General features: G+C 42.6%; 1 protein-coding gene across 1 annotated transcript; it reads right to left on the bottom strand.

Annotated features, from left to right (window-relative positions):
* Positions 1-6,059: 6,059 nt before the first annotated feature.
* LOC310958311 (neuropilin-1a-like) lies at positions 6,060-96,886 on the bottom strand. Its single transcript, XM_083929205.1, has 18 exons — positions 96,308-96,886; positions 95,237-95,411; positions 69,219-69,400; positions 59,376-59,603; positions 52,934-53,104; positions 46,433-46,599; positions 31,826-31,981; positions 29,396-29,540; positions 25,962-26,137; positions 25,678-25,833; positions 21,826-21,970; positions 17,290-17,472; positions 16,615-16,659; positions 11,411-11,548; positions 9,166-9,467; positions 7,646-7,742; positions 7,499-7,543; positions 6,060-6,377 (listed from the first exon to the last, which is right to left on the bottom strand). Exons 1-18 carry the CDS (start codon positions 96,396-96,398, stop codon positions 6,103-6,105), a joined length of 2,877 nt encoding a protein of 958 aa, XP_083785331.1. The 5' UTR covers positions 96,399-96,886; the 3' UTR covers positions 6,060-6,102.
* Positions 96,887-119,542: the final 22,656 nt, after the last annotated feature.

The following is a 119,542-nucleotide window of genomic DNA, read 5'->3' as shown; positions in this document are numbered from 1 at the left end:
GTGCTTTAATGGTGGAAATTCAACAAAACTGCAAATGATACAATCACCACAAACCAAGTGACAGAGAGAGTGAGAGTGAACAGTACCCGGTTGATAATGCAGCCTTGATGAAGCAAACAAACATATTTATGGTATAGTTCCTTTAATGTGTCGGTATGTCACTGGGCTACATTGTGTAACATTTTCAAAGTGTGAGGTGCCAGGGGGGGCTTTAGACTGTGTCAGGGAGGCACAGTGAGAGGAAGTGTCACAAACCAATGAATGCATATAGTGAGTGAATGAACATAGTCTGCAGTCATGTCTAACAGCAATAGTAAGCTCTCTTGGCTCAGTTGTTGGGTGTCTATAGGATCAAATAATCATGATCCCATAGCATCCGGGAAGTGAGCGAAACTAAGCAAGGGAACTACGGGAGGCGGCACGTTTTTCCTAGTTTTAAACACTTAGAAAACCCCTGTTGTAAAGGATCAGTAGGACAAGTAATAATAGCTTTACCTCAAGTATTACGTCATAACAGACAGACTCTATTACAGTATAATAGTCGTTGACGCTCGAAGGGTAACTGCACTGAAACTCTTCAGCACAGAAATGAGAAAGCAAACTAAGCACATCCTCAGACACTGAAACCATCAGCGTATGGGAAAGTGGTAGAGTGGCACCAAAATGGGCAGGAAACCTCACCTCAACCAAAGCCACACAACTGAAGTTCACATGGGATCAGACCGAGCCCGGGCTGGAGCCGGCAGAGCGCTGCAGATAAATGATATTCACCGATCTGAGGCGGACACTCTCATGAGAAGTGTCAAGCTTTTAGTTGGAGTCTCTGAAACCCACTGCCGTTCCACACGCATGGTTCAAGAGGCAATGCTGCCACTCTGTGGTGAAAGCAGGATGCAGCATGCAGACTGGGCCAGCGACCGACAGGAACATGCAGTAACTACTACACAGATTATATGAATGCGTCTTCACCATTCAAGAGCGTGTCTGAGGTTTTCTTTTCTCACAAGTTCGTGGATTTCAACCCTCTCTCTTTCTTCTTAGCGTAGTGAAGTATAAGTAAGTTGATCATGTAGTGAGTCAAACTTTGATGTACCCTCTAGACCAGGGATGTCAAAGTCAAACACATCAGAGGGCCAAAACACCAAATTAGCTACAAGTCGAGGGCAGGACTGGTTCAATGTTTATTAAAACCTTAAAATGATGCATTTAACCTGTTGAACCAAGACCTAACACAGTGTACCGTATTTTATTTAATAATTAAATGAGTAAAGCAAGATTTTTGTACGGCTGTATGGAGGGGTAGGGGGTGGGGCAAGGGTGTTGAACGTTGACATCTGCCCTGAATGCTGATGAATAATGAACTTGCGGTGCTGCAGTGAGTTTGCGGCTACCGTTGCATTGTGGGTAATGTAGTTTTGGTGCGTGAAAAACACCAGCAGGCGGCTGTGGCGTGCGGGCCGGTTCTAATCCTAATCAAATATCATCCCGGGGGCCGAGATCGTTCATTGGCGGCCCGGATCTGGCCCCCGGGCCTTGACTTTGACACCCATGCTCTAGACCATGGGTGTCAAAGTGATCCAGTAAAGGGCTGTAGTGGCTGCAGGTTTTCATTCCAACCAATCAAAAACACACCTGGTCCACCAGATCCAACTGTGTGAAGACAATTCAGGTGATTGAGTAAGTCGAGTCAGGTGTAGGACAGACACAGAAGAGCAGCCGTTACTTAAAACATTTATTTGATCCAATTCTTTGGAATGTAATAGTCAATGATCAGAGTCTGAGACAACAGAGACGAATGAGTCCGGGCGCTGACCAGAGAGTCAAAGTACAAACAATACTTTTAGTCACTTAAGGCCTCACTGCTTTTCCATGTTTTTTTTTTTTTACTTCCTTATTTCCTCTCTTGTTTTTTTTTCATCTGGATCTGAGACGGCAAAAGAATTACAGAAGCAGTATTTTAAAACAATCAAACATTTCTTCTCGTCATACAAAGAAAAAAACAAATCATAAAACGATGGCACGCAGTACATCAGTGACGGTACAAAAACAAGGTGATATTATACCAAGTAAATAAAAGTGTTACGCTTCAAAGAGACGCATATAAGCTTTTTCCAGAACGAAAAACATCCCAGTAAATTGTACTTTACTTCAGAATTAGAACATTGTCATCTGTTAAAAAGGAGCAACGATAACACTGTCCTCTCCCTCTCTCGCTCTCTCTCTCTCTTCATAAATCAACATCATAAACACAGATTCTTTTTTTCTTTTTAAATATATCAGTGCAACATTTGTTTTCACATCTAGTGCTGCAGCATCCTTTCTTGTTTGAAGGGGAAGGAGCTTTACCGGAACATTCTGACACACTGACAAAATGATTATCACTTTGATACCCATGATCTTGTCTTTTGCTGTAAACATATGTGGTTGATATTTTGAACCAGCAGTTCTCAAGAGCTAACGCACATCTCAACAGTCAGAGCACTTCATAGTTGGGTTGGAAATGTTGCGTACTGCAGCCGGACGGTGCTTTCATTAAACTGATCTATCATTTACAACGAAAGACTCATCTTTAAAGTGTAATTCAGGCACAAAATCATCCCGGGGTCTTTTTCGGCACTTACATACGTCAAATAAGCCATCAAGACTTTTTTTTTAATGTAACAACTATTAACGGAGAAATCCAGGAGAGTCGCTAACAGCCGGATGTGGCTAACACTGATTAGCTCGGGGCAGTACGGCGAAGGCATTTTAAGGTCTTTTTTACCTACTTATACTGGTCAAATTAACACTAAACCTCTGCAGTAGCATGAGAAGAGTCCCTACACAGAAAACAAAGCACCAATTACTATGAGAGGAGCTGGTACAGGGGCCAGTAGGTAAGTCTATAAAACTCTGGGTTCACTAGCTACATGGTTGGTGCTTTAGTTAATGTGTAGGGACTCTTCTCATGCCACTGCAGAGGTTTGCTGTTATTTTCAGCAGTATTAGTGGTCAAAAAAGACGTTTAAATGCCTTCACCTCACTGCCCCGAGCTAATCAGTGTTAGCGACGCCTGGCTGTTAGCGACTCTACCGTATTTTTCCGTAAATAGTTGTTACACGAAAAGAAACTGCTTCGATGGATTATTTGATGTTTGTAAGTGCCGAAAAAGACCATGGGGTGATTTTGCAGCGGAATTTCACTTTAAAGGACAGAATTGAGAATGAACGAACTGTGTCAGTTCACACGTTGAGCTCACACGATGCCACACAATGCTACATTAAAAATGGGCAGATTGAACTTCCACAGTGCAGCTCAACAGGAACCACACTGGGCCAAACGTGGTCGACCCAGCTGCCAGTGGCCACATGTCCAACTATCATACCTGCTTAACGGCTTTCTCAAATCTTTGTAAGTAAAGTCATCTGTCAGCACAAAACATTTCCGTCAGAATGATCCAGTTAGAGGTGGACATTCCTGGCTCGATCCTAACACCGGTAAAGTGCCATGAACAAGTATCACAACACATTTAGCTACGAAAGATAAAACACAACAAAGCAGTTTTATTATAAGGCTCGTCATTTTCACGGAAAAACACCTAGATTTAAAAAAAAAAAACACAAGGATCCGATCACTTTAAACTTAATCTCATCATGTGCCCTCACGGGTTCAAACGTCCGAACCGTAAGAGGACACTGACGGCTCACAGTTAAATGAGACTTTAGCGACAATGACGGTTAAAAAGAAATAAATGGGGATTAAATGTGAATGAAACTGCAGCAGAATCCCATAAAAGAAATCCAGAAAATGAAAATAACGAGCCTTATTCATTTTTTTACGAGGCATTTCCCGTCGGGTCTCCGCTCTGATTGGCTAGTAAACTCATCTTTGTTATGAAAGTGGGACTTAGTCGTGTGTGTGTGTGTTTGTGTTATTTCCAGGCCACTTCAGCTCCGGAGAAATGGACGTGTGAGGCAAGAGTTGGACGGTCTGATCAGCAGTTCATCACCAGCCTGTTGGGAGTCCTTAAACAACATTTAGGTCCTTCAAAAGGTTTCTCTCCTGACACTGACGGAGAGTACGTCGTCATGGCAACCGTGAAGTCTTAGCTTTTCATTCGGGGCGGCAAAAGATGCTGATGGAGCTCTTTCCGGTGGCTGGACACACTTGCGGTTAAATGTTCCACAGTCATTTTGTGTGCCAGTGAGAAACGTCGGCGGTGAAAATATGTCTGTTTCGATGATCCGTCCTTGGCGTTCTGTCATTGTCTTAGCGGTGCTGAGGTTGTCCGTTTTACCCTGTACAAAAACATTACTTCCCATGAGGCATTTCTGTGGCATCTATCTGTAATCTCCACTCTGTTACAAACCCTTCCCTTTCCCAGAGCACAAACAGAAACAGAACGACAAAAATCACAAACTGGCAACCAGATCACTTTTGTAAAAGACGCACAAACAACGGCGTTTGTGTCTCGGTCTGTTAAAACGGATATTTTCTGTACAGTTGAGAGATCAGGGTGCGTTTGATTCCAACATAGAAAGGATACTGCGGCACTGGTGTCTTTTTCTATAGAAAAAGGCGCTCAAATATATTAAAACCTATGTACAATATGTTGGATGTGTCATGTGCCATGAACATGAGGCATTCAGGGCTCCTACACGTTTTCCACTCTGAAACTCCATCGTTTTCCCGCTTAACTTTGATTTTTAACATTTCAGCGTGTCAGTACGACAAAGACTGTCTTCAGAACTACACCGACATGTGATATTTGACAGTACGCTTACATTTTACTTCCACCACGCGGTCCAAATCAGTTTGTCGTTGGAACACTTTTGTGTTTCCATCGTCCAAAGTCGTGGATGTACCAATAGAACCGCTCCATTCCTCCCGTTCTTTCATTCCCCTTCTTTTGAGGTACCGAGCACACTGATCCAAACTAAAAGATGGAGCTAAATCAGCAGCCTGTTGATTGGTGCAGACGTTCCTCTGCATTGGCGGAGAAGAGGAATACAGAGCAAGCAAGTCCGCCCACATTTAAGTAGTACTGATCTTGTGTCCATGTACATCTCCGTACGGGTTCTGAAGGTACTATACCCAAAAGGTTTGATGGAAATGTGGCTTTATACAACACATTTGTAGTCGTATAATCCCAATTTGCTAAAGTTTCCAGACTTTTCCACATGCTTGCGTGTAGGAACCCTGGACAGACGCAACGCCAGCCGATGAGAAAAACAACAGGCAAAAAAACAAGGCAACAGAAAAATTGGAGGAAAATAAAGGCACTGTTGGAACTAGACACAGGTCAACGGGTCACCATGGCACCCGCCTTTACACGCAAACGTACATGAATGCACACACGCACACACACACTTCATGTATAAAGATACATGAGTGTAATGCACACATACACACCTACATCTAGACTGAATGACACATAGAATTCTGAAATGCAGATGTATATGAATGTGACAAACACGCACGCACACACACACACACACACACACACACACACACACACACACACACACACACACACACACACACACACACACACACACACACACACACACACACACACACACACACACACACACACACACACACACACACACACACACACACACACACACACACACACACACACACACACACAGCGAGCAAAAGAGGCAGATATAAGAATAGCAAATTTCAAATACTCCGCTCTTTCTGTGAAACTCTGAAAAACAAATGAGAAAATGAGAAAATTCACAGGCTCCGAAAAACAAACAAACAAACAAACAAACAAAAAAAATCATATCTTTCCATAAAAATACACAAATGAAACTCTCTTCTGAATTGGTCTCAACACCAGCATGTGATTATACGAAATCAACAAAGCACGTCGAAAAAACAAATAGACTCCCTAGTTTTCTTCTTCTTTTTTTTTGCTGTACAGATTCTTTATACACAGTGCCCCCTACAGGTCAGTCCCTTCCACTGCCGCTCCTGAGAAAAAAACATTACGTTGGCTCACTTTCAGCCCACCCTGCTGTCCCATTGGTGCCCCCCCCCCCCCTCCTCCCACTTGATTGGCTGCGTCATGTGTCCACGCGGAGCGATCACGGCTCCGTCTCTCTTTCCCCCTCACGCCTCTGAATAGTTAGTCTGTCCGTTCATCTTGTCCTTCTTTAGCTTCACGCCGTCCACCAACTCAAAGTTATAGTTTTCCAGGGCCGATAAGTTCCTGTCCGTCATGCTGCCCTGCGAGCAGGCGCAGTACAGGACGACCCCGCAGATGGCGCCCAGGAAGACGCCCAGCGCGGACATGGCGATGATGGTGATGAGAATGGGGTCCAGGGTCTTCAGCATGTTGCCCGGGCCGCCGAGCTCGCTGGTCTCCTGTGAAAGGGAGTCCAGAGCTGCAGAAGAAAAAGACGGACGGAAATTATGTTGCATTCAAATGACTCGGGATTACAGGTTTAAAAGACCATACTGGCGTTTCACAAGGCAGGCAAGAACACTTCCTTATTGTTGCTTTCATTAAACTGATATATAATTTACAACGAAAGCCTCATCTTTAAAGTGTAATTCAGGCACAAAATCATCCCAGGGTCTTTTTCCGGCACTTACATACCGCAAATAAGCCATCGAGACGTTTTTTTTTTTTAATGTAACAACTATTAACGGAGAAATCTGGGAGAGTCGCTAACAGCCGGACGTGGCTAACAGTGATTAGCTCGGGGCAGTACGGTGAAGGCATTTAAACGTCTTTTTTAACCACTAATGCTGCTCAAAATAACAGCAAACCTCTGCAGCAGCATGAGTAGAGTCCCTACACAGAAAACGAAGCACCAATGGGCTCCTTCCTTTTGGATTGACTTCGGTAATCCACTTGAATGGACTTTACTATGAGAGGAGCTGGTACAGGGGCCAGTAGGAAAGTCTTTAAAACACTTTTTCAATAAACTCAGAACACACTTTTTTCTTTCACAACATCCATCGTTCTTTGTTGTTTGTCTTCTGGGTTTCCTCACGTTCTAACTTGTGAATGTTGTAAGCCTGTGAATGCACTCGTTTGTCCAGGTCGTCGTTATCCCCGAAGCAATTTCAGTCAAAAGCAACCAAGTCCAGTTGCTTTTGACTGAAATTGCTTCGGGGATTGTAAATGTCGTGTCTTCTTTTAGCAGCACGCTCTTAAGTCTTGGATGTCGGATATTCTCTGAACGCACCAGCGAAGAACGGGCTTCCGCACACTCTCCTCACAGTCACAACTGCTTTGATATAAGTTTTATAGAGGAACACACAGATCTACGGTCAACTGTTTGCTATGGCGGTCTGGCTATCGCAAAAAGTTTTTACGCTCTTTCATAGAGAGAGGAAACGCTCACACCACAGCTCAGCGCTTCATATCAATTCTACCCTTCTGTGCAGAGGCAGCTACGGTCTGTGGAGATGTGTCCAGTAAATACAAGAGTATGTGCAACCAAATTGAACATATTGACAGTGGAATGACAAAACCGGAGTCATGAATGGTACTTACGTAGGATGAAGATTTCAGTTGGCGGAGATGTGGGAGCTTCTGGATCTGGAGGAGAGAAAACAGCCTCAGTTAGATCAAATCAAATCTAACAAAACACTGGACGCTATAATGGAATACTGGTGTACTACGTGAGTTAGAATAACACACCCTTGCAGTCCTCAGCACCGAGTCCATCCATGATCTGGATGTTGTCCACAGCTATGTGACCAGCACTGCGTCTGTCCGCAACACCTTCCACCACCACCTGCACGTAACAGCACACATGCAGGAGTCAGTCGGATAGCTTAGATGCTAAATGCTCAGCAAAAAAACTATCAACGAACCACAAAACCTTCTTATCTTTAAAGGTGTAATACGCAACTTGTTAAGATCCCTGGTGAATCTGGGTGAAATGAGGATAAGCGTGTTTTACACTGTCCCCCATCCTTTGGGATGTGGGGTTGCAAGTTAAATCTGAGGGGTCATGAGATAAATAAAATATGAATATGAAAAAATACATTTGTGCTACACTCTTCTGACCTCTAAAATGTATCCAAATGAACAATATAAGAAGAGAAAATCCCTGTTTGATTAAACAGTTTTAGGCTCGGCTGCTGACCATGATTTGCAACGCGACTCGATTGCCTCCAAAAATAATAGTAATAATAAGAATAATCTTTATTTTTGGTTACAAAGTGCTTCACACACTGAAGCAAATTCAAATCTTCTTCGCAGCAGTGTGCTGGGTTGTATGAATAAAGGCGAAGGACTCTAATAAACTCAATAAACCCGGATCAGTCGTGGGGACCGAGCTGGCTCCTCTGGAAGGGGTGGTGAGACACAGAATGCTGGGGAAGGTCCGATCCATCATGGAGAATGCCCCCCACCCCCTCCACAGCACCCTGGACGGCCTAGATGTGCACGGGAGCGCTACAGCACGTCCTTCCTGCCTGAGGCCATCAGGCTTAAGAACACACATGTAGCCTCCAGACCTGTGCGTTCCAGCTGAACACATGAAATGAATGGTGTGTGTTTACCTAGGGCAGCGGTGTCAAACTCCAATTCACAGTGGGCCAAATTTAAAAACTGGGACAAAGTTGCAGCCAAACTCAATAGCTACAAAAAAAATAAAGACTACAAATGTGCATGTGTTCCCTTCTCTCCAGATGTGTAACGTTGAACCTTCTCAGTGCAGGTCCTTGTGCTTGTCGTGGTGTTTCTTACAAATGCAAATCTCAGTTACCTCTGTGGCAACTCAGTACTTGTTTTTCTTTTATTACAATTCACCTGGTTGTGCTGCCTCTTTCTCTAATAGACATTAAAGATTTACAGTTGTTCTGCCACTTTGAGGCTCAATAACAGCACATCAACAAGATTTGAGATCAGAAATGGTCCAAATGGAAAAGGAAGACTCTAAAAATAACTCTAACCTTTAATGTCTCAAATAGAAAGCTGCAGGGCACAAAGAGGAAACGTCTCGAGAAGACAAAAAGAGAAATAAAGCATTTATTTGTAACCACAACAGTGTGCAGACTTCCTTTGTGCCCTGCAGCGAAGCATTTTTTGAGTATTTTTACCTGGGTGTGCACACTCTTGGTCTTTCTTCAAATAGAAAGCTATCCTTTAGTCATTTTAAATCCTTAAGGACAAACAAATATAAATAAATGACACATCCACATCTGTCTTACCTGATATGAGACGCTGGAGTGCGGCAGCAAGACTCGCCCCTCCCTCCAGCGGCTGCCCTGGTGGCCGCTGACGGTCCACAGGACGTGCCCCTTCTCCCCCTCCTTCCTCTGCGTGATGTGGAGCGCCCCTGCGTGTTCGCCGAACATGTGATACCAAAAGGACATGCACAGGTCGGCGTCCGGCGCGGTGATGGGCAGGCTGGCCAGCTTCGCCACATTCAACTCTTCAGCCTCACCTTCGCCCGTTTTACCTGGCGTGTCTGTGTCATCCTGCTGCATGTAGATGAAGTTCCCCGGTCCACCTGCAGGGGGCAGCAACAGACAAGGTAAAGAGATGGAAGAGGACACATCACTGCTGATATACTGACTCCATTTCACCATAGATTCAAAATAAGACCTTAATAAATAAGACGGTCTTCTGTGCATTTAAATGAAAACAGGCATCGATATGATTGAACTCTCACTTTCAACATACACTAATTTCACTGCACTGAGTCAGCTGCTAAAATGTGAAAGCCTGTCCGTGCTGTCGCAAGTGTTTCTCTGTCTGCTCCTAAACTTGATAACATCTGTGATATTGTTCAGTATTAAGCTTCACACACTCCCAGAGACGTCACATTCAGGGACTTTACATGCTGGAAACAAAGCACTGTCAGTATCAGCGTGCTTCAGGAGAGGATCAGACTTGACACCAGAGGAGCCCATTTTTTACTCCAGATCTGGTTATGTCAAGAAATCAAGGTGAAATCGTTCATTTTGGAGCCGCGGCTGCCTCCGCAAAAGCATCCATCACGGGAGCTTTGCATGGAGAGAAGGTCAGAGAGCTGAGGCGTGCTGATAAGTCTGAGGGCTCGGAGTGTTCTTTCAAAAGTCTTTCAAGAGCCATCCGTTCATTTTCAAAAGGTTTTGAGGATCAAAAGCATCGGCTAAGTTTGACTCAGGGCTGACGGTACTGCATGTTCATAGACATTAGTGGATTTATTCCTGTTTTCATGATTATATTAGACATTTTATTCCTGATTTCACGAGTGTATTTCTATTTAATTCAGATTTCAGGGGCATGTTTGTGTTATCTGTCCTGTTGTTTGCCTATAACTCCGTTATTGACTCGACCCGGAGTCTGTTTTTAGAAAGCAAGGTAGTCTGACTCAGTACCATGAAGCAAATTTAACATAGCTTAGGCTCAGCTACTAGCAACGTATTCTGGAAAACCACATCGAATGAAAATGAGTCAGATTAACCAAAATAATAATAAGAAGAAGAATTCCTTTATTCATCCCGCATTGGGGAAATTCAATTTCACTCTATATTTTTTCATTTTACACACACACATGCTCAGACAGGACCTATATACATGCAATTAACGGAGAGATGTTAGAGCGAGGGGGCTGCCAGTGACCGGCGCCCCGAGCAGTTGGGGGTTCGGTGCCTTGCTCAACAGCACCTCGGCAGTGCCCAGGAGATGAACTGGCACCTCTCCAGCCACCAGTCCACTCTCCATTCATGGTCCACACAGGGACTCGAACCAAGCCGGGCTTAATTAGTCACTCTATGCAACAGGCCCCAGTTAACTCTTATAAAACAGCTTAATCTTAATGAGGTTTCCCCGTTCAAATGAAGAAAAAGCTATTGTTGTGCTTAACAGTGCTGACACAGTGTCATGTACAAAGTTCAGTTAAGGGTTAAACGTATTCATCCATAAAAATAAACTGGAAATGACAGCGATCCTTTTCTGTTGTTGAACAACACACAGACAATAAATACTCACCAAAAAACCCTGTGACACTATAATGTTAAAAGTCCCATATTGTAAGTTAAATTTATTTATTTTATTATAACACACGTCCTATCTCAATACTGTGAAAGTATCAAAGAGCTCGATCCACAGACAGGTGTCGAAATGCGTAACGGAGCGGCTCCAGGCTGAGCAGAACACCATAACTTCATGATAGTTTGTTCACAAACTCCTTGTCCTTCAGAGGAATGAGGTTATGTGTCTAATGGGAATTCCCTAGTACACTGAACGCATCTTTTCCTCTCCTTCTTAAAAAAAAACCCTAAGCCCTGTTGTGAATTCCCATCAGCGCAGACTAAAGCGGGTTATTTAAAGCTGAAGGTAGTTACAAATCTTCCAGGAAAAAGGGTTCAGACAGGTTTATAACAGCTGCATGAGAACACGGAGAGCTGCAGAGTGCATCTATCGAGTGGTGCTGCTCGAACACAGAGGTGACCAGATATGTCCTACCTGTGTGGTCCAGGGTGGGCCCTCTGTGGACGGTGGAAGCCCCGTTGGTCTGGATGAGCCACTCGGCCCCCGTTCCCGTCTCTCTGGTCCAGCCGCAGAATGATGAGAAGTCAAAGTTGCAGGCGAACCACACGTATGCTACAACAAAAGGAGAAAGAGCCGTTGGAGTTTGCCGATACACTCATCACTGTCGGGTGGACACCCCAATAAGGACATGAGCAAGTGGAGGATCACACTACCCAAGATCCTCCTTTCCTGAGCACAGTGCAGCCACACGAGCACAATCCTTCACTGGCTTTCCTGTCTTTTATAGATGTAGGGGCGAGACCCCCCCCCCCCCCAAAATTGACCCCATATGTCGTTTGTACAAGCAGCTTATTAAGACCCATATTTACATTTTCTTATGTCTGAGTTGTGGCAGTGATTTGTATTGGCCTTAGTTATGAAGGGTGTAAAGGGGAAGTCAGTGATTATAGCGAGCGAAAGAGAGACTAGAGCGCTAAAGTCAGCATAAGGAGGAGGTGGTGGTGGTGGTGGTGGTGGTGGTGGATGGGTGACCCAGGAGACCAAAGTCATCGTTGACCTATTTTGTAACTATGTCATAACAAACAGTGCCTTTTCTGTCCCAGGACGTGCATAAATATGCATCAACATGAATCAACATTACTGCATCTGTACAGTACATCTATCAAGCAAAGCGTCCTGCACTTCGGCCCAGTTGTCCCAAATTGAAACCATAATAAAATTTACATAGAACAAAAAATAGGAGTTTAGCCCATCCCCAACGTCTGGCATCACAATTAAGAAATACAATATATTTCTCTTGTTCAAAATTCATAATGTGTTGGTGAAAATACAGATTCACGTCCCGGTTACCCTGAAACATTCCGTTCCCCTGTTTTTTTTAAAACTCATTCTGATTTTTTTCTAGATTTGAAAAGCCACTTTATGTATTTGAGGCAACATTTACTCATTTGCTAATTCTATGCTTAATTTCAGTACTGCCGCTCATATGTGGTGGAGAGGAGGACACTGAAGAAACTGTTATCCATCATGGATTATCCTCTCCACCCTCTCCAACTCACACTGGTCAGACAGCGGAGCACCTTCTCCAGAAGGCTGCTTCAGCTTCGCTGTCGTAGCAACAGATACAGGAAATCTTTCCATCACTGTATATATTAACTCTCTCACCTCTGCCTGACAGAGAACTCTGGTCTCGCTACTGTTTTTTTTTTGTTTTGTATATATTATTATTGTTATAGTATATTTTGCATATTTTGTTGTATATATTATTATTGTTTATTGTTTATAGCACACTGTGCACTGTATATATACACTATGTATATATTGGATTATATTTATGTTATGTACAAAGTTTTTACTTGCTGACCCACTGCTGCTGTTATATAATAATTTCCCAGTCTGGGATCATTAAAGTAATTCTAATCTATTCTATTCTATGAAGTATTTGTCATTAAAAACGAATGCAAAAAATAAACGTAATGGTCTGACATTGATCATGACGAGTTACAACATCCAAAGGGCACCGATTGGGCAGAAAGATTAAACTACAGTTACAATCATGCTTATTTGAACCCAAACCATGATCTTTTACTGCACCTAACTTAAGTAGTTTTTATGCCATCTTATTTTGCGGAGTCACAGTCGAGGCCTCACTGTGTGAAAGGGAAATCCCGGTGTAAAATCATCCCAGGGGCTTTTTCGGCAAATGCGCTCATCTATTATATCTACTATTAACAGAGAGATCTGGTAGAGACGCTAACAGCCGGATGTGGCTAACACTGATTAGCTCAGGGCAGTACGGTGAAGGCCTTCAAACGTCTTTTTTAACCACTAATGCTGCTGAAAATGACACCGAACCTCTGCAGTAGCATGAGAAGAGTCCCTACACAGAAAACAAAGCACCAACAACATAGTTAGTGAACCCAGAGTTCATTAAAAGAGTGTTATGAAAGTCCATTTAAGGCGATGACCAAATATAATCCAAAAGGAAGGAGCCCATTGGTGCTTCATTTCATTTGTAAGGACTCTTCTCATGCCACTGCAGAGGTTTGACGTTACCTTGAGCAGTATTAGTAGTTAAAGAAGACGTTTTAATGCATTCACCGTGCTGCCCTGAGCTAATCAGAGTTAGCCACATTCGGCTGCTAGCGAGTCTACCCGATTTCTCTGTTAATAGTTGTTACATGAGAAAATTGTCTCGATGGCTTAGTTGATGAGTGTATTTGCTGAAAACGACCCCGGGATGATTTTACAACGGAATTTCACTTCAAATAGAAATGCTCGACTGATTGTCTGCGTCCCAAACAATTTCTCTGCAGCCAGGAGTTTGCTGTGATCCCCATTTGGAACAGCAAGACTTTTGCCTTTGGACATGGCCCGACAACACGTACAAAGTACTATTATGAGCTGCTGGGGTCCGTTTTATAATGACTTCACATAATACTCAGGCACCTCTCAGACATTGTACACCCAGGCTAAAAACTATGATCGTGTGCGGTGTTCAGCCGCTAAATTGGCTCCAGTTTAGACGGGGGAGAGGAGACAGCCTGAGGAGGAAAGTCTTGTAACATCAATATTAGAAAGCTGTTCCTGTTGTATTGTACACGCGGTATAAATTGTATAGCTTGTGGAAAACATATCGTGCCAAACAAAAGGCTTGTGTGGATGGAACAGGTTGAGAAAGGCAGAGAGAGACAGTTGTACATGCTGCACAGCGCTGCGGGGCACTTCCCTCCACAGCCTGGTCGGAGCACAGGAACTGAGACGTCACCGCTGATAGAAAACAGCGCCAACGCGTACAGATGTTTGGGATCAGGACATCAAGAGAGGAACGGCAGGACCTTCCACGCAGAAAGGCGTGGTGCCACCAACATGCAGATGTGGCCCCTCGGAAAAAAAAAAACCCAAACAGAAAAAAAACAAACATTTCCCTTCCTCCTCTCTGTCTGTGCCAGCAGTCGACTGGCGGCAGCGGTTCACCACAGCATCCAAATGAATGCAGGAATCTCTGAAGGTCTGGACGTGTTGTTTTCTGAGAGGCTAATAGGATGCAGAGATGACCGTGAAGCCGGTAACCCTCCCCTGTAACCCCAAGCTGTCTTCACGCAATGCTTCGACTCAGCTAATTGAGACCCATGAGGCCTCTATTCTCTCTCACCAGCTCTCACTCCATTCTTCTCTTCTACTCTCCCTGTCTGTCTCATCTATTTATTCCTCTCGCAGGCTCTCCCCGTCTTTGTCTCTCTGTCGCTGCTACTATCCTTCCTCCCCTCCTCCTGCGCTTGGCAGGTTCCTCCGAAATAAATTGAATTCGGTGTATTCACGAGGCACGATAAGCTGTGAAATGGTGCTAGGCAGGTGACAAAAACAAAGCACTCCATTAGGCTTTAAATGTGCACCGTATGCAGCCCCACCAACCTCAATGTCTAAGCCTGGAAGCCAGAACCACATCTATAAAGACGTAGGGTCTGGCAACGAGCGATAGAACTTCCCAACCCGAGGCGTGGCACCAACGCATGCATTTTAAAATACCACTGCACGCAATTGGATAACATCACGACTGACTACGACCAATCAGAGCAAAGAACAAGGCGAGGACTTCAACGGCGCATCTCTGTCGTCAACAGTTACGCCCGCCCATAACAGATAGTACCATTTGATTGGTGAGTTGGGATTTTCTGACATAGTTAATGAGTTCCAACGGTGCGTGCTCAGAGGCAGAGGCAGTGCAAATTGAAATGGGCTGGTGGTGCGTCTGTGTGTATTTCTGGAGTACCAGCTCCTTTAATTGGGCCAAATATCCGGCGATCTTTTTGAATGGGTGGCTTTCGGGAACACCGGGTTTCTCCTTCAGCTATTGCACCCACTTCCAAAACCTTTTTTCGTACCTTAGCCAAGTTGTTTTGATGCCTCACCCTAACCGTCACCTTTTCTTACCTAAACGTAACCCTTGCGGTTCACTTCACGTCGACGTTCCACGGTGTTAAATCGAATGATGCCGTGCTGCCCGACCCCAAACTGGAGGCTGAAGATAAATCTGAAGTCACGATGATCAAAGCAAAACATAATTCATGCTACATGAATTGCTTTTCTCTTTATTCTTTATTGTCCTTGCTGTCTCCTTGTTTTCATCATGTCATAATGTTATTCTATTCTTATTTTTACTTTATATACTTGTAATTATGTATTGATTTCTATTTAACTGTGCCCTTTTCTCTATTCATCTATGCTTGTGTCTCTCTTTGTGCTGCTGCCACCTCTGGGGATCAATAAAGGCTTAGCTTGTGAAACATTGGTTATTGTCACCTCTTTAGGCCATTAGAAATCCTTAAAATGAAACGGTCTCAGGAAGAAAACACTCAAAAACACAAGACCTGTGAAAGGGAGCTGCAGGCGGACATTGCTTCATGTTTTTAGTGTGATCTAGTATTTTTTCTTTTACCTCTTTGTTCCCCTTTCCATACTTTCCCTATTTAAATCTGCGTAATGTATTTCATGATGATCCTGATGAAGGCCACCAGCCGAAACGCGAATTGTTCTATACACTACAAGTGTTGGTGTTTCCAACTCTTTATTTCCCTCCTCGTACCAGAAATGTACCTGTTACTACGTGTCAAGCTATTGTATTATTGCAGTAACCATCTGTTTTTTGACAAACCTTAGACAAACCAAGTTTCATTGATTTAAGAACGAGAGATCTGTGTTGTGCTGTTACTTCATTCGTTCTTCATCTCTGTTCTGTGATTCTCTCTGTTCCAAAAACACACGATCCAAAACAACGCAGGTGGCTTCCTCGACCGAATGTATCAGCATTTCTCTCTGCAGCTCAGTCATGTCAGGGCTGAGCAGCACCGGGCTAAAGTCTCATTTGTGAACTGGGGCGATGAAAAAGCCATTTACTCCCATGAAAGCTGCTTTCATTGTTGTCTGTGACGGCGGTGAGTAGTCCCCGTGACACTGAATGATGGGACCATCGGCTGAACTAATGCACTGATCTGGAAACCCCGAAGTGGCACATTTGTGTGTACAGGTGCCTGTGAAATGGTTCACCTCGACTGTTAAAGTTACCGTACAGAGAAGGGAAGACGGGATGAAAGGTAGAGAAAGAAAAAAGAAGATGAGTGGGAATAAATGAAGGATGAGTAGAGAACATGGAAGCAGATTGCGGCGGACATCCTCACCTGGTATGAAGTCCATGATGGGGTCGACCGCCGTGGTGCCTCCTGCTATAAACAGATGGGACAGTCAGAGAGAGGTCAAAGGTCAGGTTGTTGGTTCCCGCCCACACAGATGCCAACACATACCCAATACACCTCAGTTTACATGAAAGCAATAGCGATAGGGTTGCACAGCAGCTCAGAAAAGAACAAAACTAGAAATCCAAATTATGCAGTGGATGTTTTTCAGAGGAGATCTTTACATTCCCAGTCCAAGTTTGGGGAATCGGACGTCTTTGATTAAATATGACAGTAAAAAAACAAGATAAAGGAGAATTTTGGACATGGATGGAGCAAGGCGAACAGGAAAAAATCCCATTTCAGTCAAAACTTCTACAGCGAGAGGGAAGATAAGGGAGACTTTTCATAATCAAGAAGAGACACTTTCATAGACATGAAAGAGATGAGCGCTGCATGGTTAAGTCAAAGAACGAAGGCACGTGTGAGTGTTGTATAACTTTTTAAAACAGACCCGCACAAATTATTCTAATGCAAAATTCCTTGTTTCAGCATTTTTGACTTATATAGCTTTGCCTCCGAAGCACATTGTAACTTTTTAGGGAGTGCTGCATGAATAAAATCATAAATACAGAAAGAAAAACTACAGAAGAGGAACATAGCAAAGAAAAAGAAGCTTACCCGTCACTGTGTCGTAGTCATCAGGAGCCTCCGTCTCGCTGCCGCAGTCCTGTTGTCCTTCCTCACACTCCGTTACCGGGGTCGTGCCGGGGATGGTGATCGGCGCCGTGGTGGTCGCTCCAAACGTGGTCAAGGGGAGTGTAGAGGCGATGGCCGTGGTGGGAGGTGCCGTAGTTGTGATGTCTGGAAAGGGAGACGGATAAAACGTCATTTGTTTTTGGCCTTTGCACGTACAAGCCGACCTTCAGTCAATTAAGTGGACAGAAAGATCAGTGAAGTGAAAAAAGTTGAGACATGGGGACGAAGTATAACCAAGTCACACTTTATCTATTACACATAACATATACCCAGTGATGTTGAGTGTATGTATGTCCATAGGCGTTGGTGTAATGGCTCATTTTAGACCAGAGCAATGTTCTACAGTCTTTATGCAAGTACATCCTCTTGTGCTTGTTGCATGAGTTTTTTCATTTTCAAGGAACCCAAGAACATTTTTAGAAGCTCAGGAAGTGAACTTCTCTTTCTACAAAAGGAGTTGGTCCCCGTCAAATAGTCCCCGCTGAGGGACTAGTATTCAAAAAATGAGACTTGAGAGACTATTTGCCAACGGTGAACAGTAACCTACTAAAATAGAAAAATGCGGATAATTACCAGACAAATAACAAGAAAAAGGAACTAAACTAAAATGGCACCGTCCAAATCACCGATGCGTTTTAGTCTGGAAACTCAGTTCATTTTGAATTTCCAAGGGGCGTTATCAGTAGTGCAGAGCAAAATGCCTCGGGGTGCAATTGGATAGACCTACAACCAATCGCAGCGACTAAGTTGAGGCAGTGCTTGATTCATTTTGAAGCAGGGGAAGAGAAGCAGTCAGGTCACAAACTTTCAAAGTACAACTAAACAGTACACTAAAATGTGTTTCTGAAAACATTTGAAGCGAGAAAAAGACAATAGAGTAACAGAATCTTGATTCATATTTGATCAGAGCTGCCTAGTTTCACAGTTTGATCTGAGTTTTGTGAGCCTGATAAGCTGCTGCTGGTTACGTTCAGTAACCGCGATGCTCCTCTGTCAGTCATCGTCTTGGTCGGCTGTAAATCTGTTTGGATGGGAGAGGGGCCAGACGTACCAGCCAGAGCGAATGACACATGTCTGCAGATTTGTCTGGTTTCCAGGCTGGAGCTTTGCTGCTCACTGCTACGCTGTAATTCAGACCCTCTGTGTCTCATCACATGCTTTTCAAGGGAAAACTCTTTCAAACCTGTCGCTTTTTAATCAATTATCGGTCTAATGAACCTGACCTTCGCCGTTTCTAAGGTGCGGTGGAAATAGAAAACTGAGGAACGAGCAAAAGAAACTTCTTATACCCTAATTTATTTGATGGGGCTCCTTAAAAAGGTACTGAGAAATAATGAGAAGCCAAGCAGGTTACAGCTTTTATCGCCCCAGCGTGACATATATGAAAAACTAAAAATGAAATATACGTAAGAGGCATCAATAATTTGTAATAACACCTGAAGCCTAATCACACCTTTGGCTTTATTTGTGCAGGATAATTGCGACTCATTTGGAGAAAGAGAAATTAGGGGGTGAATACCAGACTCTCATTGTCAATCCTGCAAAACTCAAGTGTCTTGATTTTGTCTGGAAGACTGAAGAGCCGGCTCTCTTGTTTCCCATCAAGGACCAAAGTAATAATGACAGAAACTCTTGTATCTTGTTAATTTCCACCGTGCAGCTGATGTCTGGTGATGTGCTTTTATGGAAATTAAGCAAATTGAACTTGAATTAGCATATGCAGGCTATGTGAAAAATCCCAGATGGTCTGCATGTAATTAAACTATGTAAGGAAACGTGTTTGCGGCGTTCTGAGTGGGACGCAGGTTTGCTCTCACAACAGCGTGGATGTAAGTCGGTGAATTAACTCAGAGCTTGAAGCGGCATCAGCGACAAACAAAAAGGAACCTGATTACACCGCTGAAACTGATCTGCAGCTTGTTATTTCCCTCTTGTAAGCTTGAGATGGCATCTTGATGTTTTCGTAGAAACAGGAAGACACTTTCCCACGCAGCGTGATGAATCAACAAACACACTTTTTGAATAGTGAGTTGTTCAATAACTCTAAATGAACTTCTGGTTAAGAGGTCTTAGATGTAGCACTTTACATCCAAAAAGGCCCTTAATATATATATAATAGGATTTAATAGCAGCTTGTTTATGTGATAAGAGCACTTGAGGTCAAAGCTTTATCATTATGTACATTAATGAAGGGATCAACTGCTGCAGTGAGCACAAAGGTGCGAGAAGCCTGTGATTTGGATAATTGGACATGATCGCTAAGGTGTATGTTTGTGCGTGTGGAAAGATAAGGGTGGGCTTGTCTCTATCTCATTTATGCATCTTTGTGGAGTGTGTACGTGTGTGTGTGTATGAGCTCTCAACAGTCGGATTGAAGCGTCTCCTGTGACTCTCTGTTCATCTGGGACAGACACAGGCAAGCTGCTTCAAATACCACACTTTTCCCACACTTTTCCCTCTCTTTTCTCTTCTCCTCTCCCTTCTTTCACCCCTAATATGCACAAAGTCTATCTATCTAGTGTCTTTTTCGACACTTAAATATATCAAATAAGCCATCGAGACAGTTTTTTCAGTGTATGATCTAATAACGGAGAAATCTGGTAGAGTCGCTAACAGCTGGAAGTGGCTAACACCGATTAGCTCAGGGTAACACGGGGAACGCATTAAAACAGCTTTTTTTAACCACTAATACTGCTCAAAATATCACCAAACCTCTGCAGCAGCATGAGAAGAGACCCTACACATAAAAAAAGCACCAATGGGCTCCTTCCTTTTCGATTGACTTTGGTAACCCATATGAATGGACTTTACTATGAGAGAAGCTGGTACAGGGGCCGGTAGGTAAGTCTTTAAAACACTTTTAATAAACTCTGGGTTCACTAACCACGTTGTTGCTGCTTTGTTTTATGTGTAAGGACTCTTCTCATGTTTCTGCAGAGGTTTGCTGTTATTTTAAGCAGTATCGGTGCTTACATTTTTTTTTTTTTAATGCCATCGCTGTAATGCCCCAAGCTAATCAATGTTAGCCATGTCCCGCTGTTAGCAACTCTACCGGATTTCTCTTTTAGAAGTTTATACTAGTTTATAAACTGTCTCGATGGCTTATTTGATGTGTGCAAGTGTCGAAAAAGACCATGGGACGATTTTACGTTGGAATTTCAATTTTACTCAGCGCAGGGAAAACACTATTATAATAAGGTGGTGCTATCCGTGGTACCTCCAAAATTCAGTTGTGTCAGCCACTTGATCCATGCATCTATGCAATCATAGTCATAATAGGATCCAAGGATGCTTTACATATAGACCTATTCAAAATGGGTCCCATTTTATTTCGTGTTACAGTGTATGTGAATGACACCAGTGAGAGGAAGTTAACAAGGAACCAGGCTGTTGCCGAACAATGTTATTCCATAGAAAGAGTCCATAGGCCCAATCACAATGTTTGTTAAGAATAACATCTGAGTAGATAACCCCTACAACCCTTACAGAAGCTACAATTCAGTGGTGCTGAGCAAACAGGGCCAAGGAACAACTTCTTATATTTATATATTGCATTTCCTTGGAAATGACAGTTAAGTAGTTTCATTTGATCCGGTTTATACTTGTTCTCTTCGCTTTAAGGCTCAAACAAACTGAAAGCATCTGATGTTTGCCTTTTTTGAAGTACACCTAACCCAGACCAGAAGCATAAAGGGGCGCGTGAAACTGCTTTGGCGCGTCTGTTTCGACCTTGTTTTCCGATTTAAATGCGACTTTTGTCGTCCCATCATCTCTCCGTCTTTGTACTTTCTCTGCTCTATTACTCTTTCATATTGGCTTTCAGCAGCTGTAGTCCTATTACTGCTCATGACATTTCTACATTTTTTAGTTTCGTTAAAAAGAAAATGTAAATGACAAAACAACGGGGGGACTTTTATTGTGAAGAACTGACAGAACATTAAGTGTGTTTATCACAGAATCAGCAAAGCTTTGTTAGCAGGGCTGGAGCACAGCTTAGACCCGCTGTCTCTGCTCCTCTCTCCCAGACTAAGTGTGTCTTGTACGTGTCCTGCCACCATTATAAAATAAACGGAATATAAAGACAAGAGGGAGGCTCTCTCTTGAACCAAGTGTCATTTTAGATGCACCTATTTTGCGGGAATAACATTATATTCACGTGGAAATATATCATACAACCAGGCAGGTCGCATTACAGGGCCGAATGTGGACAAGCAAATATTTAACATCCTACATTTCAGGCATTACGTTGAGTCTTCTTAAATTGATATATTTCGCTATTCAGGAGCTCTAAAATGACCAAAGCATGTTATGATTTTCACGAAATCACCTTCTGAGTTTTAAAGATGATCATTTAGAGACACAGGATAGACAAGAGTTGCCTGAGAGTTCATTCTTTGAGACACATTTTCTATTGAGTAAACGCGGACACCGTTGTTGTTGTTGGTAAATGGAGCTCACCGTCCAGCTCGCAGCCCAGCAGCTCCAGTCGGAGGCCCAGGCCCTCGTTGGTGGCTCTCTCCGGGTAGATCCTGACGAAGCGGGTCAGTAGTGGACCCGTCGACCTCAGCTCTGGGGTGTCGTGGTTCTGATTCCCGATGAATATCTGAGGCAGAGGACAGACGGAGACACGTCAGGGCCTGATTGTACTTTACTTGAGTTTAACAAGTTTTTGCCAGATGCAAAAAATATGCCAATTAAAACACTTATAAAGATTCTTATAAATAGTTTCACACTGACATAATTGTTTGAGTAATGAGGCTCTAAACTAAAGTTGGCAACCTCTGTGTCATTTAAAGCTGCAAATCCTTGGTGTTGATGTCACATAGCTCATAGAAGAAGTGCTTTTCAGAGGTAAGGACTCATTTATTCCACTGAACCTAAGGAAATCTGAGGCCTTAAAGCAGTTTTTCCATCAAAGGCAAATGATAGAGTGGTAAATCACAGTCAAATCTGACTGCTCGTTCCTGCCGTTGTTGAAATGTCGCAGCACTCGTTGCGCTATAAAACCCATCCACAGAGCCAAACACAAATAAAACAAACAATTACACATAAGTCTGCTTCTAATCAAGCATCGGCCGGTTCGATAAAAAAGCTCAAACAAAATAAAAGGAGGAAACAAAGACAAAAGCCAGGAAATCAGAACCAGAGTCACGTCCTTTCATATGTCCAACATGGAAGCAGCACAGATGAAAATAGTTTCCGTCACACTGGGAGCCAAGTGGTGGGACACCAAACACCAAAAGCCCTCGTGCCTGTCTGAAGTGCTGAGGTTTCCTTTGGCCTGATGTATCACAGGCTGCAGTGTGGCATTATGGGTGTAGCCGGGATGGGACCGCGTGTTCAAAAGGCAGAGTTATGACAAACACACCGAGATTTGAGTCTGCACGGGAACAATCGCTAATTCTTTAGCATTTCCCGTTGACAAATACAGTTGTGTTGTTGTTGCATAGCAGAATTTATGGACGTGTAAAATAAAATGTTTTTAATGCATACCACCACATGGGATGACAATGTGGCAAAACCACACTCATACTCTAATTCATTTTAAGCAATAATGACTTAAAGTACACAGTATTTTGGTATTTTTCCAATGTTAATGCACTTCATACCCCAAGCCTTTCCAATTAGCCTATAGCAGAGTTGACGGACCTACTGTCGAGGGATAAATAATAACATTTAATAAAGTCCAGCTCAATTAACAACAGTTACAGTTTGAGATTTATGAAAGTACTTTATACAATCAAAGCGCTCATTTTCAAGGACTGGTGTTTATGCTCAGGGTAAGACAACCAACAGTCCAGTCTCCCACAGTACATACGCTCTCATATTTATGTATGAGCATATGCGGTGAGTCCATGTGCGAACCAGTGCATGTATGAACGCATGTACCGGGCAGGGCCTCACTGAGCCTTCCGGCCTCGTCTTTTGAAAAATAAAAAAAACAGCCTTTGAAACAGAGCACAGAGAAGCAGCGAGGAGGGGACTGAGGAGCATTCAGATCTCCGTCTGCAGTAAATCAGCAGGAGTCTGACGGCCGGCCTCGTCCTCCGCTCTGCCATCTGGAACACATAGAGGAGGATGTCGCACCAACGGGGGAGGAAGTGGGGTCTCCACACCAGCGACATGAGTTTCCTCTTGAGGATCAGAATAAAAGTTACGTAAACCACGAGAGGTTCGAGACCGAGACCGAGACCGAGACTGCTGGGATCTAAGATTTTCAGAGCTGAATAAATAAATGAAAAGATCACCTGCTTTGTCTTTACATCTTCTTTTCCTTATTTGTTCCATTACTTCTCGTGTTAACCGCACAATACTTCTTCTTCCGTTTTGTTCACATTTGAATATGAAGGCAGATCCAGGTGAACAGCTACAAAGCTTACGAGAAGTTTTCCGTGATACTTGATGATAAATAAGGTTGTATATTTCTGTCTTGCTGCTACAGAGCCTGAATGTCCCCTCGATGAAGGATTACTAAAAGCTTATCTTATCTTATACCTTTGATTGATTGTCTGATTGATTTTTTTCCCCAGCTAAAAACACACGGAGGAGGTGATTAGGCTTTTTAGCCCTGAGTGCTGCCTGCAGTGTTCCTCTCGGGCTGCATAGGGCTAGGGCTAACAACCTCCAACAACATGAGAGGACAGCAGCTTTGATTCCTGACAGGTGAAACCCAGGGCTTTAAAGCATAATAGTTGTAATGCGACCATAACTTGATCCGATCGTACTCGCTTATGGGAGTCGTCATCTTGTCATACTTTGACTCCTCCTCCTTTCCGCTTTCCAAAAAGGGCAGGCCCGGGAGCTAGGCTAACAGCACACGCTAGGCTACTAGATAAACAGGAGTAGGAGTCACTGCTGAGTTTTTTTTCCGGGAAGGAATGGGAGTCAGCCTCTAGCCGAGAACACGGGAGTGAAGTGCAGGCAACCAGCATTTATGATCTATGGTTTAAACTGATATTCAACAAGGTACCATGCTAATAGACTGAATCCTTCTGGTGCTCCAGTTTAGCATCTGCAAGTCTTGGCGCAAGTGGGACTCTTTGATTAGCATAACAGAGCTAACACCTTGTGTTCCTAAAGCATCTACTTCTACAGTAGATCGAAGAGCAAACCATCTTGTCACTTATAGTAACACCACCACACGAATGACAGCGGTCCAGGTCAAGTTGACGGAGTTAGCATGCTAATCCTGACGACTAGCCTCCGAGGAGAAGTGAGGGCCAGCGGCTAACTGTCACTAAAGAAGCCAAGCACCTAATTATTCATAAACTTTAAACTCCAATAAATGAAAAACTAGCCTCCCTCAGTGTTGCCATGGAGATATGACCTAAACACACAGACTAGAATGGTTTTTTTTTTTACCAGGCCTTAAATAGGTTTAATTATGCTGTGAAAACGGCCTATTTACCATGGGGGTCAATGAGAAATTTCTCCATTATGACACCTGGACAAATTGGAGCAACCAGGAAGTTGCTGTGGCTTGGATGCAACTAATGTTTCCTTCAGCTCCTCTCTTGTGTCATCTGGATCGTGGCAGTTGAACAGATGTTAATGAGTAACTCCAATTCATTCAGGTACGGGCCGGTGATTTTACATATCATGTTTTTTTTTTGTGGGGGTCTTACAAAGGTATAAATAGTGTTTACAGGTAGATAATGGATAAAGAAATAATGAATGCTATAAACTACACCTATCAACAAGTTTAACTGCAGAAGATAAAACAGCACGTGGGACCTCTGACATGCTTCGGTGGGACAATACAAAGCCTCAGTGAATGAACGAAAGAAGAATCAATCCATCAGAAAGCGAAGTGATAGATAAATAAATAAATGTTATACCCCCCCCCCCCCCCCCCCACACACACACACACACATACACACGGTTTATTCACATATTAAGCCTTTATTTCTTTGTTGAGCTCTATTCATGGCCCTATGTAATATTATTTGCTCTTAGTCAATTTCCCTTTTAAAGCGTTCCTCATGTCAAGGTTTTATTGAGTGCATCAGACAAAAGCATCGAACACACAGCAGAGTTCATATGGAGCAGTCTATAATTTGGGTGCATTTCAACATTTCATCGCGGCCGGTCGAGCGTCTGTCTGATGGCTTTCCAGCAATTACAGATGACTGCAGAGATTTGTTTTCATGTCAACAGTCTTTTATCTGTCTCCTGTGTAATTTCCTTTTTGTTAATCTGTCAGTCGTCAAACATTAGGGCTGGGCTTTACGACCAAAAGCTTCTATCCCCATATAGGTCATTTCATATCTCAATAACATTATATATATATATATATTATAGTAGTAATACCTTGGGCTTAGTGGTGTTGTCCTCCTTGACGATGGTCCACTCCTCTCCGTCCAGGCTGTGTCCCACCCTAAACCTCTTCATAAAGACGTTCCTGTCGCGGTGTTTCCCTCCCTGGATCACCACGCCGCTCACCATCTTGTCCTGACCCAGATCCACCTGCCAGAGGAAAAATAAGATTTGGTTTGACTCAACAGACAAACTAAATGACAAGCAGCTGAACGGGCAGACAATGTGACCCACTGATTCCCCATCATTAAACTTTCAAAGGTCAATATTAAACTGACCTGTAGCCACTCGTTTCTGAAGGGCTGCTTGGTTTGCTGCCCGGTCCAGCCCGATCTCCCCGTCAATAAGCGGGCGTTTTCAGCCACCCAGCCCCGGTCGGCGTACGAAGAAGCGCTGATCTGAGCATCTGAGATCTGGCCAGACACCATCCCCAGCATCCCTGAACAGGGGTAGTCTGTACAGAGGGAGAGAGGGGGGGGGGGGGTTAACAGTGGTGGATTAGAGACTTCTGAGAGGCGTACTGCTGCCATCTTTATCTTGTCACAGCTTTAGTCAGCAGTTTTAGTCGATGCCCTCTGGGTGCTGCTGCAAACTCAAGACTGAAAACACCAGAGACTCATTTATCACGTCTGGAAGGAGTTCGCTTGGACATGGAAAGATGTAGCTTTTGTATAAGCACACATGAGGAACAACGTAAGATTGAAGCAATTCAAAAAGGGCAGAGTTGCTTCAGATACCAATGACACAATGGAATATGATCCAGGAAGTCCAGTGCCAGATCAATCAGTTAGAAGGCAATGCTGGTTTATAATGTCGTGAGGAGGAACTTTACAGCTCTGGAGAGTGGTTATCACACGTTTTTTTAATCTTTCATATCGATGATCGTGAGGTAAATTATAGAAAGACAGAGTTCTTGTTTCAAAGTCATCTTCAAAGTAGAGCCAGGCTGAGGACGTGTCCCCCCGCTGAGTCAAATCCATATGTAGAGGCCTGCACACCATTTCACAATTGTAAGCATGACCGTTCTAAATGTGTCCCAGTTTATTTCCTGTGGCAGTGTCTTTGAATGACATCAGCTGACAGGAAGTTAACAAGGACCAAGGCTGTTACCCCAAATCGTCACAAATCAAAAAAAAATTTCACGAGACTCCAATGGAAACACCATCCGTGTCAATATTACAGAGCACGCACTCTGGAAGTCAGGTGCAGTAGTACAACAAGCCTCAAACTCCGCTTATGGAGGAGTTCAGGATGGATGGTTGGGACAGACGCACTTAAATCGGGGCGGCCGGTGGCTGAGTGGTTAGGCGCTCCATGCAAAGAGGCTGAAGGTCCAGCAAAGGGCCGCAGGTTCGACTCTGACCAGCGGCCCTTTGCTGCAGGTCTCCCCCTCTATCTCTCATCCCATTTCCTGTCTGTCCTATATAGCTTGAAAAACTGCCAAAAAACTAATCTTTAAAACACACACACTGGACTTTTACCAAGCAGACCGAGGTTCACGTCTCTTCCCGTGTGAAAGTGAAACATAATTACACAACAGACATGCTTATTCTAACCCTAGCCACGATCTTTTCCTAAACCCTGCCAAGTAGTTTGGATGCCAAAACCGTAGCAGAGACTGTTTAGAAGAAATAGTTTTTGTCTGAGTTTTGTCACGTGTTTGTCACCACATGTTTGTAACCACGTGTTGGTAACCGCTCGTCTTTATATGACGATTAGGGGATGAGAACAGGTTGCAGTGTTTCAGAAATGTTGAGTTTCAACGCATCTGTGATTTGCAGAAGTGTACAAATACAACATTTAATCCTGGAACCTGGGTTGTTTATTCTCATACCCTTGATTTGAAAAACCTCATGTTTATCTTCTGTAGCTACCTGTAGCAACAAGCCCCCGCGTAAACACAGTCATCCAGGTTATTTTTAACACTGAAACTGAATATATTAGTCAATATTATTTGAGTTCACATTATTAGAAGTCAGGAAGCTGCTGGTTGCAGTTATTTTTTGGGAGAATACTGGAGGTTGAAGGTCTGAAGAGAATGCAGCATGTGACCTTGAGGCTATAAGACAGTCTGTTGTTCAACAAGGCCAGTGTGTTGTTCCAGTATAAGGGGATATACTGGGATAATTACTGGATAACTGAGAGACAATAGCTGTGCTTTTCATTTTCTCGGAAGAAAAAAAACTTAATTAAACTGTAAAATATGTGGACACGTCACTGCGAGACGATTTAAATCCATTATCCACAACAAGCTAGATCTAATATCCGGTCGAGGTCTCAGTGTGATATATATTTGTAGTTGACACATGCTTCCAGAGTTATAACTGGGGCTTAACAACAGCTCCTGAGGACATACATTCCTCCATAATGTGAATTTACAGCCACTCAGTGTTTTTTTTATGGAAACCCCCGACAGTGCTGTCTGTGTGTGTCCATATCCCTGAGTACCAAATGTCCTCCTCCAACTTATTTAAACTGCCTGATTTGGATCAGGAGTTTTCTTTAGGATTAAATACAGAAGTTAGATTAAATGTAGGTCAAAATGAGGATGACGGTGATGGCTACAGGTGCTGGAGTGAATGATAGTCCCGCTGCACGTTCAGTACACTCTCCCAGTTGTGTCATTACATCTCCTGAATCACCTGTCTAGCGCTCTACAGCCTGTGCTCCTATGAGTAAGAGCCTAATATCTACGTTACGGAGGTCTCCCACGAAGAATTGCTTGTAGCACATCAAGGACTGAGGTTTATATTTTAGGATGAGTAATGAGGCCGCAGGATTTTCCTCTGCTCCTCAGTAAAGAATAATGGAAGCCTTCTGTGGGACTTTACGCTCACCTTAGAAGCCAGGATTATTCTAAATCAACAGTGAGCACCAGAAGGTCCTCACCCTACAGCCTATAAGATCCAAGTTTGATTCACAATGTGCAAAAGTAATTTCCTTGTCCCATGAGGTGTTAACGCTATTTTATCTATTCCATCGATTAAGACACATTTTGGGCGCACTCACACTGTCCCTCCGCACCGGGCCAAAACAGGTTTTTCAGCTAAAGCCTAGTGCGTTTAAGGAGTGTGAGTGCACCGGCTCCGTGCATAACTGCGGACCTGAGAGAGGTGGGCTTTTGTAGAGCCCGTTTGCACTTGTACGAGCACGAGCATGCGCACGTGTACGAGCACGAGGCCTAAGGCGGTAGCGGTATGTGCGCCTGTTCGGACATAGAAAATAGAAGGAGGGACCATGCGCGGACATTTAACAACAACAACAATGGCGGTGAAAGGTTCACGTTGGTGTGATGCGGAGGTGGAGTGTTTACTGCAGATTTGGTCGATGAGAATATTCAAGAACAGTCGACAAGACGCACAAAAACTCTGTGGTCTATGGTAAGATTTGTAAACAAAGCGACGCATCATGATGACGTCAATCAATGCGTGTGACGTGTTATGGCGTGATGACGTATAGGCAGCAAGAAGCATTTGCGCGAGGCCCAGGCAGTGTGAGTACAAACGGGCTGGGGCGGGGTGCGGAAGGACAGTGTGAGTGCGCCCTTAATGTGTGTATAAATACATCCCTGGTCAGGAAAGTGCATGTAATGTCTACATAACAACATGTCTCTTTGTAAAAACTTAGAAAATGTTTCAGAAAAGGGAGCGTAGCCTCATAGTATTCACTGTATAACGCAAGTTTGTGTGCTGGAAGTGTTTGCTAACGTTACCTGACGTCCTGCAGCCGTAGACCTCAAAGCGCATGCAGATGCCTTGCTCCCAGGACATGGGGCGGACGCGGATGTAGCGGGCCAGAGTCTGTTTGGGGAGGAAGGAGCGAGCCTCGTCTGTTGGGTTGTGATTACCCTGGAAGATCTGAAGACGAGAAAAAAATAATTGGCGAAATTAGTGCTTCTGTTACTTTGTTACTTTCTCTACTGATAAAACAGAAATGTTTGTATTACTACCACTGTCACTACTATCACTACTACTTTTACTAACACTGGCTGCCACCCCTGGAAGATCTGAAGACAAGACAATACTTCTACTATGAGTATTACGACTTTCACTGACACTGACACTGCCACAACTACTACTACTATTATTCAGGGCTGTAGTCAAGACAGACTTAATCGAGTCCAAGTCAAGTGCAAAACCAGGTCCAGTCCAGTCCAGGTCAAGGCCGAGTCCAAAGGCACTTGACGCCAAGTTACCACCGGGTCCAGAGCACATTGAGTCCTGTGCTGATGCCAATGCTAATACAGTCATTAATGAGTTAGGGATCGATTTATACAACTGATTTATCTTAACATCAAACTGATCAATGTGTAGACTTTAGGCAAAATTCTGTACAACTGATCCCAAATCAGCAGACAGGAACAAGTTGACCAGTTCTCAAGAGCTGATTCCAAGTACAAGATTCATGATCGAGTCCAGTAATAAAGTACTACAGCTCCGCTATTACGATCATAATTACCACAATTAACACTATTATTGCTTGGCTACAACTACTACTATTACTAAAGCTACTCATTGCCACTTATACTTCTGTTGATACTGAAGCAAATCCTACAACTGCTGCTAAACAAGTATTACTACTGTATTAATACATCTCCTTCTACTACTACTGTTGCCACTTTTAGCACCTACTGCTTTTGAAACTATTACTGTTGCTATTAAGCCACCAGCGTCACTACTACTACTTCAGTTTCTAATGTTGCCACAACTACGATTTCTATTGGTAGCGAAAAGAGCGCTGGTACTCTTGATATTACCACTACACTGTGATCACTACTACCACTGACACCACTACTACTACTGCTATTACTGTGATTACTCCTGCTGCTGTTACATCCACTATTAGTAGAACTAGTGCTACTTCTATTGCTACTGGTACTACTGCTAATACTGTGTTTGAAATGTTTAGGTTGCACATGACTACAGTGTATCTTACTATTGTACTGATGCACATGAAAGCATCAGCTGCAGTGTTGTTAGTACCTCACAAATTAACTTTGTTTGGTGTAGCCTGTGAAAGTTCTCATTTGTCCAGGTCATCGTTATCCTGAAAGCAATTTCAGTCAAAAGGAACCGGACTTGGTTATTTGTCTAGGTCAGGGGTGGGCTATTCCAGTCCTAGAGAGCCACTGCTCTGCATGTTTTAGGTTTCTCCCTACCCTAACACACCTGAGTCTAACGATAATCAAACTGTGACGAGCTTCAGCTGCTTGATAACGAGCAAATCATTAGACTCAGGTGTGTTAGAGCAGAGAGAAACCTAAAACATGCAGGACAGTGGCTCGTTTCACCTCTCATCCAAGAGGCTTCATCAGTTCATGTACGCATCTGACCAGGCTGGGACTGGACCAGGACCAGGCTGGGACTGGTCCAACTAACTGGTGTGGAGATTTGTTTGGTGTATTTTCTGTATGACAGTATCAGTAGTATATTCCTCTGGTGAAAATCTATGCTACTATTTAAATAAAAAAATAAAATAATGAAGGCTTTATTTGATAGGGACGGATACAGTAGGTACACAGACAAACTGAAAGCAGCTAACCAATGCAACTAGCATAGTTTCTAGTTTGCAAATAGCCACATGACGTCTAATAATCAGCTGACTGTAAATAAACAGCAGAAGCTGGTTTGACCCCTGACCAAAGACACTAGACTTGAACTGTCATTTTACATAACTTCCAAGCTGTTGTGCTCTAGCAGAGCAAAAACAGTAGATACATTGAGACTGGCTGTTCAACATGAAGCACTTAAGCCAAATTTAGCTCCGTGGAAAAATCTTCAGGCTCAATTTAACTGTAGCTCAGACTTTGACATGATAAGTTTGATGCTAGTTTGTTTGTATCACCTCTATCAATATGTCACTTAATGAGAAACTCTGGAAGCTATCAATTTAAACCCGCACCAATGTCAGGAAAACAACTTCCAGACCTGTGTTCAGATTTTGATGAGACTTTAAGTGCACTTGTTTCAGTCAAGGGCAGGCTCAGATTAGGGATGCTGCCAAAAAAAAGCCTTTTCAGCCTTGGAAAACATTGATTCAGCCATCCACACTTCTCTCCCCATTGATTAGAATGCAGAGTCCTTCATTACTCATCAATATTAGAGAGGTAAGGGTTGTTACAGCACAAATGACTCATCATTACCTTCTGCTTTGAGCCCTCCTTCACGGTGATCCAGTCCTCTCCGTTGGAGCTCAGGTCCACTTTGTATGAGCGAACATAGTAGTGCTTCTTGGTCTCTTTTGAGATCGCTCCCTGTGTCCCGACGGCTGTGACGAATCGGAGAAATCCCAAGTCCACCTGGAAACACAGGAGATACAAAAACAGGTCACTGGACAAATTCAGACAGGATTAAAATTGAGGTCCCTCAGGGAGTGCTCTGAGTAACTCAACACATTTAAGAAAATAGAAATTAGGATTTGATAAACCCTGAACAAAAAATGTTGCAAATGAGAGTGCATTAAAAGTAGTAAGCGAGGAAGTAGAGAAGGATTAATAGTTGGCTAAATATTATGTATAAATGGTAGAAATATATAGCAAAAAGTTATGTATAAACGTTTGAAATATATAGCGTAAAGTTATGTAGAAACGTTTGAAATATATAGCGTAAAGTTATGTATAAACGTTTGAAATATATAGCGTAAAGTTATGTAGAAATGTTTGAAATATATAGCGTAAAGTTATGCATAAATGTTTGAAATATATAGTGTAAAGTTATGTATAAATGTTTGAAATATATAGTGTAAAGTTATGTAGAAACGTTTGAAATATATAGCGTAAAGTTGTGCATAAACGTTTGAAATATACAGCGTAAAGTTATGTATAAACGTTTGAAATATATAGCGTAAAGTTATGTATAAACATTTGAAATATATAGCGTAAAGTTATGTAGAAACGTTTGAAATATATAGCGTAAAGTTGTGCATAAATGTTTGAAATATATAGTGTAAAGTTATGTAGAAACGTATGAAATATATAGCGTAAAGTTGTGCATAAATGTTTGAAATATATAGTGTAAAGTTATGTAGAAACGTTTGAAATATATAGCGTAAAGTTATGTATAAACATTTGAAATATATAGCGTAAAGTTGTGCATAAATGTTTGAAATATATAGTGTAAAGTTATGTAGAAACGTATGAAATATATAGCGTAAAGTTGTGCATAAATGTTTGAAATATATAGTGTAAAGTTATGTAGAAACGTTTGAAATATATAGCGTAAAGTTATGTATAAATGTTTGAAATAGAGTTTTGTATAATATACAGTATAGACCAAAAGTTTGGACACATCTTCTCATTCAAAGAGTTTTCTTTATTTTCAGGACTATGAAAATTGTAGATGCACTTTCAAAGTTTTCCCAATTTTTGGGACTGACTCACCTTCATTTCTTAAAGTAATGACGGCCGCTCGTTTTTCTTAACTTAGCTGCTTTTTTTTGCCATAATCCAAATTCTAACAGTCTGTTCAGTGGGACTATCAGCTGTGTATCCACCTGACTTCCTATTTATAAGGCAAGAAATCCCACTTATTGAACCTGACAGGGCGCACCTGTGAAGGGAAGACCGTTTCAGGTGACGACCTCTTCAGTGTGTGCAAAGCAGTAATCAGAGCAAAAGGTTGTTGGCAGTTGTTGTTTTACACTTTTTTGTTAAGTTCATATTTCCACGTGTGTTAATTCATAGTTTTGATGCCTTCAGTGTGAATCTACAATGTCAATGGTCATGAAAAGTAATGAAACTCATTGAATGAGAAGGTGTGTCCAAACTTTTGGTCTGTACTGTATAGCTAGAGAAATGGATAAAGAATCAACTTTTAGATGACTCACAAGTAGTATAAGCAAACTTGTACATTTGCGGAAAAGTGTCTTAAACATTGACATCCACATTTCCACTTGTGTAGTATTGAATAACATCAATCCAGGAATAAATCTGAATAAACACATTATTATTGTGTCTACGATAAAGATGGGAACTACTGAGGTTAGAGAAGTAGATTTATGCTGGAAAATCCAGTTGGAGACAGCAAATGAGAAAGACTTCCCCCCTTCCCCCTACAACAAGCACTGTCAAAGAGCACTCAAGAAAGGAAATAAAGGCCTGAAGATGCAAAAGTGTTACATTTTAAAGCCTGATTTAACCCCACTCTGCTCAAGCATAGGGCTATTTGTTCTAGATCTTAAAGTGTCAAAGTGTGTAGCTGCTTCAAAACTATGCACATTTCTTTCTTTGGCGTTGGAAACAAAATATAATATGAAAGTTTAATGTATTACTTAGTACCGACTCACACATGAAGAGCCAAAGCATCAGCCTACGAACACAACACTGTCCTGCAGCATGTTTCACGGGCGCATTTGGGGAAAAGAGGCTCAGATCTCATGAATTATACTGTGATCTGTCCATAAGCAGAAAAATCAGAGCAGGACACTGGAGAGATAGGCAGCACCGTTTGTTAAGACAACCGCTTCTCTATTACAAAACGAAGACCTTTACAGGAACATAATCTGACACTATTTCTAACCTGTACTAACACACTTACATCCTGACACCTATTCTTCTTTTACACTTTATTCTTGTTGATAGATTAAATGTTTTTGTATAGCTGCACTGACGTTATTTGCTGCTCTGTGTGCCCTGAATTGCCCCCGGGGACAAATAAAGTTTTTTGGATTTTAATTTTTATTTGAATAATGCAGTCAGTATAATGTACTATACTAGTATGAGTACCCTCCTTAATCATTTTCTCTTCAAAACTCTGCCCGAACCTGGTGAAACGAGGTGCTGAAAGCTGAAACAGCTGTTAAAAATCCCCTCTTAGTGTAGTGGCTGAAGTGTTTTCTGATTTAAAACATGTAGAAAAAGAAAAGGAAATTATATAAGTCGTGAACGCCTCTCATAAATAGTTGTTAGGTGCTACTTATTGACATTTTATTAGCACTAACAGTCTTTTTCCGGTAATAGATGGAGCGTGATGAGATAAAGGTTATGTGTTTAATTCAGACCTGTTGGGTCAGGTTGGAGTCTCGGGCTGCTGATTCACAGGGACGTCCAGAAGAGCCTTGTTTGTGAGAGCGGGTGAGTGTGTGGGAACCGGCTCAGGATCAATTTCACGGTTGTCCACCAGCATCACTAATAACTAGTGTGTGACCTGTGGTGTGGGTGCGCGTGTGTTTGCAACCCTCTAGGTTAGGAGCAGATTTTGTGAGAGTAAAAAGGACTCAAAACGTAACAAAATAGACTTTTAGTGTTGTCAGTTTAGGTCAACTGCATAGCAAACAAATTTGTCTTTAGCCCTAATTTGAACTCCTACATTTTTAGGAAATATAGAGGTTTTACTGATGATTAAAAGTTGTATGCTGTGTATATTTATATCAGTCTCTATATTCAGCTCAATTCAATCTTATTTACAGCGCCAAATCACAAAAAAAGTTATCTCAGGATACTTTACATAAAGAGTAGATGAAGACCACACTCAATGATTTATTCGTGAGTTACGGAGACCCAGCAATTCCCCCATGAGCAGTAACAACTCGCAGTATCTTTAATTAAAGAAGGAGGACTATAATCTATACACCGATTCATATCATACCTCCAGCTGTTCATTAGGTTTACTATAAGCACTTCAATCTCTGCACTTTTGTTTCATAATTACCCGTGCTGTTACGTGTGTCTAATGTTTGACTTTTAGAACAAGGGTTTGTTTTCCTGCTTCCACTCGTCGGGCTAAGCTAATTTTAAAACGTCCGAGGTCCCTGAAACTGTTATCACTCACTCATCTGACTTTGAGTAGAAATGTCCGAGGTTCAGGTAAGAACGTCAGGGCTCAACACAAACAACACAATAAACACAAACAGTTAGCTAGCTACAGTAGCACGCGAGCGAGCTATGGGCACAGAACCTTCAAACAATGTATGGTATCTACATCTTTTGCTGATGATTTAGCTTTTAATGTGGTCAAAATACAACATTTAGATATAAAATAATAACTGATGAATACTCAGCCCAAAAAAACAACCAGACAAATGATCCAGAACAAAGTAACTATGCTTGGGTTTCCATGTGACACATCTGGAGTCTCAGCTGTTAGCCGCATGGCTCCTTTAAGGACATGCCGGTCATAAACTGGTACAAAGTCAGAAAAATCTGACGTCATCATCTTGTAAGTACAGGTTTTAAGATAATCATCTTAAAGACTCCATTATTGGTCATCTGTATTCAAACAGTGAACATGTCATTTTAAAACGAGGGCGGCAGTAGCTCGGTCCATAGGTGACTTGGCTGGGAACCGGAGGGTTGCTGGTTCGAGTCCCTGTGTGGACAATGAATGGAGTGTGGACTGGTGGCTGGAGAGGTGCCAGTTCATCATGCTGTTGAGCTAGGCACCGAACCCCCAACTGCTCAGGGCGCCGGTCACTGGCAGCCCCCTCGCTCTAACATCTCTCCATTGGTTGCATGTATATAGGTCCTGTCTGTGCGTGTGTGTATTTCGGGCCTGTGTGTGTGTGTAAAATGAAAAATAATAGAGTGAAAATTGAATTTCCCCATTCGCGGGACGAATAAAGGAATTCTTCTTCTTCTTCACTCGACCGCCAGCTGACATTTTGTTTTGTTTTTCTCACAAATAGGTAGTTTTCAATCCTTTGAATCTAATAGTGGACGTTGTCTGCTAAAACAAAGCAAGTCACTGTCACAGCTTCAAATATCCAACATCTTCTCGGTGGTGGAATTACAGTGTGAGTGATACGGCTGGACTATTATTGTCTTGTGTCTGATTGAGTTAGAATAACCAGACATCCTAAAATAGCGGGATTTCTACCTTTTAAATTAGATAAAGGGGGTCACACAGTTTAACTTGTTTTATTTCACTTATTTCACAGCAGTTCAAAGCGATTCTCAAAGTAAGTAAGTAAGTGAAATTACAGGGACATGATCACATCTCGTGGCTACACTTTTCCCCAGTTTCCTCGTGAAATTATGATCTAAGGGCCAAATAACAGATAAAGACTTGTTCGGATGGCGGAGGGATTTTTTATCTCACCACCGCAAAGAAGCGTCCAGAAACAAGGCTGTTAGAGATGATAAGATTAATAAAGAGATAGTTATCATCAAAGAGAGCGCTGGTGATAACAGAAAACCTTACAGTGGTCTTTTTAAATCAGCGAGTCACATTTATATCGGCCACGGATACAGACAGGACGTAGCTCCGCGTATAGTTATCACATTAAGTTCCTCCGAACTGCATTAAGGCATAAAGTGGAATCCATTTATTTTCACAACTGTGTATTAAATGGGGTGACACTCCATTTGACTTCCATTTCATTCCACTTCAACCAAACAAAGCTGCTTGTTTGTTGAGTTTGGAAATGATCCGTTGCATACCAAAATACGCAGCGCTCTAGTACATGGGCTGCCTGTAATATAGGGTGTGTAATTATATTACCATAGAGACGTTACCGCTGCGATACTGTACATGGGAAGGGCCCAGAGACCATTATTTAACTTCTCCCACTGTTGCTTTTTCAGGAAAAGAAGCAGGAAATAGCTCTCCGTGGGTTTGTGTGTGCTCCGAGACTGACAGGGAGACCCCTGGGAAAGCGTGTTCGGTGGGAGTGCTCGCCGGCGTTCCCAGCTGCCTCCTCATCTAAATTCCCATGAGATGTATTCTCCGAACACACGTTGTATGTTGCAGAGACACGTTTTATTGTGTAATGACAAAAACAAGCTACTAGATAATTCCTGTTGTTCAAGATAACGTCAAGAGTTGGGTTAAGAAATGTAGTAAAGTGGCTTCCAGTCATTTGAGCCTGTCAATCCTCAAAATGACGCAAAGTATCACGACTTACAGTGTGTCCTTGGTGTGTGCATGAGCTTTGAGCAGTTTTCTTCTTTTCACTTCCTTATTGGGAAAAATATAACACTGATGTTAGTATTTTCCATTATGTGATGATGAACGTGCTGATTTAAATCCGGGTTTAGCTATTTTTAATTGCGGAAATATTAAATGGTCTTGTACTTATAAAGCGCCTTTCACACTACTTTCCACATTCACCCATTCACACAGACATTCACACTGATGGCAGTGGACATCTACAGACCATCTAATCTAATCATTCACACCACATTCACACACCCATGTGCAGCACGGGGAACAATTCGGGGTTCAGTGTCTTGCCCAAGGACACTTCGACATGTGGACCGGGGGAGCTAGGGATCAAACTGCCGATCTCTTGAATGGAGGACGACCCACTCTACCACTAAGCCACAGCCGCCCCTGTGCTTGTTGCTAACATTTCCTCACAGACGTGCGAATGTCCACGTGTTTTGCACACACACTGTTTAACACAGCTTTAAAATTGAAACACACAAAGAGACAATCTTCCAGATTTTGAATGAAGAGATGATGAGTTTTTCCAGTTTAAACAGGGAAAAGCCTCAGCTCTTACAGTAATCCGACGGCCAATTGTTGGACCTGTTACGTGTTTTCTGTTGCGGACGGTCTAAGCTCCATTCTCCTGACTTCCTCCATCAAAACAAACTAAGGCTAATTGCTCTTCCATCTTCTAATTGCTAAACACTTGGCAGTGCCTACATCAGTGCCACAGAAAATAGTCACACTTGGAGCTTTTTAATGAAGGGAACAAAATGCAGGAAGGGGACATAATTCAGTCAAGTGTGGCTAAATAAGATTGAACGGGTAAAAAACGCCGCTACTTCCTGCCAAAACAGGATACTGCTTTAGTGATGATAGTAAAAGAAAGAGCCCCAATTACTCAATTCTCATCTGAAGGTTCAGTGTTAACTTAAGAAAGTGCTGCACCCTGGGGAGGCAGTTGTATGGGGAGAGAAAAAAGTTTTCACTACATGCAAGTTTTCACTACATGCACACTACAGGCTGCATAATCGACAGTGTTTACTTTGGCCTAATATCAGACTTGATTGTCATTTTTCCACATTTCACTCATCCAACATGACATTGGATGATTCTCATTTCGCTTATGCGTCCTGGCATCCGTACTCCTCCCGTGACCCAGAAATCGTTCCACCTCCACCATCACGGAGGATCTTCAAATCCCTTGAAAGCACCGCGAGGAGACGAGGAGGAGCTCGGAGCGAGGAAGCACAAGGGGTATCCCGCATAAACAAGGCTTTTATCAAGTGCGCGATGTAAAAATACTGCACCTCCATGTAACAGATCGAGCGAGTCATAACAAATAACTGACATCGCTTGAGTCTGACGCTGTGGAGCCAAAGGATTTCTAATTTGGAAGCTTTGGCTCCTCCGTCCTCGCGTGTCTTCCTCACATCTCTCTCTCACGTCTTCACTGGGAGGAGCTAAGACGTGAGGAAGTGAGGGGAGCGAGGGAAGCGAGGGAGGCAAAGGAAGCTAGGAGACACGTTAGCATCATGAAAAACACCCATTGTGTTCATACTGATTTCTTGCTGGGTGGAGGTTATTTTGTTTCGTCCAGACCAATCAGTAAAGAGTGACGTGTCCACCTTGCCAACATTGTTTTCAGTTGACACAGGTCCTAGATTCATTTACAGTGAAATATGTCATCTGTGTCAGTCTTTGGTCGCCATTTTTCTCTTGCTATATTTTCTATGGATGGATGAAAGTAGCTATTTAGGAAGATGAAATCCTCGTTTGTAATCTGACACTCTACGGGCACTTCTCCAGCCAAAAACAGACTCACATTTGAACCACAGATCATGCATCTGTTAAGGACATTTCTACCTTACAAGCTGCTAAAGCTAATTGCGGAATGCAACACACGTTGTATGTTGCAGAGACACGTTTTATTGTGTAATGACAAAAACAAGCTACTAGATAATTCCTGTTGTTCAAGATAACATCAAGAGTTGGGTTAAGAAATGTAGTAAAGTGGCTTCCAGTCATTTGAGCCTGTCAATCCTCAAAATGACGCAAAGTATCACGACTTACAGTGTGTGCTTGGTGTGTGCATGAGCTTTGAGCAGTTTTTTTCTTGATTGGGAAAAATATAACACTGATGCGTATTGGATGTTAGTATTTTCCATTATGTGCTGATGAACGTGCTGATTTAAATCCGGGTTTAGCAATTTTTAATTGCGGATATTTGAAATATTAAGTTGTTGTTAACATTTCCTCACAGATGTGCGGATGTCCAGGTGTTTTGCGCACACACTGTTTAACACAGCTTTGAAATTGAAAGCTGTGTTAAAATTGAAAGTAGGAAAGTAAGGCTTATTTTTCTTTAATTTCCAAAATACTTTCTTTTCGCGGCCTAGAGGCTTTTATAAAAAGATGAAAATAAATGCAACACACTAATTAGCAACCCTGTCTCCTAAACAATACCTGGATACACAGCTAATTAAAGAGCTGAAACTTGCCGGACAATCACAGAATTGTTTTTATTTGGGACTTTTACATAGTTATGTATCTGCTGAGTGACTCTCAGAAATACTGCTCCGTAAAAAAACCCTCATTAAAAAATGTCTAAATGATTGATGAAAAAGGAGAAATTGGGATTTAATTTTGAAATACTTTCTTTGAGTCGCCTCAAGGTTTTTTTTCCCAAATGAACATCAGACTAATTAGATTTTCTTGGTTTAAGGGCTTAATTGTGCTTTGATGGATGACATAACTCTAATTTCATCACATTTGTGTCTCTCCCTGCTCATTGCATTAGAAGTTAGACTTATGATTAACACAGCGCAGAGACACTTGACTTCTTTCACCACTGACAGCAACGTCCGTAAACAGAACCCAAGGCCTCACACGTAGCACGTCTCCATGTTAATCTGATTTGTGTTATTGACATTTCCTGGGTATGGAAGTCCTCTCTGGCATTCCTCCAGAGGTCCACGGGACCCTTTAAAACTCTCTGGAGGATCTTTTGTCTTTCAGCCCCCCCGTCGGCCCCCTGCCCTGGCTTTAACAACAAGCGGCGCTCACACAAAGCCCAAATGTGTTCTCCAGATGCACGTCGCTGAGCTCTTCCTGGTGGCGTCAAAGAGAAGACAAACAGCAGAGAGTCTATAAATACCTGAAGGAGGGGAAGGAAGCCTTTCCTGGGCTTACATCATGGTATTCAATTACAAGGCAATGTACTACAACTTGTAAAGATGCACCTACGGGCCATTTTGAACCACTTTCGTTCAAATGAGGCTTGAATGCGGCTTTATCAAATCACTCTTGTTCATGTGGCCGATCGGATCGTTTGAGCGTTTTGAAGACTATTACATTTACATGTTTCAGATGGAGTCGTGTCGCCTGCAACTTCAATCGTTTTCATGTTAAAAGTTACATTTAGCGCTCATTTTACTTTGTTCTCCTTTGGTGATCCTACTGCTACACAAGATCATTTTATTTATTTTTGGATTTCTTCTTGAACTTCACAGTGTGAATTAAAGAAACGGGGGCTTTCCATGCCATTGCATACATCCAGCATGTTGAAGAAATGAGTCACTACAGTGCAAAAACATGATTACGGATATATGAAGGAGCCAGATAATGAGCTCACTGTGTGCCACCATCCAAAAGTGCTGCCGGGTAACATCGCCCCCAAAGCCTTATGAATAGTAACCTGAATATAGTAGCAATAAAATATAAATGCCTTTAAATGAATAATAGAGGTGATTGCAGTGGAGACACAGGACACAGACACACGGGCAAGAATTAACAAAGACACTATCTTCTTCTCAAGTAAGATGAATGGAGAGCTGTAAGGCGAAGCAGGCGGTGAGCAGTTGGCCACGCAATATACTTAATCAAATCAAATGGAAGATTGTCTTCACAAAAACCGCCAGTCATAACTTAAATGCCTCACAGCGTGCTGTTGCCCGGGGGGGCGGACAGCAGCACTAGTTCTGAGGATATAAATCACTGTGGCAGAGGGATGGTCTGGTGTTTCTTTAGGAGGGACTGCCGACAAAGCTTTACTGGAACAGAAGAACGCACATATAGAAATCTGTCCGCACACAACAAACTGGACATGGTATAGCTTCCAGCCTCGGGCGAGAGGGAAAGAGAGTGCGTGACTGAGAAGTCGCTGGTGCAAATCTCATGACTGGATATCCGGGCCAGGCGCCCAGATAAAGTGACTGAGGGGCCTTTTAAAAATTGAGAGGGGGCAATTTCTTTCATAAAATACATTTCTGCCCAACTCTGGAGCATTATTTATGCTCCGAGCATGTCATGGTCTAACATATCATGGTATTAATGGATTCCTTGGACCGATATCTTCAACTGAGCACGCGGGCAAAAACTACAACCTTAAGAGCCCGCGTGGTGCCGGGCCCGTGGTGATCTGAATCACTTCTTACATTGTCTACAGTCAGTGTGTGTCCTGGTCAGAGACACTTGATACAGTACAGTACAGAACATTCTTGATTTTGTCGAAGGCCATGAACGCATAATGTTGGTACAATCAGGACACAAAGTTGGACTGCAAAGTGTCACGACGAGAGGTAAATGACTGCTTATGGTATGGGTCATTTAGTAAACAATGTTTTCTTGGTGATTAATACACTTATGTATATGTTTTCTTATTCTATTGTATCCATTATTTCTGTTCAGTGTTATTGTTCATTGGCATAATTTCTCTTTTTATATTTCTTATATTTTTTTTTAACAACAGAGCAATTGTAAAATTGCAAAGTTTCCCTGGGAATCAATAAAATATTTCTATTCCATCCTATTCCATTCTATTATATGTTATTTTATTCTATTATATTCTATTCTATTATATTATATTATAATAAATTCTACTCCATTCAATTATATTATATTCTGTTCCATTCGATACCATTGTATTGTATTGCATTCATTCCATTCCATTCTATTCTATTCTATTCTATTCCATCCATTGCAATCCAGTCTATGCTCTTCTATTCTATCCCATTCTATTCTATTCCATTCTATTGTATTATATTGTATTCCATTCCATTCTGTTATATCCGATTATATTCTATTCAATTCATTCCAATCCAATCTATGCTCTTCTATTCTATTCTATTCTATTCCATTCCATTCTGTTCTATTCCATTCTATTCTATTCTAAACTGCCAGTAAAGGTGAAAAAAGCGTGTCTATAGCATTAAACAGTGGATGGGATCAAACCAAAATGAAAACATGTTCATTTCCAGCCAAACTGTTGGTAGGGATATTGAAAAAGCATCATCCCATCTTTTCCTGTATCTACATATAATAGTGAAGATAGGTTTGATATGTTCATATGTTAGAGAGGCCTCACATGGTACATATAATTAAAAACTTTCAAATATGACATCCCTTATTTATAAAAAAAACAACTCCTTTTGAAAAATAACTCCAAACGAATAATGAAAGGTTCAGAAGCTATTGTTAGTTGATTATTTTTTGTAGCGCGTGCGGACCAACCTCTCTAAATAAACCCATTAACCGGTATGAAAACCCAGTGCTTCATATCATGATGTCCCAGAGGGCTCAGCTGTGGCCCAGTAGCTAAAAGAAGTCCCCAGACAGACAATAGAGAGCCACTACTACTAATCCAGCACAGAGGCTGTCTTCCTGTCTACTTCCTGTCTTAACCCCCACAGGAAGGAAGTGAAGGCCCGTTGCTACTGCGAGGAGCATTGTGAGTCTTCCTCTATGAGTTCCTGTCCTGGACAATGGGACAGTGCTGGACCTCGTAGGTTTATCGGAGGGGGGGATTGACTGATCCAAACCAAACCATTAGAAAAAACATGCTTGTAAGTTACAAAGCCCAATTATAAGTTAGCCAGGACTCTAAGGTTTTGGTGACCTACCATCCTTTTGTGTCACTGTGTGTAGCTAGTGCCGCTATGATGCTATTGCTGGCCTGAGCCTGGGAATATTCTCATTATTCAATAAACAATAAATAAAAGATACATTTAAATTTAAATACATTTTTTCTAATGTATGGGTTGCTCTTGTTTTTTAAATCAACTGCCGTTATGGTGATTTTCATCCTGGATATGAGCTTAACTGTCAAAAGAACTTATCCTCAAAGCAACTTCAGTCAAAAGGAACTGGACTTGGTTATTTGTCTAGGAAGACGTTTCACCTCTCATCCAAGAGGCTTCATCAGTTCATGTAGGCATCTGACCAGACTGGGACTGGACCAGGACCAGTATCAGGCTGGGACTGGTCCAACTAACTGGTGTGGGGATCCAGGTATTTAACCTCTCACAAGGCCGATGATGTCACTGGAACCCTTTGTGCTCCAAGTGCCAACGATCGTTAAGTCGACATTTGCATCGACACTTGAATCTATACATGTAGTTTCTTCAAAGAGCACGAAGAGTGGACGCATACAAGATACAAACATATGACTTGTGCTTGTCCATCTTGGGCGCCTAAGTAATATTCGAAATGCATCCTTGTAAGCTACTAACAGTTTCCTCATTTTTTCAGCACTGTTTTTACCCCACAAGTGTGCTGTGTACAGTGTAGTACAATATGATCTGAACAAGGCTATCTTTACATCCTCAGTACACTTATTAAATTTCCTTGCAAACATATTGGCCTGTGCATAGAGTTTACAACACTGATGTTGAACGCCATCATCGTCATCACATAGGTCCTCTCTAATTATACGGCCCAGATATGAGTAATTCTGAGATAACACCAGTCACCCAGGTCCAAGTCCTGTGTTTTAGGACCTATCCAACACCCCGACCCTCTGCCAGCCGTGGATTTTGGTGCTCTTATACTACGTCACCCACTTTCCTTCTTGGCCTCGGTCAAGATTTCTACAGGAATAGATACGTGGATAACATGCCAATTACAGAGTGTTACTTTTTGTAGTTATATATACGAACAATGGATGAGAACAGCCTGTTTGGCGCAGCGTGATGGACTGCACTATTCTTCAGGGGTAGAGCCAAGAAAAAAAGATAAATAATAAAAAACAACTGTTCGACTTTGTTCATCTGTGCCAAAGATTTTCAATTAATCTTAAAGACCATATTTGCCCTCAGTTTGTTTTCCTTTACTCAGTTGAAAAATGGAGTCATTGCTGCCTGTGGTCATAATATAAGTCAGTAAAAGTAAGTCAAATGTATTTGTATAGCACCCTTTTAAATGCTTTACAAGGGCATAAAGCAACCTACAACGCAAACACAGAGAGTTTTAAAGCATTCTGCCTCACAAAAGCCAAAATATGGTCCAACTTGAAAGGACCTGAAACTGTCTTTTTGTCCTCAGGTAGGCTAAAAGTACCGTGTCATTGATGTTTAATTTCCATGTGTCTACAAAACAGAGCAAAAACAACCCCACAACGAATCACAGCACTCTGCCACACAGACAGCCAACTAGACCGCTAATGCTAAGAGCGCTGAAAGAAGCTTAAGAGAAAGCCACGGGGTAGAGCTAAATTTAATTTTTTTTTACCCCTGGGTAATTTTCTCTGAACAAGTCATTTTAATGAACTGACAACTTGATAACTCAGTTTCTCAACAACTTTCATAACTAAATGAGGCAATAGCTAAATCTAACACAAAGCTACATAAGTTTGGCCAAAAGGTTATTAGCCTCAACATCTCAGCTTCTGACTCAATGGAATATATGCTCTTTGTTGTATTTGTTGTAATATAACACCATATCTACATTATACTAAATCACCATATGTGGAAAACAGTAGTAGGCTTCTATACCTAAGGGCGCACTCACACTGTCCTTCTGTCCCGGGCCAAAACCGTTTTTTCAGCTAAAGCCTAGTACCTTTAAGCAATGTGAGTGCACCCGTTCCGCGCATAACTGCGGACAGCGGGCCGCCCACGGCCCGCTTGAAAGAGGTGGGCTTTTGTAGAGCCGTTTGCACATGTACAAAAACGAGCGTGCGCACGTGTACGAGTACGAGCACGAGCCCTACGGCGGTAGCAGTATGTGCGCCTGTTCAGACATAGAAAATAGAAGGACGGACCATGCGCAGACATTTAACAACAACAACAATGGCGGTGAAAGGTTCACGTTGGTGTGATGCGGAGGTGGAGTGTTTACTGCAGATTTGGTCGGATGAAAATATTCAAAAACAGTCGACAAGACGCACAAAAACTCTGAGGTCTGTGGAAAGATTTGTAAACAAAGCCACACACGCGCGATCAATGCTTGTGACGTGTTACGGCGTGATGACATATGGCCGAGGCCCAGGCAGTGTGAGTACAAACGGGGCTGGGGCGCGGGGGGAGAGGGAGGGGGGACAAGTACCCTAAAGCACGGGTCGCGGTGCGGAAGGACAGTGTGAGTGCGCCCTTACTAAGTATTCAGAAAGCAAACTACAAATTACATCTAAATGGCTATAACAAGATAAAAGACAAAACACTGTGTGCTTATTGAAAGCAAATTATTGTATATTTCACAATTTATACAGCCATAAAGGTTACGCTTGATGATAGAAACACTTTCTGGGGCTTCTCAGTGCAGTTATACATTAAAGACAAAATCCAGTCAACACATGTCAATTTCCTGGAGGTACAGATTTCAATGAATAATGCATGTTGGCTTATCTTTTCTCATTCTGTGGCCCTATAACGTGCAGAGGAAGCGGTACAAATGAGTGAACAATATTCAGACCAGATGTCAGGGAGATCTCAGCGGTACAGTCAAGTTCAAACTGAGGAACACAGTTTCTCCATGAATGAGTAAACATGCAGTTTGAGATCAGACTCTACAATGAGGACCAATGTGACGTCATTTCACTCACAACATTTCAAGAATCCACCACCAAAAAAAAGATCCCTCGACTTCTCACGTCACCAAACACAACTGACCTGTATCCACTCTCTGACGGTGTCATCTGAGGGCGTCCAGCCGTTCTCTTCGTAGTTGAGGCGCGAACGCTCGGGCGACCAGTTGGAGTTATACTGGGAGGAGGCGCTGATCTGCTCTGAGGTTATTTCCCCCGACTCCATGCCCAGTGGCTCCATACAAGCAAAATCTGCCAAAGACAGAAAAACCCCATTAGCAAGAGTTCAGCAAGAGTCATCTTCAAATCCCTTCTCTGCCTCTGATGTGGCGGTTAAAATAAGGTATTCTCTATGTATCCGATGGATCTTTTTCAAAGCAAATGGCACAACGCAATACAACATTCAGATGTTATCAATGCACAAGGATCAAATTTATGTCCCTGACTATCTTAATTTACTTAGACCATTGTAAAACAGAAAGATGCTCTGTGTGTGTGTGTCTTGAAATACCAGTGAGCATGAACTTTGTGTTCCTAACACATCGTAGGGTGGCGATAAAGTTCTGAAGTTCAAAATAATCCACAAATGAGGAGGTAGGTCACATCATGAGAGAAAATACTTGGCATCAGAATCATATTAACAGCTCCTTTAATATGAGTTTATTATTATAAAAGTTTATTACAAACATCATTTGCTGGATAAACTGAATTGTGCTATGTTGCTCTCCCCATTAGTCATTGCTAATGGCTAAATATATTATTAAAATCCCGAACTGGGATACTAAAAGCCATAGCTCTGTGAGGTGGAAGGAAAAAAACAACTCATTTTATCTGTGACTGAGGCAGAAAAACAAGTGAACGTTGGGATAAGAGTGTCACCCAGACACTGTCAAATGTCTGTCCCTGTTCCCTGCTGGGCAGTCAGTCACAGTAGTAAAGGAGTCGTTTCAAACAGCTCCTGTGGTGGCACTTTAGAGTCTGTTCGGGGACACTTGCTTTTGTACAGTATCCACATTCACACTCACACTCAGACCCTGTTTCCATTTGGTATCAACATCAGATCTGAGTGATCCGATCACAAGTGGGCTGCTCTCTGTCTGTGTGTTCACGCCTGGCAGAAGTCTCCACACGTGTCTTCAGTGAGCACTTGTAATCGGACTCCACTTCCCCACTCTGTGTGTAAATCAACACCTGGATCATTTCACTTTAGGATATAGATCACCTACAAATGTGAATGAAAAATCATTTTTGTTAATGTTTACAAACGGGGCAGCAGTAGCTCAGCCCATAGGGACTCGTCTCCATATTAATTAATATATAAAATTATTGTTATCTTTTTTAGGTACTGAAATATTTCATCTACTAAATGTCAAAAAGTAGTGAAAATGCCCATCAGAGCTTCTCAGAGCCTGTTTTTTTTACAACCAACAGTCCAAAAGTTAAAGATAAAATGGCTAACAATGATAAACGACTGAGCTAAAGCAACACATGGAGATAAATTATAGACGTTGAAAGCTGAGAATTCTTTATTTTTGCTTGATAAATGGACTTTAAAGGATCCAAATAATAAAAATGTTGCCAATTAATTTCCTGCCGGTCCACTAATCATTCTAGCTTCAGCATATTTTTATTCTGTATATGCATGTAGTCATACCCAAACACAAAAAAACACACAAGCCCACACAGGCACATAGTGCTGATTCAGCTCCAACTTAGCTCATGGTAATGCTTTCACTGTAACTAAAAGATAATGCACTCCTTTGGGCTTAGGAAACAGTTTTGAAACAGCATTTGGACATTCTCAGACTAAATGTCAGTGTCTTGGTGCCCACTCTGTAACAGCAGGGGAGCATGGGGAAGGCAGAGGGAGGGGGGAGACAAAAGGAAACGTGAGTATTTATGTGTGTGGGAGGGCTGTCTGGAGACACAAGGTCTACCAGACCGACACAAACACACTTACATCACTAACTCCTAGGAGAAAGTTAGCTTGTGACATCACCGAGCGCCTGCAGAAAACTGCTTTTTTTGCACCCGTCATCCAAAATGTTCAACTTGACAGTTTTCAGGCCCGAATCATCCAATTCAGAGCTCGCCCCGGGAGGAGGAGGAGGCTACTCTTGGCAGAAAACGACGAGAGAGAGTAAAACACCACTGGATAACAGCCAGCCCATACATCACTTTACCCCTGAATTCTCGCCTCAGCCTCCCATCCAAAAAAACTTCTTTTGCTCTTTTGCTCATTTCAGTTCTTGAGAAAACATCCATGTCTCCCTCACAGCAGGCACGAGGGACGGACATCAACCCCGTCCCTCCACCTCTCCGTCCAAAAAGAAAGAAAGAAGCGCTCGAAGGATCAAAGACCCGGCTGGAGGCCATTTGTGAAGGTGATGGCCGGGGACAGAGCGAGAGAAATCCGTAAATTCACTGCAGGGTATCAGAGGTTGATTCCTCAGAGGCTGACGGCAAAGATATCCTGCTTGAATGGAAGTTCTTCCTGAGACACTGAGAGGATGGAGGCACAGCACTGACGCAGAAAAAGATAAAAAGGTTGTTTATACGATTGGTGCGACCTTTTTTGTCAGATGTGCCACTTCATTGAGACCACCCGTCAGTTTTGCATTTGTAGACGTTCCACCACTCTGAGTGTCTGAAACTGGCACTTTAAGCTAACTATTTCAACCGTTTAGCATTAATTAGCTATACCATACTATTAGCAAACAGTTTTTTATTACTTTTCTATTACTAGTGTTATATTCATTCACATTTAACACTTAACTTAAACTTTTTATCCGTTACTTATAATAACCCACTAATCTATTTCTTTTAGCTAAGTAGGCCTACTTAAAGTGTTCAGAACAACTAATTTAAGCTAATGCTATCTTCTAGCTTATTCAAACATTTTCAACCAAGTTCAAGTTTCTTCAAGTTGAGCTAAAAATCTACCTCATCGGGTACAGATGTTACTAATTCAACTTCTTCCCTGGAGTTGTTTGTGCAGGTCTCTGTTGATCGTGGTGGCGCCTGCTGCCGTGGTCCTGCATGACGCTTCCTGCTACTCTTATGTTTTGAGCTACTCTTCTTGTTTCTACTATTCTGCTGTATTAACTTCCATAACATATAAGTCATATTCACATTACTATGGATATTATCAAAGTTACTGGAAGTGTGTCTGTCTTTGTGTCCGTCTTTTCTCTCTTTCTCTCTCCTTTTCTTCCTCTCCAACCGGTGCAGACAGATGTGCGTCCTCCACAGAGCTGGGTCTGTCTAACGTTCCTGCCTGTTATAGTGAAGGTTTTCAACGCCACCGTACTCTACGGGGGAATTGTTGGGTCTCTGTAAATCATAAATAAGTCATAGAGTGTGGTCTTTACCTACTCTGTAAAGTGTCCTGAGATAACTTTTGTTATGATTTGGCACTATAGATAAAATTGAATTGTATTGAATAGATATCTCTGTTTCAAACTTTCCAGTTGATGGCATCATAGCGGTGGAAAAATTTGGAGAAACAAGGAAAATGTGATTTGACTTTGGCTAACGGCTTTGATTCTATCCACTTAGCTTAACCTGGTGTCTGTAGGCTGTGAGTAATTAAGTGTGTATGCATGTTACTAATGCTAAGATAATTAGAGCTTTGTCTAACACCAGTGCTGCTCTCAGCCATCCCAGTTAAGATTAGACGGACAGATTTATCTCCGTCGCGCACATGCATACTGTAGCCTACAGACAGCTGACATCTGGTAGACTACATTCATGTATCTTGTCATTAACACTCATCGTTAACAGCAGAGAGCACACACATACATACAAAACAACAACACCCACATGTTCTGCCCGTGGCAAAAAAAAAAAACACCAAAGAAAAAGAAAAAGAAAAATTTGAAGATAATTACTTTGACCCCTCTCGTGAAATGTCTGCATACGTGTGTAATTCAGAGACATTTTCCAGTTTAGTGCATTGTGTTGAATGATGTGTGTGATTTTTAATTTCTGTTTATCAAATTAAAGGTAAAAAAAAAAGAGAGAGAGAGAGAGAGAGAGAGCGAGAGAGAGAGCGAGAGAGCGAGAGAGCGAGAGCGAGAGAGAGAGAGAGAGAGAGAGAGAGAGAGAGAGAGAGAGAGAGAGAGAGAGAGAGAGAGCTTTGCACGATGCTGCTCCTCACTGGACCAGAATACAGAAGGAACTAGAAAACAAACTCAAAACCTCTCAGTGTTCTTGGTACAAATTTGGGTTTTTACAAACAAAATATGAAAATGAGCATTTTAACTGAGCATTTGAACCTCAATTTGTAAACCAACATGGAGGAGAGAAAGAAGAGGCCCGTATCCATTGGTGTCAGGACAACAACAACCTATTCATGAACGTCAGCAAGACTACGGAGATGGAAGAGGACGTTGAGCAGAAGCAGGGAAGGAACTGTGCTCTCCTTAAAGTGAAATTCCACCGTCCAATCAACCCAGGGTCTTTTTCAGCAAATACGCTCATCAAATAAACCATTGAGACAATCTTTTCATGTTAGGAGAGACGCTAACAGTCGCTAACAGTCACTAACAGTCGCTATCAGTCACTAACAGTCAGTAACAGCCAAATGCGGCTAACAACAGTGATTAGCTCGTGGAAAGCACGGTGAAGGCATTAAAACGGCCTTTTTAACCACTGATACTGCTAAAGATAACACCAAACCTCTGCAGTAGCATGAGAAGAGTCCTTACACATAAAATGAAGCACCAATGGGCTCCTTCCTTTATGGATTGACTTTTGTTATTGACTTGAAAGGACTTTACTATGAGAGGAGCTGTTACCGGGGCAAGTTGGTAATTCTTTCAAAACACTCTTTTAATAAACTCCAGGCCCGGTCACTACATTGTTGGTGCTTTGGTTAATGTGTAGGGACTCTTCTCATGCTACTGCAGAGGTTTGGTGTTATTTTGAGCAGCATTAGTGGTTAAAAAGACGGTTTAATGTGTTCACAGTGCCGCCCCAAGCTAATCAGTGTCGTTAAACTCACCTTTCAACACGCGCTCACATTCCTAAACAGGGGTGACCGGGGTGGAGGTCACAAAAGTGCAAGAACCATACGGACCTACATAACTCAACTCTTTACAGGCATCCCTACAAGGTCACGCAGTAAACTGACAATAAACACATTTTTAAAGAACTTCCGAACACAACGCAACACATGAAAAAGAACCATAACCAAGTCTGAGAAGCTCTTCATGTGCGATCCTATCCTGTTGTTCGGGCGGGAGAAGATAAGAGTTAAAAGTGGGTCAAACTGATGAAAATATACGCTGTTTTTATCTGAACCAAATCACATTTTAATTTCAAAGTTACAGCTATGAGATAAGATTACATTTTCTTTTATGGTCAAACTCCAATCCTGAATCTGAACACCAGACGGGCGGGGTTACGTATATCAAGATCGTGTCATGGAGAGATCAATTATAGGAAGAACATTCATATTGATAAGGTTGATTCATCTTTCTACTGAACTGGTCTGTGTAGCAGACTGAAAGCCCCCCAGACACTCAGCAAACCGTCTACAATGTTCCAGAGAGGCGGTCTCCAACATGAGGTTCAGGACCCCTTAAGGGCCCTCAAGACAAAATCTGAGTGGCCCCGAGATGATTAATAAGTTAGGAAAGAAGGCGAAAGAACATTTTTGCTATACAAAATAATCTTTTCTAGCTTTAGTTAAGTATTGTCGTATTGTAGAATTTTATTTTTTCAGACTTAAGAATCATTTATCCAAATGAACTGTGAAAAGGCGACCGTGACATGACATGAATTGGCTATACATGGTCATAAACAGTGGTTTGGAGTCCATGTGTTCAAAGTTAACCTGGGCACAGTGACTCTAAATCGCTAAAATTTGATGGTTTGTTGATTTGTTGAAAAATTTGATAATGGGCTACTTGCTTCAGACATTTATAAAAAACGAAAATACACACCTCAGCTTGTGAAATGTGAGGAGTTCCTTACTTGTTCTGTTTCATATGATTGTAAATGTCACTCCTGTGGGTGTTGGGCTGTTGTTGTCTGTGTATTTACTGGCACATAACAAACACTTCAACAATGAATTGACTGATGAATTAGTGGGACATGGTGTCTTTTTCTTCTTAGGGCGCACTCACACTGTCGTTCTGTCCCGGGCCAAAACCGGTTTTTCAGCTAAAGCCTAGTACCTTCAAGCAGTGTGAGTGCACCCGTTCCGCGCATAACAGCCGACAGCGGGCCGCAGTACACATCTGATTACATCATATGGTAATGACTGTAGTATCATAGATCTTATTTTTGCTGCATGCTATGAATCCCTGAAGGACAAAATGTCCTCTCTGCTGGCACATGGAGGTCAGAGGTCAAAGATCACATACAGGCCAGCTTCCACAGAATAAAGCTGAGAGAGAGTCAACGTCTTGCTAAAGGAAATATGTCTTTTTTTTTCCTACTGTAAAAGGGACATGGCACAAAGTAGCATCTAGGAAATGAACCCTGGTCCACCCTAATGCCAGATGACATGTCTTCCCTCCACATCACACCCCCACCCCCCGCCAACCCCCAATATCTCATCACTACTCCAGCTGCTCACCCTCATCTTCGTATCCCGGGGGGAGGCTCCTCTCACGGATGGTGTAGTTTGCGGAGAATCCCTCTTTGGCGATGGCGTTGTCAGTGGTGATGGTCATGGACAGGATGCCGGTGTAGGAGATCACACGGCCCGGGGACGTCTGGCCACAGTAACGGCCAATGTGTGGACCAACTGAGAAAGGAAGAGGGGGGGCGGTGGAGGGGTAAAAATGGGATTGAAGAGGAAAGGAGGAAAATAAAAAAAGAGAACCGTCAGGGAGGAGAACGCCAACTTCATCGCTCATCAACTGCAGAGCGCTTTTATCATTCACTTTGTCCTTTTCTGCCCTCGCTGCCCTGGGAAATGTTTAGTGACTGAGCAAAAACACACAAGCTTGAGACCTGAGACACAGAGCTCAAGTCTAAAAATGTAAAGCCATTCAAAGCCCCCCAGAACTTAAAGTCAGTTGGTTTAATCTGCTGTGTTGCTTAGAGTCCTCAGAAGAACGAACATAACGAGCAGCTGATCTCCTGTCAGTCTCTCACCTCTCATGAGTGATGTGACACCTTTGAGACAGGAATACAGGTGAGATGGCAGGTAGCAGAAACTTTCATTTACACAACATATTGCATTGACACTTATCCCAACATGATATACCGGTATAACATCATTTATGTATAAAACCCTGTCGAGTGCAGCAAAGAATAACCCTTTTATCTGCAGACAGTGAAGGGTATTGTGTTAAATCTGCATGTCAGCACTTGCATTCACAGCTATGAGACCAGGTTGTTACATGAACATTTGGTCTCCAGCCCTCCTTTACATGTCACAAGCTTGTAACTTTATGGAATGGGTTACCTACAAATCTGAAGACAATGAGTGAGTTTCAAAAACCGGCTTAAAAAAATGGTATCAGACAGTCATAAGATTGTGGTATTTATTGGTATCTTTTTAACTTATGTATGTGTATGTGTGTATATGTGTGTGTTTGTATGTGCTTGATTGAATTGTGTTGTTTTATTTCCTTCCTACACTATCATATACATTGTATTTGACACACACGCACACTCTCACACATCACTCTCACACACACACTTACAAATGCATACACTACGAAGGGACCACAATGGAAATAAGCCCTTGGTCTTTTTTGTGTTATCCTTTTGTCCTGATGCACTTTTGTATTCCTACCCTTGTGCATATGACAATAAAGAATTTCAATCAATCAATCAACTCGTCATCACTCCAGGGTAATAGGCCAACTGTGTGAATTAGTTAAATAGTTCATTGAAGATTGAGAAGCAGACAGAAAAGAACAATGGTGGTTGATGAATGCTCACAGGAGATGCTGCTAAGATCTGACAGAATTGACCAAATTATGATGTGTCGTAGATTATATTTCTAAATAATGTGTGTTTACTTTTGGGGCTTTATCGCAGCTTATGTTGCAAAAAAAAAATAAAAATAAGAAAGAGGCCCTATTTATGTCAGTGTTTTTGTTTCGGCTACTTTAGCAGAGTAGCGGAATAAAAGTTTCAGCTGAGGGAAATGCCTGGCCCCGCGCACACGCACACACGTACACACGCACTCAAACACACACACACACACATATATACAGTATAGACAAAACAAAACAAATAATAATAATAATGAAGTCCAGTACAGTATCACATAACCATATTTACACATCACTGTATGGAAAAAGGGGCATCATTAATGGACAAAGGAAATGATTATTAGCTTCAGGTGTTTGCAAAGAAAGATAAAAAAGACGACAAAAAGACAACATCACAGGAAGGCAAGTCTATAAAGATGACTTTTAAGAAGTGATTTAAAAGAGGATACGGATTCAGCGAGCCTTATCCTCGCGGGCGGGTCCTTCCAAAGCCAAGGCGCTCAGACGGAGTGGGCACGGTCACCTCTGGTTTTGAGCCTCGGCCTCGGAACAGTTCAGAGAGACCCGCCCTTGGATCTAAGGCTGCGAACAGGCTCGCATGGGGTCAGCGTGTCTGAAATGTATTCTGGGGCTCGACCTCGACGAGCCTCAAGAGTGATGAGTAAAATCTTAAAATCAATTCTCAAACGTACAGGGAGCCGGTGGAGTGAGGCTAGAATTGGATTGATGTGTTGTCGCCTGTTCAAACCAGGGAGAAGCCCACAGTTGAATATCCCTGATCCACCGCAGCAACATCATTTTCTCCCACGCGGCACACAGCGACAGACTGTCTCATGTCTTAAACACTGTGCTGACACCGCCGTCTGCCCACAGTTTGCCGGCCATTTCATCCCGTTCTTATCCGTGAGAAACAATGCCAGACTCGTGGAGCCTCCTGTTTCACAGAGATACTGTATCTGCAGCCTCCCGAGGCCTCGAGGAGGGAACATTCGCTCCATGTTGAAGTCATACATGTTACAAATATATTACTTTCATAACTATTTCAGGCAAAAAATATCACGAGGCACTCATATCGGAATGCGGTGAGCTCTGAGTAATCTGTTGGATTATGTTTATCAGTTACAGTTTAAAGCAGGTAGTCGACAATCTGTGACGGATTACATTTTGAATGATTTCAGCCTTATCGGAGCTACTGTGAAACGGTCTCGCTGGAGGGCCGTCTGTTGTCGATGCAATCAGCTCTAAAATGGAAAAATCCTTCAAGCAGCATTGCTGAATTTACATTTATTTAGGGAACGGTCAGATCGGGAATAATAATAAGAAGATTCAGCTGCAGCATTTTACCATTATAAACATCGGTAGTAGTTTTCGAGATAGAGATTTAAAGCTTTCTCAAGGTTCTCTCTCAACCTTGAAAACAGATTTTGTTTATTACTAGGTAAGTAACAGTCCCCCCCCCCCCCCCCCCCAGGGCTTTAAACCACAATCTTCCGTCTGAGGCATGACATGTGCGTTAGAGCTTCGGAAAAACCAAATATGTTAAGCTCATGAAAGAGAGGTGATGTGCAGATGTTGAAACTCTCCGTGATCAACGTCGTTTTGTGAACAAATCTGCAAAACATACAGATTCTCAACAAAATGAATAACCTCAAAAATGATTAAAGACTAAATCAAAAGCTAATGAGCCCTAGATGTTTGTATGTCTGATGTCCCACCAGAAAAAAAACAAACAAAGAAAGACAAAGAAAAAAACCCAGCAACGACACAAGTGCATGATGGGAATGTTTGTGTGTTAACATTGCGAATGCGTTTGATAGGATAAAAAAAACGACATCCCGGTCTTCACCCTGCTGCAGTGATGCTTTGTTATCTGGGCCGACACACATGTTCAGCAAACACGGGGATGCAGAGCTTTAAAGCACACACACACACGCACACACACGAACGCACACACACACACGAACGCACACACACACACACACACACACACACACACACACACACACACACACACACACACACACACACACACACACACACACACACACACACACACACACACACACACACACACACACACACACACACACACACACACACACACACACACACACACACACACACACACACACACACACACACACACACACACACACACACAGATCATTTGACAGGAAAAGCCCTGGCATGTTATGTATGCTGGCGCAGCTTTAAAGTGTATGTCACTGTCTGTATACCTGTGCCAGTCTTTGTGTCCCTCATGTTCTCATGCCAGCCTCCTCCCTGGCAATGATCAGCCAACGCTTTGGCCACAGCAGCCAGTATTGTGGGCATCCTGGCAGCCTCCTCAGGCTTGTCCAAGGTATGTAGCTCTCACCAAATGGCGTAAACTGTACGGCTAATTAGACAACAATGGAAGCTGAGAGACGCCGTCCAAGCGACGAGAGGAGTGTGAACAGAGGGGAGAACAGGATGTACCGCTGTCATTCATGTGCAGAGAGTCCATTTTCCAAATTGGTTGGTGAGGGAACAATGAGCAAGCTGTGAAGGAGTCTCTTTCAGTACATCCAGCATGCATGCGGGAGCAAGAGGATGAGTCTCAAGTAAAAGAGTGAAATTAACACAACTGAGTAACAGCTGAGCCTTTCATGATTATTATCTACTGTGGGCTTCTGTACGTTACTCACAGTTCTGTATGATAAATGAATAGTTTAACCTCAAGGGATGTGCGCTTATTTTCTCCCTAGGGGGCTTTTAATGCTCTACTACAGGTGTTTTTATATATATATATTTGGTCAGAGTCAGACCAACTGCTTCCCAGTGTTTTCAGTCTTTGTGCTGAGCTAATACCTCGTGTTTCTTGTGGTATTGATCTTCTTATCTGACTCTAACTAATTGGGCTGTTCATTCATTCATTCATCTTCAACCGTTTGTCCCTGTCGGGGTCGCGGGGGGCTGGAGCCGATCCCAGCTGACATCGGGCGTGAGGCGGGGTCCACCCTGGAGAGGACGCCAGTCTATCGCGGGGCACATAGAGACGTACAGAGACAGACAACCATTCACACCTACGGGTGATTTAGAGTCATCAATGAACCGAACACCTGCACGTCTTTGGACTGTGGGAGGAAACCGGAGAAACCGGAGAAAATCCACGCAGACACGGGGAGAACATGCAAACTCCACACAGAAAGGCCCAGGCCGGGATGCGAACCTGAAACCTTCGCGCTGTGAGGCGACAGTGCTATCCACCACACTACCGTGTATAATTGGGCTGTTTTGTACACATATTTTATTTTTTTTATTTTCATTAACACAGATGTAACGTCCTTGTAACGTAGCTTTGTTTTAGCTTGGCGGTCGAAAATAGTCGAAAAATAATTAATCTTCTGGATCAACCGATATGTTCTTTTTAGGGCCGATGCCGATACCGTTTCTTTTTTCCATCAGCCGTAGCCGATGACCGATACGGACTGCTGTTTTTCTTGAGCCGATATTTGGAGCCGAAACCACTTTTGCTCCTTTGATTTACAACGTAAAAATAACACAATGATGAAAGTAAATGTTAAGAGTCTCAATTTCTAAAAAAAGGAACATTTTATTGAATTTAAAAAAGGCGTCGCCAGCAACACGGAGCTGCCTGTGGACGCCTGTCTGTGAATAATGCCGGTAAAAACTACCGGTGAGCGCAGCAGCTCGCGTCGGCCAGTATGATGCACCTAAAAAATGCAAATATCGGCCGATGATACTGGCCAGGCGACATATCGCTCCATCACTACTTAAAACCAATAAATAGAACGGGATCTTCGTTAGTATTTGGTATAGATTAGTTTGGGTTTCATGTTTTAAGGTTTAAGTGGCTTTAAGGTTTTGTTTGGTGGAATTGGAGAAAATCTGCATGTTTAGTGACACTGGTTTAATCAGACATTAAAAAGGCTTCATTTAATTTGTTTTTTCAAAGGTGTCAGGTAAGTTTAAAAAAAAATCTTCATTCCAACATCAGAGAGGCGGGAAAGCTGACACGCTGCGCTGCCGAGTTCTGATTTTCAGTAAAACCTTTTGTAAACGAGGAAAGTTTTGTAAAGTGCGATCCTTTTATTGCTGACATATGCGCGAAAAACACAAAAGTTGCATCCCAAAAATAAAAGTGTAAACACATTTCCCTTCCCTACTCCACTACTTCAGCCATTTCTTCCTTTCGTCTTTATCTTTTTTTTTCGCCTCTGCCTCCTCCTTCGCCTCCATCGCTCAACCTGAGCTCGTTCCACCTACAGGGAAGCCATCCATCCTTTGTTCTCCTCCCTTCACCTCCACACGTCTCTGTCTGCTTTCTGTCAACATCTGCAGGGGGAAGCCGTCCCGAGCGCTTCTCTCTGCTGCTTCACAGCCGTGCATATTTATCCCCTGCATCTGCATCCCATCTTCCCTGTTCTTACCCTCCACCTGCGGAGGAGCAGTCCCGTTGTTTCCCCTTCAATCTTCTCACCTTCGGTTTTTAAGGTCTGACATTTTCCATTTGATGTCACCGCTCTATTTTGGTAGTGAATCCATTTTTAGGGCTTATTTTGTATTATGCTCTTCAGCCAGCAAGGAGTGTGTTTCCATGACAGAGGCTCTAGAGAAAGCACTTGAGAGTTCATTAAATGCTTCAGAAAGTAAAAAGTATTCTGCTTTTTTCGTATCTTGTTTTGACCTGGTTTTGTATTGTTTTACCTCAGCCATTAGAATGCATTTCTTAGACAGGGCCTGGAGCTAATAACAAGGCTTTGATAGTTCATGAAACGCTTCTAAAGTTAAAGTTAGCAGCCATAAAATATATGCAGGCTAATTAAGGAAATGTGTTTTCTACAATCCCCTTCTTGCGTCGCGTGTGGATTAAAACCTGGTTAAACCGGCGAAAACACGAGGAATTTCAAGTAGTTGCATCATATTTTTGCATTTGTTTCCGTGCTATTTGACTTTGTTCTTGTCTTCCTTTAAGACTCGACTAGAAATATATTAATATTTGCCATACCCGCTCAGACTTTGACCGACATTTCCTCAATTTTCTCAGCCGAACACTCTCCTCACCTGCAGGGAAGCCATCCCAGATCTCCAGCCAGTCGTATCGGCAGAGGGCGCCCGGCGGCGGCGTGGTGTCGGGCTCCATGTCGAAGCTGTCGAACTCCACCACGATCTCAGACATCTTGGGGGCGAAGATCATGAAGGTGCAGTCCAGGTTGTTGGGGTATTTCTCAGGGAAGCCCGGGGTCTTGATGATGCCTCTGGGAGCCGTAAAGTTCCTGGAACATTCTGGACCTGCGAGGAGAGAAGACGGATGGGTTTTTAAAGTGTCAAGACGTGTTTGGACAGAGGGACTCATTTTCACTTTGACAGAGGTGTGAACTCTCATGGGCCGGCGTTTAACCATCTCTTTCAATTTAAATATGACTTCCAGTGTTGTTTTTGTGGTACTGAAAGCTGAGACGCTGACTTCCTGACACCTTTCTCATCTCATCTCATCTCATCTCATCTTCAGCCTCTTATCCGGGGTCGGGTCGCGGGGGCAGCAGCTTTAGCAGGGGACCCCAAACTTCCCTTTCCCGGGCCACATTAACCAGCTCTAACTGGGGGATCCTGAGGCGTTCCCAGGCCAGTGTGGAGATCTAATCTCTCCACCTGGTCCTGGGTCTTCCCCGAGGCCTCCTCCCAGCTGGACGTGCCTGGAACACCTCCCTAGGGAGGCGCCCAGGGGGCATCCTTACCAGATGATCCTGAACCACCTCAACTGGCTCCTTTCAATGCAAAGGAGCAGCGGCTCTACTCCGAGTTCCTCACGGATGCTGAACTTCTCACCCTCTCTCTAAGGGAGACTCCAGCCACCCTCCTGAGAAAACACATTTCGGCCGCTTGTACCGGCAACCTCATTCTTTCTTTGTATTGATACTGACTATGTAGCCTGTATTTTATTTATTTTTGACCTTTTTGTCTTTCTTGCTGCAAAAATATGGGTATAGACATTTTGGAAATGCACATATACACTGGAACACATTCAGTTTTGACCTTTCTGGGTGTATTTGGCAGCTCAAAACACTCACTTGACTTCACCAGACTAAAGAGCTACTTTGACAAAGTCCTTGTGAGTCTTAAAAGTAGATTTTCTCCTGAACAATGGTGGAAATTCAGGCAAAAATCTCTCAGTGAGACAGGAAACGTCTCTTTCTTTTACCATTGTTGTAGAAGAAACACATGACAGCATCGTGAGAAAAGACATAGCCCTCCACTAGCTCCTGACAAAGTGACCGATTTGCCCTAAAAACCTTTTAAAACATAACCTTTGTTTAATTGGCACAACTCAGGCTGTCTCCATCCGATCAGACAAACTGGTCCCCTCCCTGTCGGAGCCGTCTGTGTCTGTGTTGTGACTGGGGAGGGGAGATATTTATTGACAGTCCCAGACACTGAGAGGCTGTTAACAGACACTGATCATGGTCTACAAACACCAACACACACACACACACACACACACACACACTCGTAGACGGACAAATACAACCTTATTAGCTCATTAGACACATCCAAATGCACACACACACACACGCACGCACGCATGCACGCACACACACACACACACACACACACGCACACACTCACAAAACATCAGCGCTGTTTTATACTGTGTGTTGCATTGTCCATCTCAGGTTTCAATATTATCTTTAACACTTTACATAGTATACGTATTTTTCTGAGGCATTTTAATGATGTCCTCTTGATCTGATTATTCTTGATGCTCTGTGATTAATATGTAAAAGATAATGCCCAAGCCCCCAACACAGTGACTTCCTGTTTGATCCAATCAGGAAGTGCCAAAAACTGCCGTTCTCTGAGTGTCCACTAGGGGCAGGTTTCATAATAGAGCAGTTTCTCATTGACCCCCATGTTAAACGGGCTGTTTTCACAGCATCATTAAACCTGTTTAAGGCCTGGTCCAAAAAAACATTCTAGTCTGTGTGTTTAGGCGGTTGTGCCAGGCTAGTTTTTATTTTATGAGAGGTTAAAGTTTATGAATAATTAGGGGTGCGGCCTCTTGAGTGACAGCTAGACTCTGGCCCTCACTTCTCCTCGGAGGTTTATGTCAGCCAGATGGACGTATGCCCCTCACCCCAACACCACATACATGCCCTTTTTTTGGTAAGAGGAAATTAGGAGGAGTCTGACAAGATGGCCACTCCCGCAGGCAAGATCGATTGAATCAAGTTGAGAGAACGGACCTGGGTATGCTACCTCCATTCTTTTTTATACAGATACAAATAAGACAGAGGGGAGAATAAACAGTGTATTCCTACAGCTTTAATTACTGTTGATCATGTCACCGCCATGTTGGATTGTGAGACCCATCTCAGCATCCTGAGATGAGAGATGGGTCCCTGCTGAGACGTAATTATTGTATGCTGTTATATTATTGTAATAATACAACAGCATATGCTGTAGGTAACATATTTAATTAACGTATTGATCTTCACGTTTTAAAGCAACAGTCCTATTTATTTCCATGTATAAGTCACATAACATAGAAGGACAGTTTGTTGAAGCATTCATGTTTGCAAGGTTTCCGTGTAGCTTGTGATGATGTGTTAGTGTTGGCACTTTGGGACTTTGCTCATGATGTTACAAAAGCAAACAGAGCATTATGCAAGAGAGACCATGCCTCGTAATTCCGCGTAAGCATTGCATGCTCCTCTGGATTGCAGGTTAATTCAATAAAACCCTTTTTAAGCACACAACATTTGAAAATCAACAAAAACTCCACTAAGCGGTAAGATTTGAATGTCCCCTGATAGAAGTACAAACTGCAGCGAGTCGAACGCGGCAGCTGTTGTGTCAATGGTGGGGTTTTTTTTGTACACAAGCTGTTTTCTCCGCAGTCTCATCCACGCTGTCGATAGCGCTCATGAAATATCTCTGTGTCGGCTCGCATCAGTCAACTGGCGGCTGGCAGTTCACACCTCTCTTGTCGTAAAGTGACATGAGCGAGTTTACAAGACGGTGACTGATCTCTGTGGGTGAAAGACGACACGAGGCATGGACGAGGGTCAAGCATCCCTTGGAGGCACAAGTGGTGTGTTTATGTGTGTGTGTGTGTGTGTGTGTGCTTGTGTGTGTGTTAGAGGTTCTTAAGGTGCTAGGCCAGATGTGACCTGCATGTTATCTGAGCGTGGCTGTACACATGAATCCGCATACACACACACACACACACTCCGGTGGACCCCTTACTGTTGACACAGGTGGTGTCATTAAAAGGGCGACATGATAAATGATGTGGACGGGAGGGGATGAGGCAGGCTTCGATCCGGCTCAGCTGGCACACTTTCCAGAGAGCGTGTGCGTGTGTCAAATGTGCAGATGGCTTGAGTAAATCTATGCCTCATGAGAAATTGATGCTGCTGCATGTCTATCAAGGTCGGAAATTATGATTTCAGGGCAGAAATGGCCTTGAAAGTTCATATAATGGCTGGAAAATAACAATTTATTTGTAATAACTGAACCTTTACGGATCACTGAAGTTCATTTTCTTATCCCATCACCAGCTGAGTCTTTTCAGAGTGTCGTGGACGAGAGAAACAGAGCGACTTTTGATCTGAAGACAAGCAAGTAAACATCTCAGAGGTGGAATAACTTCATACAAACCGCTGCATCAACAGTGTGGTAAACTAGAAAGCGTTCAGGGCCTAAGTACCTTCAAAACCGACTTTGTTGACTTCCCAAAAGTGCATAAACTCATGAGAAGGAAACAATAAAGTTCAGAAATGTTACAAAATCTTGATTCCACACTAAAAACACATGATTTGTCCCTTGCGCTGTGACGGAAGTGTCCATCAAAGTTCATTGTATCTGTAAAAAAGCTGAACGTATAGCCACAAAATCCCTTCCTCGGTGGAGGAAAGAAAATTCTCGCTGTTGAAATGTCTCCCCTCTGCCCCCCCAAAGACAACAAGCTGGATAAATGTGCCATGCGAGACTGTGTTTGCATATTTGAAAGTGTTTGTTCCCGTTGCATATATTGTGTGTTCAAGCACATCTGTTCCTGTGTAATGCAACTAATGAGTGTGTACTTTTCTTCAACAACATGGAACATTGCTCTCATCTCTCATTCTCTGTCCATCCATCTTTCTCTCTTTCATCTTTTTTATCAACGACCCTTCAATCAACTGTGGCTCAGAGTTGGAAAAACATCCCTCCGCGCTGTCGACTACACCCCTGAGACATGTGTTTTCTGTTTGAAAACCTGCAATGAAATGAGAAAGTTGGTGCAAATAATAGTTCTAGGAAGTCATTCGACTATTATTCATAAACGATGTGTGTTCTGTGGTCGGCAGAGGGCGGAGTCACGGCCATGAGAGGGGGAAGCGTCGGAGATTTACAGCCCCACGCTCATTAGTCCAGAGAGTTACCCGCTACTGCCAAACGCTATCTTTAAGGCCAAACTGAGCTGAGGGTTATGGCGTTTTGTGGTGGTGTTTGGGGCTTTTCTCTTCATAATGACAGATGTGGATGAGGGAGACGGACAGAAGGGAGGAGAGGTAAAGAGAGAGGGATGATGACACAGCCAAATGCAAAAAAGGTGTGTCCATGTGTCAAAACAAGCAGACTTAAAATAACCCCCAAAAACAACAAACATATGAGCATTTCCTGATCTGTATAACATCTATAGGTAATATTACATTAAGTCTGGGGCGGCCGGTGGCACAGTGGTTAGAGCAGTCGCCCCATGTAAAGAGGCTGAAGGTCCTCGAGGCACATTTGCTGCAAGTCTCCCCCCTCTCTCTCTCACCCCATTTCCTGATCGTCCTGTCTAATAATAGGCTTGAACACTGCCAAGAAAATAATGTTTTTTTCCATTAAGTCTAGGTAACTAAAAAAGATTGTGGTCTTCACAAGAATGTCATTTTGGGGGATAGTTAATGATAATCCCATTATTTTATCTTAAACATACTTCTTTTGCATAAATCTATTGGGTTCCCGGTTACAACAAACCAATGTTGACAGTTGGCAGGAAAAGGAATAAGTGATAATTTTGTCCTAATTTACTTATTACTCAAATGTTAATAGCTGGTCCACCTGAAAGGTCAGTCCGGTCTTGAGGAGTGATAAAAGTCTGTCTGTGGTAGTGATGTTCTCATACCAGTACGCATTCTGAAACCTGAACTTGTGTATTTGGAAATATAAGTCAAATGTGCACACTGTACACATCAACAGTATAATTGTTGGATTTTCCAATATAGAATATTAAAATGTACAATTGTAATACTATTAATTAATGCATGTTAGTTAGCTGTGACTAACGTTACACTCTGCATGTGTTATTGTTTCCCTTCGTAGCTTGAATGAGCTATTGTCATGTGACAAATTAATAAAAAATTTCATTTCAATCAGTATCGGAACAACTCTAGGTGTGGACAGATTTTTTTAACTGTGATAGCGTCACAACTGTGCAAGATATACAATTACATAAGGTTACAGGTATGTAGTGTGTAGAGATGTAAATGAAGGCCAAGTTCAAAGATGGGTGCAGTCTGAGCAAGGGTGCCGGAAGTAGTGGGGGTAGGGAAGGGGCCAGTGCCCCCTGACCTGATCCCATTACAAGCTGTAGATTAAATGTTTTTTAATTGTTTTATCTGGGGTTTTTTTTTATAGCATGCCTTAATAATACCTTAGGCCTGTCGTTTTTCTCACTTTCATAATCACTTCACCTTCAGTATTTATTAAATGTTTGATTTGGTTTTGTAAAAAATCGATACAATACAAATACATAAATTTTAAAAATGTGGTTTAATTTTGTCGCTGTGATACTCCGAGGTTTACCATGAGATCAGAGGACAAACACAGGCAGAGAGAAAGAGACAAAGAGGGAGGTCTCAACAGAGTGAACAGCCTGTTTGGAACCAGAGCAGCAGCTCCATTTAGCAGCGACTTTCAATATGCCGCTCTGACTGTAATGGATTTTAAATGTGGCGAGAAGCAAGGCAGCAACATGGCAGGGGGATTACCTGAGTGAGTACAAGTGCTGTTTTTAACTTGTTCGAGGGGAGAGGACCCATATTGAGGCCAACACACACTGACTCCCCCCACATACATGCTGTCCTAGTTTCAAAGCCCCTCTTCAGTGCCAGAGCATCCATCTCATCTGTGGGTCACCCCTGTTGCCTCCAAGGACAAACAGCCCATTAGCTAAATGAGCCTGGGGTCCCATGCACCTGTCTGCTGACACACACACACACACACACACACACACACACACACACACCTCTCACACACACTGAATTGCAAAACAGAACATATAAGAACAGCAATAAAATACAATTCCCATCTCGTTCTGAAGCGCCTGTGCTGCAGCAGAACAGTAGCCGGTAAAGAGGAGAGGGCGGCCGGACATGCTCAACAACAACAACAGGAAGACAGTTGCTTTGACGAGCTGACAAACACAAGGAGGGAAAGCAGCAGCTATATTTGTTGTGCGTGAGTGCATCCAAATAACCTGACATCACTAGAAGAATTTGCAAATGCATATAATTCTGTAGCTCAGCTAATTTTCGATCCCAGAGTAGCGTTATCAGGAGTGCACACCAAAATGTCTCTAGACACAATTAGGTTAGCAATGAAACAATGTAGCACTGAGCTGCACATGCAAGCTGGGGCGGTGAAGCGGGAAAACAATGGCAGCAATGTATCAAATAACAGCTAAACAGTACACTAAAATGATCCTGGAAACCAGAGAAATCTGCCAAACACGTGTTTAATGTGTTCTGGCAGATACTCTCCTCTCCCATTCAGACATATTTCCAGTCGTCCTGGCCCTGTATGGACCAATCACAACCATTGATCTCATGCGGGTTGGGTTTAAGACGATGATTGACAGCGTTAGCATCCAATCTGCAGGTGCAGATAGGGCAGTTTTTTTAGATCCTGTACCTGTATTCCCTTTTTCTCACATAAAATATTTTCAGAAACGCATTTTAGTGTACTGTTTAGCTGTAATTTGAAAAAGTTACTTAGCCAGTGGTCAGTGTTTTCCACTGAGCAAGCACCGCCGCTTTGTTGCTTCGACTGGTTTAAGGTCATGTTTCATGCCTCTGATTAGTTGTAGGTCTATCCAATTGTGTCCAGAGGCATTCTGCACCGTTGATAATGCCCTTTGGAGTCGAAAATGAACTGAAAGGGCCCAGACTAATAAGCATTTGAGATTCCCTCCTCAGATTTGGCCAATTTCTCTGGCATTGTGACATGAATCTGTATCTTGGTTAAAAACACACATGAGCCATTAAGTGCCGCGGGGTACTGGCCATTAACCAATCGGCGGCATGCGTTGTCAAGCTGTATGTTTGCCATGGTGTTTACTAAGACAGCACTCCCTGGCCAATCATTACCAAGTTAGCTAAACATGCTTACATAATAGGCTCTGTCATGTTCCACTGTGAACTACTCGGTTGCTACCACAGAGAGTCTTTAGTCTCTGGAATGGAATAGATTGTTTTGAGTGAAAGTGGTTTGGTTTCCGTTTGTAGCACGAGTAGCATCAACCAATTTGGTTTAAGCATGCTTTGGTTGCATGCAGGTAAACAGTCTGTGTGGAGAGCAAAAGAGGCAGAACGCATTGGCACGTCATGCAATCACAGGCTATTGTCTGATGACGATTTAGCTTTTCACTTGTTATTATCTAGCTGCATTCATATGCAGATATCTGTTTATAGAGATGCCATCTCTCAACTCCAACTCCATTATCGTGTCTGGTGTTGCTACTCTGTCCTTCAAAAATGACCTCCACTCGGAAGAGGAAGTCTTGGCCTGGATATCTGCTGAAAGCCCAAAATATTAACCGCCTGACCCAAGAGGCTTATCTGCTGTTAGACAGGTAGCCAATGGGTTCTGAGATTGTCCATGAAATGACTCTTTTCACTGTAAGAATCCTTTCTATTTGGTCCAATAACCTTTTGTAAAGTCTTGAAGAGCCACAGGATTGAGGATCGGAGCGGCAATCTCTTGTGATTGGTTAGGGAAAATCGAATCTCCTTCCCCATGGAAAACAGAGTGCAGGCAATGTCAGACTGAAGATGGAAACAGAGTGTAACTGGTTGACAACTCTGGACGGCTAAGAGTGGACGGTGGCACTGTCCCGTCCAACATGAGTTAAACAGTTGTGATTGGTCCGTCAGATCTCAAGCTGCTGGAAGTCTGAACGGGAGAGAGAGAGAGAAGCTGGATCTTTTCTGAAAGCATTTGCCCTGGTGACCCGTACTTTACTATGAATGTACTTTGGATCCCAGTTTGATCATTATACAGCGAACAGAGCTCAGATATAACTCATCACATCTATTGTATGTGGACGCTATATCTTTAGAAAACCCAACCAAAAAAATGTTCAGGACCAACGCTCCTTCTAAGGTGAAACTCTGCTGACCTGCTTTTAAAGATTTATTACACTGACTTTCTAATAACATCCTGTCATTCATCAGTCACGGCTCCACTTTGCACCCTGAAATTAAAGTCGATACGGGCGGATTTTGAAAGGTGTATCAGAAACAGGGCCATACTTTGTAGTTCAGAGAGAACAGACAGCAGTGCACAGCCTGGAGAAGCTCCAGTGTGAATTGGGCCCCTAACCCTACTTGTATTTCTGCCTTACTCCTCATTTAAATACAAAAAAGCGCTCGCTTATCCATTTTTCATCTTACAATACTTTCAACACCAGCCCACCCGGGGATTCTTTTTCCTGGATCCTGTGATTCCGTGAATGGTTATTGCTCTCAGGGGTGCAAACAAGAAGAGGAGTCTCACATAATCGCATGTTCCCTTTTTTATCTCCTTTATTCCAGTCCCTTTTGGTGGAAACTGAAGTGGTCACAGGAGACACAGCGTTTGGCAGATACTCAAGTGGACCCAAGAGGGAAGAGCAAATACAAATGTAGGACACAGGAGCAGGGTTCCTTCCTTGACAGGCAGTGTTTATTTAGGTCTGTCCTGCTTGCATCCTGCCTCTGCTGGGACTCAATGTTCCTCCAATAGCATTCTGGGTGTTTGAGTTTATTTAACTTGCAGGCGTAGAGGTCAGTGCACCAGAGGTTCAGCTCAGGCTGTTTGGACAACCTTGGACTTTACTTTATTCTCTGAGAGGTTATTTTAGAATGATGGTTTGAGCAAACATGTAAGGAAACGGATAATTGTGTTAATTGATTTGGTATAAAGAATAACTCAGATTTCCACAGTATTTTAGACTGTGTGATTGCTTTTACATATATATATATATATATATATATATAACATGCCATTGTCATAGTACTTGGTTCACATGACGTCATATAATCATTTTTTGCTTTTCACCTTTCACCTGATATGCTGAGAACTTCTTCACAGCCATGGGATAATTTTAGCATTTGCCTTTGTTTTGTGGGAACCTTTGGGGTTTGTTTACAACTTGTATGATTGTGTTTCTCGCCCCGTCTGATATCTTTTTACTCATCAGTTAACCTTTATGACAAAAACACAACAACAGATTTCCCTTTAAGTCACAGGGGACAGGAATGATCAAAACTGTATCATCCCTGCTGCCCTTGAGCAGCCTACCAGTCTCCTGAAATATGTAAAAATGAAAAAATGTTTACTGCAGATAATTTGTCGTAAGAGCAAGTAGCAAGGTGATTCATGCCATCGATCCAAAAAGCTACAGAACAAACCTGTGGAAACCTGGCTAAACTACAATTGAATTTAAATTGGCTGCTTTCCATGAGGCGATTCATCACGTTCAGCGGTGTGTTAACAGCGGAGCGACTGCAGCTTCTGGTCTAGTTTAGGCTTTTAGCTGATGCTGCTGTCAAATACAAGCAGCTACAACAAAGACATTTCTGCGGTTATATCACCAAAGCACAGATCACTAAATACCTGTCTTGAAGACCTCGTAGCGAACAGAGAATCCCGCCCCGTGTGTCTCATAGTCAGAGACAAACTTGATGAGGAGCTGGCTGCCGCTGGAGATGATCGGAGACGGTGCGATCTTCCCGCAGAACTTCCCCAACATGGGTGAAAGCTCATCCCCACCGTTGTACACCTCCACATAGTCGTACCTGAAGGAGGAGAGAGGAGATGCAGGTTTACTGTAGGTTGTTGCAAAGAACATAGGGGCTAAATACTGCCGGGCTGATATTTGGATGAATATGAGCTCATAATGATCTTGTTAGCAGTGATCAGCAGCTCTAAAGCACGCTCTGTTGGTCGAATTATTATTTCACACCCTTTGGTGGATGGAGATCAAGTCTTTGTGTTTGTGCGTGTTTGTGTGAGATGGTGTGAGTTTGTCTCTGAAAGGAGGTGTAGCAGTGGGAGAGGCCGATGACAAAAAGGCAAATAACATCTCAACGGGTTCACTTAACATGACAAACTTTGTAGAAAGACAGACAGACACATGCACACGCACACACACGCACAGACAGACAGACAAACACACACACACACACACACACACACACACACACACACACACACACACACACACACACACACACACACACAGACAGACATACAGACACACACACACACACTCACACGCATCTCATCAACAGTTTCGTATGATAGCTCACATAAAATTATGCACAACAATTTGATATCTTATAAAAAATTATGTGTAACGGCGATCAAAAGTCGTCCGCAACCGCTTGGTTTAGGCAACAAAAGGTGACGGTTAGGGTTAGGGATCAAAACGACTTTGTTAGGGTTAGAAAAGAATGTTGATGCATGCTTAGTACTTAAGGGACACGATCATCCCATGCCCCTGGGGTGAAAGTCCTGTGTTTTGGGACCCATCTTACACTACGACACCTGATTTCTTTCTTTGCTCCAGATGTCATCTCTACAGTAATAAATATGTGGATTACACACAGATTACAGTGCATTACTTTTGGCAGTTATATGTATAAACAGTGAGTTAGAACCCCCTGCACAAACACACACACACACACACACACAATATACAAACTCTGATGCTGAAAATTGCAATGGAGGTCAAGTGTTTGTGAGGTAGTGTGTGTGCATGCGTGAAGTGGTCGCACCTAATGCAAATTTGCGCTTGCTTTGTTACATTCATCTTCCCCAGGGGATTATTGGGCACCGGGGTTTGTTGTGTGAGTCCTTTCTGCATCTTTGCTTGAATGCACACAGCTGTTGAACACATGCAGGGGTAATTGTTGTGTCTCAGCCTAATGTATCCGTCCCAAAACTCTGCTACTCTGCAATTTATAGAGGCAGCCCACCTATTTTTTACAAAAGAAATTCACTTTAGTACAGATGTTTAACAGAAAGACGGTGTTACGAACTGGAGGCATGAGGTATCAAGCTGCATTATGGGAAATGTAGGCTCAAATATTTTGGAACTCGGCCCATCCAAGAGATATTTTAGCTGCTGCTAGATCAGTGCTGATTACTTCTACTTCTTAGTGTAAATGTTCTTGTTTCTTGTCTGTTGTCATGAATAAACATGTACTGGGAACATATACTATAAATAACTCTTTATATATATATTTGAACATAACCCCCACTATACTGTAACTGTTAGTGAAGCTTAAAAGACACACCCAAAGTGTGAAACCACAACAAAAGATGCCATATCTGTTTTTCTCGGACATGTTTTGGACACTGAGTGCTTCCGGAATTTGACTGACTTGAGGCGTTTCCCCAAATACCAATCTGGTCAGCTGATGGGCTTTGTTAACAATGTTTTGTCTTGTCCATAACTGACGCTGCAGTGGGACTCTAAATCACGACAGCTGTCTCAAGTGAACGATGGAAGATTTCCACGTCGCAGCAGCAGAACTGAGCATTTCACAGCGAAGGAGACTCTCAGATACAGCAGCTGTATGGTGAATTATTCAATGTATGGCGGGGGAACGGCAACATCTGCTCATCTGCCTTTTTTTGCATGGTGAAAAGATCAATGTATATCGTCACAGATGAAGATGGAAGATACATTCAATGTATAGATCGGAGTGTAAGGAACATGTGAGTGTGTGTCTCCAGATTGTGTGCACATTCAGAGATTCCCATTCCCACGTAAGTAAGATATGCAACCACATGTTTTAGTTCTGTATATCCCCTGGTCTAGATCTGAAGTGAAAAATGACCTCGTGTGCATGTTTTTGCTGTTCTCAGTGATAAGAAAACATCTATGTCTCAACTATGTGTGTGGAAATAGGAAAAATAAATCCGATTGAGGAAAGTGTAGTGTGACTGGATATTGGACAGAGGCTATTCTGTGAGAAAGGGACAGACAGAGAGAGAGAGAGAGAGAGAGAGAGAGAGAGAGAGAGTGATGCAGCGAACAGAAATGTGAACATGGCAGTATAAAGTACTGGGAGGCTCTGAGGATCCCACTGAGCGCACTGAGAGACCTCATCAGTCTCTTCCGTCTGTTTGGACCTCCCACCGCCACTGCAGCACCTCATCCTTTACCAGCCGACACCCCTCTGTCCACCCACTGTCCGCTTCACAACGTCTCAAGCGTGTGCAAGTGTGTACTCAGTATTGTATGTTTCACTGCAGTGGCATGCTGACTTCTGTGACATTACTGCTGTCTGGACTTCTCAGATGGAAAAAGCACTTCTCTATAATACTCTACTTATTGCCCGTCAGTTTTCCCTTCACACTTGTTTAGACTTTGCATACCTGGTCACACATTTCAGCCACGTGTGATACCATCAGGACGGCTAATATCAGACTGTAAAGATGGACAGATAATCTGTGCTGAAAATCAGTCCTGACCCAGCCTCAGATACTGCCAGCCTCTGTCTGTCTGTCAGGATGGGAAAACCCAGCGGATGTAATCTATGATGCCTCAGACATTAAGACTGGAACATCTTATGTGGAACACGTAAATCAACATTTACAGCACATTGTTTCTAAAGCTATTTTTACAGTCCTCATATAGCTGTTTTGTGCTATAGTGTGCTATATAGTATAGAATGCAGACAAGTGTTTTTGTCTGCATTCTTTTCCCATGATTGTCACATCTGACATTCTTCGTTTGGACATTTGTCTTTTATTGTTGCCATGCTGTCTGAGACCACTTTTTGACTATTTAGATAAGTGCTATACCAATAAAGCACAACACACAGAACTTGTTATGCTAAATAACAAGCGTCTTCCTTTTGCAGGCAGCTGTGGAAACAGCTTTGCCTGGTCTATATCTAAAGTTGAAAAGGATAAAGTAGTACAATGGAGAAGCTGGACGCGAGTGTCTGTATCAGCTGCGTTGTTCTCGAACGAGACAGAAAATCCATACCAGCTTTGGGGTCTCTGTCTGACCTCTGACCTCTCTGACAAGAGAACAGAGACTTTTGCTCATGAATCGGGGCAGAGTATCAGACACTCCCTGGGTACGGTGGCTTGCTGATCAGCAGTAAAAGCTCTCAGGTAAGAATGTGTGGCATGTATGTCTAATTCCCCACAGAAATACGCATTCAAAAACAGGCCTCCTGACCTAGGCAGATAAATAACCGCGCTAGGTTTAGCCTTTCATGCTACGGCTGAACGGACCAAAACTAGCAATAGTGTTCTCAAACGGCGAGCAGCTTCCTCCGCAGGTTTGAGCTGAACACCAGACAGTCAGCTTGTCTCAGACTCAAGGAATTCAGCTGTTGACTGCTGATTTTCCTCATGGCTAACAACATTAGCGTGCAGACAGAAGAGCTTGTTAGGTGATGGTTTTCAAAGAGCCTCTTTATGACTCTGACGTGAGAAATTTGTTTTTCTCCCTCAAATCTCTCACAGCCATCGTGATTTAATGGTGTCTATCTGTGTAAACGCCGGGCACGTGGATAACAGGTAGACAGACAGAGCTGCAGTGTATCACAGAGAACAAATGTGTGTCTGATTGTCTTCATTTTGTAAACAGACGATTCTTTAACTTGAAATATAACGTTTCAATACATATTTAAAGAGGTTTAATCCACACAAGCCTCATTTCTTAATGTAAAAAGCAATAAAAAAAAAGATCCATTCTTTATTTTGTCTATATTACAGTGAAGAGGCAGACAATTGTTGTTATATGGTATTCTTCTTGGGCCACTATAGGCCCCAAAGACGCCCCTGCAGTACATGCAGAAAACTGACGATGTTGTACTTTTTAACTTTCAACAGAAAGCAGCAAAAAGATGTTTCCCTTTGAGAGAGACCTGATCAATACAGCAGAATCTAACAAGAGCTTACAGGAGAAGTTCCAGGGAGCAAAACACATAATTAAAATTTCATAAAGAAATCAATACATATTCAACACCAGCAGCACAAAACAGCAGAGCCCAAAACTGTAAAGATAGAGAAACATTATGAGATCAGTCACTTGTAAAAAAACACAAAAGTGTAACAAAAAGAAAAGAAAAGGATGTTTTGTGGCAGCAGGGGAGCTGGAAAATGTCTTTTAACAACAGCTAAATGCTGAAAGACATTAAAAACATAGATACACTGGTAATTCTATTTACCATAATCAACATTGAAGAGAAATGACCCTATTAATTATAATCTTCTACTTTTAACACATAGTAATTGTTAGAATAGAACCATATACCTCTAAAAATACAGAATAATGATGTAAAGTGCAGATAATTAATAATAATAATAAGAAGAAGAATTTCTTTATTAATTCCGCAACGGGGAAATTCGATTTTTTCACTCTATTATAGTTTTTTCATGTTACACACACACACAGGCCCGAAACACACACACACATGCACAGACAGGACCTATATACATGCAACCAATGGAGAGATGTCAGAGCGAGGGGGCTGGCGGCGCCCCGTGCAGTTGGGAGTTCGGTGCCTTGCTCAACAGCACCTCGGCAGTGCCCAGGAGATGAACTGGCACCTCTCCAGCCACCAGTCTACGCTCCATTCATGGTCCACACAGGGACTCAAACCGGTGACCCTCAGGTTCCCAGCCAAGCCACCTATGGACTGAGCTACTGCCGCCCCAAATATTCTAATATTCTTAGAAAAACTTCAAACTCACTGTGAATTAAAGTGAGATTTTGGAATTAAAACTTTGTCTATAACATACAACGAGTCATTCACTTTCACTTAACTGATGTCAACCTGCGTATTAATGCAGCTCCATGAGCTGAAAACATGAATATCCAATGAGATTAATACACAAAATCAACAATAACAGAAACATTTGTCAAATCTCCACGCTGTCGAACACACAGTAATTCTCAGGCAAGTGTGTTCACGCACATCAGAGCTGCAGCAGCGCTGACAGCTCAGGGCATAAACAATGTTCTCGACATTTAAATCGAGGTATTTGAGCTGGAGGTGTACAAAGTCTGTTCTTTCCCTCTCCGTCTCTGACTTTATTTTTCTTTGTGTCTCAGTCTTAGTCTCCATGTGTGCGCAGAAAGCTTGACATGCCCGGTGAGGAATGGACTTAAGCGCTCACTTGTAAAGTCTTAGAGCCGACGGTGATGTTTCGGTGATGGCATTTTTATTCATAGTATCAAACCGCCGACTCCCTCCCCCTCCTCTTTCCTTACGGAGGCTCATAAAATAAAAGCCGTGGGGAGATGGAGGTTGTGTGTGTGTGTGTGTGTGTGTGTGTGTGTGTGTGTGTGTGTGTGTGTGTGTGTGTGTGTGTGTGCATGCAGATGGCTACACTCACTCAATCAGTCACTCCAGCTCGTCCTGGAGGCAGTCAGTGTTTACAGAGACAGGCCGTCTAATGAAGTGGGTCTGTTCCTTCACACTCTAGTTAAGGAGAGTCTCTCAGTCTGCAGCCCTGCAGTCCCCTCTCCGTCCCCTCACATTTATTCATTCATTAATAAACCACACCAGCGAGTCATGCCCTGCAAATGCAGCTGTCCGTAGCAAATGCCTTGCTCAAGGGTAAAAACGACTGCCATTCCATGTGGGGGCCCCAACAACAGATGTTTGAATTAACATTTTATGAGATTACCACCGGCGCTGTTACCAACAGAAGTAGTAGAAGTAGGAATGTACAGAACGGTCGTGCAAACGGGCTAAATGTCAACCGTAATAACAGTAACCTTAACCAGTCACAGGAAGTGCGAGGGAAAGCGACTTCAGGAACTCTATACCACTAATTAATGCACAAAAACACACCAAATCTGTTAATGTATGCCACAGAATCTAACAGAATGAGCTGTTTTTACTGAGAAAATACTTTAAGACTGAGACCAAATGATGTTCTTTATCCATGGGTGCAATTTCCATAGGGATGGAGGGTGATTACAGTTTTATTTACTCACTAAAAAGCCACTAAACACTTTTACATTCTGTCCATGATAACACAGAAGAAAAAAGCTGATGAACGCGCTCAAAAAAAAATTACAATTTGATTTACAGGTGACTGACTGTAATTGTAATATTCCTCTTATATAGCTAGAGTTGAATGATCAAAGATAAGATGAAGGTCAGTGCATTTGACGCAATAATTGATTCTTTTGTTAAAGGAGCTGTACTCAATATTCAGAACATTAACACAGCAGCAAACTAAAACTACTAATACGAGATATAGTGGAGTAATGGTGTCCTCAGCAGTGAATAAGTCACTCTCCCTCTCCCTCTGTGGCCATGTGTGCGTGTACGCCCTGCACTGCGCTCTGCCTGCCGTTATGGTTCAGCCACTTCCATGTTTGCTTGTCACGTCAGAAGTGAGAACCGTGTGGAGGCAATCACAGGCCGGACGGATTTTTCATTATTTCGAGTACAGCACCTTTAAAGATGCAAATGCAACACTATGAGTTACATGTCAATAATAATAAAGTTCAAACTTCTGTAGTTCCATGATGACTGGTCAAACACCCTCTGGTGATGAAGACTGGGATTCATTCAGAAGCTCCAGAACAAGTGAGTCAGCGGACCGTGAGTTTAGATTGTTGTGTCAATAGCATTTCCACTTCCCCCTACTTCTGAACCCAGAACCACACCCTTGACTTTACCCTTAAAGCAGCACAAATAACGCTCTATTTCAAATCATCACAAGTTAGCAGCAATTTCCCAAATGGCTGATTAAAAATCAAATAAAAAGCTACATTAAATAAGTGCAAAGCAAACTGTCCAAAGCAGTGACCACTTGGCACCCACAATGTTACCAAATGTAACACAAAAAATGGGGATGTGGAAGATTATCTCTTTAAATAAATCAGATCCAGACAGAGAAGGGGAATTTTTTGCTGCATTCCTCCCCGCCTCCTTCCTCAGCTACTGGAGTACTGAGCCCTCAGCAGACACCCTCACCCTGCTCCGCTCGTACACTACGGCTCGTTAACATGCTCTCCAGTGCTGTGTTGTGTTGCATAGCCCCCGCGGGTAACCTCTTAACAGACATCTGGAAGTTATCACAGGAGCGTTTACGGGGCGAAGTTTGAGTTCTTACATTTACCTCCTGCAAAGCAACGCTAAAGCTGGGAGTGACTCAATGTTCCTGCACAGCAGCGTCACACCTCTCCCCTTCTGTCCTTCATTTATTCCATCCACGTCTTTTTCCCTTCATCTGGATATTTCTGTGCAAACACCGTCTGCTCTCCAACTTCCTCTCCAGACATTAAAAGATTCTTCCAAAAATGTTGCACATCTCTGTAAACCATGTGGCTTCAAGGGGAAACGTTCCGCTTTTGATGCACCCGAGCCACATTTTCAGGAGTTAAAGTTTGATCAAGCAGCATCACCCCCCCCCCCACCCCCAACAGGCCTCATCTACTTCTACTTCATGTAGTGATTTCCTTTATTACCGAGAATATTACTGGAAAAAGGTGTTAACTTGTTGCTGACAGAAAGAGGGACTGTGCCATTAGCATAGAAAAGGAGAGAGTGTGAGTCATGCCCCCTTTTCAACAACAAGTTCTTCTTTTGTCTGAATCTGAGGGTCTGACACCTGAACCTGAGGTTTACTGTTGAACATTAAATAGCTAAAATACTGCGCTGCTTTAGAGTTTAGTCCTTCTGACTTCTGGTTTAGTGCTGTGGTTACTTAACCAGGAGTAAAACAATTCAATCTTGAGGCTCTTCTAGACTTTCTAGTCATTTTGCAGAGGTTGTGACACCCAAAACTATCAATTTTCACTGTTTTACAACTGCAACAGCAGTGACCATAAACTGTGTTTGCAACAGAGTAGACTACATGGGGGCATTGTGGAACCTATGATGCAAGCATGTATAGAGTGGCGGATTAAGGTGGTCATGGGCCCCTAGGTTACTGTTTGTTGGGCCCCCTACATTATTAATTTATGCTTTAACAGAAAAAAAACCTGAATTGATCTTATCTTTATGCTAAGCTATTGCAAGCTTATTGTGTATTCAAGACAATGGTCTTCACACCAGTCTCACACTATTTATCACACAGGAGGACACATCTTGACTTACATTAACTCCCTGGAGACTTATGGTTACTTTTACCATAACCAACCCTAACCAAGACTGAAATCTTAACTCTAAAATTGAATGGTTTTCCTTGTTGGGACCAGTTTTTCATGTTCAACTGGGAGTTAAGTTGCAAAAAAGTGAGTGTGTGAGCAGATTTATATCCTCAGAGTGGAGAAGCTGCAGGGTACGATGATCTGATTTTGTAATACACGAGTGGTGTTTGTGTTTTAGTGCTGATAAACTCAGTCTGACCAGTCGTTCTGAGCTCTGCTGGAAAGCTACAGATGGCACATGTGTGTATGTGAGTGTTACACACACACACACACACACACACACACACACACCGAACATACACACACACACACACACACACGCACGCACGCACACACACACACGCACGCGCACACACGCGCACACACACACACACACACACACACGCACACACACACACACCAATCCATCCCTGCCCGTTTCTCACCTCCCCCGTGTTAACCAAAAAATTGACATCATCTCCCTCTCACTGTCTTACTCACACACACACACACACACACACACACACACACACACACACACACACACACACACACACACACACACACACACACACACACACACACACACACACACACACACACACACACACACACACACACACACACACACACACACACACACACACACACACACACACACACACACACACACACACACACACACGGCTCAGTACTAGTACTAGTCAGTTTCCTGCTCACACATGAACACAAATATTTGCATAACTACTCACATATTCATAAAAAACACAAGTTTGTACTTCTACTACGACTTTCTCAACTGTGTTAAGATTCTATTGATGCGGTGCAGCCCTTCATCATGTTCTATGGGAGGCAACTGAACTACTTCTCAAAGCATTATGAGCTGTTGAGTGGATTGCGGTATTATAATTAATATTGTAAGGGAAAAAATTACATAAATTGTCAGTGAATATTTTAGTGATTTGTCAGCACATTTTCATTTGAATGTATATACTTTTGCAAATTAGTGAGATATAAATGTTATTTCAGCGAGACATTGGCTTGTGAGGGTTGTCACTCCCAGTGAGACAAGCAAGAGGCCACAACGCATGTCCTGATTTCTGCTCTCCCAGTGGGTCTTCAACATAACCCAGTTCTTACCCCTGACTGGGAATGGCAAGATATGAGAGTTTGATCATTTCATGTCTTTCACAGTTGTTAACCAGGGAATTGTTTATTCAACACTATGAATATTTATTATACAAAACACTAGTCCCCTTTTTATTGTATATTTCACTATTTCACTCATTCCTAACACCAAAATGATGGTCCCCACAAAGACAGAAGTACAAGATCAAACATAAAAACACGCTCATTAATGTTTGCAGAATTACTTATTAGAGCTATGAGAATTTTCTCAATCACATGAAGTACACACACACTCACGACACACATTCATACTCATTAATAATCACTTTTACTCGTGCCACCCATCCACCCACACACATTTAATTTCATGGCCATGACAATTGAAATTATTGAAATAAATACACATTTCAATACGAACAAAAACATTCAAACCTTGATTAAATGATACATTATTTTGGGAACCCCAGAATCTACAGTACATTCCCAAAAATGTACTAATGCTGTACTGGCTCAGTCTTCACCTCACACACACACACAACACACACACACACACATACACACACACACACACACACACACACACACACACACACACACACACTTTACAATTGGGCCAAGCAGCCAAATTATGAATATCCTCATCCTTCACCTCGGCCGTGCAGATACAAAGCCACGACTTCACAATCCTGCTGGGAAATTAAAATGGCGACGAGGAGGAGGTGGAATTTGTTCTCATTTAGGAACCCTTAATCTGACAGAAGAGGGAAGGAGAACACCATTTTCTCCCTCCTCTTTCTCCGACAGGCTGTTTAGGGACGCTGAAGGATGAAATGAGATTAAGTGGAAACTCGGTGGGGTTTAATGTGAAAAAGTTGAGAAGAACAAAAGTCAAAGTCGACATTTTGGGGGAAGTAGAGAAGTTTCTCTGCGGGTCAAAGTGTTGCAACTTTGTGTGAGCTAGAGTTTTGGATTAAGACAATCCATGTATAAATGCGACGTTTTACCTTTTGCAAAAAAACAAGTAAAAGTTTAATCTGCTAAATACAAATTGTCACTCCATCCAGAGTCTGTCTGGTAACTCCAGGCTTAAACGAACAGAGGGTGTTTCTGAGTCTGAATTCAGAAAAGGGCCAAACGTCTCCGCTGTACCCGGGAGATTCGGGAGGAAAAAGGCCCTTTGTCAAGCGACACTCAATCCACACCTCTGTAAAGTGAGTTAGGGGCAAAGCAATAAACACTGTGTCACTTCCACTGCACTTTGACATGTGTTAGCCCTCGACAAGTTCATCAGCATTCACAGAGAGGCCCGGCTGTCTATACATCCACCGCTCTTGTTCCCAAAAACATGTGACATTAATTAGCTGGCTCTATTCAGACACACGTATAGAAAGTCCAGCAGGCATTGCTTTAGTTTGGCACTGAGAAAATCTAGTTGACAGACAGACAGACAGACAGACAGATACCTAGGAAAATACGGAGCAAACAGTTGGACGTTGTAAAATCACCTTCATTTCAGAGAGTGATGGTATTGAGCAGAAACGCCTGCTGGTGTTGTGACTTAACGAGTTGCATTTGAGAACCAAAATGAGTTAAAAGACGATAAGCACATTTGCCAAATGAGCTTTTCACTCACAAAAAACACACAAACACCGAAATGACTCTCCTGTTCTTTGTGGATCACTGATTTTGGAGCTCCAGGCTAACACTTTAGCATCATTAGTGATGGAAGGAAGCACTAACAAGTAGAAATTGCAACAGCGCCTGAAATATATATCAGTGTCATGTTAAAGTTAGAATCACATTATGACTGATGAATCCCAAATATAACGTTCTTTTGGACCAACTAACCTGTTTTTAGAGGAAATAAAGGTGTCTATTACGGTTTATCTGTATCTGTACCTAAATATCAGGGATTCCCCCTGAAGTAGAAGATTTGAATCATCAGTTGGAGACACTTTAACTGGTTGTTAGTCTGGTTGTTGTTTTTTTGTCTCTTTGCTATATGCTAGCGTGGTATCACAAGACTCATTCACAAAAAATCTGGAAATCTGAGGCAGCTGCCTGGAGGAAGAAGCTTTGCCTATTCAGACTCTGAGATAACGTCATCTTCTTTTTACAGCAACTTAATAATGTTGGCAAAAAATGCCGCATATTTCTAATCAGCCATTAGCCAAGTTAGCACGCAGTAGCTCGGAGGGCTAAGGTCCCTTACACCCTGAACGTCCTGCAAAACCCTGTTTTTCAAAAATCAGGCAGTTCAGTAAAGGCTTTCTTTTATATGAAACAAAAATGAACATGATGTTAATACTAAGTCAGTTTAATAGAGGAAAGAGGAGACAGTGGTTTGCGCTAACAAGCCGCTCTTAACGTGTCGCACATGCACACATTTCCACAAACACAACAGGATTATACCGCAGACTGAACTGTAGGATATTTGTATTGAACAGCCAAATCCGATCTGACTGACAAAATTCTGAGTTGGTCACAGCCCTACTTAATACTGTAGCACAGAAAACAATAGGCTACAACATGACTTCTTTAATGCAGGCAGTCTAAATGAAGTTATAAACGCGTGTATTTGTACCGGTTTTGTCGGTTGACACTATTTCCAGTTCTTGTGACTTAAAATATCAAGAGAGCTTTTACATAGAAAACATAACATATGCTTATAACGTATGCCTTTTCATTTATTTAACTATGAAACATCATGTAATGTAATTTGACATGGCTTCACAAGGACCGGCGGACACATAAGATGCAATAATACAGAAATGATTCAACACTATAAAGCCACCATTTCTCATGATAAAGCCTTTACTTTTAAGAGCTGAGTGCTTCTTGCTGTCAATGCTCTAATGCAGAACATTCACTAAAGGATCAAAACACCACCGCCTCCACCACCATTTTATACTATTACTACTTCTATTAAAGGATACTTGTCCAAAATCACTCATCGTAGTATGCACTATACTAAAGTGTTGCCATATAATAGCAGAACAACTGATGTTGTTAGTGACGCGCTGGTGATTTTGCTCTCAACACTTGACGAACACACCCATTTCCTGCCTTTCCTTCAGTCAGCAGTCTGATTCAAAATAACTCAGAGCTCATGACACAGATTTAGGTCATCAGACTTATTTCTTTCACTGTACATTCATGTATGTATCTGTTTCATTTCTGTTGTGTATCCTTATCTGTGTGTGCCTCCCACACGTTTTAATCTGTTTATCGTCTGCCCACATGATGTGTGTGTATCTTCTACCTACATGTCTCAATGGGAGGTCGCCCTGAGGCGTTTCTACCCAGACAGATACAACACATTCCTCTACAAGCTGTGAAAGAAAAAGACTTTATTGTCCGCGCTGCTAATGAACAGCCATTTTGGCTCCAGTGGGGGTGAGTTTCCCGTCGCGCATGTTTAAAAAGGACAAAGCCTCCCAGGCCACTCATCCTCCCAGGGGAAGGTCAAAACACAGACTGGCCCACTGACCGAAACCTCTGACCCTCGTATCCTAGAGGTGACCTGCCCCGAGCGTGTCACGAGTTTTCACAGGCCTTTTAAGTTCACCAGAAGGCAGATTTGTGAAGCAGATGAAAGAAGGGAAGTCACAGTCACTTATCTTTGGATTATTCAAATTTGGAATGGTGTCTTGTGACTTTTGGGACTCGACATGTAGGTCAGTTTAATTTTTAATTATTACAGGAAGAAGTAGATCAAGGCTGTCTATCTATCTATCTATCTATCTATCTGTCTATCTGTATATCTATCTATCTGTCTATCTATCTATCTATCTATCTGTCTATCTGTATATCTATCTATCTATCTATCTATCTATCTACCTATCTATGTGTCTATCTGTCTATCTATCTATCTATCTATGTATCTGTCTATCTATCTATCTATCTATGTGTCTATCTGTCTATCTATCTATCTATCTATGTGTCTATCTATCTATCTATCTATCTATCTATCTATCTATCTATCTATCTGTCTATCTATCTATCTATCTATCTATCTATCTATCTATCTATCTATCTATCTATCTATCTATGTGTCTATCTATCTATCTATCTATCTATGTGTCTATCTATCTATCTATGTGTCTATCTATCTATCTATCAATCTATCTATCTATCAATCTATCTATCTATGTGTCTATCTATCTATCTATCTATCTATCAATCTATCCATCCGTCTATCTATCCATCTATCTCTCTATCTGTCTGTCTATCTATCTATCTATCTATCTATCTATCTATCTATCTTTCTGTCTATCTGTCTATCTCTCTATCCATCTATCTATCTATCTATCTAGCTGTCTATCTATCTATCTATCTTTCTATCTCTCTATCCATCTATCTATCTATCTATCTATCTATCTGTCTATCTATCTATCCTTCTATCTATCTATAAAACTGTAGACAAAATGAAGGCAAAGACATGTTGATTTCCTATAACACAGCCAATTTAGAGAAATCTTAATCACACTAAAGTTCATGTTAGACCATTTTCACATTTCAGCCAATTGGACCTGAGGTTGTTTTCCCAGGGAGCGAGGTGTGAAATCTGCTGTAGCTCCGGAAAAACAGCCCAAAGAAGATTCCAGAGAAGTCCACACCAAATATAAAAGCCATGTGCTTCACAAACTTACAGTTGTAAACCATTACATAAACCATTATTGGTTTAACGTTCATGTCATTTTGTCATTGAGTCCACTCAAAATGACCTTGGCGTGAAAAATTCTCCTGATATCACAAGACCAGCAGGCTCAGACCAATCAGCTTCCTGAGAAGAGCTACTGGCAGCTCTTTCAGCAGAGTATCTCTTCATTAAAAGAAGAATGAAGAACTTAAATCAAGGCTTTTCCTGATGGAACAGATGTTTCTGCTCTCCATAGACATGGACGGCTCATCCAAACACCTACCAAGGAGGACCTGCACTTTTCCAAACAGTTTCCAATGAAAACTTCTCAGGTGGTTCTGAGGAACAAACCCTCTGTCGTGTCAGGTTACATTATAAATACAGCAAGTGTAAAAACGGATTATCATAAGAACATGCTTCACACTCCAAATACATATACCTGCATTGTTATCAATTCCTGCTTTGAAGGTGCTGCTGCATTATGACATGGAACGCATCAAGGCATTACTGACTTTCCTTGCTTTTATGCCGGATCAGGACCGAAGTAACAGCAAAATAAAAATAAACGCCTTCTGTGTCTGCCAAAACGTGCCCTTTTCAGATGGCGCTCACTGCTGCGATCCGTGTTTTTGAGGGATGCATGAAAAAAAAAAAGACTAGCAGTACGGATGAAGCCTGATCCTGAAAACTCCTGAAGATTTAAAAGGAGCCATGACCAAACAGGATCACATTAAATGAGATGCCCATCCTCGTTGGATAAATACTCCAAATGTATTCAACCAACCACTCCAGCTCTCCTCCCTTTACTGACAGTCATTTTCATGCCTACTGTACATCCGATACTCCAGCAGATTTAACTATGTAGAGCTTAAATACATGAAAGCAGCCAAATGTAGCTCAAAACAAAATGTATCGTTGCTATTTAATCCAACTGTTTACTCCTATCGTGCATTAGAGTGTGTATGTTGCTTTTGGGACATCTGGAGTCCATCAGTGAGTAAATCCTGGTACGCAGCTGTGTGTGTGTGTGTGTGTGTGTGTGTGTGTGTGTGTGTGTGACACGTTGCTAACTGGGTCCCCCCCTAAACTTTCTCCTCATTAATCTGCTCGTTAAGGATCTAATCTGACATGTGTTTTCATTTGTGTGTGAAAAAGTGAGTGTGTGTGTGTGTGTGAGTGTGTGAGTGTTTGTGTGTTAATGTGCGACTCACTGATGAGCAGGGAATCCACAATAGATCTGACTACACTTAAAGCAGTTTCTTACTTGTACTGTGTTTGTGTTTATGTGTGTGTGTGTGTGTGTCTTTGTCAGTGTGCCTTGTATTTGCCACTACCATGTAAATAAATTATGTTCCCGATTTATTTATTCTGCCTTCGTAAGAGTATGTGCTCCATGAGTGAGCAGATTCATATGGGACACGTCGTGTGTGTGTGCCTATAATTGTTTAGATAAGCAAATTCAAACAATGTACGGTTGCATAAGAGAAACAATAGCAGGATTCAAAGTTCACCCTTCCTTCCATTACACAAATATTTGCCGCGGAGAGACGAGAGTCAGCTGGTGAAAGTCAGCCAACGTTCAAACTGTATTCTCACTCTGATCTATTAATGGTGCAAACCAGGAATTACAGTCATTGAAAGATAACCTTACCAAATAAATACAAAGGATAAACACAAGGCTGTACGTTGCTTTTGACTGAGGTGTGTCCTTTTTATGTACGGCTTTGCTCAGCTTTATATAAAAAACTGACAGTTTTATCAAACTTGTATGAACTTATAAAGAAAATAAAGTAGACTAAATGAATATATAAAAATGCTTAAATGCATTTCTCATAGTAGACATACTGTACAAAGCAAAAAGTATTCCTTCTAAAAGCTTTGTTGTTGATTACTAGCTTAACCTTGCTAGTCTCATGGCTAATAGGTCAATGAGCAACTTAATAACAGATCACACAGCTGGAGGAATTGTTTGATTTTAGGTCAGGAAAGTTAAAGACTTCTAGTTAGCATCGCATTTTTGGTTCGGGCTCTCATCAACTTTCAAATGAAGCAGGCACAAAAAATAGCTCTGATAAACCCACTGTACGCTGGCAAAGGCTAACGGCTAGTAAATATCTGGTAGAGATTGGCATTTCAAGCAAAAACACTGTAAAAGAGCTGGAGAGAGACGCTTGTATGACAAACCATGTTGTTGTCCACTGCGCTCCAATTTCGCTCCAGTTTCCGCTCACACTATGAGTTCAAAGCATGCCTGAGCTTGACCCAGAACGCTGCGTAATGTGCACCCACGCTATTTTCTTTCAAAAATTGTCTGTTGCGGCAAACTCTTTAATGGAGCTCACAAAGTCCTCTGAAAAGGTAGGTGAGGAGTTATACAGGTGTATTATTCCATCCTGCCAGGCTAGGGTTAAAAGTCAAATTAAAATAGGACGCAGCTTTTTTTCATTTTTGGGAGCAAACGCCGAGTGATTTCAGCGTAGCGGGGTGAAATCTAAATGGAGTGATATTGAGCGGGAGAGCGGAGGGAACAAACAGCTTGCTAAGTACGGTCAGCGGTCAGCTCCTCCGTTCACATGCTTCACGTAAACCGTGCGGTTGCGTCTGCCAGTCTTCTTGTTTCTCACAGTACAACCGTGTTAGGACAGGCGTCGGTAAGCAATTGAAAATATATTTGGTAAGACAGGACAATAGCTGCATCAACCATTTTTATACGTAAATCATGATCCATCCCTACTATCTGGTGAACGTGGTGGAGCATTTGGCAGCTGAACACCCAGTTCTCAGGAGGTGATGGAGACCGTTAACAGAGTTAAAAAAGAGAGGAGATATTTGACTTACATTCAGCTGAAACATGACTTTGTTTGATGCTAATGCTCTCTGCTGGATGTGTAGCTAACTGTTTGCTAACACATTAGCTATGTCAATGTTTTAAGGCCGTATCATTTCAGCTTTGCCCTCCAAGTTACTCAGTTAGTACTGAGACTCCACTAAGTATCTTTAGCTGAACACAAATGGCAGCTTTGAGTACACTTTGTTCAAACATCATTCTGCGTGGGGTTTTTATTCAACTCAGCCAAGAGTTCAGGTTGTGAGCAGGGAAACGTTCCACATCATTTATCCAAATGGAGGAGAGGGAGCCGGTGTGCAGAGGAAGCACTGCGATGAAAACATGACGAGTGCACACGGAGTTCAGAGAGTGTGAGAGAGACAGAGAGCGAAAGTGACGGTGCAGGAGGTGACGGGATAAAAAAAAAGCGGCAGAACAGCCTGCGGGTGGAGGAGGGAGAGAGACAGTGAGAGGTCTGTCACCGAGGTCAGGATGAGTCTGACCGTACCAACCAGCCTGAAGCCCTCTATCTCTGAGTCTGTCTGTACTCCCCTGCTCTCTCCTTCCACCCCGCTCTCTCTCTCTCTCCTCAAACACATTTTGTTCTCTCATTCCTTTAATATTTCACGCTCTGTGCGGATCACACTGAAGGACCAGGAGGGATTTAATGTTTCAAATAATGTTTGAGTACTTTAAACTCAGCAGAAGGGGCCGCGGCTGAGGCCCAATTGCATCGTGGGGAACGTAGTAACTTTGGAAAGCACATCTGCAGATCTGTAGACGTGTCTTCTGTGTTCATTTACCTTTTAAAAGCCTGTGAGTGTTTAAATCTCTTTCGCACAAAATGCCTCCTCAGTTTTTTTAAATTATTATTAATTACCATGGAAACAAACCAAAGAGGAATACATAGTCATGGTTTTGTGAATATCTTCTATCCATGAGAAATTACGATTGTTCCAGTTAAACACAGATGTAAAAATGGAAATTGCATTACATAAGACAGCACAACGGCTCATTCAGACTACAGATAAGAAGAACAAAGCAAATATTCTGTCACTGACCTCATTCTCATAGTTGTTTTGTATTTAAAAGTAACAAATAGACGGATCACATTGCTGCAAAACACAGAACAAACAACCAAATTATTTTTGAAGGCTCCTGCCTTAAGTTTCCTCGGGAATGAACCACAGGCTAACCGGTCTGCACCAGCAGCACATTTAGTCTTCCTGTTTTGTGTGGCAGCTGCGTAACTGGAAAACGCAACCATCTGGAGGAGATGCTTTTATTTTCTTTGAAACTGGGAAAATCAGAGTGAATGCTGAGCGAAGGGCCGCTGGTGAAATAAATCCTCGGTCTGAAGCCACATAAAGGCTACGATTCATCCGAATATTTGTGCAAACACAAGACCAAACAACTGTCTACAGTCACTTGTTTTGCACTTTCACAAGAAGAGGTCATCAAGAATGTATTGGGACCTAAAGTTTGTCCAGCTGTATATCCGTCCATTCAGCAGTCCATTCTGCCTTTCCACAATCTGTCCAGCCATCCGATGATTCACACATCTGTCCCGCACTTCTGCCATCTATCATTCAACAATACCTGCATTCAACCATGGATCTCTCTCTGGAGCGGGCCTCCGTTCGGCCATTCTATCATCCACAAAAGAATTATTTCATCCAATCTTCCATCCGTCCATTGTATTTATCCATTCTGCCATGATTTTATTATCATCCAGCAATCATTCATCCAGCCATCTGTTAATTCATTTATCTATCCTACCATAGCTACATCTATCAGCCAGCAAGCCATCCATTAATCCTTCCATTATCTATCTATTTATCTATCTACCCATCTACCTACCTACCTATCTATCTATCTATCTATCTATCTATCTATCTATCTATCTATCTATCTATCTATCTATCTATCTATCTATCTATCTATCTATCTATCTATCTATCTATCTATCTATCTATCTATCTATCTATCTATCTATCTATCTACCTACCTACCTATCTATCTATCTATCTATCCATCTATCCATCTATCTATGTATCTGTCTATCTATCTATCTATCCATCTATCTATCTATCTATCTATCTATCTATAAAAACTGTAGAAAAAATGAAGACAAAGACATGTTGATTTCCTATAACACAGCCGATATAGAGCTATCTTAATGACACTAAAGTTCATGTTAGACCATTTTCACATTTCAGCCAATTGGACAGGTTTTTCTGGACCTGGGGTTGTTTTCCCTGGGAGCGAGGTGTGAAATCTGCTGTAGCTCCGGAAAAACAGCCCAAAGAAGATTCCCATGGAGTCCACACCAAATATAAAAGCCATGTGCTTCACAAACTTACAGTTGTAAACCATTATATAAACCATTATTGGTTTAACGTTCATGTCATTTTGTCATTGAGTCCATTCAAAATGACCTTGGCGTGAAAAACTCTCCTGATATCACAAGACCAGCAGGCTCAGACCAATCAGCTTCCTGAGAAGAGCTACTGGCAGCTATGGGGTAGTTTAGGTGTGTGTGATGACACGTAGAGGTGACAGTTCATTCAAAACAGCAATGATGGCTCCTAAAGAAGTTAGCATAGAGCGATAGCATCAGTTATATCAGAACAGGAGAGTATTTCTTCATTAAAAGAAGAATAAAGAACTTGAATCAAGGCTTTTCCTGATGGAACAGATGTTTCTGCTCTCCATAGACATGGACGGCTCATCCAAACACTTTTCCAAACAGCTTCCAATGACAACTTCTCAGGTGGTTCTGAGTAACAAACCCCTCTGTCGAGTCAGGTTACATTAAAAATACAGCAAGTGTAAAAACGGATTATCATAACATGCTTCACACTCCAAATACATTTACCTGCATTGTTATGAATTCCTGCTTTGAAGGTGCTGCTGCATTATGACATGGAACGCATCAAGGCATTACTGACTTTCCTTGCTTTTATGCCGGATCAGGACCGAAGCAACAGTGAAATACAAATAAACGCCTTCTGTGACATCTATCTAGCTCTCTTTTTGTCTGTCCGTCTGTCTGTATGTCATCCAGATTTCATCCGTTATTCAACAATCCATCCAATCTTCCATTCATCTGTTCATCAGTTGATCTATCATCAATCCATCCTGCCACCCCTTCAGCTATCTGTTAATTCGTTCATCTGTCTCACCATTCCTCCATCTACCATCCAATGATAAATCCTACCTTCCGTCCATCTATTTATCCATCTGTTTATCCATCCATCCATTTTCAGACCCATTTATCCAGAGCACCCTACCATCCTTCAGTCTATCCACCCAATTAGCCATCAATAGATCAATCACTCAATCAATCAATCAATTCAATCTATTGACCCACCTATCCATCCTGCCATTTATCCATTATTATCATTCAACACTCTATTCTTTCAACTATCTTTTCACCATATCCTAACTGAAATACTGCAATAGTAATCTCAAATACTCCAAGAATCCTTGATTTGTTCTGTAAAGTCGTCATGATCAGCCAAGAAAGATCAACTTTGTAAACCCCCCTTTTTTTGACTGGACTTAGCATAGATTCTATTATCCTGTGTAACCCTACCTGAGGGATGAACACAGTATCTAAAAGGATATTCAATCGTGTCAAACTTTGACGGTGGCGGCAGAGAGCGGTCTGACATTGCTTCAGAATCTTCATACGTGTTGAGTTGGGTTGAGATCTAGTGACTGTGAAGGCCAAGGCACATGCTTCACATCATTGTCATACTCATTAAAACATTCAGTGACCCCTCGTGATCAGCATGAACCTGTAAATCCAGGGTGCAACATCAAAAGCAGGTGCGTACACTGGAGTTTCCTTCTGTGTGTCAGTGTTAGTCCCTGTGTGTCCCTGAGGGCACAAAGCTGCACAAGAGCATGTGCAGAGCATGCACACTGTAGCTGTGAAGAACATGTACAGTTAGTGACAGAAAGTAAGGTTGTGTGTATGTGTGTGTGTGTGTGTGTGTGTGTGTGTGTGTGTGTGTGTATTGTGTTCGTGCGAGGTGAAGACTGTGCCAGTACAGCCTCATGTGGGCGGAAACAGTTCAGCCAACTCCTAAAAGGATGTCCCAAATTATCCCGCCACCGACGCATGTTCCTTACCCATGCCTCTGCTCTATTTTACCGCGCTCTGCAGGGATTCACTTTGTCGGCCACGCTATTTCAGACATGGATGTGAGACAAGACTTGTTCTGGTGTTGCTCCAGATTGGCTACGGAGGCAGAGCTGATGGATCTTAGCGTGTCTAAACAAAAGTGTTGCTGGTTCTCGTCTAAACCAACGTCTGTTCACTGGGCGCAGATTGTGTCACTTGAGAGTTTGTGGAAGTAAAAGGTTGTCGTTGGAATAATCGTCCAGACTGTCGGTTTTACAGAAGCTTCTGGAGGCCTTGTGAACCACAAATGAATCTATCTGACTTCCCGAGTCCTCCTGAAAGATGCTACACTGTCATTTTTTGGGGAATGTCAGCGAGTTCATCATCCAGTACATGTGCCTTATTACTCTGAAGACATAAATCTCGATTCTATCTCATAAATAGTGTTGTTTTTCGACATAAGGTGTCATTGTTTCCAACCTGGCTGTACCACACTAGCAGAAAACATTTCCCAGCAGGCAGATATGTATTTATAGAAACGCTGTAATTAGGGATCATAATTACAAACCCTGGGTCATGAGGGTGCACGGGGGAGATATTTTGTCACACAGATGTAGCCAGTGCTTGCTTGTGGACACCAGTGCTATGGCTCCTTTGTTTGGCTGGTTGACTGCAGGCATATTTTGCAGCACTGGAACGCGTGTGATCCATTTTGGTCCAGTAATTTAATTATGGGACTGGGAGAAACGGGCAAGCAGCGACAGGCTATCTGATGAGGGAGGAGTGGGGGTGTCATTCCAACAATAAATTCCAATCAGGAGAGTATATCTGAATTATAACTGTGGGATAGTGGAGTGTTATTGAAACTGCCCTGTAACCTAAAGGCCAATGGCTTGATTTCCCTGAAGACACAGACACACTCAGTTACTAGGACAAATAGTGCATAACAGCAAAGCTAAACACACACTGTTCTTTAGAACTGTGTTTAATCAAGAGCTTAAACAATCAGCCAATTACTTTATCAATATACAAGCATTCATCACCATTTCTGATCATCAATGAGTCGTTCATGTCACTTACACTATAAGGAACAAAGGCTTTTCTTGGTTGTAAATTTAATTTGAGCTCTGAAAAAGTATTGATGGGCATTATTCACTATTGTCTAACATTTTTTTAAAAAGATTATTTTTTGGCACTGACAGAAATGGGTCTAGAGAGAGAGGGAGACATGTAGCAAAGGGTCGCAGGTTGGAGTCAAACCCACAGCCGCTGCCTGGAGGACTTCCAGCCTCTTTACATGGGGCCGCTGCTCCAACCACTCAGCCACCGGCCGTCTCATTTTCTAGCTTTATATTCAAAATTCAATCTCTGGGTCCAAACGCTTTGTTGAAAGAAAACAGACACAACGGCCGAACATGTGAACAATTACAATCACCTCTAACATCAGTTAGACACCTTTTTCACCCATAAGAAAGAGGTCAAAGGACAATAACATTGGGTTTTTTTAAACTCAGATCTGTTCAAACAACGGGGAACATGGAACATGGCACTGCTGTGTTTTAGAAACACCAGGCATGGACCCGGAAATCATATTTTGAAAGGGCGTTACGTCACAGTTTAACAGCTCCTATCAACCGCAAATAAACCAATATACATATACAAAGCTCCAAAAAGTTTTAGTTTGTGAGCTGAAACTTACAGAACCTCACATTAAGAGCTGTAAACTGTAATTTCTTATTGTTAATATGCCAATTGCTTTCTCACTTGCTAGATTAATGGTTTGGCCCATGTCAAAGGAGATATTGTTTCAAATGGAATCTCTCACATTTCAGAAGCTGTAACCAGATAATAGTTCATATTTTGGCTTAAAATATGATTCAAACAATTAGATGAATGTCAAAATTGGTGCAGGTTATTTTTCTATTGTTTGACCGAGTAGGCGACTAGTTGTTTCCTGAGGAACACACTCCCCGTTCTGTAACTCCTCTGTCTTAATACGCATCCTTCATATTTCAAATTCACATTACATTCTGCTGTTTCCAATCATAGCCTCACTGACTGCACTATCATATTTTGGAGCTGACGTTGCGCCCGGTGGCATCAACTAACATAAAACTCTTAAATAACATTTCAGGAAATTTTTAAGTGGGGCTGCGGTCTCGCCAAAGGCTTAAGGCCCCCCTCAATGGGCATATTTCGAACATTTGACTCGTTCCCAAAAACAACACTGCTCCTGCCAAGTCAGAGAGCCATGAGCTACACCCCATCATCATCCAACATAAACTCACACAACAAATAATGAAAGCAATCGAGCAAAAACGCAGGCCCCTAAGAAAACAGCCAAATGACATGTTAAGGTGGCTTCAGGGTGGCCTGGCTGCTGAATGGTCGGTCACAGGTTTGAATCCTGTGGCAGTAAATGCGTGTCAATGTCAATGTGGAATCTTCTCCATTGACTGGACGCTTAACAAGAAGTGATATAGCGCAGGTATAGCTCGAGTCGACAGTCCCATCACGTAGAAAGAGAGCCTGGACACTGACAAAGACCCAGAAGAGATTCTCCAGATAGATAGATTCAATTTATGACCTGAAAACACTCTTCTGGTTCTTTGTCAGAGGCAAGAAGTCTGTCTGCTCTCTTTTTGGATACAAGCATTTCACTAAAATGATCAGAGCACGCCCTGATTAAACCTTAATACTTGACTTTAAAGCGTATTCCTGCACATTAACCTATGGAAAAGTAATTGAAGCAGACGATAATACTCTGTTGCTGGTGTACAACAGCCAACCACTGGCTAAACTTTTATTACCAAGATTTATTACATTTCATTAAGTACTTAAACAGCATTATTACAGACTTTATATTGCTCTCTGGGTTACCACACAAAATAAGGTCACTGCAGAATGAGGTGTTCCTGAAGAGAGCGTTTCTGAATTTTTGCTTCTAACACCGGGGAAGGTGCGTAATCCACCGAGAGACACACAATATCCACTATCTGTCCAGAGTGGTTCTAATGTCCTTGTGCTTTATTAGTCTCCTGGTGGTGAAACATGATCCAATAGTATTGGAGGACCCCATCTGTGAGATGGTGCTGGACAGCCGGCTGTGATTTACACAGGAGCCGTTTATGGAGCTTTTAAAAAAGACAGAGGAGCCGACATAAAAACAGGCTTATTTATGGAAGAGAGCAACACATGGGCTGTTGTGTGGATGCACACAATCGAGTGTGTGACTCTGGGTCAAGAGAGGGGGTGAAGGGGTGTGTGTGTGTGTGTGTGTGTGGGGGGGGGGGGGGTGCTTGTGTACAGGTTTGGTAGAGTAATGCTCGGGAAAGCCATCAGTCATGTGCAGGAATGATTTGATGCACGATTGAGTGTCTCTGTGGAAATGTGCGGGAAACGTTTTTGACCAAAAATAACCAGTGCAGAGCCACATATAAGCCAGTGACTGTGATTAACATTCACTTTCATTTTTGATTCTTCTAACTCATTATTTTCTCAATCGATCGTTTCTCTTCGAATGTCAGAGAATAGAAACGTTTACAAGTGTCTGGAGTCCAATAAAGTGTCGTCAGACCACTTGTTTTGCTCCACATGCCGTCCCCAAACCACAGATAATGTGATTATTATCACAGGAGACAAAGAAAAGCAGCAGGTCTTCATATCTGACAAGTTAGAAACAGGTATTTTTTAGCATTTTGGCCCAACAGAATGACAATGAATACCAAAATGGTTGGCAGTTAATTTTCTGGTGATTGATTAAATTAACTTTTTTTTGCAAATCAGAGTTCTTCCAATACTGGTGCCACATTAGTTAGCCCTGAAAAACACAAACTACTTTAAAGTAGTTTATTGATGTTCTTTGTCCATAATGACTGACTGTCAAATTATACAATAAAAGAAAGTATGGCGTACTATGGCATTCATTCTCTGTATGTATAACCCGAGCCACAGTGACAGCAATCCTGTCTAATCCATACAGGGTTAGTAGTATTAGCTGGTATAAACAATAATATATGTGTGTTTTCGCAGAGGCATTGGAATCAGTATCAGTATCAGGAAGGAATAAATGGTGTCTGAACTTCTCCACTTCAAATATAATTGGAAATATAACGGTGGATGAACAAGCACATGAAGAGAAAACAAACAAAAACAGCAGCTTATGTTTGTGTCTTTTTCTGCATTCTCAAACTTACAAAGGCCGGACGGCAGCACTTCAACATTATGTAAAATTACATGAGATCCTTGAGGTTCTTCTCCTGCAAACCAAAGGCACCACACAAACTATTCCTCCTCCAAATACAAACAAATGCTTCCAAATGAAAAGCAAACACCTTTCCTCTACTCCTGCAATGAGATAACTGAAGTCCATCATTAAAAAGCCTGTGCACACTCGCTGGGTTTACTCTACTGCCAGAAACACAAGCAGACACAAATGCAATCAGACATCTTCCCTCCTTATCAAGTTTGAACTACAAAACCCATCAAACTCAATTTCCAAGTCATTTTCAGTAGCCACGGTGCCAAATCTCATCCTTGTGCCTCCGGTTTCCTGGAGGCAGATGTACAACTCCTTGACCAATAGGTGGCAGAGTTCCACACTGTATCCAGGCAGGTTTGAGGAGAGAGCAAAGGGTGGGAGAAGGAGAAAGAGAAAAAAAGAGAGAGAGAGGGAGACAGAGAGAGAGAGAGAGAGAGAGAGAGAGAGAGAGAGAGAGAGAGAGAGAGAGAGAGAGAGAGAGAGAGAGAGAGAGAGAGAGAGAGAGGACTGAACTCTTACTTGCAGTCTCTGTCCTCCAGATCAAAGTGCGGATTGAAGTTGATGAGAATCTTCTGACCAGGCTCAGGGGCTGTTATCACCCACACGCACTGTTGGGAGGGCGGGTAGGCGCCTGGATAGCCCGGGGAGGTCAGGTAGTCCGCGGTGTGTATCTCTATATTTCCCCCGCATTTGTCTGCGCCGAAAGAGAAGGCACAAAGTTGTGTGGTTAGTGGAGAGAAGCTGACAGACGTGAACAGCGCTCACATGTTGACTGATAGGACGTGTAAGCGTAAAAAGCGCACCAGGCTGGGATGCTATGACCTCCAGCTGGAGAGCATCATGCATCCAAACACCCGCCAGTAGAGAAAACAACATGTTGACAGAAAAGCGCTGATTTCTGCGCCACACACCGGGATTAAACTCACATCCTGGGGATTTCTAACCCGCCTCGAGGTGATGAAACTCCCCCGTTACACTATTTTATAAAAAGGTGCGCTATAAAAAGTAAGGCGGCGGGATCCTTTGCATCCCTGCCATAAGGTGCGATTACGCCCATGGAGGTGAGGCGGGCTGACTGCCGCCTCTCCTGCAAACAGGCAGCATGTTTAAATTTCATTTTCTCAATGAATGATTTATGAAATTGCTTGGAGCCGAGCTTCAGTGGCGACGCGCGCAACAGCTCCAAAAAAATGCGTCTTTGAATGGCTGGAGCGCGACCAGACCCACAGATGTGGAATATTTCCATGATAATGAGGACATCTTACACACACACTTCTCCTGTGTCTGATATCATAAATTACTATTTTCTACAGACTGAAAGGTACTTTGTGCATCCGTTCGTATCGCTGCTCTACACGAATTCGGTTCTGGAGTATTTTTTATGGAACATCCTTTATTATTTTCATCTATTAGAGTACAAACATCAACCCCATGGTCTAACTCGAACCCCTGCAGACGTGCTCTCGCGGGGGAAACCGAGGCATAACAGGTGAGAGGCAACAATGGTGCAAAATGATGCAAATGGATCAATGTGGAGCCAGGCTGCCTGTTGTCAAGACACATGTATTCATACAACCAGTCAACACCTACCAGTCTGAGTCAACGAAGCAACCAGGGTGACTTGGGTGAAAAGGAACAATAGCAATCCACTACGCATCCTTAGATTGTTCGACACAGACATTCTGTAAAAGAAAATAAAGAGAAACGGGAGGGCAACAACGTCCAGGGGGGTTTACGTCCAAAGGGGGGAATAACCGAAGATTGTCTCAAAGTAAGAGATCTGGTTGTTGTAGGGTCCCCAGCATCCTGCGAGCCTCAGCACCAGAGCCCCGTGTGTGTCAGGGAACAACTTGCCATCTCCTGGAAATAATAATAATAATAATAATAATAATAATCCAAAAAGAGAAACCAAGACCGAGAATCAAAAGGGAAAAATCCGTTCGCCAGAAGTGGCAGCTGTGCGCCCTCGATTCAAACCTCTCACTGGTGACAGCAACAGGATCGACAGACGTACTTCCAAGTGGATTTTTGTTCTGAAGAGAAATCAGTAGTTAACCGGGATTCAGTGGAAACCAGCCGCGAGGAACAACGGCGCGCTGCTCTCCAGATCTTTACTCCTTGTTTCAGTCCAGCTCTTTCTCCGCCTCCCCCTCTCTCTCTCTCTCTCTCTCTCTGTCTCTCTCTCTCTCTCTGACTGACCGTCACAGCAGAAATGTCAGAATAGGAGGCGAGCCGAGAAAGTAACAGCGGAATTTCCACTCCCCAAAATTCCTGCCGTGAGACAACACCGCGCGCAACCAGCAGATAACGACCGACCGCTACGAGGAGCCGGAGCGAACTGACACCAGTGCGCCCTCTGTGCGCTCCCGACGCATGCGAGAGAGAAAACTGCGCACGCAAACTCCCGCTGGCGTGTGAGTCCGGTACAAGGTGTGGGCAGTGTCCACCCAAGCAGGCGCGAGTCCACAGCTGAGCTTTTGTCAAAAGGAGAAGAGGATTCAGGAAAGATGCACTGGTTCCTTTTCGGGTGACACTTGGGCACACTGGCAGAATCTGCTGATCGTGCATCGGTTTGACTGTGGGGATGTAAATGCAGGTGCTGGATGGATTTTTATGTTTAAATGTTTGAAATGATATATTATACCATTATATTATATATTATTATTATTATATAATTTAACCCTCACTGACTTTTCCCTTTTTTTAGACACACTGAGAAGTGATCTGTTCCAAAATAGATATAAAGTGTCCTGAAATGTGACACATCATTTACAATAGTTCTAATGACCCATAATGCATTTTGTCCTTTATCCATTTCTCACTTAAATAAAGAATCAATAAGCTCTTCGGTCATATTGATGAAGTATGATGGCAGAGCATTGGGTTATCTTTAGATTCACATGGACTGAGAGACTGAATATGGACACAGGCAACAGCTGACTGCAAATGAAGAAAGAGCACATATTGTATGACAGATAACTATTTTTGAATGTATCACGTTTTATTCCATTTTATGTTGTTTTTTTGCCCATACACTGTATATTGAAGACGCATATCATTTCACAAAAATAGCATTTAATGTACTTAAAATACATAAAATGTTTAATTTTGTTGCAAAACATTGGAGGAGCAGAGGACGGCATCAAGGTAAAGGTTGAAGATGTAGAATATTTAGTAAAAACTATATTAAAAATAAAATACATCCACATGGCATTCTGAGGGGTACAGAATGAAAGTTTTGCTTTTCCATAAAAATATATATATTGAGTCTGAATTCATATATATTTTTAACTTGGCGGGTTTGACAATGACTTTCTGTCACGTTCTGTTTCCGTTGTAACAGCCAATAGCGTTGGGCGTTGCTGGTTGTCAGAGTTGCCTGTTGTTGGGTGCAGCTACTGTAGGCTGGCACTGGGTGAAATGGAGTTGGCCAATCCTGCAGCTGCTTCAGAGCCTCAGTGAAGGGGGCGTTATTTGTCCCAGCAGCTGAGTGACCGGAGACGGGCAAAAATCAGAGTCAATATAGGCCGAGCATTCACTCCATGGACTGAGAGAAAGGAGAGGAACGCCATTAAAACGCACGCCCAAATGGCTACGTTTCTTCTTGATCGGTAAGCTAACTTTCATGTTTACTTAGCTGTAACAGCTAAAGGCTAAAGGCTAACGGTAACGGTAACGGTAATTGTCATTCAAACTCCTCTGCAATATTTGTTTTCATGGTGCGATTTGGGAGGGGACGGGTTCAAACAGGCTCAAACAGACTCCTGTCTCCTCACTTGACTCTCTCTGCAACAAACCTGGCAACCCGTAAACTGGATTACTTTTCGTTGTTGCGACTACGACCATGAGACACAAGAAGGCGGTGTTCTGCTCATTCTCCGCATTCAACCTTTAAGCTTTGAAACGGCATTAAGATCATCACGTGGAAAAATCGAATGTGTATAAAAATACAATTGAAAGATGAAATAAATGATTAAAATGAGAAAAACTTGGTGGAATTTGGACTCGTGGCATCAGTATTTCTCAAACCCTGTGGTGAACAACAGAAGACTGTATACCTCCCAGCTGTTACTACTGTTACTGTTATTCAATTAGACAATTGAAGCTTGTTCAGCACACCTTCCCCTGCTAAATAAAGATACAAATGTGATTATCAGACACTTAGAGGAGCTGCTAATGACTCACAACACTGTATTAATGCAGTGTAATTCATTAGAACTGCGTGCTTTAAGAAAACTGTTGTGTTCTTTGCAAACATTAGCAGTTCAGTCTCCCTGAATGTCAGCGCTCATGTCCTCACTGAGGCTCTGCTGTGTGCAGTCTAATCACTTCAGCAGTTGTTCAGATTAAGGCGGCTGTCTCAGGAGGAGATTTAAACAAGAGGATAACAATAGTGGTGAATTGTATTTCAAATTAGGCCCAACACAGGTTGGTTATACTAAAACATCTTGGCAGAAAAAAAACGCCGCTGTCCAGTGAAAACCCCATATCTCCAACTTTGGTGATTTTTAATTTTGGAGATACTGTATACTTCATGACCGAAAGAACGAGATCGCGAGTACAAGCGGCCAAAATGGGTTTTCTCAGGAGGGGTACTGGAGTCTCCCTTAGAGAGAGGGGGAGAAGTTCAGCATCCGTGAGGAACTCGGAGTAGAGCCTCCCTAGGGAGGTGTTCCAGGCACGTCCAGCTGGGAGGAGGCCTCGGGGAAGACCCAGGACCAGGTGGAGGGATTAGATCTCCAAACTGGCCTGGGAACGCCTCGGGATCCCCCAGTTAGAGCTGGTTAATGTGGCCCAGGAAAGGGAAGTTTGGGGTCCCCTGCTAAAGCTGCTGCCCCCGCGCCCCGACCCCGGATAAGAGGATGAAGATGAGATGAGATGTATACTGAAGGTTTAAGATTTCCTTTATGGGCTGAGAAAATAGTCTTACTTCTTAAACAAACCATTTTATCTGAAAACTGCAGACCTGGTTTTATTAACTCATGAAAAGCTGATGGTATATATTAGGATATAGAGTGCAGGGATAGTAGAGGGGAGCAGGAAGACTACTTTCCATGGCATTTATACCCAAAGTGCAAAAGCAAGCCTGAGTAGTCTAATCATAATGATCATCAGTGGGAATTAATTTGGTTGGTTACAAGAAGTGAGGTTTACGTTCCATTTTATTATTGTGAGTTTAAGCCCCACAGTAACAAACCTTTCCAGTGCTGGCTCTGGCAGACCTGAAAAACACTTGAAAAATGTGCCGTAAAATTTGTTTGCGTTACTTTGACGACCACCAATTAAGAGCTGTCGTGTCAACCATCTGCACTACGGTGCGACAGCATATTTACCAGGTAAGTCCCAATGGTTATTGCTAGTTTCTGTTGGAGCATGTTTGTACCTAATGTAGATAAGTGTTGCCCCATTTTTATGGTGAAACATTGTGTACAATTCCCTAGAAAAAGGACATTTTGGAAATTGTGGCACCCTTGCCTCTTTTTTAAGGGACCCCAGTGTGCAATGGTCCCAGTCATCTCGGCCGACATTACTGGAGCAGGCTTCGTTCTAAAGTGGCTCAGCTCTAGTTTCACGCGACTCATCTACTTTTCTCTCTGTGAGCGGCTATGAAGAACAACTGCATAGAACTGATTAAAAAAAACGAGATCAATCTGCTTTAAAATGATTAGGATACACACGCCATTGTACCACAGGGCAAAGTGAGGCAACGCAGCTTCCACACTTGCAGAAACTCAATGACACACAGTAAAGTTGGCAGCAGCCGCACACCACCGAAGAAGTCTGTGTAGCCTGATAAAAGTCCCGCCTACGTACGCGACCACCTACCTGCACGTCTGCTCCCCATGTATTTTGGCCGTAAGGCGTTAACAGCAGTGGAAAACACAGATTGGTAGTCGTTGAAATGCAAATATAGCGACATATTAAAGTAATAGGGGAAGTATTATCCATCACCAGAGGAAGCCATGGAAAAGGGAAAGGAGCACCCGCACAAGAAGAATGGATCACAAAATTTAGATCAGCCTACGTTATCGCCCGCGTCATTGCTTCCAAACGTTGCTCCGTTTTAGGGGCTCAGAAACGCGTAGTATGGATGTATGGATGACGTAGTATGGATGTAAACGCAGCAAAAGATAGGTGTAGTTTGTATGTAGCGCGTGTGAGGGTGAGAGTGAGTAGAGGGAGCGATCGAGGTCAGCAAATGAGCAACTGAGTGGGTCTGGCAGAAGGCGAGGAGACACACGCCTCACTTCTCAGAAACATTTTGTATTACAATCCAAGGATCACAACAGACTTTAATGTTTCCAGTCAGCGTTTCAACATAGTTCTCATTGAGATTCCAGATTTGGTCTTACTGCACTCGTATGTGTTTGGAGTGGAGACAATAAAAGATCTTTGGCAGCACTACACACTCATAACACTGCCAAGCATGACTGAAATAGCAGCGGTGGCAAAGTACATGTCGGTGACGCAAACTCTAAAGCAAGAACAGAACTCGATGTGTGTTTGTGTTATGATACGAGATCAGAGCCTCCGCAGACTGATGACACTTTCCTTTGGTATTGATGCTTTGGATTACTGATGTTTTGTTCAAATATTCAACTTGATAATTTTCCATTTTCATGCAAAGTACTTCCAAGTTTTCAGAGCCATTAATCAGGATTTAATAAAAGGCCAATAAACAGCCCAATAAATCACTTTAATGCTAGTTCAAGTTCATTAATTACAGGGAGTGTGTTTGCTTTGAGGCCAATTTGAGCATGTGAGTGAGTGTGAGAGGACGGGGAGATACAGAGAGTGTGTTGAGTGGGCTTTTTAAACCTTTTAAAGCTGTATGTTTGTGTGATAATGGGAATGTGTGTTAATTGAAGGATATCTCTGTATAATTAAGATTTCAAGCAAGTGTTTTTTCTCCAAACAGCTTTTTTTTTTTTTTTAAATGCATCTTTTATTTTGACCTTTGACATAAGTTTAACATGTCAAAGGTTCCAGAAGTAAAAGTCCTGTTCATTTTGTCATTGACAATATTAAGTGACAGTCAGTTGGAGTAGGTCCAAAGCTTGGATAGATACGAAACTCCCCTGGCTGAATCATCAGCACACAAGGTGAGAAACAGTGATGGAAAATATCTTGTTCTTTGAAAAACACTCCAAAACAAAAGCCCCTGTATCTTAAAAATGCAAGGAGAGGAGTCAACTGTGATGGAAAATTAGCATTCCAGTAAGAAATATCTAATCAGTTAGCTTCATATCCTGAAACATCCAAATAGTGTTTGCCGCTAACATTAAGTAGAGTAATAGTAGCATTCATTCCCATGCATGTGAACTAGGCCGACCATATATTTCTCCTTTTCCCCGATGGTCAGAATAAGTAGCAAGTTGAAAAAGAATATTAGTTCATCTCATCTCATCTCATCTTCATCCGCTTATCGGGGGTCGGGTCGCGGGGGCAGCAGCTTTAGCAGGGGACCCCAAACTTCCTTTTCCCGGGCCACATTAACCAGCTCTAACTGGGGGATCCTGAGGCGTTCCCAGGCCAGTGTGGAGATCTAATCTCTCCACCTGGTCCTGGGTCTTCCCCGAGGCCTCCTCCCAGCTGGACGTGCCTGGAACACCTCCCTAGGGAGGCGCCAAGGGGGCATCCTTACTAGATGATCCTGAACCACCTCAACTGGCTCCTTTAAACACAAAGGAGCAGCGGCTCTACTCCGAGTTCCTCACGGATGCTGAACTTCTCACCCTAGAATATGAGTTGCTTTTTATAAATAAAGTTGCTAAGAAGGTCTAAAAAGCCGCAAAATCTAGCGAGACAGTGACCCCCTGTGAGTGCTTTGGGACGGGGAAGGGCTCACCGCAGCACCCTCTGCTCGGTGAGGAGTGACTACAGGGCGATTCTTGCGTCAGTGTCCAAAACACCACGAAAGTCTTCAATAACACCAGAAACAATCCACAGATTTCAGATGAGGATTTGGGGACAATGTTTGTATCGTAGCCTACATACATAGACTGTATAAAAAGTATAGCGTCCTTCCTGTCTCTTCTTCTTCGCGTTGGTGTATTTCTTTGCCAGTTACAGCGTCACATACAGGTCCGGCATGTCTATTACAGCGTCTTTAGCTGGTTTCACTGGTTTCATGTGGAGATATTTCTTGAGCCGACTTCTTGTGGACAGAAAACCTTTTAAGAACGATGGAGAAAACAAGGTTGTTTTCCATCGTGTTGACTTACCCTTGTACTACATCACCTCACTTCCTCTTAAGGGTCATTACTGCTCGCATAATCGACCTACGTGGCCTTTTCTTTGGGTTGAGGATGGTCTCCAAAGTATATAAACATCTTATGAGATGGACAGAAAACTCCACAAATGCTTTTACTTTCCACTGAAAAAACAAACCCTTGGAGACAACCTGTTGAGTTCCAGTGGAACAGATGCTAGCTGGAGGGGTGGGTCTTCAGCTCTCTTTACATACCCAGCATATTTTCTAGAGTCTAGTGTGCAGCTCCCAAAAGGCTGAATGTGTGAACAATGATAGCTGCCTTTGAATTGTGCTGCCTGGCACAAACATATGCAGTTAGACATGAACACTTTCAGTTTAATGTATATGAAGCAAACACACGCACATGCACACACATGCATCTAATGGCTATGGAATGATGGAGGAGGGGCGGTATTTCTATAATGGCGGAGTCATATCTCAGTAATTACAGGAGACACTGACAGTGATCCATTAGCCTGCTGTGGTGGGATGAGAGCAACTGCAGCTACATGTTGGCTCTAAAGCTACAGAATACTGTTTTTTATATGTATCCTGTTATTATGCACTTACACATGCGCATGTACTGAAACATGGCCTATATTCTTAACATGCTGCATTCACAGATAAATGCTTATGTTTGAGGGTAAACATACATAAAGCAGTACATCACACGATCCAATCCACTGCTGTTATTTCAGTTATTGTTGGCTGTTTTCACCCTAACCGCTTCTTCCTGTGTGATGCACCATGCTTTAGGACATGCTGCTACATTTCACTGTGGTTTACTGTAACTTACTGTAACTTACTTCAGTATGAAATGCTGCTACACTCCACTGTGCCATACTGTCACTTAGTTCTGTAGGACATGCTGCTACATTTTTAACATTAACACTTATAACTTATCGCTCCTTCTCACTTATTAGTTTGTACTTATTTCATTTCAATCTGCTGCTAAACTGCACGCTGCGTATTGTTGTATATTGTATAAACCTACGCTTAACCACGATGTCTGTTGCACTCTGTCACACTTAGTTATTGTTTGATTTATTTTATGTTAGCTTTATTTTATTTGATTTATGTTTATACTTATTGTCACTCTGATCCTTTCCCACCTTTGTATTGAAACCGTTGCACAATAATTTCCCTCGGGATAAATGAAGCTTCTTGAATCTTGAAACTTGAATACAGTTCATTTATTTCCACCCATTCATAATCCATCTTTCTATGCATACAGTTTATTCATTATGTATTAATTTGGTTATATAAACATGAATTCATATAAAAGCATGTGTATTATGTCAGGTAAGGATTTTTTCTTGTTTAAATGTTGCTACTTCATGATTACTCGCTCAACTTCATCAGCATCATTTGTGATTTGTCCCGCTTTTTACATGGGGTCATATATTTCTTTTTAAAATGTTTCTATGATAGTACACAACGTGTGTATTTCTTCTACTATATACGGAGCATCTTTAACACAATATGTCCTTTGAGATGAGTACGTTTCCATCCGTTTCCTCATCTTAAAACACACGCACTTGTAAGAGGGCACACATGCAATAAAAAAGCAATACGCATAGACCACACATGCAATGACACATGGTGGTGTATACATGCATGTGTGAATGCATACAATATCACGTCACAAGAACATGCATGAATGTAGGTAGTTACAAATGTATACCGCAGTCGCACACACCCCTTACCCCTGTTGCTCCCCTGCATAAAATAATACACCCAAACTGAAACACTCTCATCGCTCTAAACCACATTTGTCAACACCCTGATTTTACACACACACGCACAAAATACACACACGCATACGCACACACACAAAATACACACACTCTGAAAAGATGTTTCAACACAACCCGAGGTCATGGCACCGATGATAAGATCTCATTGCCTGGCACCGTTCCAGACTGCCTTCTCTGGTTCACACTCTGGGACCTTGACCAAGCTATTTAGTGCTCTCTCACACTTTTACACACACGCACACGCACACACACACACACACACACACACACACACACACGGCGGGCCAAAAAAACGCTTGTTTGACGACTAGGATTATGTTAATCCCTGTCATTAGCATGGAGGTGATTGGAAAAGTGTGGTCAAAGTGTGGTTAAATGTGGGTAAGCTCATCTCAGTTACTGCATCATTGTCTTGTCCAAAAGCTCCTTTTTAGTGAGGGAAATAACACGAAGCTAGATCAGTAGTATTGTTGTGAAACTACAAGATGGCGACCATATTGTATACAGTGTATGGGTCAAACATGTATGTTGTGACCTGATGATTTTGTGAAATAATTGTTTTCATCCACATTTGTGAAACGATGACCAATGGTAAGGTTGTCATTTGTAGTTTGTAAGGTTCTTACTTACATATTTTCACCTTGAAATTCATTTGTTTAAGAATTTGTGCCATCTGAAATGTTTCATTGTGTATTATACATAATATTACCTTAAGATATATATGTATAGTTATCACAACAGTGCTCCTATAGTGTATTTAACCGTTTAAGATGCTGGTTTCATTTTAAGGAATATTCCAGGAGTTACACAGTACCTCCATCCATAAACTGGATAATATGTTTGCTTCTATGATCAAAAATGTGTTAACTTATTTAAAGTTTTTCTTCATATCATATATATATATATATTTAATACTCAGATGTAAAGTTGTCTCTTAAGTACCACAGTACTTGGCTTAGATTTTGAGCCTCTTACAGCAAGTTTTGCAGCGAAAATAACTCCACGTTCATTCCTTACACATTTCTTCACTGAATAATATTTGCCTCTCTTACGTTTAAGGGCAGCTGTTTGTAATTCCCCTCTCATTCTCTCTCCTGGCACAGTCATCATCGATTTAGCCTACAGTAAGCCCTCGCTTGGCACCGAGCGGCGGCTACGAGGCTTAAGTGCAAGTCCCAAAATCTGACACTTCTAGAAACACTGATACTTTGTCAAGCGATACGAGGAGCCGCCTGTCAAGACAGAAACACTGTCCCTCGTCTCTGTTAGTGTGTGTGTGTGTGTGTGTGTGTGTGTGTGTGTGTGTGTGTGTGTGTGTGTGTGTGTTTGTGTGTGTGTGTGTGTGCGTGTGTGCGTGTAAGAGAGAGGGGGGAGTTTATAATATTGCATAAGGTTACATATGCATACAAAAACTAATGGACACCTTACAATACCATATTACAGTTTACAGTTTACAGTATGACACTGAAAACATATAACATAGAAATAAGAAACACTTTTCAAAACTGTGAATCAACAGAGAAGCTACAACAAAAACAGCAAGGACTAAAAAACCAAACCGAAAAAGGGAACAACAAGTCTGGAAGTTTCTAATATTACACCCAGTGTGCTGTGTGTGAAAGATTTCCAGGAGTTCCTCTTTCACTGGAAGAACGATCTTTCTTGGCGATGCCAGTTTGACGCTGCTCTTTTCTAAGAACGTGGTTAGTCAGTCTTATAATACACTCACGGAGCGTTTGTTTTAGTTCAGTTTCCTTTCTTTCTTTCTTTAGTTTACTTCTTCATTTAAAGACCCTGGAATCCTACGCGGACACAATTTTCTGCCAAACTGGTTATTTACACAAGAGTTCTGTGTATTCCTGCTTTACAGTTTGAAGTGTTCAGGGCCGAGGGCTGAGCTGGACAGGGATGATGTCATGTACGTGTACTTCAGCACTGTCAGTCAACTCTGACCCAAAAACACCCACACAGTCCTGATGTAACATAACATTACATATAAAAACACGTTTTATTTTGTGATGTGAGCAAAACAAAGAAATAAAATGTGCCCATCTCAACTTCCTAAATGTGCAACATTTTCACCTTAGTTTCCCCAAACTTTTACGTTTAGCGATTGAACCAGGGGTGAAAACAGAAAAGAGGAATTAAAGGTGAAATTAAATGAATCAAAATTGATCTAACCTTGCAAATGGAAGCAAAGAGAAAGTGTATCATGGCCCAAAGGTCACAGAGAGTGTGACCAGTGACCTGTTGCGACAGTGAGATGGCTGTTGGGGAGGGGAGGGTGTGCATGTGCGTGTGTGTGTGTGTGTGTGTGTGTGTGTGTGTGTGTGTGTGTGTGTGTGTGTGTGTGTGTGTGTGAGTGAGAGAGAGAGAGAGAGAGAGAGTGCTTGTGACTGCCATTACAGAGTGAAACCAAGATAAGAGAGTTGGTGAGTTGGCGCGTGTTTGCACAGGAATGCAGGAAAACGGTTGACCGCGAAGATGTGTAACGAGCTGTGAGTGTGTTTTAGGTTCTCTATTATGTTTTAAAGATGAAGTGTGTGAGAAAGGTCTGTTTGTGTGGTACACAGATAAGACACTATCACAGTCCTTTCAAACATGCTCTAACCGGCCTGAGACGGCAACACAACAATTACAGCATAGCCGCTATCAGGGGTCAGAGGTCGGCCCGGAGCAGGGCGGTTGCCTGGTTTGACTTCTAACGACAGCAGCACTTGATTAGTGAGGGAGAGCGAGTCACGACCACCGGCTGTTGTTTTATTACACATTCCAGCAGAACGTTTACTTCTGCGGTGTCGAAATGATTTACTTTCCTTTAATGTTTGACTTTTATATGTGAGAAAACTGCTGCAACATAACAGAGTGCGCGCGCACACACGCACGCACCAACGCACGCATGCACACACCCCAACACACACACACACACACACACACACACACACGCACGCAAGCACGCACGCACACACACAAGCACGCACCAACGCACGCATGCACACACCCCGACACACACACACTTGTGCTTTTTCCTGCTTCATCAGTTAAAAATGTTAAGTTTTCTATATTTCAGATCAGCACATAAAAATCACACCCACAACAATTTTTTTGTTTTGTTGGTAATTACTTTCTTTGTACTGTATGTGTAATTGTTATAATTATATATCATTATCCCACTGCGGATTTTATAGAATCATTTTTAATTACCTTTGGCAAGTTGCACTTTGTTGAAATATAATAACACCAAAGTTTCACTGAATTAAATCAGCGAAGCAATACCTGAATTAAATTCAGCTTTTCCTACAGAAACTGGTGCAAAACAAAGAATCTAACCAAACTGGATGGAATATATTTACTTTCCAGCAAAACGATTACCATGAGATCATTTTTTACCTGTTCGAATTTACCCAAATCGAATTTGGAAGCATTAGAAAAATGTGGCAGTATTTTTTGGGGAAAAATTAATGAAAGAACGCCGCAAACTGTTTTTTTGTCACATCGCACAGAACCGAGCAACGCTGTAAAGCTGTAAAGCTGTAAACGCTGGCCTTGCGGAAGGAAATGAGAAAAGTGATTAGTGTGTGAGCCGATCTGCACCGCTAATCAACCACTAGAAGCTGACCTGACCCGACATTACAGCAACACAATGTTAGTGGAGAGAAGGACAGAGATGCCTGTGCATGCGCGTGCGTGTGTGTGTGTGTTTGAGAGAGGGATAGAGAAAAGAGAGCAAGGGGAAGAGACAGTGGCCTTTTTTTATTTTAACCTTTATTTACACAGGTAATCTCATGGAGACATGAGGTCTATCATCCAACAGCAAACACACACAGTTACATAGAACAGGACGATAACACAAAGACAAACAGAACACAGTCCATGCAAGTGACGAGTGCAAAGTGTCACGGCAGTAGTATAAAATTATTATGCAATGTTTCTGTAAGTTATTAATAACTTAGGCTTCTCTGAATGCTGCTTTGTCACTTCTTGACCCTCCTGTGAGTCGACTTGTGCGTCACTACTGTGTGTACCTCCACAATGAGATGGAAGCAAGACAGATCTGTGCCCCCATTCCACCTTCTTGCCTGTTACATGGACAGCGGGGCGTAATAATGGCTCAACAGCCCCGCAATGAAAAGGAAATGGGGTGAATGGGGTTAATGACTGCTCTTGAACTCCAATCAAACTGTAAAATCAGACAGCGCCCACCAGCCAGACAGCCGGGCGAACTGCTTTTTCTCATCGTGTGTCGTTAATTGCTAGACTGTAATAATAATCCATCCATCCATCCATCCTTCATCTTCAACCGCTTGTCCCTGATGGGGTCGCAGGGGTCTGGAGCCGGTCCCAGCTGATATTGGGCGTGAGGCGGGGTACACCCTGGACATGACGCCAGTCTATCACAGGGCACATAGAGATAGACAGTGGGACCGTCCTCACGCACGCGGGTATTCTTGAAACCGTGTTTTTCTCTGCACGGTTTGGCACATAAAGTTTTTGTAACCAGAGTCCAGGGTGAACTTTTTCGTAAAGTCTGGTTTCAGCAGTCATGTGTGGACAGGAAGATTGCAATTTCTTGTCAACATTGCTTGACGTCACACTGTGCGACGGTAAACACAGTAAGATGCATCCATGGAGGCTTTTGAAGCGCTCTAGATGTGACCGGATGACGGAGGCGGATTTTGCGGTTTCATATGGACGGAGATATTTTTGGTGTGGACAGAATTTTTATTTATTTTTTAACCGGGGGCCGTAAAAGTTTGGTTTAAAAAATACCTGTGTTTGTGTAGACTAAGCCAGAGACGGACGCCAATCACACTCTCCTTCACACCTACAGGTAATTTAGAGCAATCAATTAACCTTGAACACCTGCATGTCGTTGGACTGTGGGAGGAAACCGGAGAACCCGGAGAAAACCCACGCAGACATGAGGAGAACATGCAAACTCCACGCAGAAGGGCCCCAGCCCGGATTCCTGCCAGTCTATATACAGAAAACCCATTGACCACCATTTTAAAAAAATACCACCGTCACACTCCCATTTGCAATAACCTCAGTAAACATTTCGCTTCTTCACATGATCAACCCCACCACCGTGTTTACATTACGAAAATGAATGACCCTAATCGAGTGCTGCCGACAGTTCCTGAATCACTAAAAACAGCCACTGCAGACTGACAAGATGTTCAATTTTCCAGCCGCCTCACCTCATTTTTATTCTCCATGTGATGCCCCGTGTCATGGAGCAGCGGTTTCAAGCCCGAGCGTGAGGAGTGGAAAGCAAGGAGGGGGTGGGGGGGAGAGAGAGAGCAGAGGCCTGCAATAGTTTAAAGCACCATGCATCTTTTCTATCTGAAGGACTCTGGAGTCGATGGTTCACTGGGCCATGAAGGAGCCGATTTGTTCTCCTCCCCGAGACGGGCTTTGGCTTCAGCTAGCCCCCACACCGCAGAAGAAAAAAATCCATCTTAACAAGTCATTTAATCTGCTATCATTTATATTTGTCTTTAAACATCCCCCCAACGTGTGGAAATGCAAAAGTTTCTAGTAGATTTACTTTAAACAAAACATCACTCCACAAGAGCATCCAAGCCTTTCCACTTGATTAAAGCAAATTGTAGAAACATGGTGAATTAGAAACAAATAAACTGAGACAATACGGATCACTCCACCGGCACAGCTTGTTTCAGGACTCGGCTTTTTTAATTAAGTCGTGCCCTGTGGACTGAATGTTGTGCAATGTCCCTATTTCTAAATTTCCTAATTAAAACAAGATTTGAGGACTCAACAGTAAATGGCCCGTTGGCATGTTTTGCAGTGTGGAGAGGTGACTCTGTCTCCCATGGATATATGGGAAACAGAGGTGAGGGTGATGGGGGGTGGACACAGAGCTCTATCCATCATTGGACACGTTGGTGTGAAAGGAATCTGAATGCAGCAGGGGGGGTTTTCCAGAAAGCACGAACAAGTCTAAGAAACTGTGAAATACAGACGTCCTTGGCAAAGACTTGAATTAAGAATGATTAAAATAGACACTTTGTTCAGCACATCTCATTCTTGCCTGTCCATACATCATCACGCCGTAACACGTCACACGCATTGATTTGACATCATCGTGAAGCGTCGCTTTGTTAACAAATCTTTCCGTAGACCTCAGAGTTTTTGTGCATCTTGTCGACTGTTTTTGAATCTTTTCATCGACCAAATCTGCAGCAAACACTCCACCTCTGCATCACACCAACGTGAACCTTTCACCGCCATTGTTTTAAATGTCTGCGCATGGTCCCTCCTTTTTTTTTTTTTTCTATGTCCGAACAGGCGCACATAAATGACGTCAGAGCCGCGTAGGCCTCGTGCTTTTGCTCGTACACGTGCAAACACGCTTTACAAAAGCCCACCTCTCTAAAACGGGCCGTGGACGGCCAGCTGGCCGCAGTTAGGCGCGGTGTGGTTGCACTCACACTGGTCAATGGTCAAACAAACTAGGCTTTACCCATAAAACCTGGTTGGGTACGGTACGGAAGGACAGTGTGAGTGCGCCCTTAAGAGACTACAGTCCAGCTGAGACTGATAGGAGTGTCATTCGTTTTGCAGGTCTTTGGTCTTAAAGCAAAGTGCTGGACACATTTACATTTTGACCTGGCGACGGTGCAAGGTAAAGTTAAGGGACCACCAAAGTTACTACAATTCGTTCTGAGGGGGACATTAATGTCACCACATTTCATGACAATCAATGTAATAGTTGTTTAGAAAAATTATATATAGATATTTAAAAAATGATGCAACCCTAAACCTAACCTCTAGAGGGAATGTCAATAGGATTCAACCTCTGGGAACCATGAAACCATCGAGGGCATCCTGACCAGCTGCATCACTGTGTGGTACGGGAGCTGCCTCCAACCGCAAGACTCTGCAGAACAAGGCTGCTGGTCGGATCATTGGTGTCCCGCTCCCCTCACTCCTGGGTATTTTTGGAACCCGCCTCACCCGCAGATCAACCAGCATTGTGGGTGACCCCATCCACCCCTCACACAGCCTCTTCACCCTCCTGCCATCTGGGAGAAGGTACCGGAGCCTCTGAGCCTGTTCTACCAGACTGACCAACAGCTTCATCCGCACCATCCTCCCCTCTCTCCTTCCCCTCCCCTCTGCCCCCAAGAACTCTGGACTTTGAACCTCACCCCCATCAGTGAACAGCACCGGTCACTCTTTTTCCACTTCATCAGTGCCTTTAATTATCGTTTCTATTTATTTCTATTTAATATTTATACAGGTATTACATTTATACATACTGTATATCACGCATATTGTACAGTATGTCCATTACATTACACATTTTCATCTGCTGTTTTTCTATTTCTTTGACCTTTTTAGTTTTTGGTGCTTTCTATTTCTCTTGCACTATTTAGAATTTAGAAATTACTTATTATATATATATATATGGTTCTTATTGCACCGTGGTTCAGAGAGAAACAAATGTTCGATTCCCAACCTGTGTATGTCTGGCACAAATTGCAGAAATCGACAATAAAACTGACTTTGAAAGTGGTGAACAGACCTACTGTCAGGCATTGTCATTTCTGATACGATGCCTTCAGGGTGGCTAAAACAAAGGAAGGTAGCACATTTACTTCTGATCCACATGGACTTTTTCCTAGAATCATTCAGCATCAAACAACAATAACTCTACAGATCAGTCCTCTTGAATCAGGATATCGTCAAATGTGGATCTTTTCTGCAGCGTTTTACGATTAAACTTCTTCTAAGTGACCTAAATTGACGTCATCACTAATAACATACCACCCACCTGATAAAGCCTACTTAGGGGGAATCAACTGATACGCTACATTGTTATCTTTGGCTTCCGTAGCAGAGAATGACTCATTGAGAAAGTAGCTGGTCCGTCAGCGGAGACACTGCCACTCCATCACAATTGATTATTTGGTCAGACCAGACGTTTGTTTACAGGCCGATCAATAGTTTGGGTAAATTATAATCACAACTAACACACACAAATGAATGAAGGCAGCTATTCATTCAGTCGGGAATGTAGGAAGTGTGGCCGCTTCAAACACATATGAATCCATACATCAATGCATCATACATCCTAAACAGGTCAGCTTGTGTGTGGGCGTGAGAATAAGTAAGAACACATGCACACATTACCCCTGCTCAAAGTGAGCTAATAATAACAGTCCGAGCATGTGTCAGTGCGTCAACTCAGTCTCCTTATGGGACTTGTGTTTATATTGGAGGAATCTGCAGTTCACAGTTTCAATATTGCCAATTTCAGATCCCAATGCTAGAGGCAGCCCTTAACTGTAGTAGGCATAGGGGAGGGACGTGTAACATGGCAAACTTTAACGATTAATGTCGGCTTTGTAACCATGATAACAGTCTTTCCCCAAACTTATGAATAGATCTCACTTTTCTGTCACAGTTGTGCGAGACATTACACTGAAATACTAATGTTGAGTTTGTATTCAGGGAAGGGGTATACAGTACTTATAAACCTCATGATGTTTATCTAGTGCCAACGTTAACAAACTACCTCACATCTCTCTCTCTCTCGCTTTCATTTAAATCTTATGGTACACAATGCAATAATTACTGACCTGCTTCTTTAGTTATGCAATTTTTAAATGGAGTGACCTGCAAACTGCTCTCAAGATGGATTCTATTGCTACCTTTGGAGATATTAAAACTTTATTATCTGATATCTTCTAAGACGGGCTACATGGTGGTGTGGTGGTTAGCACTGTCGCCTCACAGCGAGAAGGTCCCTGGGTCAGATGCCAACTGGGCCCTTCTGTGTGGAGTTTGCATGTTCTCCCCGTGTCTGCGTGGGTTTTCTCCGGGTTCTCCGGTTTCCTCCCACAATCCAAAAGACGTGCATGTGTTGGGTTAATTGATGACTCTGAAATTGCCCGTAGGTGTGAATGGTTGTCTGTCTCTGTTCGTCTCTATGTGTCCTGTGATAGACTGGCGTCCTGTCCAGGGTGGACCCCGCCTCACGCCCGATGTCAGCTGGGATCAGCTCCAGCCCCCCGCGACCCCGACAGGGATAAGCGGTGGAAGATGAATGAATGAATCTTCTAAGACTATTGCACTTGTTAATTCTTGCTGCTGCTTAAAGGTTGCTTTTCTGTTTAACTGCTGTTCTTGTTCACTGTACGCATACTGGTTGCCTGGCAGTAATTATTAAATAATGAATCTTTGTAGTATGAGTTGTATGAAAAACAATGTCTTCAAGTGTGTGTGTAAGCTCTCGCTCACTCACAAAAGCATAAAGTCGACGGGGGATGATTCTGGATCGAGATCCTGAACACATTAGAATCAAACATTTATGAGCATTTTCTAGATTATTTATTTATATAATATTCTCATATAACATCTGCATTAAAGTTTAGTTGAACCAAAACTATGGCGTTATATTTGTGCCACATCAGTGAGGGAGCAAAGGGAGATTTTGAACACAGAAAAATAATGTGTAAGGACTGTTTTCATGCTGCTGCAGAGGTTTGGTGTTATTTTGAACAGTATTAGTGGTTAAAAAAGACGTTTTAGTGCCTTCGCCTTACTGCCCCAAGCTAATCAGCGCTAGCCACGTCTGGCTGTTAGCAACTCTCGGGGACATCTCTGTTAAAAGTTCATACTCGAAAAAAACTGTCTGGATGCCTTATTTGATGAGTGCAAGTGTCGAAAAAGACCATGGGATGATTTTAAGCCAGAATTCCAATTAAAGCTTTAACTCACACAAGGTGATTTTTAAAAGGACACCATTTATTAGAGTCACACAAACACACACAGCCTCAACATGTTGAGGAAATCCAAAGCTTGACTAAACCGTTAACAACATAGGTGTGATGATTCTCGATGCATAATACTCTATTGCAATAACTCGCAAAAACACGGGCACACTTTTAATAAAGCAAAAGTAAAAAAAAATATCTTGGTGCAGACCGTCACCTTCGGCCACTGTCTCTCTTTGAAGTGCACTTGTAAGTGAATTTCATCAGTTTGGCTGAATTGGAAACAGAAGCCTTCAGATCAATATTTGAATATAAGTACTTTGGTTTACTCCCATGTGAGTGTGTTCACATGTGTAAGTGTGTGTGTGTGTGTGTGTGTGTGTGTGTGTGTGTGTGTGTGTGTGTGTGTGTGTGTGTGTGTGTGTGTGTGTCAGGCTGCCTTTGGGACTGATGCCAGACAGTTTACTGTCTGGAATTTGATGGGGTCTGGTAATGTTTTATATGCACTCGCCTCTCTGATACATTATGAATGAAGCATACCTTCCATCGAAAAGACAAAATAACAGAGAGAGGGGGAGAGAGAGAGAGAGAGAGAGAGAGAGAGAGAGAGAGAGAGAGAGAGAGAGAGAGAGAGAGAGATGTTAGATGGACGAACACAAAGTCACGTGTACATGCATGCAGTTTTTCTTTGTCCCACGCACACAAACATAGCACACGCACACGCACACGCACGCACGCACGCACACACCTTTCAGTTTGACAGTTTTGGCACACTTACACACAGTGACAAACACGCACAACTCAATTTTATCTCATCTCTTATTATGACACTTTATACTTTATGAAAATACACACACACGCACACACACATGTGCGCACACGCGCACACACACACACACACACACACACACGCACGCACGCACGCACGCACGCACGCACGCACGCACGCACGCACGCACGCACGCACGCACGCACGCACGCAAGCACGGTAACCTAGTGGAAGAAAGACAGAGGGACGGACCTCATTTGATGATCCAACTGCCGGCCCCTCTCCTCTCTCCACCCTGAGGTCTCCTATTTCCTCACTTTCCCACAGATGTCTCCTTCAATGATATACTATTGATTTATTGTCCAGCACATGACAGAGAGAGGCTGAGAGAAAGATGCTCAAGGAGGGACAGAAAGATATTGAGCCAGAGAGAAGGAGGGGAAGAGAGCAAGAAAGTGAAAGATATTAATGTTCCCGAACAGTTTGTTGTTGTTGTCACAATGTCATCAGCGTAAAGTGTGAACGTGTGGAATGAATAGCCTTTATAAATGGGATCCGAGTCTGTGGTGAAAGTAAACCAATTTAACATTTTGGAAAGTCAAATACCGGGTCACTCAGAGTTTCCAAGGTCCTTTGTTAATGAGCGTAAAGCAGATGAATTATTGAGTGTGGGAGATGAGAAACTGGGCAGTGCATTAATGTCTCCTAGGCGACATATTGACTCTTTAAGATTGAATTAAGCTGACATCTTACAGTAGTCTTATTTACTTAGTGACAAATATGTGATGTGAAAGTTCTTCTAGTTTTTTAAAGGGGTTGGTTTGCTCAGTATTTTCACCCCCCACCCCAATGTGGGATATACTATTTACATGGGAAATAGAGAAACCTGGATATCCACATCCCTGTTCCTTTGTCTACACTGGGGCAGACACGTCTCAGACTTCTAGATATCCAGACGCTGTCATTTCTGTACCGACAGCAGGTGAGGGAGAGCTTAGCTTGGTTTCCTAGCCGCCTGCTCTGCTACATTTAGCTCTCTGCTGGAATTGGAAATCTCTATCTGATCACCAGTAATGGAAGAGCCACACTACGATCTATCAATGCAAAGATTTGCCGAGGCGATGCAAATATAGACAACGACGTGTCAATGCAAGAGAATAAAATCGCATATATTCTGCCTCCGACTCCAACGCTGTTAGAATTGATCATTGATCAATGTTTTATTGACTAACTATCTCACAACGCTGACTCAGCACATGTGCACATGGAGCTGTTTACATGTTCCAGTGTCAGGCTCTCCTGCTAGAAAACTCTGGTTTCTCAGGATAGGACCTTGTTCAGGTTTCTGAAACCAGCATGATGTGCAAACACACAACCCACATTCTATAAAAAACCTCACTGATCATTTCTATGACTTTGTTGTGCATGTATACATACTTGTTAATTCATTTCTAACCCCTGTATAGCTCATTAGTAGGACAAAAGAACCTATGCAGTGGCACTCTGTGTGGTGTCGACATGCGTCAAATCACTCGAGGGTCGTTTTCTGAGTAAAACCCCACACTGTATAAGGCTCCCTGGGTTGACTTCGTCTGTCTGTGTGACATGATGCCCTGTGACGTGGCAGGTGTGTTGATTCACACTTTTGGCATTTGGCTGACACCAGGGGTTTAGTGCTCACGAAGGATTCGGTAGGACACAAGGATCAAGAATACATTAATAAAGAAGACACTACTGTCTTTAACTCTCCACTCATTTTGTATTTGCGTCTGTATACTGTAAGCCCATGCAGGACTAGGCAATGTTTAAGCCACATAACAAACCCACATAGCCCCCTACAGCATTTTTAAGTATTTATTTAAATATTTCTAAATAAAGCCATTCTGATCCCTGGTTGTGTGCTCGTACTGTACATGTTGACAGACACAGTGTTAATGCACTTCTTGTCCAGGCTGCATTGTGGATAGAATTCCTCTCATTCCTGATGTTGTGATAGCCATATGGTCCTAAACATTAATGCACAGTTGTCTGATTACGCATATGGCATAAATGCACTTGTTTGCACCTGAAAGATGTTTTTTGTCATTACCTTGCAGTCACTTGTATTTCGCCAAAAGCTGTTTCATTTAATATTCTTTGAAGTGATTCAATTCAAAACTACATTCATATAGAATGTGTGGCGTGCCCTACTTTTATTGAAAAAACAACATTTTACTTATAAAGTAGCTCTAAAGTCATATAATCAACTAGCACACACGAGGTCAAGCTCCCCCCCGGCACCGGGAGAGACACAAATCCTGGTGCCAGCCATGGGCCATGTACAGTTTCAGTTTTATGAATTTGTACATTGGAGAATTGGGGTTAATTCGTTTCTGATTCATTCACATGTAAAGCATGAGAATGAATCATTTGCTATCAAAGCTACAAATGATTTCAGCTGAGAATGAAGTCAGTAAAAAGGCAGAACAGCAGATTGCAGGGAGACTGTTAGTGTAATTGGAAAACTTCCATCCTGCTGAAGCCAGCCCACTGACCTCTGACTGCCCTGTAGAATACTGCACACACAAACAGAGTTTATTTGAGATAAAATAGCATATATATATTTCATATACGGTATGTATATATGCATATAGCAGCAGTGTCAGACCAAAGACTGTGCCTCTCTCTATATCTTCCCTTTCCTAATGCAAACATACATGAACAGCCCTCCTCAACACTGAACAGCTCATCTGTCTCAGGGAGTCCAACACAAAATTAGGGCCACTCTCTGCTCCTAGTTGCCTAGGCAACCACTCAGAAATATCGAGGCTCTTCTGCACAGGGACTAGCAGCATGGCCGTATTATTTACCACTGGCTGAGGCTGTAATCCCTGTCACCTACCTGCTGTGTCGCCAACTATACCTCTGGAAGAGAACATCCATCCCCCACAGGCAACAGCCCCCGCCCACACCCACACACACACACACAGGCACACACACTCTCTCTGCATTGTGGGCCGCCGGGAACAGCAGGGCGACAGTTACCATGGCAATATCGATAGTTATCTCTTTTGCCCCCCTGCACGTCAACAGGTGAGCTCTGTAATGTAAATTTGTCACGCTATAAAACACAGATGAGGAAATCTGTGGGGGAGCGCACGTGTGCACACACATACAAGAGCGCACGCACGCACACACACACACACACACACACACACACACACACACACACACACACACACACACACACACACACACACACACACACACACACACACACACACACACACACACACACACACACACACACACACACACACACACACACACACACACACACACACACACACACACACACACACACCTCTGCACATTCTTGTATGTTACTAAATGTGTTAATAAACATTAAACATGAACATATGCATGTGCCTGTGCCTTTGTATGAACGCACACATGCGTGACTGGAGGTCATATGACTACACTCAAATATAGCCATAAGCAAACATACATATATGAATATAAATGTGACATGCATGCACAATGAAATATACACAAACACATCCTATGTCTATATGTGCACGGAGTAGCATGTACTGTAAATACATGAGCATACAAAGTCACACAGTCCCTACAAAGACAACACACAAGTATTACACACACTTTGTTTGAATAAAACCAAAATCAGACAAATGCACCAACCCCCCCTCTGCTCGCCCCATCAGTTCATTCATTCATTCATTCATCTTCAACCGCTTATCCCGGGGTCGGGGTCGCGGGGGTGCTGGAGCCGATCCCAGCTGACATCGGGCGTGAGGCGGGGTACACCCTGGACAGGACGCCAGTCTATCACAGGGCACAGAGAGACGAACAGAGACAGACAACCATTCACACCTACGGGCAATTTCAGACTCATCAATTAACCTAACACATGCATGTCTTTGGATTGTGGGAGGAAACCGGAGTACCCGGAGAAAACCCACGCAGACACGGGGAGAACATGCAAACTCCGCACAGAAAGGCCGAGGTCGGGATGCGAACCTGTGACCTTCTTGCTGTGAGGCGACAGTGCTAACCACTACACCATCATAATTGGCTGTCCATTATGCCAGAGTTAATTTGCATGGTTGCAGCTGAAGTGTTTACCAGATGTCTGTGGGTATCGCTAACATGATTAGGCTGCCGTTCCACTCATTTATTTGGTTGATCCTGTGGGTACTCACCCGTCATCGGTTGGATTTAGGAAAGTACTGTGAAACTGCCGATTTTTCCTGGAAACCTGATGTTTTTGATAGGAATGCAGTCTGCATGTAAACACTGCTC

This window comes from Echiichthys vipera (genome assembly GCF_963691815.1).
Source record: "Echiichthys vipera genome assembly, chromosome: 15".
Lineage (NCBI taxonomy): Eukaryota > Metazoa > Chordata > Actinopteri > Perciformes > Trachinidae > Echiichthys > Echiichthys vipera.
This window is presented reverse-complemented; position numbering and strand designations above follow the sequence as displayed.

Excerpts from the sequence above, each read along its gene's own strand:
- LOC310958311 (XM_083929205.1), bottom strand. The coding sequence starts at position 96,398 with ATGTCTGTGTCGAACAATCTAAGGATGCGTAGTGGATTGCTATTGTTC. Across the intron at positions 95,412-96,307 it reads TGCTTCGTTGACTCAGACTG|ACAAATGCGGGGGAAATATA; the intron begins GTAGGTGTTGAC and ends CTTTCGGCGCAG. Across the intron at positions 29,541-31,825 it reads AGGAGGGCTCAAAGCAGAAG|ATCTTCCAGGGTAATCACAA; the intron begins GTAATGATGAGT and ends TCTCGTCTTCAG.